Source organism: Antennarius striatus, chromosome 15 (assembly GCF_040054535.1).
Source record: "Antennarius striatus isolate MH-2024 chromosome 15, ASM4005453v1, whole genome shotgun sequence".
NCBI lineage: Eukaryota > Metazoa > Chordata > Actinopteri > Lophiiformes > Antennariidae > Antennarius > Antennarius striatus.
Window position 1 is genome coordinate 18,252,708 of NC_090790.1, and position 143,116 is coordinate 18,395,823.

The 143,116-nt window shown below is 43.8% G+C and overlaps 7 protein-coding genes across 10 annotated transcripts in view; 6 read left to right on the plus strand and 1 right to left on the minus strand.

Annotated features, from left to right (window-relative positions):
* The first annotated feature begins 470 nt into the window (after positions 1–470).
* LOC137608140 (arylsulfatase B-like) lies at positions 471–8,397 on the plus strand. The gene is made up of 8 exons (XM_068334221.1): positions 471–815; positions 984–1,170; positions 1,263–1,453; positions 1,997–2,204; positions 4,245–4,488; positions 5,510–5,580; positions 6,225–6,329; positions 7,399–8,397. Exons 1-8 carry the CDS (start codon positions 570–572, stop codon positions 7,659–7,661), a joined length of 1,515 nt encoding a protein of 504 aa, XP_068190322.1. The 5' UTR covers positions 471–569; the 3' UTR covers positions 7,662–8,397.
* A 6,980-nt stretch (positions 8,398–15,377) lies between these two features.
* On the plus strand, positions 15,378–25,759 carry LOC137608139 (arylsulfatase B-like). The gene is made up of 8 exons (XM_068334220.1): positions 15,378–15,647; positions 15,820–16,006; positions 16,094–16,284; positions 16,761–16,968; positions 18,878–19,121; positions 20,233–20,303; positions 23,559–23,663; positions 24,246–25,759. The coding sequence occupies exons 1-8, from the start codon at positions 15,402–15,404 to the stop codon at positions 24,506–24,508; spliced, it is 1,515 nt and encodes a 504-aa protein (XP_068190321.1). The 5' UTR covers positions 15,378–15,401; the 3' UTR covers positions 24,509–25,759.
* Positions 25,760–28,490: 2,731 nt separating this feature from the next.
* LOC137608142 (LHFPL tetraspan subfamily member 2a protein) lies at positions 28,491–59,632 on the plus strand. Of its 2 annotated transcripts, none has more exons than XM_068334223.1 (3): positions 28,491–28,647; positions 51,292–52,059; positions 57,446–59,632. In XM_068334223.1, exons 2-3 carry the CDS (start codon positions 51,639–51,641, stop codon positions 57,700–57,702), a joined length of 678 nt encoding a protein of 225 aa, XP_068190324.1. In that variant the 5' UTR covers positions 28,491–28,647; positions 51,292–51,638; the 3' UTR covers positions 57,703–59,632. The 2 variants fall into 2 exon arrangements, with proteins under 2 accessions (XP_068190324.1, XP_068190325.1); XM_068334224.1 differs by lacking the exon at positions 28,491–28,647 and adding an exon at positions 47,418–47,493.
* Positions 59,633–59,769: 137 nt separating this feature from the next.
* On the minus strand, positions 59,770–72,405 carry LOC137608141 (secretory carrier-associated membrane protein 1-like). Its single transcript, XM_068334222.1, has 10 exons — positions 72,271–72,405; positions 67,427–67,683; positions 64,863–64,940; positions 64,408–64,509; positions 63,893–64,004; positions 63,411–63,539; positions 62,638–62,797; positions 62,449–62,550; positions 62,151–62,268; positions 59,770–62,060 (listed from the first exon to the last, which is right to left on the minus strand). The coding sequence occupies exons 2-10, from the start codon at positions 67,481–67,483 to the stop codon at positions 61,911–61,913; spliced, it is 1,008 nt and encodes a 335-aa protein (XP_068190323.1). The 5' UTR covers positions 67,484–67,683; positions 72,271–72,405; the 3' UTR covers positions 59,770–61,910.
* On the plus strand, positions 68,721–105,308 carry ap3b1a (adaptor related protein complex 3 subunit beta 1a). 2 transcript variants are annotated; one of them, XM_068334219.1, is made up of 27 exons: positions 68,721–68,989; positions 73,896–73,971; positions 74,062–74,136; positions 76,560–76,655; positions 76,781–76,941; positions 77,459–77,525; positions 80,983–81,165; positions 81,526–81,681; positions 82,410–82,507; positions 82,597–82,651; positions 82,744–82,815; positions 82,938–83,000; positions 83,078–83,210; positions 83,317–83,426; positions 83,523–83,699; positions 84,299–84,485; positions 85,235–85,365; positions 86,037–86,166; positions 86,260–86,443; positions 88,275–88,416; positions 89,264–89,312; positions 89,654–89,760; positions 96,250–96,478; positions 98,359–98,443; positions 99,038–99,135; positions 100,216–100,354; positions 105,149–105,308. In XM_068334219.1, the coding sequence occupies exons 1-27, from the start codon at positions 68,862–68,864 to the stop codon at positions 105,300–105,302; spliced, it is 3,285 nt and encodes a 1,094-aa protein (XP_068190320.1). In that variant the 5' UTR covers positions 68,721–68,861; the 3' UTR covers positions 105,303–105,308. The 2 variants fall into 2 exon arrangements, with proteins under 2 accessions (XP_068190320.1, XP_068190319.1); XM_068334218.1 differs by lacking the exon at positions 68,721–68,989 and adding an exon at positions 72,413–72,879.
* A 25,451-nt stretch (positions 105,309–130,759) lies between these two features.
* Positions 130,760–137,699, plus strand: tbca (tubulin cofactor a). Its single transcript, XM_068334732.1, has 4 exons — positions 130,760–130,900; positions 134,508–134,613; positions 136,292–136,378; positions 137,065–137,699. The coding sequence occupies exons 1-4, from the start codon at positions 130,848–130,850 to the stop codon at positions 137,143–137,145; spliced, it is 327 nt and encodes a 108-aa protein (XP_068190833.1). The 5' UTR covers positions 130,760–130,847; the 3' UTR covers positions 137,146–137,699.
* Positions 137,700–142,664: 4,965 nt separating this feature from the next.
* Positions 142,665–143,116, plus strand: part of otpa (orthopedia homeobox a) — a 3,291-nt gene continuing 2,839 nt past the window's right edge. Inside the window, exon 1 of one of the 2 annotated variants that reach the window (XM_068335271.1) lies at positions 142,665–142,740. In XM_068335271.1, coding sequence (XP_068191372.1) covers positions 142,665–142,740 — 76 coding nt within the window. The remainder of the gene's footprint in view (positions 142,741–143,116) is intronic. The other variant, XM_068335272.1, reaches the window with a different exon arrangement.

Consider the following 143,116-nt stretch of genomic DNA (forward strand, 5'->3'; position numbering starts at 1 on the left):
CCAATATGTTCTATTTTCTCACAAAAAAGACAACATTAAATTTGCACATGGAGGACTTTGCATATTTATGTAAGCTGGAAAACTCAGGATGTGCATGTCATGACTTTGGTTTAAAGACAGCAAGTCCTTACTGAAGCAAAAAATATAAAGAATAAAAAACACAAGCATCAGCAATTTGTCAAAGTCTTGAATTTCTGTTTTAATGTCATAAATGTGAAATAAGAAGGTTTACAACAATGAATCCAGAACAATTATATAAAACTTTCGCTATCAGGTTTAAGCTAGAAAAAACAATTAGTTTCCTCTACAGTACAAGTACTATGACAGCAAAAACCTCTGAGTGCTCACTAGTGTGTGTTGTCAACCTGCTGTCTGCCAGACTCATCCAACAGGAAGACCTTCATTCATGTGATTCAGGTCTTTCCAGTCATGTGACCATCTCGTGACCATTGTGATACACAGAAGAAAAAGCTGACGGTCTGATCTAAATAACAGAGTGAGGTATTCTGCTGTGATTACCTTTCAGTGGAGACATATACATTGAGGACTGACCTCAACAAGAAAACAACATGTCTCTCCAACTCATCATAGCTGCTCTGTTCCTCATCTTCTCTGGAGTTTTAGCAGCTCGACAGCCTCACATCGTCTTCATCTTGGCTGATGACTTCGGCTGGAACGATGTCGGCTACCACGGGTCAGAGATCAGAACACCGAACCTGGACAAACTGTCCGCCGGTGGAGTCCGCCTGGAGAACTACTATGTTCAGCCCATCTGTACCCCATCCAGGAGCCAGCTCATGACCGGGAGATATCAGGTGAGATGGAGAGCTTTAACTTCATCAAAAGAACATTTTTGTCACCGTCATAAACTATATTCAGTGTTGATAAGAGAGTTCCGCTGTCACTTGAAAATAAGCTGTGTTTTGACCCAAATAAAATGATTGGTGCATATTTAATATGATTGTATCCTGTTCTGTCTTCAGATCCACACAGGTTTGCAGCACAGTACCATAGGGAACTGTGAGCCCCACTGTTTGCCTCTGGATGAGAAACTGCTGCCTCAGCTGTTGAAGGAGGTGGGATACTCCACACACATGGTGGGCAAATGGCACCTTGGAATGTACAAGAAGGAATGCCTGCCCACACGCCGGGGCTTTGACACGTACTTTGGTATATTTCTATGAGATTTAAGATTGTTTCATAGGACAACATTTCTAAATTTATATATATGAATGAATCATCTGCTCCCTGCGTTGCTCCAGGTTACCTGACAGGCAGTGAGGATTATTACACTCATGAAACCGGTGGTCACATACCCGATCTTAATTTTCACCGCTGTGCGTTGGACCTGCGGGACGGAGAGGAAGTTGCAGCCAACTACAGTGGAGTCTATTCCACCGAGTTGTTCACCCAAAAGACCATCAGCATCATTGAAAACCACAAGCCAACCCAGGTGACACACAGACACACACACACACACACACACACACACTCACACTCACAACGTGTAATGGTCAACCCTGGTATGAATCAACCCTCAAACTAAAACGGGAAACAAACCCAGTTCAATCTATCAAATCAATCAGTCAATCAACCTTTATATAGCGATTAATCACATTGTCAGACATTTCAAAGTCTTTAACAGACAGAGAAACCCAACAGAACCCTTCAAGTCACGCATGGCGACAGTCGCAGGGAAAAACTCCCTCATTGAGCAAGAAACTCCCAGATTCTAGAGGGCGGTCATCCGCCTTGTCTGGTTTGGTGGAAAAGGAAATATACTGGGGATAGAAACAGGGCAAGGAGAAGAGAGACTGTGCAATCTTCATGAAGACAAGAATTTGTATTGTATGTGTTTCTGTTTGCCTGATATTTGCAGTGCTTACTGTAAGTAGAATCTCCAGCGGAATACCCCTGCTTTGAATTGTATTCACAGAGAACACTGTCAGTAACTCACAGAAGTGACACGTCACACATCTTTGTGTTCATCTTTCAGCCTCTCTTCCTTTACGTGGCTTTGCAATCAGTCCATGGTCCTCTTCAGGTGCCAGAGCGCTACCTAACCCCCTACAAGTTTATCAAAGACGACAATCGGAGGGTGTACGCTGGCATGGTGGCAGCCATGGACGAGGCCGTGGGGAACATCACTCTGGCCATGAAGCAGCAGGGACTTTGGGACAACATGATCTTGGTGTTCTCAACAGGTACATCTGGAAAGTGTTTATAGAATGATCTACCAGGCACTGAACTATTTATTTTCTGTGGAGTGTTGGAGCAAGTTTTCCGATGTAAGCACACACTTATCGTGGTACCTGTTAGTGGGTAAGATATATAACAAGGGAGCATGCTAGTGTGTTGTGAGCAGGAAAAATGTGAAAGTAAAGTGAGGTTTATAATGCTGGAGATCGACCACGGTAGGTTCCACACCTTTAGCTGATACTTTGACTCAGTGACTTCAACCAGCCATATGCTGGTCAGACACCAACGGTCACAGTTTGGTGTCGGTGCTCTTCTGTGCTGGGGTGTGGCAAGAGGAGAGGCCGAACTTGTGGGCGGAGTCTCGTCTCCACACCTGTTGCACGTCTCCATACCTGGATCTGATTGGGTTGATTAGCCTGAGGCTTTATAAGCCGGGTTCTCCTTTTGTTCCTTGCCAGGTTTTTTTTTTTTAATTATTATTCTACTCGTCTGTCTCGTGTTGCCTTGATTTAACTTTGATTGAAATATGGATGATAATCTCCACTGGTGTCCTACATTTGGGTCCCATTCCCGCCTGTCATGGCACTAACAGATCCAAAGCTGAGCTTAAAACTCTTCCTGCTTCTGATGCGCTGCTTTTATAATTACCTCTGACATCACCTATAAAGGCAGTGTCATCACTTAACGTCTGCAACTCAGAAAGAGCAACTCACAACAGCTTGAAAAGGCATTAAGGTTTGGGGCAGACTATGTCCTGGACCCACTGCTGACAGAGGACTCCTGCCCGGACATGATTGGTGAAGGGTGTTTATACTGGACAGACTTATCACATAGATGACAGTCAGGCTAACTCCCTGTTTATTGGATATTATGTAGCTTTTTTTGTCTATCAGGAAACAAAAGGACGAGTATTTATAACACTTCACACCTGTGATAGACTAGATAAGAAATGTTGCTCTCCCAGTTTGGCTCAGACTATAGTTGAAAGGATTGTTTAAGGTTGGCAGTAAGATAAAAGGCAAGGCAAGTTTATTTATATAGCACAATTCATACATAGGCAATTCAAAGTGCTTTACAAAGGGAACAAAACACAAGAACACTTTAAAGATAAAACGGGATTTAAACAAGACAATAAAATATCAATTAAAATCAATGAAAAAGAGAAGTCATTTAAACAGGAGAATAAAATATTTAAATTATAACCACTGATTAAAAAATGCAGATAATTAAAAAACAAAATCAGGAAAATGCTGCATTGAACAAAAATGTCTTTAGCCCTGATTTAAATGAAGTGACCGTTTGAGCAGACCTCAGGTAGTCAGGCAGTTTGTTCCACAGGTGAGGAGCATAATAACTAAATGCTGCTTCACTTTGTTTGGTTCTTGTTCTGGGGACACACAGTGAACCTGTCCCAGATGACCTAAGGGGTCTGGATGCTTCATAAGGAGTTAATAAATCTTGCATGTATTTTGGTCCAAGACCATTTTTAGATTTGTAGACCAGCAGTGATATTTTAAAATATATGCTTTGACTCACAGGAAGCCAGTGTAGTGATTTAAGGACTGGAGTGATGTGGTCCAGTTTTCTGGTGTTTGTAAGGACTCGGGCAGCAGCAATCTGGATCAGCTGCACCTGCCTGATGGATTTTTTGTGTAGACCTGTAAGGACACCACTACAGTAATCAATCCTACTGAAAATGAAAGCATGGACAAGTTTTTCTGTGTCTTGTTGAGACAGAAACCCCTTAATTCGAGCAATGGTTTTCAGGTGGTAATAGGCAGATTTAGTAATAGCTTTTAAATGGCTGCTAAAATTCAGGTCTGAGTCTATAATTACACCAAGATTTCTGGCTTGATTTGTAGTTTTCAATGACATGGAGTCAAGGTGAGCATTGATCTTTGAGAGCATTAAGTTACTAACATGCAGCTCGACAAACTATTTCATTCCCCAACCAAGCTTGTAAAAACTTCCTGGAGACACCGTTAGGTGAGTCCTTTCTCATTTGAATCATATTTTCATCATGGCTATAAACTTTTGTCTCTCAGATAATGGAGGTCAAACGCTACGTGGTGGCAGCAACTGGCCTCTGCGGGGGAGAAAGGGCTCCTTGTGGGAAGGAGGAATCCGGGGAGTCGGATTTGTCGCCAGCCCTCTGCTGAAGCAACCCGGGACCGTCAGCCGTCAACTCATCCACATCTCTGACTGGCTCCCAACTTTAGTTAGCGTAGCAGGAGGGAGCACCAACGGCACAAAACTGCTGGACGGATTCGATATGTGGGACATGATCAGGTGAAATGAGCTGTTGTTTACAGCATGAGTGACACCAGCTCTTTAGTCACGACAGCCTGTCCTCTTCATGAGCTTCTTTCTGATCCTTCCTTCATGTGTTTGCTCCAGCTTTCCTCATCCGGGGTCTGTATCTCTTAGAAGTTTTGCTTGTTCAATAAGTCCTTTGTTATTGGATCAATGGGAGCACAAAGAGAAGGAAATTCCATCCTTCATTCTCGCACAAATTTGTAGTCCTTGCATCCTTTTTCCTGTATTCTCTCTGCTTCCTTCCTTGAGCACAACAACAGCAACAACACAGGACACAAACTGCTGTTTTTCACTTCTTTTATGCCTTCATCTTGGTTTTATTGGCTGCTGTCTTAGAGAAAGCTACAGCTCAGCCGGTGTTGTCATGGTTCTGTTCTTTATGTATGCTCGGTAGGTCTGTTTTGTGTTGAGGTTGTTTTCTCCTGACAGGTCAGGCTATCGCTGAGGATGTGGCTGGCAAGACACACCAGTTCTCACTCAGCTACATCTCAAAAGGCCTGACTTTTCCTTAAGAGGGTGCCAGATAACTCCATCATGTTTCAGTAATGCTCATGTTCCTAGTTTTCTCTCCGCTGCCCATCCTTTTCAGTATTTGTGGACATATTTTTTGCCCTGCTGCTTTTGGTTTTCGTTGCTCACTTGTGTTTTTAGCCTGAGCAATGTCGGTGTCAGTCTCTGCTCCTTGGGGTCCAGAGTCAAACAATCCCTAACAGGTGGAGTGGAGAACCAAATGAAGGCTTTGAAAAGAGGGGAGGCTAGAGAGAGAGAGAGAGAATTGTTTTAGTGTTATCAGACAATGTGATAACACAACTAACACAACTGTGGTCAGTGAGGGCAGTGTGTATTGTCTGTGTGTTTGACTGCTTGAACAACAGCCAGCTAGTTTAGATTTACGTGTGTGTGTGTGTGTGTGTGTGTGTGTGTGTGTGTGTGTGTGTGTGTGTGTGTGTGTGCGCGCGCGTATTTAAAAGTTACACTGCTTTTTCTCTTACAGTAAAGGGTTTTTATCACCCAGATTGGAGTTGCTGCACAACATCGACCCTCTCTACCATGATTCCAGACCATGTAAGTTTGCATTTCATTGTCCACAGATGGATTTTCACAGTCAGTCATGAGAGCAGATACTAAGACCAGAACTTGGGTAGTAGGGTTTTATTTGTTGGAGAAATTCTCATTGTCATCCACTAGTGTTCTATTCTTCACATTTTGCTCAGATTCAAGGGAAACATGAAATTATAGATCCCTTTTGAAGTACGCACAGGATTTAAGAAGTCTTTTTGAACATTACCTGTGCTAGCTCTCAAATTGGCTCTGCTAATCTGCATTATATGAAAATAAAAACCCGTGTTTTGTTCTTTATAAAGTATTAACAACCCCTCAGGGGTTTAAGTTGGGTTTGCTGGTCCTTCTAGATCTCCAGATCCTCGGGAGTAATCTGATGCTGTCACATCTGAGGGAAGGGTGTGTGTCCTCCCCATCAAAATGTTGTGATTTTAGAAGGGTTCCAGGAAACTGCTTGGTATCAGGTGGTCCTTGTCTGAGGCCACTATTTCTGAGTTTGTGGACGACCCTAATACGTTACTCGCATGCTTATGCTGTACAACTCCCTGTTTATCACTCCATTGGGTGATTTTAAGTTATTTAATCACAGTAGAGTACTGCATCATTAATATAAACCAATCATCAGCTCTGTCCTTTGCTCTCTGCAGGTCCACATGCTGTCAGCAAAACGTCCTGGCCTGGCTCTCCCTTCAATACAACCATTCATGCAGCCATTCGATCCTCAAAGTTTAAGTTGCTAACCGGCTATCCAGGTCTGTATCTTCTGTCGTCTCTAAAGGCATGTTCAGTTGAATAATAACTCTTGGTATAAAGTAGTACCTTAGGATAGTACTGACTAGACATGAGTCTATGCAGATACGAGCTGTCACTGGGGAATATTTTTATTCAAGATACGTGCAGACATCCGAGTTAGGAGTCGTGATTCGGTACACCACGGCAGGTTGACGGATGGATTAAACATGAGCTGAGACCACATGTCATTCTTTCCCAAATGTTGTCGGCAGAGTAAAGTTGCAGCTCCCGTGTGTTTGTGACTTTTGCATTTCTTTTCTCTTCTATCTTCCATCCATTTTCCTTCGCTTTTTCTGCTGTGTGGGTCACGGGGGTTGCTGGTGCCTCTCCCAGCCAACTTACCGGCAAGACGCGGGGGACACTCTGGATTGATTTGGACGTACAATAATCCTGTTACTGTTTTCCAGTAACGTGGAGTAGTTACAGTATTCCAAGATCACCAGCAAAATATGAAATTGCACGATATAGCGACAATTTTATTAATGATAATTTAAATGTTTATTAACCCTCCCCATACTGATATTAAACCACCTTCTATCTTACCCTTTCCCACACTCCTATAGACTGTTTAAAAGGCTTTTAAATGTTTCTTTAATACACAGAAGTGCGCTGCGCTCCGTGAGCCTCAGAACTCGATGCACTTATGAATGCTGTCAGCCAATAGCATGCTCGTATGGAATCATGTGACTATCTACTAAAAATCCGCAATGTAGTGAAGCCAAGCATCAACTGTGAATACATGAGGGCTTACTATATAAAATTGTAGAGGGTTTGGGACTTTCTATAAGGCTGGAATGAATTAGAATTATTTTTGTTACTTTAAATGGAGAAAAGTCATTTGAGAACCAAGCATATTGACGAGCTCAGCCAATCTCAACTCATATCTCAAGGTGTATTTGCTAAAGGGAATGCGTATAAAAGCCTTCATGGTTACAGAATGTACAGACAGGAAATGTAGAAAAGAAGTAGAAAATTATCAAGCTGGTTGTTATTATTACATCTCAAGGTGCTTCTTCTAATGTCCATCAGGTTGTGACACCTGGTTCCCTCGGCCCATCCACAACGACTCTGAGTCCAGTTCCTCAGAGGCGCCTCTGAAGCCTGTGATGCTGTTTAACATAGAAGATGATCCGCAGGAGAGGAACGATTTGTCCGATAAACTCCCTGATATCGTGGATTATCTCCTCAAAAGGCTCTACAAGTACCAGAGTGGTGCGGTCCCGATTGCACACCCTAAGCATGACCCAAAATGTGACCCAGGCCCCACCGGAGCCTGGGGGCCATGGGCTTAGCCAACAGTAATAACGATGGAACGTTGTTTACATACATCACATCAATAGGACTCTATTCTGTAAAGATAAATGAAGGTTTAGAAACGTCACACATTCCAAAGGCCATCAGGTACATTTTTAAAAAGTTTATATTATGAAGATGTACTTTTTGAAACTCAATAATTGACGTGCTGCTGTGATCAACCTGAGATATGAAATGCTTTGAAGAAATTACTTTAAGCTACTCATATTGCAGGTGACACTGTGGTGCAGTGGGTAACGCTATTATCTCAGAGCAAGAAGGGTCTGGATTCAAGTCCTGTTCTGTTTGTATGTTTTCTCCATGCCTGCCTGGGTTTTCTCCAGGCGCTCTATTTTCCTCCCACCTCCACAAACATACACTTCAGGTGGATTTATCTGTTCTCTATCAAACTGAACAAAATACTTTTTGATGAACTTTTTAAGCATCAGATGCTAACGTGGCTAGAAGGATATTGGTGTAAATGGTTGTTTGTCTTTCATGTGGTTCAGCGATGCGCTGGCAATATGTCTGGAGTGTCCATTGCCTCATGCCTGTAGTCTGCTGGGATAGGCTCCAGCAAAATCGGTGGCCCGTGAAAGCAGAGGAAGCAGTACGGACAATGAATGAATGAATGAATGAACACATGTTGCTGATGTTGCCATGAAGACCATTTTTTCTGCTGCATGTATTTTCAATGCATCGATCTACATTTAAGTTTCTAATAAAACCATTTTTGTGAAGTTTTAAAATACTGATCCCTTCAGTTTTTGTATATAAAATGTGTCCAAAGAATTTACTGCAAGTTGTTTTTTTATAAGCATTTCCAATATATTTTATTGCACACATTCAAAGGAAGAAAAATATCTTCCAACTCAGTAATAAAGATCAACAGAGCCAAACGTGACCCCGAGGCCTGATTTTATGTGGCCAATGCCTTTTGTCTAAATACTGTATGTTTTGTTTTTTTGGTCTGCCAGCCATTACTGTACACAAATTAAGAATGCATTTCCTTTACTCAACTCATGGAGGCAGCATCATACAACATTCACAGACATTTGCCAAAATGTGCCTAAACGACAGAGACACTCTGCAGATGACACATGAACTGGAAAGCTGGAAAAGCCACATCAAGTCAGACATCAGAGCAAACCTGGTCACCTAGTTTGATATTTGCAAAGTTACTTTGTTTATCCGTGGTCCTGAAGCCTAATTAGGCCATCATCCACATAGAAAATAAACCTTTCATCTCTTTGTGTTCAACTGTTAATTGGTTATTTTTATTATGATTGGAAGAAAGACATCTCCCCTCTTTTCTTTTTTTTATAGCACCCTGCTTATATGTATGCGAGCAGATGTTCTCCAACAGGAACTTTATTGAAAGCAGGAGGTGACGACATTCAGTCCTGATGTGACGACGCTGCGCGCTGAGCTTCAGGAGCAGAAATCACATTAACTAATATGATAAATATTTAACCTGCCTATTGTTTTACATATAATCATATTTTTTCATTGTTTGGTGAAATACACCTTTTGTACAGGTTGACAGTTTACTGCATGCGCCAGTAAAAGGATGGCGGCACACAGAGAAGGGTGTTTTTGCTTTGTTGCTGGTGGATTATTTAAGTTCTGAATTTTATTCATAATTACAAGGACTCTAATAGACATTGAATGTTTTACTTACAAGTTACCTTAAAACCATCGGGGGGGGGGGGGTTTCTCTGAACTCGATCACTGATTTCATAAATGCAACACATTTTGTCTTCACACAAAATCAAGGCAAAAATATAATATAGGATTCATTTTTTTTCTTTCATTTTAAATGGGTTTTGTGGCTCCCAGTGTTTTCTTTGCTGTAGGAAAATGATCCAAATATCTCTTTGAGTAGTAAAGATTGCTAACTCCTGGTCTAAATATTTCAAAGATATCAATCTAAAGCTGTAATTCCCTTTGTGGGTCCTGTGGAATCTCTGACTCTCAGAGCTAGCTGTAACACAAACCTACATGAAAGTGTAGCAATGATCTCTGTTACTCGAATGTGGATTCTCTGAAAGATCAGATAACATTTTCCACAACAGTATTTTGATAAAAGAAATAGAAATAGATGAATACTTACAACTTTTAGTTTTCTCCTACAACCAAATGCATTTACCGACTTGTGAACAAGAGAAACATAAAAGCATGAACAAAATCCAGCAGTGATGAGCTGTCAGTGTCTGTGGAAACTGGCAGGTGAAATTTTGTTTTTGTGTCTATTATTTGATGAGGGAAATAATGAACATCGTAATATTTACAATGGCAGCTGTTACAAGTATCTGCAGGTCTGATGAACTGGAGTGAACTCAAGTCAGATTGTTTGGAATTGTAAGAAGAGAGGACTTGGAACAGTTGTGAATTCTGTTGTTGCCGTCAGGTGTTTGAGAAAGGAGAAGTTTGTGACTGGTAATGAATGTTTTTGACGATGTGGGAATGTGCTCCAAATTTGAATTTTGTTTCTCTAAATTCTTCAGCCTGGATAAGATATCTGACATGTTCATATTCACAAAGAATTGGTTCTTTTTCACAGGTCCTGTGTCACACATGAGTGTGAACAGGAAGTTTAGGGTCAGATGAGTTTCCCATGAAATAAATAATATCCACTTGAGACTTTATTGAGTGGAGTTTTCATGTTCTCTTCATGTCTCTTTTGACCAAACAATGAGAAACTGAAACAAGAAACCTGATAAAAGATTTGTTCTGTTGCTCCTGCCAGTTATCGCAATGATTATTTTCCTGCATAATTACTAACAGAATTACCACTCCTGCAAATCGATATTAAACTGATTTTTCCTCTTCTGTGGAATTTATGAAAAAGTTCCTATAAACTTTTTTTTCACAAAATTATATCTGACAGGTACTATGGTTTAGTCTTTACGTGGATAAATTAGCACTGAGTAACAGCTGAGTCAAAACATTATCATACATGTGTTCTATTTACTTAACATTACAATTTTGTGCATGCTGCTTCACCAGTACAGCTGGTGACGTCTCCTACAAAGTAAGACTCTGTTATGGATCCTCTGTAGTTGATTGGAAAGTTGTTTATGGGATGGAGGAACACAACACTATTGATCAGATTGCGTTATAAATCATATATAATTTATTTTTTGTGACATTAGCTGAGAAATGTACTAAATTAAAGTATCAGCATTCTGCACAAGTATACAAAGCCTAAATGTAATTTCTGACCAACACCATTCATCAGGTTTGGTGGAACATTACAGCCTCCCTCACAATAACACACAAGACTGACACATGGACATCAATATTTTCATAGCTGTTGTTCATTATAGGCCTGATAGTTATGTGAGTGTTTTTATTCAAAACGCTGTTAGAGCTAAGGGATGCTCACTTTTTCAAAATGTTATGTGTGGACGAGATGGAAAAAACTAATGAATGCTCATTGAGGTAGTTCAAATCATTAATACTTTTCCATAAATACTAGACTTATTATATAACATTGACAACAATAACAAACAGAGTCACCTCTCATGGTGACTTTCTATCCATGCTCTGATCTACTCTAACCAATATGTTCTATTTTCTCACAGAAAAAACAGTGTAAAACTCAGAAAGAAAGGCTACTGCTGAGGAAAAAAGAGGAAAACTCAGGATGTGCATGTCATGACTTTGTTGTCTGAATGCTAATAAAGTCAAAGAATATTCAATGAAACAAAAAAATATATTAAGAATTTAAAAAAACACAAGCATCATTCATTTGTCTCAGTGTTGAATTCATTTTGTTTTCAATGTCACAAATGTGAAAAGAAGTTTTACGAGAATGAATCCAGAACACTTTGACAAATACTGTTGTGTCCCAATAAATAATAATTTTCCCTTGTCAAATAAGATACAAAATTTTACCTAAAGATTTATGATTAGTAATTAAAAATACATAATATAACTTCATTAATATATTGAAGAGATATTAAGTCTGTTACACTTTTTCTTCAGAGGAATATGGATGTTGCCTCCTCTAGAAAACGCACAAAAAGAGTAGAAATGATGGAAGTACCTGCTGGAATAAAAACATAATGAGGTTGGTCAAATTGTGAATCATGTCACATAAATCCTAGATGTAAAATATAGGATTGACAACAGCAAAATTTGACCAAAAAACCCCCCAAAACAACTGCGACAAAATAGAACATATTGGTTTGAGTAAGTCTGAGTATTGATGATGCAGAAAGTCAACATGAATTTAGATGATGTATGTTGTTGTTATTAATGTTATAATTTACATCCAGGATTTATTCATTTCTGAAGAAATGAAGGATTTATACAATGCTAGTCACAGCTTGTCCATAATAAACACCTTGTTCAAGCACAAGGATGTTCATAAGCGCACATGGCACCAGGACACCCAAGGCCGGAGGTCAATGATCGACTTTGCTGTTGTATTATCAGACCTCCCCCACATCCGCTGGCAGGGCAGGACTTCGGACAGACTCAGCAGGCCTAAACGTGTTTTACGAGTTTGTTAGGAACGTCTGGTGGAAACCTCTGTCAGTGAGATATTCAACTCCCATCTCCAGGAGAGCTTTTCCCAGATCCCACAAGAGGCTAAGATCGTGGAATCGTGCTGTATCGTGGGACTCCGGAGGCAGTTGCTACATGCAGGCAGGCCAGGAGTACTGCAGCCCAAGTAGTGGCAGTGGTAAAAACTTGGGGGTAGGAGGAGTTTGGTGAAGCCATGGAAAAGGACTATCGGTCAGCCTCAAAGAAGTTCTGGCAAACCATTCAGGAGAGGAAAGCAGTGCGCCAACAACACTGTTTACAGTAGAGGCAGAGAGCTGCTGACCTCAACTGAGGATATTGATGGGCGGTGGCAAGAATACTTTGATGATCTCCTCAATCCCACTACCATGTCTTATACAAAGAAAGCAGAGGCTGAGGTCTCAGAGGTGGACTTGTCCATCACCCAAGCTGAAGTCACCGAGGTGGTTGCCAAACTCTTTGGTGGCAAAGCAAAGAGGGTGGATGATATTCGCCCTGAGTACCTCAAGTCTCTGGATGTACAGGGACTGTCATGGTTGACACGTCTCTGTAACATTGCATGGCGGTCGGGGACAGTACCTCTCTAGACTGGCAAAAACCATTATATACAGTATATTTTTATTTCATTTTAAATTTCAAATGGTTTGCGTGGTTCCCATTTTTTCTTCACTGCAGGAAACTGATCCAAATGTCTTTTCGAGTGGTAAAGATTACTGATCCCTGGTCTAAATATTCCAAGGATGTCCATCTAAAGATGTAATTCCCTTTGTGAGTCCAGTGGAATCTCCGACTCTCAGCTCTCGGTGGTACACATGAAAGTGTAGCAATGCTCTCTGCTACTCGAATGTGGGTTCTCTTAAAGGCCAGAGAACATTTTCCACAAGAGTATTTTTTACTTTTCTCCGACAATCAAATGTATTTACCTACATGTACGTAGGTAAGTGAAACATAAGAACATGAACAATAACCAACAGTGACGAACTGTCAGTGTATGTCGGAACTGGCAGGTGAAATTTTGTTTTCGTATCTAATATTTGATGAGTGAAATTAAGAAGAACATCGTAATATTTACAATGCCAGCTGTTACAAGTATCTGCAGGTCTGATGAACTGGAGTGAACTCAAGTCAGAGTGGGTGGAATCGTAAGACGAGAGGATTTGGAACAGTTGTGCATTCTGTTGTTGCCGTCAGGTGTTTGAGAAAGAAGTTTGACTGGTACTGAATGTTTTTGATGATGTGGGAATGTGTCTGCTCCAAATTTGAATTTTGTTTCTCAAAATTTTTCAGCCTGGGTAAAGATATCTTAATGTTCATTTTGACAAAGACTTTGTTCTTTTTCACAGCTCCTGTGTCACACATGAGTGTGAACATGAAGATCACTGAGATGAGTTTCCCATGTTATAAATAATATCCACCTGAGACTTGACATGAGAGTTTTCATGTTCTCCCCATGAAAAGTCTCATGCCAATGTCCCCATGGCTGGGGACAATGAATCAGAGTGGACCATGTTCTCCACCTCCATTGTAGAAGCGGCTGCTCGGAGCTGTGGTCACAAGGAGTCTGGTGCCTGTTGGGGCATTAACCCCAGAACCCAATGGTGGACACCGGAAGTAAGGAATACTGTAAAGCTAAAGGAGTTCTATGAGTTGTAGGACTCCGGAGGCAGCTGACAGGTACAGGAAGGCCAGGTGTACTGCAGCTCGAAAAGTCACAGAAGCAGAAACTCAGGTGAGGGAGGAGTTTGGGGAGGCCATGGAGGAGGACTATCAATCACCCTCGAAGAAATTCTGGCCTCAACTGAGGATATTGTTGGACGGTGGAAAAGAGTACTTCGAGGATCTCCTCAATCTCGCTACCATGTCTTACACAGAGGAAGCAGAGGCTGAGGTCTCACAGGTGGACTCGTCCATCACCCAACCTGAAGTCACCGAGGTGGTTGCCAAAATCCTTGGTGGCAAAGCATCGGAGGTGGATGGGATTGGCCCTGAGTACCTCAAGTCTCTGCATGTGCGGGGACTGTCATGGTTGACACTTATCTTTAACATCGCATAGCAGTTGGGGAGAGTACCTCTGGATTGGTAGAACGGGGCAGTTGTCTCCCAGGGAAAGTCTATTCCAGGGTACTGGAGAGGAGGACCAGACCTATAGTCAAACAGCAGATTCAGGAGGAACAATGCGGTTTTTGTCCCTGTCGCGGAACACTGGACCAGCTCAACACTCTCCATCGAGTGCTCGGGAGTTCACGGGAGTTTGCCCCACCAGTCTACATGTGTTTTATGGATCTGGAGAGGGCATTTGATCGTGTCCGTCGTGGTATCTTGTGAGGAGTGCTTCGAGAGTATGGTGACCTGGGCCCTTTGCTGAGGGCTATCTGGTCGTCGTATGACCAAAGTCAAAGCTTGGTTCACATTGCCGGCAGTAAGTCAAACCTGTTCCAGGCACATGTTGGACTTCGGCAGTGCTGCCATCTATCACTGGTTCTGTTCATAATCTTTATGGACAAAATTTCTAATCGCAGCCAGGATCCGAAGGGAGAACTCTGAAAGAGTGAAACACTTTCTTTGAATAATGTTTAATAATACTTTGGACAGGGTCTCAACGTTTTATTAGGCAGAGTTGGGACCTTTTTTGATTCAACAACACAACGGTCTAAGAAATATCATGATGCTGACGATGGATGGACCAAAATAATGAGAGCACAAACCTCTGTCAAGGACATAATATTTGGAAGTGTTTGCATGATTCAAATTCTTCAAAAGAACCCTCAAGAATTGATATCCTGGTCCAAATTATCACCAAAGTCTCACTTCAAAAACATGCAGGGCAAGAGTTCAATAAATGTATGTCTGCCTGTCTACCTACCAACCAATCCACCCATCTGGATGATCTGTCTCTCTGTCTAAACTGATCTAATATTATCTAATCTACTGTGAGTGCTCACTTTCCTCTACAGTACAAGTACTCTGACAGCAAAAACCTCTGAGTGCTCACTAGTGTGTGTTGTCAACCTGCTGTCTGCCAGACTCATCCAACAGGAAGACCTGCATTCATGTGATTCAGGTCTTTCCAGTCATGTGACCATTGTGATACACAGAAGAAAAAGCTGACGGTTGGTCTGATCTAAATAACAGAGTGAGGTATTCTGCTGTGATTACCTTTCAGTGGAGACATGTACATTGAGGACTGACCTCAACAAGAAAACAGCATGTCTCTCCGACTGATCATAGCTGCTCTGTTCCTCGGCTCTAATGGAGTTTTAGCAGCTCGACAGCCTCACATCGTCTTCATCTTGGCTGATGACTTCGGCTGGAACGATGTCGGCTACCACGGGTTAGAGATCAGAACACCGAACCTGGACAAACTGTCCGCCGGTGGAGTCCGCCTGGAGAACTACTATGTTCAGCCCATCTGTACCCCATCCAGGAGCCAGCTCATGACCGGGAGATATCAGGTGAGATGGAGAGTTTTAACTTCATCAAAAGAACATTTTTGTCACCGTCATAAACTATATTCAGTGTATTTAAGAAAGTTCTACTGTCACTTGAAAATAAGCTGTGTTTTGACCCAAATAAAATGATTGGTGCATAATTAAATAATATGATTGTATCCTGTTCTGTCTTCAGATCCACACAGGTTTGCAGCACAGTACCATAGGGACCTGTCAGCCCAACTGTTTGCCTCTGGATGAGAAACTGCTGCCTCAGCTGTTGAAGGAGGTGGGATACTCCACACACATGGTGGGCAAATGGCACCTTGGAATGTACAAGAAGGAATGCCTGCCCACACGCCGGGGCTTTGACACGTACTTTGGTATATTTGTATGACATTTAAGATTGTTTTATTGGACATTTCTACATTTATATATGAATGAATCCTCTGTTTGCTGTGTTGCCCCAGGTTACCTGACAGGATGTGAGGATTATTACAATCATGAACGCTGTGATCGAGTATCTGGTTTGGATTCTGAACGCTGTGCGTTGGACCTGCGGGACGGAGAGGAAGTTGCTACCAACTACAGCGGAGTCTATTCCACCGAGTTGTTCACCCAGAAGACCATCAGCATCATTGAAAAACACAAGTCAATGCAGGTAACACACACACACACACATACGCACACGCACACACACACAAACACACTGTCACAACATGTAATGGTCAATCTTGTTATGAATCAACCTTCAAACTAAAACAGGAAACAAACCCAATCCAAATCTCCCCTGCATCTGGGGCCATGGCTGTCTTTGGTGATTCTTCCTCCAGATTTTCATTGACAATGTTGCACAAATATGAAGTGACATCAGATTTCACCGATTCATTGCTATCACACTGACTTCCCTCTGCCAGTTGAAGCGAGACTGTGCAACCTTCATAAAGACAATAAATTGTATGTGTTTGGGGTTGCCTGTGGTAATTTTCTCTACATTTGCATCGCGTAAGTAGGATCTCCAGCAGAATACCCCTGCTTTGAATTCTATTCAGAGCAGGGGTATTCTGGGGTAACCCTAACTGTCTGTCAATAAGTCACAGAAGTGAGTCTTTACACATCTTTTTGTCCATCTTTCAGCCGCTCTTCCTTTACGTGGCTTTGCAATCAGTCCATGCCCCTCTTCAGGTGCCAGAGCGCTACCTAACCCCCTACAAGTTTATCACAGACGACAATCGGAGGGTGTACGCTGGCATGGTGGCAGCCATGGACGAGGCCGTGGGGAACATCACTCTGGCCATGAAGCAGCACGGACTTTGGGACAACATGATCTTGGTGTTCTCGACAGGTACATCTGGAAAGTGTTTATAGAGTAATCTACCAGGCACTGAGCTAAACTAATGCAAAGCAAAGTTCTAAAACATTCTTGGATCCACATCTCAAGCAAACAAACAGCAATTGTGGGTGGCAACAGTCTCCTCAGCTCAGCTAATTTACAGGAACCTATTTATTTCCTGTGGAGTCTTGTGGCAAGTTTTCCGATGTAAGCACACACTTATCATGGTACCTGTTAGTGGGTAAGATATATTATATAACCAAGGAGCATGTTAGTGTGTTGTGAGAAGGAAAAATGGACTGGTTAAGGATTTAAGGGAGTTTGAGCCAGGCCATTTGTGACATCCAGATGACTGGGTCAAAGCTTCTCCAAACTGCACCTTGTGTGGGGTGTTCCCAGTCTGCAGTGTTCAACATCAATCAGAAGTGGTCCAAGGAAGGAAAATGGTCAACAGGCGACAGCGTCATGGGCAGCTGAGGCTCCTTGATGCACGTGGGGTGCAAAGGCTGGCCCGTGTGGTCCAATCTGATAAGTCTACTGTCGCTCAGATTGCTGAAGAGGTCAAAGCTGGTTTTGATAGAAAGGAGTCTGAATATTAAGTGCATCACAGTTTGTTGCATTTAAGGACCGACCACTCAGGGTGCCCATGACGAACCATGTACACCAAAAGCACCAACAAAGGTCACATGTGCATCAGAACCAGACAATAGAGCAATGAAAGACGATGACCTGGTATGATGTTATGCCATGTTCCACCAGTCTAGAGATGTTTGTACTAGGAATAAAGATGTCCACTAGAGAGCAGTGTTTATTGAATTTTTGCTAACAAGGTTTCTTTTTGGCATCAGGGTCAGTGAGAAGAGAGAACTTAGACAGACTGAACACTTAACCTCGCTTATGTCTCAGTATTGTTGACCAGTATCCATCCATTCTTGATGACGTACATCATTTTACCAAGATTAGGAATCAGCATCATCTAAACATGCTGCACATGTGGAACTTCCATGAATCAGATATGCAGTAGGTGCTTTGAGGGTTGTTTTAAAGGGTAATTAGGAGACAGGAACAGTGCTGTGAGAGTAAGGTGTGAGGTTTTTAATGCTGGAGGTGGGCCGCGGTAGGTGGCCTCTTTCATTGTTGTTCCACACCTTTAGTCTGACTCAATAGCCATATGCTAGTCAAACACCAACAAATCTAGCTCTGAGTTAAAAAGTGTTCCTGCTTTTGTTATGATGCTTTTATAATTACCACTGATAACGCCTATAAACGCACTACTTAAGGTCTGCCATCACTTTCATTAGTTCTTTCTCTATTACATCAATGTTCAATCTCCTGTCATTGATTTCCTGGTCTTTAGATTCCTCTATCATGAAAGTTGCTGAAAACTGAATGCCTCACTGAGATTTAACTGGAAGCCAATGAGTGAAAGACTTGAAACTGGGGGGAGCTGGGAAAGAGCAACTCAGTCAGAACAGCTTGAAAAGGCATTAAGGAGCAGAACAGTTTGGGGCAGACTATGTCCTAGACTCACTATTGAAAGAGGAGCTCTGCCCGGGCATGATTGGTCAAGAGTGTTTATACTGGACAGACTTATCTGGTTAATTACAGTCAGGCTAACTCCCGGTTTATTGGATATTATGCAGCTTTTTTTTTTAAATTAGGAAACATAAGGACAAGTATTGATAACACTTCACATAGACTGGTTAAGAAATGTTGCTCTACCAGTTTGGCTCAGACTATAGTTGAAAGGATTGTTTAAGGTTGTCATTAAGATAAAAGAACGTTAAGTTACTAACATGCAGCTCGACAAACTATTTCATTCCCCAACCAAGCTTATAAAAACTCCCTGGAGACACCATTAGGTGAGTCCTTTCTCATTTGAATCATATTTTCTTCACGGCTATAAACTTTTGTCTCTCAGATAATGGAGGTCAAACGCTACGTGGTGGCAGCAACTGGCCTCTGCGGGGGAGAAAGAACTCCTTGTGGGAAGGAGGAATCCGGGGAGTCGGATTTGTCGTCAGCCCTCTGCTGAAGCAACCCGGGACCGTCAGCCGTCAACTCATCCACATCTCTGACTGGCTCCCAACTTTAGTTAGCGTAGCAGGGGGGAGCACCAACGGCACAAAACTGCTGGATGGATTCGATATGTGGGACATGATCAGGTGAAATGAGCTGTTGTTTACAGCATGAGTGACACCAGCTCTTTAGTCACGACAGCCTGTCCTCTTCATGAGCTTCTTTCTGATCCTTCCTTCATGTGTTTGCTCCAGCTTTCCTCATCCAGGGTCTATCTCTTAGAAGTTTTGCTTGTTCAATAAGTCCTTTGTTATTGGATCAATGGGAGCACAAAGAGAAGGAAATTCCATCCTTCATTCTCGCACAAATTTGTAGTCCTTGCATCCTTTTTCCTGTATTCTCTCTCCTTCCTCTACCTCTGAAGTCGTTTGAAATCCAACGACTGGATAAGCAAATTAGTTTAGCATCAAATCCTTTAATACTTTTATACATCATATATTGAATTAGGTGTAGCTTTTGGAGAACTTCTAAAATGGTGCTGCTGGCAGACCACAGATAAACTGACCACTTTCCCTATTTGTTCACAAGCAGGTCATCACACATAATATCTCTGAATTGTGTTTGACTGACAAAATATATTTGTAACCTAAATGTGGACACAGTGAAGAAGGCAAAATTGAGGGCTGCAGCAGAGCCCTAGAAGAAAATCAAGGCTTAGCCTGGACCACAAACTACTGCTCACAACGTCCACTTGCCACGATAGGCTGACGCACATCAGCTGACCACTGGCTGGTGCAGTTGCCGTGTGAGCAACACAACAACAGCAACAACACAGAACACAAACTGCTGTTTGTTTTCACTTCTTTTATGGCTTCATCTTGGTTTTAATTGGCTGAGCTGCAGCTCAGCCGGTGGAGTGGAGAACCAAATGAAGGCTTTGAAAAGAGGGCAGGCTAGAGAGAGAGAGTTATTTTAGTTGTGTTATCAGACACTGTGGTCAGTGAGAGCGGTGTGTATTCTCTGTGGTGTGGAGTGTGGTCACAGCGTTTGACTGCTTGTTGAACAACAGCCAGCTACTTTAGATTTACAGATGTGTGTGTGTGTGTTTGTGTGTGTGTGTGTGTGTGTGTGTGTGTGTGTGTGTGTGTGTGTGTGTGTGTGTGTGTGTGTGTGTGTGTGTGTGTGTGTGTGTGTGTGTGTGTGTGTGTGGTTGTTTTGTCCCTGCATTTAAAAGTTACACTGCTTTTTCTCTTACAGTAAAGGGTTTTTATCACCCAGGTTGGAGTTGCTGCACAACATCGACCCTCTCTACCAGGATACCAGACCATGTAAGTTTGCATTTCATTGTCCACAGATGGATTTTCACAGTCAGTCATGAGAGCAGATATTAAGATCAGAACTTGGGCAGCAGGGTTTTATTTGTTGGAGAAATGTTCCCACGCTGTGGGAAACACGTAATTCTCACCCAGACCTGGTGAAGCGAGAATTCTGATGTGAAATGTGAGCTTGTGGAATACAAACATGTTCTGACAAAAGCTGTGGAGATATGTTTGTAGCAGAAAAGAAGTGCTATGGTCACAAATCTGGAGACATTACGCCAAAAAACTCAAAGTCGCGTTTGGGGGGGGGTTGTCTCATTGTCATCCACAAGTGTTTTATTCTTCAATTTTTGCTCAGATTCAAGGGTAATATAAGATTATAGAACCATTTTAAGTACACACGGGATTTAAGAAGATCTTTTGTTAACATTACCTGTGTTAGCTCTCACATTAGCTTTGGTAATCTGCATTATATGAAAATAACAACCTGTTTTTTGTTCTTTATAAAGTATTAACAACCCCTCAGGGGTTTAAGTTGGGTTTGCTGGTCCTTCCAGATCTCCAGAGCCTCTGAAGAAATCTGAGGTTGTGACGCCAGAGGGAAGGGTGTGTGTCCTCACCATCAAAGCGCTGTGATTTTAGAAAGTTTCCAGGAAACAGGTCTTGAGATTGCTTGTTAGACACACGGTCATAGTTTCATTCGTGTCTTAAAACCACTTAGTATCAGGTGGTCCTGGTCTGAGGCCACTATTTCTGAGTTCATGAGTGATCCTTAGATACACACCAAGAAACAGTGAAGGTGAAGGTTTTTGTACTGAACTGTTCCTCGGATGTTCTATAATGGGAACATATTGGACCATTGTGAGCTTCTATCCACCATAAGGATATAACATCATGCTAAGTACTGTATGCTGGAAGGCTAGACCAGTTACAAGGTAGTCTTGTATTAGCAGATACAAAACTACCAGGTAGTCCTGCATCTGCTAAAGTCGGTATCACGTGATACCGACTTTTAGTACAGTATAACCTGACTACCTACTAAAAGTCCACGATGTAGTAAAGCCAGTCATGTTTTTTCAGAATCACTTGACTGCATTTGTTTGAACTGATGTTGTTCTGCATTATAATCCCTTTTTTTTCCCCCGTTCATCTTGATAAAAAATAGTAGAACAAAATTGGAAATGTCATTTTCCCAACATTACTTCTATGTTGCTTTTCACCATGCTTTGATGTCCAACTGGCATCTTTTAACTGCATCTTCTAAACGCAGTTAATCTAGAAGAGGAGAGTTTGATTAGCTCCCGGTGCCATCTACTGTTCATCGTTTGATGTGCTGAATTTTTTTTACTTCAGATCGTAAGGTCTGTAGCTGTGGGTCATGAGTGGGTAAAAAGATCACAGGAGATGGGACAGTAGGTCATTTGAAAGAGACAGGAGAAAATGTAATGTCAATTTGTCGCACATCTATAAACTTAATATTTACCTTTTTAGCTCTCTTTTGGTCTCCACCATTTCCTGACAGTGCTATCTTTAGCTGAAAAAAGCTTCATTATCTTCTTTTTCTCACAGTATTTGTACCTAATCACAGTACAGCATTGCATCTTCAGCGGAGGGTTGCTACAGACACAAAAACAGATAAACCTCTAGATGCTTTTTCCTCCAATGGAATGAAGTGAGTAGTAAATAGCATAACCAAGAAACAATGAGAAAAACCCAAATAACCTCTAGTGTTTGTTGAGGCCAGACTAATTTAAAGCGCTTTTGAGGTAGGATGGGTTACTCAGATTAAGCCTGCGGAGCTGAAATTATCCTCAAAGTTTACTGCTGGTCATTAGCATCTAAATCATTTGGATGAAAACACAGTTCAGAACAACAGCGCTGCTTTACAAGCTTTCATGTCTTACGTTTGAATCTTAATCATCAGCCACCACACTGACAACCAGCTCCTCTACACATTCCAAGCTGAGACTCCTCTTTCATTTTCCCCCCTCTTCCCTAGGAACTCAGCCTCTCTTTGGGACCCTGCTTCCTATGTTTTCTCTTTTTCTTTCACACATCTTCCTTTCTCTATTAAACCCATGACAAGGAATTGTCTCCCTTTGACATTCTTTCTTTCTTTTCAATTTCCTTCATGCTTGTGCTCTGCCTGAGTCACACAGGAGTCCATTAGAAACTGGATTTAGTCTAAGCTTTAAATCACACACAAATTTTTACTTCTTACTCCTTTACTGGCTATGGTTCCCACTGTTCCTCCCCTTCCCTTCCTTTTTCTTGTGGAGTGAAAGAATGCTCAAATTTAACCCTGATGTTCACAAACTGATGTAATTTAACATCCCTTTGACTTATCTAAGGGTACCAACACCCGGAGGTCTGTTCATACAAACCTACTTTGAGTTATGATGCCCTCATGTCATTTTTTTGCAGTGATCAGTGAAGGAAATGCGAAAGCTTTTACCATGTGGTTGCAAAATTGCTGAGATCACACGTTTTAAGTCTCCAGTCTTGTTGCTGTGGTTGAAAAGACTATAAAATGAGCTCCAATGGGAACGAGGGATTGGAGTGGGTGGGAATGTCCATATGTGTGGAAATATTTGTTTTTGACAGCATTAGGACACTGAAATTACCTGTGAATCTGTGTGATCAGGACCATTTTGTTGGGGGCATAAATGTCGGAGTTCTATCAAGGCCAGCACTTGTCGCTCATTCAAAGGTGTGTTCATTTGGGAGATGTTTTCCTTGTGAATAGATATGGCTCGTGGCAGGAGGCTGCAGAAATTCCTGGACACCATCATGACAAGGAGAATTGTTTAACTTCATGGAACTGGTAAAACGATGCCAGTTGTTAACTGTGACCTTGCAGGAATGGTAAGATATTCATAGTGTTGGCAGAAATTGATGACCAGAGCTGAGCTGACCGCCGTATTTGTCAAATTCCTTCAGCCCCAAAGTTCCATGTGCTTAAGGAAATACATAGACAACAGAATCTCTCCTTAAAGTGAACAATTGTTGTGAAGCAATTCCTGCTGGTTTTACAGAACAAAAAGTCATCTATCTTCTATTATATTTATTTTCACACCTTCACTTGATGATGGTCGATGATGGCTGTGATGACCAGACACACACTGAACTTCGGTGCCAGTTGACCTTCTCCCATGGTTTTACAGACAACTACAAAGGACTATTTGTACCAACTTGTTATATATCATCATCTTAATAAACAGTTTTTCAGACCTGATCATCAGCTCTGTCCTTTGCTCTCTGCAGGTCCACATGCTGTCAGCAAAACGTCCTGGCCTGGCTCTCCCTTCAATACAACCATTCATGCAGCCATTCGATCCTCAAAGTTTAAGTTGCTTACCGGCTATCCAGGTCTGTATCTTCTATAATGGCATATTTAGTCTGGGAGGATAACTCTTGTTATAGAGTAGCATCTTGGGATACTACTGACTAGACACGAGCCGTCGCTGTGGCTATGTTTTTATTCAAGAAATAATTACTATACTGTATATTCGTAGAAAGCTGAGTTAGGAGTTGTGATTCGGGACACCACAGCAAGTTGGTGGATGGATTAGCTTTGTCCGTTGTGCGGGTCACGGGTGTTGCTGGAGCCTATCCTGGCAGACCATGGGGGGGGGGCACTCCAGACGGATACAGATGTACAGTATATATAATTCAGAGGGTTTGGGACTTTTTAGAAGGCTGGAATAGATCGAAATTATTTTGGTGATTTTAAATGGGGAAAAGTCCTTTGAGATCCAAGCAGACTGACAAGCTCATCCCCAAACATATTAAACTCATATCTCAAGGTGTATGTGCTAAAAAGAATGAGTAACTGTAAAAGTCTTCATGATTACAGAGTATACACACAAAGACAGGAAATGTAGATAAGAAGTAGAAAATTATTATATATTAAGTATTATACCTCAAGGTGCTTCTTCTAATGTCCATCAGGTTGTGACACCTGGTTCCCTCGGCCCATCCACAACGACTCTGAGTCCAGTTCCTCAGAGGCGCCTCTGAAGCCTGTGATGCTGTTTAACATAGAAGATGATCCGCAGGAGAGGAACGATTTGTCCGATAAACTCCCTGATATCGTGGATTATCTCCTCAAAAGGCTCTACAAGTACCAGAGTGGTGCGGTTCCAATTAACTACCCTGATGATGACCCAAAATGTGACCCAGGCCCCACCGGAGCCTGGGGGCCCTGGGCTTAGCCAACAGTAATAACGATGAAACTTTGTTTACGTACATCACATCAATAGGAGTCTGTTCTGTAAAGATAAATAAAGGTTTGGAAACGTCACACATTCCAAAGCCCATCAGGTACATTTTTAAAGAGTTTGTATTTGAAAATGTACTTTTAAAAACTCAATAATTTACGCGCTGCTGTAATCAACCTGAGATATAAATTGCTTCAGGTGGATTAGCCAGTTTCTACAACCATAGGTGTGAGTGATTGTTCGTCTTTCATGTGGTTCAGCGATGTGCTTGCAACGTGTCTGGAGTGTCCATTGCCTCATGCCTGTAGTCTGCTGGGATAGGCTCAAGCAAAACCGCGAAAGTGCAGAAAGTGGTACGGACAATGAATGAATGAATGAACACTCGTGTTGTTATGAGGACCGTCTTTCTGCTGCAGGTTTTTTCAATGATCTATATTTAAATTTCCACTAAAAGTATTATAACAGTTTAAAAATACTCATTTTCTATTCTTTAGGTTCCCCTCAGTTTTCAGATAAAAAATGTGTCCAAAACAATTACCGCAAAAAGAACAAGATTTCATTACATGTAAAAAATCTCCAATATATTTTATTATGCATGCAATCATGAAATAATTCATGGAGTTGTTCATTGTTTTCAAAAAATGTGCCTTAAACATTGAGTCTCAGCATTGTAATGACATCTAAAATTTCTATCTTACTTAATTCCCTAAGGTCAAAGTAAAGGGTCGCATTAAATGCAGTTTTATCATTTAGGGCAAAAATTTCCCACGACATGATTCAAACTACGTGGATTAAAAGTAACTTTACGTTGTAACTACATAATAAAAATAGATGGGAAAGTTTATGTAGAGGTGACATGTTGACTTTTAAATTGTTGGGTATTTTATTGTGTGAAAATGTCCTCCTGCTCAGCGTCCAATAGCAAACATAGAGAGCAGCTGGTGATGGTGGTGAAGGAAGTGTTGGGAAACTCTTAGCCCTATGTTTTTAATTATTGTTTCTATGTGTGATCCTGCAGTGGGTCGATTCTTTGAGAGGATTTGTCTGTTCTCTACCAAACTGAACAATTTTTTGCCTTTGTTGAACTTTTAAGCATCAGATACTAACATGGCTAACAGATATGTCGCTCTGTATCTCTATGTAGACACTAGTGTGCTAGCCAAAACATTACCTTCCTCAGGTGTCGCATTGCATTTGAAGTATTAAAATATGTTTGTACTTTTTTAGAGTTTCCACTAAATTTGGGGAGAAAAATCATTTTTTAACAAATAATAAATTATTAAAAATGTTGTTAAAAGTTGTGTGGATGCAGTTTGTCAAATGTTCAAATATTTTATTGTGTACCCTGAAGGCTACAGTAACCCTACTTCTGCTGGGTCGTCGTAAGAAATGTGATAAATTAAAGTCATCTCATGATAGACACAAACCCACTCAAGTACAAATCAGACATTTCCAGTGGGACAATTAGATTATCTGCATTCCAAGTGGAAGGACAACAAGTATCCTTTATACATGTAGCCTGTTTGCCCTTTGACCTTTTGGTGATTGACCTCCCATTGGCAGCAGCCAGCAAATAACCACAGGAAAGTTACCTGCTGGGTGAGAGCATCTCTGTCCTAATGTGGGCCGTGACCTTTAACCTGCCGTGTGAATTGATTGGCAGCTGAGGGAGGAACACAACAATGCATTAGAGTGTCATGTGACAACAGCTGGTTGGTGACGTCACTGATTCTTCTTCAGTTCAGGAAGCCCATCCATTCATCCATCCATTCATCCATCCATTCATCCATCCATCGCTTTGGATGTGTCATTGGTGCATCACGGAGCCTTTAGAAAGTTATATCTGAGAATGATTGAACTGGTTTCATAGTCCTTGAATGAACTTTAAACCTGGATTTATGAAGTTTTTCTGAGATTTTAGATCATTATACTAAATTATTTATGGAGTTAGTCCACCCCATATGCTCCGCCTTGAGCAAATGCCCATGTTTAAATTTTAAAACCCAATTTTCTTCTCAATAATTTATTTATTTTCTTACTTTTTAGGAAAAGGCAGCGTCCCACTTTCTACGTTGAACTGTATACACACTTTGTAATAGACCAAAAGTGGCTGTTGAATGGAATTTAAACTGTGATTTCGGTACTGGGCGATGACCAGAATACCACATCATTATTTTACGTTTCTGAGAAAGCGCTTTTTGCACTGCTGAGGCTATAAATTTGTCACTCACTACTTCTGTTCGTTTACTCTGCAATCATAACTCTGCATTTCGGTGTGATGGGATAGTTCATTTAATTAGATGTTGCCAACTTGTGTCGTTCATATAAAACCGATGCCTCTGAGTCTCTCAGCTCGGCTGCCGACCACTTTTGCGCTTCTCCTACCCCGTTTGTGGTGAACCTTCCGTCCTGACAAGTCATTCCATCTTCCCCTCGTGTCATTATGATCTGCTAACCTCAGCGGTGCCACAACTCGTCTCCTCTTCATACCCTTTCAAAGCACTTTTCTCCGATGGTGAGCACATGTGGAACTCAAAAAAAAAAAAAAAGAAAAGAAAAGTGTTGCCACCCTTGAAGGTCAGTCCACAAGGAGACTTCCAAGGACTTGCAATGAAATATGGGACTGGAATTCCAAACAGGATTGTGTCTGTCTGTGCTGCCTGGCTGTGAAAACAGATTAAAATCATACTGACCAGCGCAGCCAGGAATGTGTTGAACCTTGAGCCTCGAAGGGAAATCCAACGGCTCATCACACCTCAAACAAAAAATCTGTTCTCTGTTGCAACTCGCCGTTCAGGAGACGGTGCAGGCCATTTAATTAAGAGTGTGATGATTCTGCTCAATTGCGATTTTCGCTAAATGCTTTCATTTGGTGCAGGCTGACCTTGAATTAAGAGTTTTGGCCTGCTGGAGGCGCTATACAAGAACTAGGGTTCAACCTCAAGGGAACAGGGTTCAGTCCTGAGGTCAGTTTGAATCTCCGTAAACCCAGCAACGGGGAATTCAGTTGTTGTTATTGACCGTGTTTAGCTTGAAACTGCCAGACCACGTTGTGAGACGTCTTGTGTTTTCATCTCATCCGAGTCTCACTTCACTGACCAAGGAGCACAAATAAGAGGGCAGCGAGGAACTGGCACCAGTTGTTACCCTCCCAGTCACAACAGTCCCAAAATAGTCCATTCATGCTCCTCACTGTCATGCAACACAGTCATGAATGCAAAAAAAAAATTGTTGTTTTTTGCAGTTCCTGTTCTTCCGGCCAACATCACTACGTCCAACTGTCCTCCATGAGCGGTGCCATGTGTTCTGAACTCATAGAAGACTAGACTGGGAATGAATAGGCATTGTCTCATATCACATGGACAGGATGGGCCCGAATGGATGGATGGATCTGTCAGAATGTGAACAATCTACACGGCTTTCGGATCTTGAGCTCAGCTGTTCGCCTCCCACTGAAGGTTAGGACACTGATTTAGAGAGAATGTGACACGAAGACTATCCAAACGTTCACCTGATACTGTGTGAAAAGTGTTCAGGGGGGTGGCGAGCAGTTATCAAAGATGCTGAGACAGCTGCTTAAAGAGATCACGCAGTATTTAATACAATCAGTGGAGCATTGATTTAAAGACGACTAATAAGGGATCATAAATACAGCACAGACAGATTTTCTCACTTTTTTTGTGTGTTATTTATAAAGCAGAGCACATTTATGCTGAGCAGTTGCAATATTTAAATTTATAAAATGCTTTATACAATGAAAATGCTTCAGTTGTGCATAAATAAGTAAGTCAATGCACTATATGACCATCTATTATCCTGTTCTTTAATTCCTGTACAGTTGTTGAGTTTATTATGACAGCCAACAAATAGCGAATCCTCGTGGTCCGGTAGGAGCGCCGGTGATTGGCGGATGGGGGAGGGGGCTAACGGGGCAGTCACTCCCACCCCATCGGTAGCCTGTCCGGGCAGAGGACGGACTCATTCATTCCACTGTGGTTCCGGGGGGGAAAAACGTGGAGGATGAAGAGGACACTTTGAGAATCCAGGATCCCAGTCCCGACGACCTCACGAATCCGACTCCAGGGGAGACGCGTCACGGACGCCGCGTCAAAACGCACCGCCAGCCTTTACGCGTAAGTAGGCGCGCATGGAGAGGAAAAGAAATCCTCTCTTCAAAACTTCTTTTTTCCCCACAGAGATGGAGAGATCGTTATTTTAAGAAACACGTTATGGATTCTGAAGTCTCAGTCCGAGATTTTACAACTTTTTCAACCGAGCTCCTCCACGTTTCCAGTCCTCCGAGCGGTGAAAGGAAACTCGTGGCAGGAAAGCCGAGCAGATTGATGCTTTGCCAGGCAAAGCGGCGGGTTGTGACCCGAAAATGAACCCGGTGTGATACTCATCAGGGAGTTAATCTCATTTTATTGACCCTTTATTACATTTGTGATTCGTCTAGCCTTTAATTGGATGTCTACACTCATGACCCAAATAAAATTAAGAATACAAAGAATGAAAAAAAAAAAGGTCTTGAAGATGTACCAATGAAATCAAGTGAGGTTAAAAATGGCAAAATAGTTGGATTATGAAATGATTATCTCAGTTACAAGCAAGCTTTATTATCAGTGAAAGCACCATTAACACCTGACCCCACCGCTGTTTTTATGTCATATCCCAGGTCTAAGGTTTCCCTGCTGTTGTGACTTCAAGAGAAAGTCTTGTCAGACTTCTTGACAGAGTGTCACACAGGTTTTCGCCGCTGTTTCAACAGTGAACCTGAGAACAGGTCCCACCTTTAGGCCATTTGTACAAGAAAAACGAGTCCTAAGGGAGCAAATAGGTTATATACTGTATGAAGTCCAGGTAACCAAAGTCGGGAACACAGGAAGCCCTGCTTTACTTCTCCTCCTTTTTGTTTTCCAATAACAGACGGCATAACGTGTTGCATTTTTTTGTATTGTAATTGTTTTACCAACTTTAAAGTGGAACAGTGTCACCACCGTCTTTTTTCCATGATGAAGATGAGCCATATCTTTTTCTTTTTTTTTTTTCAAGCACATGCAACCGAGCTTCAGATGTTAAACGATGGTTAGATCGTCACCAAATGAGTGACCGGCATCAAAGATGGTGGTTGGCGAGGTCTTGCCGGTGGTTTGAGCTCGTGTGCCAGCGCACGTGGTTCTTCAGGGCTCCGTGTTCGGCCCATTAAAAAAAACACACCAGGGTGCGTTCATTCATTATGACCTCCTTTCCTCCATTTAGGCCTCAAAGAAAAGCAAAAATACGTTCGCTTTTCTCTTCTTGGCAGCGCAGATGCTTCGGAAAACTCTCTCCACCCCCCCACCCCCCTTTTTCTCCTTTCCTTAACAAGAATTTCCAAAGCATGGAAATTATTTTGCTAACCTCCGTTTCGCCTGGTGTACAGTCGTATGAAGCAGTTGGGGATACTTTGAAAGCAAGAAAATCGAAATTGCCAACCACACGATGCATCCTTTGTGCTTTCCTCTGCTTGACATCAATCCAGGATGCTGACTGTGGATGTTTTGTGGATTGGCCTCTTTCTTCTGGCATGAGCAGTATTTGCTGTGGAGGATTTGATCTTATCCGCACGTTCGGATCCTAAATAAACACTTGCTTTTATGGGCGTAAATAACACCGAGTGCATTGGAAATCAGATGCTCTCACTGTCGATCTGTGCTTGAAACCCGAGCTACAATCTGAGTGTCACCATGACCGGAGTGTGAAATTCACTAATTGAGTGGATGCTCCTGTGTCAAAAGGTTAAACCTGACGACTCCGGCCGGTTGGGGCTAACATCTGGAATACAGTTTGTAACAGTAAAGCCCTGCAGTGGATCCTTTAATGTAGATGTCCCTGATAAAAAGGCTTTTATTTCCTGAGACTACTGTAGCTGCTGCACTTGTACAAGGAGTTACTTTAACATCTGTTCTTGACAAAAGAGCTTTTATTTATTTTTTTCTCGTTACTTCACCTGACTGGATTCTTTTGGATGAGCGCGGTCAGTAAAGATTTCAACAACAGCATCGAGGAAGTGCTCTTAAGGAAACCGAAGCATCACACATTTTTCTTATATGTGCATCTTTGCGCCCTTAAAGATTGTTTATTTGGCTGTAAAATGGACTTAACACAGTCAAACTTCAGACAAATCCAAACTGGGTCACATTACGTTATGAGGGTTTCCATTTCAAAACCTCAACAACAAAAAAAAGGAGTGTTTCAGAACGAATTAAAAGCAGCCATGTGTCCGAGATTTGTTGCTTTTTTATAGATGGGCTGTTTCAGCGATATTGGAAAACTCTGTGTCATGCAGAAGAAGAGAAAAGAAAGGGGACGTTTTGTTCTGAGATTTTTCTTCTCTTTGTAGTTTGAATTTTTTAGTTTGAACTCTTTCGGAATAACTTCATCGACCGTGAATGTAAACTGTGAAGTCAGCATGGTTACAGAAAAGACATTTTCTCACTTCAGCCCCTACATTTGAAAGGAAATGTTATTGTAAGATTAGAATTAGGAATGGATTTATCAGAAATATCCACGTGACCATGATGTCATCTTTTCTTTTCTCTTTCTGCTTGTCAGATTAGAGTGTTTTACGACAGCTAAACGTGTCGTTTCTGTGTGAAATGTAACGGCGTTCCATTATCCTTTACATGATGACCTTTCCCATGTCTCCTTATCTGTTGTCCCCCGACCCCGGACCCCCCACCCCCCACGCCACCCCTTGCTGCACTATGGGGCAGTCAACCACACTGATTAGAATAGGCGGCTTGAAGCTAAACACCCTTCTATCTCTGATAGCCTCAATCCTTTATTTCTCACTCTGTGCCCCCACCACCACCACCACCACCACCACCATGGCTCTCCTGGGGTTCAGCCTTGGCTGTCCTGGGGGGTTCATCTGCCTCCAGCTGGTCTGCAACCTGCTGTTTACTGGGAAACCAGCAGGGTGGGGTCCTGACCAGAACAAACCCTGAGCCTATATTTCTCCCCTCCATGGATTCTACTCTGCCTGCAGGCTGGTGTTGGGACGTCCACCACCAAATACGTGAATGACTTGTGGTGGTTGGGGGTGGGGGTGGTGGTGGGGGGGGGGGGGGGCAACGACCCTCCTGTTGGGTGAAATGAGGAGAAAGAATCTGCACTGAGCTTTTGTTAACGGCTTTTTGTTCCTTTGTGGTGGGGGTGGGGGTGGAGGGTGGGGGTCTCTGGGGAATGCATGGCAGACGGAAGGTGGGTTTTGCAGCTGCATATCCTCCAGCACTTAGTCTAGTCCCAGAGCAGCTGCAGGACCATTAAACCCGCTTTGTGTTCCGGTTTCTATCAGTTTGTGTCAGTGTTGCATCTCCTACATCTGGTGCGTTTCACCAGCTGATGGGGTGCCGACCATGTCCTGAGTGTTGATTAAGTCTAAACTGGGGGCCCCGGGGGTCTCACAGTTAGGACCAGTAGATGCATGTGTGACACACGCTTGATAACGCGGTCCAACTTTGTTCATGGAAAACGAGACTAAACAAATAAAGGAGATTATTTTTTTCACTTCTGCTCAAAATGTTCCAGTGGGTCTTTTGTTCACGTGACTGAACTTGTTATCCCGTTACAACTTTCCACACCTTCCTTTCACGTTTAGAGTAACTAAAACTCCATGGCGTATGTGAACCCATAGCCCTGTTTGGATCTTGGTTGCACCAGCACCATGGAAACCTTTTTTTATTTTGGTTTGGACTGGCACAGGTCACCAGTCATTATCACCACCCAAACCTGGGTGGATTGGTTTTAATAGAGGTGACTCAAAGTGACTCATGCTAAATTTAACGCATCACTGGTTTGAGCTAATCCAGCTCACAGTTGTTTGACATTTTCCTTAACTGTTCTGTCAAACTTTCTCTTCTCTCTTAGTTTAGATGAAAGGAGAACCAACTATGTTACCAGCTGTGCCAAACTAACAAGACTTTCTTTTAACATACTCTCACTTAATGAATCAGTCTTTAGCTTCTGGACCTGCTAACTGTTGCTTATCTCTTTCTTTACACGTCTGCTCTTGAGTTTTTTGGGGAAACTTAGATAGTCACCGTTTGGCAAAGCCGTTAAATGTAAATCTTCGTTTAAAACCTCTAATCTTTTGCTGTGCGACTGAGATATCGCTGAACTGAGGTTTGCACATTGATCTGCGTAGCTGTGATTTGGTTTTGCATTGTGGCAATTTTCCAGGTGAGGGTGAGCACTCCACGAGACGGTGATGGGATAATGTTCCAGTCCCTCTGGGACCACATAAGCCTCAGCACTAAAATTGGCCTGCGTTAAGATCCATTTCCCATTATTTCACGGATAAACCAGGAGGATTCTATTCCACAAGAAATGCGCAGACGGGTTTTGACTGTAGGTTGTGACCTCGACATGATCAGACAAGCCAGTATACTAAGCTGATATGAGCAGGCTTAATTTAATTTGACCGGAATTTGCCTGAGTAATTTTCCAAGCCACGGGCTTGTCAGCAGATGCATCCTGCTTGATACGATCTCAGGTACGATCAGCAGCGACATGGCTCTGCTTAAATAATCACTGACACAGTTTTAGCATCAGTTTGAAGTCAACAACCCTCTCCATTGTTTAAATGAAATGAACTGCAATCAAATTCAATCTGGTAACTCCTTTCTTCCAGAGCCTTTTTTTTTTTTTTTTTTTAAATTTTGAATACTTGCATTGGGAGCAACGGGAATGCAGAGCATGAGGCATTTCTTTGTTTGCCGTTGTCATTTTTGGGGCGGCAGTCGACAGTTAAGTGATATTTGCCGTCTTGGGAGAGCAGAGGTTACGCCATCCGTAAGCTACGTGGAGGGGGAAAGTCAACACCAAAAAAAGAATCCCAGAGCGACGTAACGAGTGGAGAAAGAGAAGCAGGCGAGAAACAAAACAAGTATCGGAGACAAGAGGGAATAAAAGGAGGAGTCAGAAGAAAATATGAGACGGAGAGAAAGAGAAGGTAATCTTTGGTTTCATGATTAACTGGAGCGGCCATGGGTCAGACATCTGCAATCCATCTCCCAGGGACAGGCGTCTGGAGTTGTCTTTGTGCCCTCTTCCTCCCTCCTCCTACTCTTCCTCCCCCCTTTTCCAACCCTCCACCAGCATTGTGACTTCCCTTTGACGACCCCAGAGATCGGTCTCAGGGGTATTTCTCTTTCAGTAGCCATTTCTAACCCCCCCCCCCATCCTTAATTCTGCCCATATCCAGGTTGGGATTTGATCATAGTCGTATTTCCTTTGTGTTTTTGCGAAAATGTACATGCCTTATTCACACATCTGCTCTTGTTTTTTTTTCCTTTTTGTATATATTTGCATATATATATATATTTATTTTATTTTTTTAAACCATCATCCCGTCCATGAATGTACTGAGGAAGGGGATTGTGGAAAGCTCAAAGCTTTCTTAACAAAAGAGGATTTTTAATATTCAGGGAATTTGTTGTTTTTAACTTGTTCTGTTTCCATGGTTTCTAGTCAGACTCATTTAATGGTTGGATTTTATTTTTTTTAAAAAGGAGACTTTCTACACAAGATAGCTAAATACGAAAGGTATGTCTTTAGCTCTTTAGGGGATTATGTCGTTTTGTGTTTATGTTTGTTTCCACGGTTACAAATTAAATATGTGTTCATTGTCTATGGGATTTGTTTCCGATGAGTAATTCAGGGAAATAACTTAAAAAGTGTTCACTGTGTTTACACAATTTTCATTTATATTGATGTCAAAAAAATACTTAAGATGAAGTGACATTTTAAAAGCTGAAAATGAAATGTGCACACTGGAAACGTTCAACGACTTAATAGCAATGTTGTCGTGGCTCAATTCAGACTTCCATGATCTTATCAACACTAAACTGGTTTTGTCCTCGTCTCCGGATAGTTAGCCTCTTGGATTTCTGGGGCCGGTAGCCTGGGGCAGTGGGAACCTTCATCATAGTAGGTTCACAGGTATAGAGGCCAGACGGGAAAGATGATCCCACGTGGAAACACTATTTGGCAAACGTTAGCAAGCATATACCTCCTGAGAGGAGGGGTGTAAGTGTGTTTGTGCACTCTCGTGAATCTCATCATCATGCATGTCAACATGTCTAAGAGAGACTCGTATGTAATCCTCTGATCTGTGGGGAGGATCACTTCCTACACCTGTCGGAACATAGGGGGGGGGGGTGTTTGTTGTTTCATCCTTCAAATCGCGTTATTAAGAATAAGGGATGTCGCTGCAGCCGCCTGTGACGTTTAACACCGAGCTAACCGACTAATCACTGCAAGGTGATGTCATCTGCGTTGTGTGTGCGGTCTGCAGTTTGCACGCCGGCGCACACATACGTGCAAGCACGTATTCCAACGCACACCAGAGGAAATTGGATAGAGTGTGGATAATCATTCCATTAGTAGGGAGTGCGCAATCAGCGTGCGCCGTAGGGAGTAAAACACTCCTCGTTCTTTTGCTTTGCACTCCGGGTTGTTGGGTTGTTGTTTTTTTGTAATGGCTTGTGCTGCAGTGTTAAGTGTTTTTTCATGGAAGGGGAAAGGGATACGTCTTCGTGTCAAAGGGAATTAAGGGGTAAATTGAGGAGGGAGAGCCGGATATTTTTTGGTATGATGTCATTGATGAAGCGAATAATGTCCCAGGGAATCGATTTTCATGTGCAGATAATCATGTTACATATGTTATTGGTTAAAGCCCTAGAATTTACTGCTCACATATGAATTGACAGCTAGCGCATTAATTGAACACATGCTGAACCTCTTTCCTTTGACTTTTGTCACTGTTGCCATGTTTGGCTATATAACATTATGTATAGATATAATAATGATTTATAATATAGTAATAATAACCACTCCCCTTGACCTTGTTACTGTTATCCATCCACTCAGCTTTACCACCTACAGCTGGTTAACTACAGCATCTTATGCTGAAGTCGTTTGGACTGCCGTGCATTTAGAGGATTGGTACAGTAATAGAGAACGGATGAGAAAGGCTTCCAGAACCAGTGACCAGATTCTCCACCCTATACCGAACGTAAATTATCTCCATTAGTCTCGTTACGACTGTGAAGTTACGTTGCGTCTGTCTGTCGGCCGCCATCGACACGAAGCGGAAGCTGCAAAGAAACCAGAAACACAGCAGTTTTTTCTCGTCTCTTTGAAGAGCTCCTGGCAGAGGCGTTCAAAGGCCCTCTTGTCTCAGAGCTGGCTCCTTAAATAATGTGTTGTAAATGTAATACAGCTGCTCAACTGAGCAGGAACAGACAACGCTTAGTCTCAAGAACAACCTTTATTTACTGTTTGTATGTCTCAATATTTTTGTTCATTCCACATATTACATAAGATAAAGTGCATTATTCCTTAATAGCATTCACTACATTTTTACATTATTGGCTGACACTTGGTGTTAATTTAACGGTACTGAAAATCGTCCCTTATGTTTGATACGGAGTCCTTTGGGCCGTCACTGAGCGGTTTCTGTGGTGCTGATGCAGCAACAGTCTTCTGGTGTTATAAAAATGTTCCAGTGAGACGCAGATTCAGGCGAAATGATGAGGTTATTGCCGGTCACTTCTGTTTTGCATTGTACACATCCGCAGTCATTTGAGCGTTCATTAGGGGTTGCAGTCTTAAAATCGGGGGTGTGGATAACACAGTTTACACCTGCAACAGCAAACATGTATCTGTAAACTCCTGAAACGGACGTCTGCACGCGGTCACGGCTCTGACAACAGTTTTTATTGTCCACATTGACTCCACATAACCGTGTTGTGACCTTTCGGATCAGCTGCCTGGGTCGGGCAAAAGAATGTTTGTCACGACTGAAATCCGTCAAGGCTTCAGCGCCTTTTAAATATTTGCTCGGCAAGTCTTCAGCTATTGCTCCGAATCACTGGGGAAGCACTTTGCAGACGCGGCGCATTACAGGGATTAGTGCTGGAGGTAAATGGAGCTGGCTGCTTCCTCGCACCTGTGCTGTTTGCTTACTGTTGCTTACTTTAATGGGTTTTATGCTTACTGCACTGTGCCCAGCCTCACATGCCTCTATTTACTTCCTGAAGACTCAGAGGAAAAGAGCATTGAATTACTTTATGTTTAACAGATGGAGGATGCTCTTGATTCATCGTCTGTCGTTGTTCCTCTATTGGTTGTTCTGCAGATGCGTTCTCAGGGCAGATGCTTTTATCAGTTATGAGATTATCCAGTATTTTTATCGAATTCTTTACAAGGAAACGAACGGTTCCTTTTAAAGTTGACAAACCGCATACAGTATTTCCTTTTCATCCAGCTCCGCTCCCCGCCCCCCATTCCCAAAGCCCTTAAACAGGCTTCTGTAAGAAAGACCCTTTCTGTGGTGGATCTGGCTGCAGTGAACATACCGACACCCCCCATCTTGGATCCAAACGACGGCGTTTCACAACTAAGACATCAGACTCTAGGTAATGCGTAACGATTTACACTATTCAGGACAAATCCCATCTGTAAACCTTTTAGCTGATCAGACAAGACCAGCCTCCCCCCTCCCAACACACACACACTGTATCCCAAACTTTTGAAGGATACTACTGTATTAATCTCTATTCACAGTACATCAATTATTTTTTGCTCGCATCGCTGTTACTTTTAATTTCATGGACTTATTTATGAAATGAACATTCTTGTTATCTTAATGGGATCGGAGAACGAGAGTCAGTTTTGGTTTCATGACACCTTCACAGTGTTTGCTGTCAGAAGCGAGACTTTCCTAACTAGAGAGGTATACACATCATATTCAATGAAGGAGCATCGATTCTGTTGACCGAGAAGCAGGAAGTTCCCCCCTGAGGTTGTCGTACGATCACTAACGGGAGGTCACAATCAATCAAAGGCGTCCTTCAAGATTCCATCATTCATTCAAACCCAAGCATCTCATCAGTTCTATTTGCCCCACTCTCCTCCGTTAGTAGAAAGCACTATAATCCTGTTAATGTTGTGAGCACCAATGTCAGACTTTTAAGTGCTGCTGTCTCAACTGTAGCCATTAGAAACCCTCAGCAGTGCAATAAAAGTGAGGACATTTGTCCATTAGTTAATTATCTACAGCCTAACGTTTGTGTGCCATTAGCATGAAGAGGGTAGAGTCGCCTCCAGGACGTTTTGACCAGCGTCATGCTTTCTGCAGAGCCTCTCTTTGGTCACACCATTGGTTATAAAACAGAAATGGACGTGACAGCCCCCCCCGCCCACAGAAGACACACAAAACATCCCCGATCACCTTCTAGAGGTTGTTTGCAGTACGGATCGTAAATCCTCCTCCTTCCATGTGAACAGAAGTAATATGAGCCAAACTAAAACCTCACCAGGTCACATAAATGTTTCTTAAAGATGGTTTCTGTCATTTCAGGCGGTAAAAAGTTGTTGAAATATCTTGATTGACTGCAGAACCCTAGAGGGGAGGCTGCCTGGCCTGAAAAGACATTACCTCCCTCCTCTAATGTCAGAGGAAACTCTCATGTTGTCATGAAATCTAAATGAAAGCAGTAGTGATTAATTGTTTGGTCACTTTGGGCCAAGCTGTCAACAAAACTCTCATTTGAAATGAAGAAACGTGGATCGTGGATGATCTGATGAAGGAAAATCACTTATTTTGAGGAAAATATGTGGAGAATTAGCCGCTAAATGCTTCACTGAGTTAACTGTTGTTGGTTTATCTTTTTCTTTAGTGTTGTAGAGTGGGTTTATTATAGCTGCCCGTTGCAGTCGGGAGTTGTGAAACCAGGAAACACAGTAAACTTTGGGCCTTAAATTTGAAACCGAGAGCTGAAAAACTCCTGTTATGACTCCCTGAGGATTTGTCGCTACGAACATGTCCTTCCACACTAAGCATTGCCACTTTGGAATGGAACGGCACTCAGTATAGAGCATAATATCTGTTTGGCTGGCCTCGCCTCCACGAAGTTTTGTGGAAATTGTTTCTGTGTCCAGTTATTGCATAATTAGATAATGTGAAGAAAAGTGATCTTGAGGAAAGTTCTTTTTAAAAAAAACCCTCTGTCTGGCTTTGCACCAACTTTTAATGGATTCTTTCCTGGCCCATGCTTCATCCTTATTTTGCATCATCTTTCTTTTGGCGGACGTGAAAAGGAGACATGTGGCACGGCAAAGGCTCTTCAGCATTTATTTAATGAGGAAGAAAGTTTATTCCAGCATGAATTTCATCCTGATACGACTCTTCACTCAGGAGATGTTTCAGTCACGTGGAGCTTTTCACTAAGTCAAAGCATAGTGGAAACTTTTTAGAAGTTGGAGGAGAAGCAAGCAGCTTAGTCTAGAATACCAGATTAGTTTGCAGTTTTACCTGTGCTTTAAAGTCTCTGCTGAAGTATGTGGTATTTGAATGTTCCCAGCACCTTTCAGACTTGACGTATTGCTTATCCACTGAGGGATCTGGTTGTACAACACAAATCCAATGTTTTGTTGCACTAAACATCATCCAACTTCCCCACAGAGACTCACGTCCTGTCAGATCAGAGATCAGTTCGCTCGTTTTTTTTGGTTTTTATGAACATGTGAAACAATTTAAAGGTATTCTCCAGGTGCTCAAGATTTGCTCCTCTGTCAGGATTGGATGGGAAATACCATCGACCAAACAGGCAAAGATGCTTGTTTTGTTGTGGAGCCAACTTTTGCTCTCTGGAGATGATATGGTTTGGTGATTTGGACTTATCATTTCATTGTTCCTGCTGTCTCATCAGGTTTATAGAGGAGTCTTAACATCATCTGGATCTAACTGAAAGATTTTCAGATTCCAGATTCCACACAGGAGGTTGGTGTTTTTTTGACGTCTACGTGTTTCATTTGTGCTCCAGCAAAGACATTTTTCTCTGGAGACATTTGAACTTTTGCAGTTGTGTGAACCAAACAAAGAGAAATAGGTTTTCCTGCTTTTCTTGTTATATTATTGTGGTTCCCAGCACCTGCCTGGAACCAGTGGAAATACAAGCTGTTTCCATGGCTCCCATTGTTCCGGGCAGGTGTTGTCCAGGACGACTCCCTTTAAAAGCCCTGCAAGCAAATTTTTTTTTTTCCATTCAAGTTCTCATTCTGAACAGTTTCTCCTTGAACACAAGTAAGAACATTTATGTTAGTTCAGAATAGGACTCTTTTTTTGAGAATGTTCAACTTCTAATGAATGATATCACAGAATGAAAGAGAAATTCTGACTTTTTCATACCAGGTCGTAACAATTTTGGTTTGGCTTCTCAAGGTTTTCATCTATTATGCATAAACTATGATGGGTTTTTATGAGACATAGTGGAAGCGTTGGTGTATTACCGGGAAGAACCCATTACATGTTGGATTGGATCCAGATAAAAATGGATGAATCCCGAATTTTTAATTTTTTTTTTGGTCCCAGCTCAGATCTGATTGGTCCCTGAAGCCTGGGGGATAAAATTTCCCTTTAAGTGTTTTAATCCAACAACTTCATGTGTAGCTTATCTATTTGAACACAACTACAAAGACCTGTAAAGAATTACAGTCACCACAATTCATATTGATATTGGACCTAACTGCTGGCTGTCGCCATGGAAACATTTCACAACTGTCAGTCTAGGTTTTGTGTACACAAAGGACTAAAAAAAAACAAGTGAAATGTACACCTTACCAAATAAGGAACAGCTGATGGACATGACTCGGCCCAGCAGGAAGTCAGACTTTTTTGAAAGTTAATTTTTTGGCTATAAATTACAAGACCAGCGAATTCTATTAGGTTGAACGTGCAATTGTGATTTTCGGCTCTTTTAAAATCATCTGAAATCCCGTCGCTGTTACCTGAAGGTGAAGCAACCGCTTCAAGTTCATTTTCATTGTCTGTCTCTGATCCGTCTGGTATATTTATCTGAATGAAGAAGGAAGTTGGGGGCTGAGCATGTTTTTCCAATGGGGAAGAAAACAACGGACTAGGAGATAATGAGCTGGGACCACCTGCGAAGGTCGTTTCAAAGTGGAAAGCCCCACTAGGATAATAAATAGGGTAATCGTTTGTCACGGTGCTCCTAAAATAGGGAGTTTGCATGTCAGTGGTCCACTTCCTGTTATCTCACTTGTTTTTAACTGGACGTCCATTGTCCTCGTGCTCCACATTACACACATTAAAGGGAACCGGCTGCCGCTAAGAGTTGACATTTTGGATTAAATCACTGTTCTTCAAACCCATGTTTGCTTTTTGTTTCTATCTGAATACTATCGTATCATTCGCAGATGTCTCCACTGATTAAATCCTGAACTATGAAGCATGACAGTTGTCGTAAATGCTGTCGTAAATGTCAGCTGTAATCCTGACTTATTCCTGCTGTGTTTTCAGAATGTCCAGTGTTTGGGTTCAATCTTTTACTCTTTTGTGACTCTTCAACACTCGTGTCTTTGTCCTCTAATGAAAGCGCCTCTCACTTTCCTCCCCTGAAACCAGTCTGACAATAGCAACACACTTCTTCATGTCTCAACATCCCAACTCTTCTTCTTTCCCTCGTCTTCTCTTTTTTGTCTCTATCTCTACCACACATGACAAGATTTTCCAAAAGCCTTCAAGGTTGGAGGATATACTTGATACTTTTATTACCTGAAATTAAAGACAGTCCGGTGCAAAAGTTCCCCGGCGGTGCTTAGTTTTGATTTTGGGCGAGGTATCACATTTTAGCTCAGAGTGTCCACATCAGCGACGGCTCTGCCCCCCTGGGCTGTTGGGGGATAATAGACCGAGTGGTCTCAGTTTGCAGGAGAATTTTAATCGGAGCCACAGGGAAGCTTGGATAAAACTGCACTCATCCCAAACAAAAAACACCAACGGAACAATGCTTTTAACCCCCGCAGAGGGGAGGAGCAAATACCATCCGCCCAGCTCCAGCAGAGCAACTGATTTCCTGAGTCTGGCCAGAAAAACGGAGGTATTGAGATGTGAAGTGGAAGGATTTCTCCTTTGACCCCCAGTGTTTATGGTCCCTGAGGCTGTGGGCAGCGCTAAGGTGGGGCTGGAAGTGGTTAAGCATAATGGAGACAGTGTTTGGCCTGAGGGCCCCCAAAACTCTGGAGTTCCCTAACAGTGGGAAAGTAAGTGGAAGTGTTGGGGCCCCTCAGGGCTCCCCAGTCATTGCCAGAGTGAGTGTGAAGAATTCTTTAAGTGCTGTTTCATCAACTTGTTATAGCACTTACCTTAATTAAATGTATGATGAAAGACAGCAAAATGTGCAGTTCACAATCAAATCCTTTGACAATATATGTTAGCTGATCGGCTAATACAATGCGCCCTCATTCGTTGTGGTTAATGCATTCCAGGAACCACACCCGATTAACGAATTCCGCGATAGAGCGACAAACTATTTATCTTGTTATTTTTGGTAATTTAAACATTGATAAACCCTCCCCATACTGATATTAAACTACCATCTATCTGTATTACCTTTTCCCACACTCTTATTGATGCTTGACTCACAAGAAGAAAAAATTGTTATTCATGCATTCAAGAAAAGGTGAAACTTTCTTTTGTGGTTAAAAGCCCCTGGGGTGTTTGTAAGGTCATGCTGTAAGTTTTCCCTCAACAAACAGTGGTGATTGTTGCTGTGCTCCTATCTGTCCCTCTCCGTATCATTGTGGTGGATGTGATCATTCTTTGGTTGCCGTTGCTCGATCTGTTTAATCCTGGGTTCAAACAGCAGGAGCTGATATGTAACCGCTCAGAGATGCCAACCATACTGAGTCAGACCAGGTCAACAAAGCAGAACAGAACAGTCTTTTCACAAGATGACTATCCGGTGTAACCCTCCCCGTCTGTGGCGGTCAGATCGGCCACCCACTTTGTAGCTAGATTGTGATATGTCAGATGGTCTTTGTTTTCCACCACCCTCTTAACCCTCATTGCACGGGCTCGCCATGCGAGGGCTGTTATGGTCAATACGAGAAGATGAGGGATTGTTGACCTCCGCCTTCCTCCATCAGAGGCACAGCTGAAGAATTACCCCCATCCCCCTGCTGCCATGACTCCAGACCCACCTGACTACTCAAACCAGTCTGACACCCAGTCAGGCAGATTGTATAAACAGATGTTTCCAGGGGGGGGGGGGGGCGCTGTTTACACAACGGATTTACTGAAAACGGAATTTTTTTTGTAATGTATACAAAAAGTTTTGGTATTACAGTGCGTCCTTGTTCCTCGCGGTTAATGCGTTCCAGGAACCACACGCGGATAACGAATTCCGCTATATTGCGACAAATTATTTATCTTATTATTTACAGTAATTTAAACGTTTATGAACGCTCCCCATACCGATATCAAACCAACTTCTATCTGTATCACCTTTTCCCACACTCTTATCGACTGTTTAAAGCACTTTTGTGCGCTACATTCCAAGGATCGCGGAACGTAGCGCACTTCGAGATCCCATCAACCAATAGAATGTACGTACGATATCACGTGACTACCTACCAAAAATTCACAATGAGGTGAAGTCGAAAGTGTTGGTGCGAGAGTGCACTAGGTCGTACTGTATTTGGTATATACTGTATATGGTTGAAAGCACTGTAGTGCGTATGCCAGGACACTAGTGGGCAGTGTTACCAAAACACAACAGTGAAAACATTAATTATGAATTAGACTATTACTATAATAGCCTTTCGCAAAGTGAATCTGTGACATTAACTTTCTGATTTCTTTGTATGTGTTTTGACAGAAAACAAAAGACTCTTGGGATCAATGAATTTTTTCCCCCTCGGGCTGGTGTTTCTGTCCTCGGCGCCTCTGTGACCAACATGTTAGCCCCCCGCCTCTCATAGGTGTGTTGTCCTCTGACCACAAACTGTTAGATCCATTCAACACTCCGGTCTGCACGCCATTATTCCTTCTCCCTCCACTTCCCTTTCCCACGCTCCCGTCTGGCTTCCCCCTGAGCTCAGTGTTAGGATTTCCTTACCTTCACATCTGAGTGTTTACTTTGTGGAGATATTCTCCAGAAAGTTCATTAATTACTAAAAAAGTAGGGCAGAGATAACTTTCCCATGCTAGGATATACCGCAGCACAACCAGAATCGACAAGAGCCCAATGGATAAATAGGATATGGTGTGTTCTCGCTGGGGGGAATGTCCATCAGTTGTCGTATTAAATAACTGCATCGGTGTCAAGTATGAGGTTGTCGGTGAACATGCGTGAGATGCCTGCGCTTTCACAACTGCAACATGTTTAACTCTTCAACTGGACAGCGTTGAAATCATGAAAAGCATAAGTATGTCAGATAGGTTAAGCAATAAAAGCTTGCACAAATTTGTGCTTTTCTTTGTTCGGACAGACCCTAATTTGAAAATAAACTTGAATCATGTTAGTTTTGTTCAGGATAGTGAACATTAGAAATATTTTGGGACAGGTAGAAACACCAAAAACCAACAACCAGCGCTGTCCGGGCGGAGCTGGATGTTAAACATCTGCCTCCATGTGACTGTTGATGCGCCTTCGGCAGCCGCAGCCTTGAAGTGGGCAGATGGTCGTGGCTCTTCCCTCTGCGGGATTCAAACTGAGCTCTGATTGCACAGAGAAGCACACGCATAGAGCTTCTCATTACGCATCTGCCGTCAGCCTCGATGCAACCTAAAACAACGGTACGCATCCACATTCAACCATCAGGTATTTTACATGTCAAATATTCTTTCTCTCTCGTAATCCACATCTGATTCAACCACACAGTGACCTGTTATTAATATTCGCCTCAACTGGAAACTCCACAAGTTCCAGATATTCCATCCATCCCTCCATCTCTTTCCACAGTGGCTTTTAAAAGTGAACCCTGTGTAGCCTCTTTGTGGCGGACTGGGTGGTGTAGTGACATTTGCAGATTGGAAGCACGTGGAGATAAAAAAAAAAAAACCTAAAAAAAAAAACCTCACTGAGATATTTATGGCATGTCCAGGAATCTCAACGCGAGCCAAACTCGAGCATTTGGTTTCTGTGCTATGAAATCAGCTCCTTCCTGACTCCATTGTGACTTTAGACACAAAAACGTGGCTGTGATGTATTAATGTTGGCTTTTTACGACTGATAGAACATATCATTTAGCAAAATGGAACATATTTTGGAAATGCCGCTTTTTGACTTTGGAGCAGCATTAATTATTCTTTTGCCACTAGGGGGCAGTGAATGTATTTATATGTTATAAATTAATGAGGGTTTTAATGATGAAATGTGCTCCATCATGACTTAGTTGGGTTGCTTTGGTCATTTTCCGTCCTGTTTCCTGTAAAATCCTCAGGTGTTCTGTCGAACTAAAGCACAAAAATAACTTTGGATAATAGAGACAGATTACAAGCAAACCAAGAGCCTTCAGTGATCCCAGAGAATCTAAAATACTTTAGCCTTCTGCCAAACGTAGTTGAATTATTATTTTGCCTGGTGGACTGCCTCAGGAATGACCACTGAGGATCTTTCTCCGTCGTCTCTTCTGATCCTCCTTTCTTTCATGTGACGGCCTGTGTTGTGTCTCAGCTGTTCAGGCTGCCGACAGAAATCTCCCTGAGCATCTTCAGGCAGCACCGCCGTGTGTCCATTAGTGTGTAAGACGATCTGGAGTGGGTTTCTCTCTGATCTGTATCCCCAACTCAAAAGCATGATATGTGAGAACAAAGTCAACTTACAGGAAAGGTTGGGTCCTGATAGGGCTGAGAATATAAACAGAAAGGCTCATTTATACTTTCATTTACATATGAACAAGGTTTCAAAGGGTGTGTTGATATAACCACAAGAAGAGCGATTCTCATCGTAGCTCAACATCTGTATCTCTAGTCATGTGAATTTTCTTTTTTTTATTGCATTCTCTAAAGACAAAACAGCTGACCATTAACTGCGGACTGCTCTCGAAGATGAGCACATCATCACCTGACAAGGCATCACTAGTTTTGCACAAAACAACCAGCTAATGTTACCTTAATCCACTATCTCCAACAGATAAGATCTGCGAGCATGAGCGCCATATCGGCCACAAACTTCTTGGTACTGGCTAGAAATCTGAAGTTGTCTATGTCCGCTGAAGAAGAGTTACTGTGGACCTTCAGTTGGGTGGGACTTCGCGTTGTTCTGCTGAGAAAGAGCATTTTTTGTGATATTCTAGACATTTCTGGGGAGACTTTGTGTGGCTTTAAAATGGCCCATTAACATCTTCCCATCCAGTTCACAACCACAGGGTGAGGATGAGTCACCAGAATTTATTGGAAACGGGTCAAAGGAAAGGCTTTAGGTTTAGGAGCTATGGATTTTAGGGGTGAAAAGGAACTATTTTGGAACTTCCATTCAAACTGATAAGAAAGGCCTCTTCCTCAGGCGTTCTGCCTTTAAGGGCCTGGCCTATCTGCTTCTCTTCCTGTTGGAGTCGGCCCCTTTTTCCGTCTTCATATGGAACTAATTTGTTTCCCCCTGTGTGAGTGAATACAAAAGTCAGACAAACATTGCAGCTGACTGCAGTGTTGGCTGAATGCACCAAGTGCTGCTGTAAGCAATCCTGGGACACTTTGCTCCCATCAGCCAGAAAGTCGATCCATTAGTCAGCCAATAGTCTGCTCTATCAGGCGGTAAACAGGGCAGCTAGGCTGGAATCTAATCTGATAGGCAGATATTTGTGTTGATTGGGGAAGGATACAACCCAGTATTTGAGTGATGTGGCTGGAGGTTGGTCAGTAGACAAGCCTTGTGTGTTTGTGTGTTGAAGTTTTATTGGACTAACTTCAAATGAAATTTACCAGCCAAATAAAACCCAACACTAACTTGTGGTAAGATTTCCTTTAGTGTCAGTTCAGAGCAACCAGTTAAAAAAAAAAAAAAGGCTAGCTGTGCAAATGTGTGTATACTTCCCACAAATTCTCTTTCAGTGCAAAAACAATGCTGTTAGTATACTCCAAACTTGTAGAGAGTATAGAAGCACTTTTAAATTTGGAACACTGAGTAGTGGGGAAGGTAGTTGGAACCTTTTAAATATTGTAATCATTTCTAATAAAGAACAAAGCACAGATTAAACTGCGTACATAAATTTAGACATAAAAGTAGAGCTCAGATGCATTATCATCCAAACATATCTAGCCTGCAAATAAGTAAAGGAATAAAAGGATTGAAAGAATATTAGCATGCCTGGATAGGTAGCTTAGTAGCAATTATAATAATAATAATAATAATAATAATATAGCATTACATCACCAAGCTGGTTAAATGCTAACCTTAATTTGTACTGTGTATCGTAGCTTGTTAATTATTTCTAATAATACAAATACATTTATCAGTTCTAGTTTGTTTTTATGAATCTCAACAGTATTATGTACAGTTTGAAGTAAAGTACAAGTACCTTTCAAAATATATGTTAAGTATAGGAGTAATACTTTCTTTGTTTTGCTTTTAACAATGAAATCTCTTTAGTGTACCAAAGTATTGGTATTCTTCCAATTCAAAAGTCATCAAATACATTAAAGGATTATTCACTGAGGTGCTCTTGGTAGTGCATACTGGAGGTGTCCTTGTTTTTAAAGGGAAGTGAAAATGCATCAAGGTTTGATAATAAGGAAGTTGGCCTTGGCTGAATGAAGATTAGAGCGAGCGATGAAAATAGATTCTGGAGGTGAGAGAAACTGAGTCTGCAGGAGAGGCAGAGGAGGAGGGGAGAGGTAGAGGGGAGGAAGGGGGGAGGCGAGGCGAGACCCTCTGCAGCTCCAAACTTTGTTATTGTAACCCAGATTCAGCAGTGAAATGCGGCCACCATGTTGACTCTCTCAAGAAGTGTGGCTCCACAGTCGGCCGAGCCAATAAGAGGAGACGTGGCGGTCCTGGGAGGAGGGACGTGGGGAGGGTCTGGGAGAGAGAGAGAGAGAGGCGTTTAAAGTGTGGGAGCTGAGGAGGAGAGTCAGGGCAGAAGAGCCACATCTCCAGGAGAGCTGGACTATCCGTCGATGGAGACAGGTTGGAATATTAACTTATTTTTTGTAATTTTCTTGCCTTTAATCCACCGTGGTGACTCCTCGTGCAACCACTCCCTCGTTCAAACTGTCAGCCGTGGTCCCGGTTGGCGTAGGAGGGAATAAATATGGTGTTTCGAGTCTAAATCAAACCTCATGTCAGCGTCCAGGAGTTTCAGGATGCTGAGCAGATGTGCAGGAGTGTTAGGAAAGGTTGGCTGCATTACTGTGGAAAACCTGACTGGGAACTGCTTTACCATTGTTTGCTATTATTATTATTAGAGTCCACAATTTTCCTAAAGTCAAAGCCAAGACTTATTCCATTCAATACCACCAACACAAGAGCTTAGACCTATGAGATTAGACGGATTCCCACAAGAAGGATCTTTTTTTTTTTTTAAATTTAATAGCAGTGTTTAATTTTAACGGTTGTTACGCACCGGATGAACGTAATTGTAAGAATGCTTGAAGATGTTTTCCCACGTGATTCATCTTCAGCAGAGCCGTTATTAGACAAGAAAGTGTAGTAATCGAGGTCCTCCATGACCAATTATCTCCTGCATTCCCTTCCAGTCGCTGCAGGGGCTTTTCATTTTGAACAGATCCTCTCAGAATGAAAGCTCTCTCTTTGTTTTAAAATTGCTTTTTGCTGTGACTCAGTCACATGCAAGCTACACCAAAGAAGTATTTTGGCTGCTGATGTGTCACAGTCCTTGCGGCATTCGTAACACATTGTAGAAGTTTATCTTTAGCACTCTCAGCGTGTTAAACCTTCAATAAACCACTCGTCCGGCTCTAAACAAACACTCTCCATGGTGATGCTTTACTCCAGTCATGGCATGTCCATAGATATGTAGATTGCTTCCTGCCAGTGGCAGCATGGGAAGCAGTTTCCTGCTGGTTTGTGTTGCTATGACGAGAGAAAAGCTGAGTTGACGCTTTGATCATGAGTTGTGTGATGGCCGATTGGTGCGTCGATCCACCAGCTCTTTGACAGATTCCGTTGAATCCTGCAGACTTTGGTGATCCCTATGTTGTACCTTTCTGTAAGGTTGACATTTTGAGTTCTGGCAACATGCTAACCCTTGACAATTATTCAGTCGATTAGAAAATTAGAAATTTTGCCTGACATATTCATATTTAGATCAATTGAGATTGGAAATCTCCCAACTTTGCCTCCAGCACCCATTGTTGGATCAATTGTGTCCCCATCTTTTACATAGACTTAAATAAATTTTGCATTTCAATGCCAAAATTATAATTTGTCCTCTTGTTAATAATCTGCTTTACCTGCTTAACTTTCCCCACCTGAATTTTTTATTTAATACTATTAGCAAAGGTCAGCATACTAAGCTGAGATAATTAAATGGGGAAACTGGTGTACAGGAGGGACCATCGAGCTCACGCTTTTAGGGGGGGCATGCGTCAGACGGGAGGGATTCCGGCAAGTATTTGAGCACATGGGGATTAGGGTGGGGGGTCACTGGGGTAGTGGCTGCAGTCTGAGGGCAGTTAACTCTTCTGTGCATGTAAACCGAGACTCAAATAATCCCGGGTCTGGCTCCTGGTTACTCGGAGAGTACGAAAGACATCATAAATCCACCTCAAGCCTCACATGTACACACCGACATGCTTCACTCTATCTTGGGAAACGTCTGTTCTTGATATCGGTTGTCTGGGAATTGTGAGCGACAGTCTAGGACTATGTTGATGTGACAAATACCAGGTACATTAATAGAACCAGACTTGCCCCGACTGGTTTCAGATCTATTAACCCACGTTCAAGCTGGTTTTAGACAAAATGAGACGTGCTAGCAGGTATTGTGTAAACCAGCAGACACGCGATGCAAACATACTACGGCTAAGAAAGGTCAAAGGTTATGTGTGCTGCTCTTTAAAGTGCCGTGTCTCCCCAGCTGGTCCAAATTGTTTTCCAACAATATTGCTGTCAGTGAAGAATTAGTCTTCGCAACTGGCCAGCAAATGTTTGACCCTAAACCTTTGGACTGCCCGTTTGTCTTAAATTCTAACGTCAAACATCAGTCTCGTTTAAAGACCTCCAGACACAGCTGCCCCCCCTGAATGCCATTGTGGGGGATTTTCTAAACCTTCTGTCGGTGAATGTGCGCCTGCATCTGCTCCTGCATCTGTTCAGGGTGAGGCAGTGAAAACGCTTGTGATTCATAAAATTAATTTTGGTCCAAGTCCACAGAGGCGGCTGTCTGTGACTGTTCTTATGACCTCATCGTTTTTACACAGTCCAAACATTCTCCGAGTTAGCACACATAAACACCACCCTGTAAGAAATCTGGGTCATTTTGTCGACTGGAAAAGAATAAGAAGAAGTTTTTAATCTCAAGAGGATGACAAAGATAAAGTTTTTTGTAATGCACAATCGCAAAGTCTGTCCCTATTGGGATCTGACCAAAAAGTCATAGAAACGAGTCATAGAAACTTCATAGTGCGGGCGGCACACATGTCAACAGCAGCCCCCAGATCCTTCTACTTCGCTGCCAAACACTGGTTGGGAAAATGACTAATAAGACTCCCTTGAGATAGCAACAAAACCAGGACAAAGAAAAGAAGCAACTGTCTGACCTGTATTTATAGCACACAAACACCAAAGACCTGCACAAAGATGCTTTGGGGCCTCTGTTAAGAGATGGATGACCTGTACGAAACATAAATATGTCTCCATCTGGTAAGATGAAGCTTTGGCATCATCAGATGCCCCCAAAAAAAACAACGATCCCAAAAAAAACCTCCAGACCTACCAAAGGCTTGGTTTCGTAGGATGTCCTGGATCATTCTGGAGGCCATTAGAGTTTCCCGACTCCAACTGTATCAAGAGTATCAGTTGGGATTTGAAAGTTGTTGCGCCTAAACCCTGGAACAGTCCATTCCTGGGGACAAAGACTCCTCTGGAGCATTGACAGTGGTTGGTGTCTGGGTATAGATAAGGTCAAATAAACTAAATGGTCTCTAGAAAGTAGAATTTAGTTTTCATTTAGAGTGAATATATAAAATCTGTATTGAACTATTTAAACTCTTAAAGTTTTTGTCCAATATGCCTCATCTATAATACGATTTCATGAATAAATAGATGAGGTCAGATCCTGAACAGATCAGTATCAGTAGCGGTGATTGGAGGTAGATGACGTTTTTATAAACTGACACCATTTGCGGTTTATTCTTTGTGGTGTCGTTGACTCAGCAGTCCAGCGGGGTTGATGTCACCGAGGTTATCAACGGTCATGGGACAGCTGGACGGCGGTTGAGTTATCGACTGTTGGCTGACCTCGGGTCAGCTGTGTGGGCTGCCGGATGAGAGGCCCTTCGGCTTGTTTTTCTCCCCGGCCTGCATCCGCTTCTCATTCGGCTGTTTCCACGTCTCTTTTGACCCTCCGTCTCCACCTTCACATCGCCCACACTCGCTGGTGTTTTTCTAATCTTCACAACCTCAGTCATGCACATCCACCGGGAGTAACGGACACGACAAGAGGCCTGATCACAGATCCTCAAACATAAACACACTGGAAAGAGAAGAGGCCCACTTCAAATCAACACATCCCCACGCAACTCATTAGACGTTCTCCTGAAGATCGACACCAGGAGCCTCCCTTCCTCTTCACACTCCCCCTCCTCCGTGTTTTATTTCCCTGCTAACAGAGGAGAATTGCACTTCCTCAAATTAAACAAAGATTGCTGATCATCTTAGAGCTCCTTTTATACACATAATTAGATTTTATTCATGCAATTAAAGTACTAACCCTGTTGTTCTGCTCTCTGTTTTATGTCTTAGGTGTGTCTGATGTGACGCCAGCTGGCTGGCTCGGGGAACACAACTTCAATACAATGTAGACACACACAAAAAAAGAAAAGAAAAATCCAACCCAGAATAAGTCTGAAGACCGAGCCGACAGAAGGAGGGCGAGCTCACGGAGGAGGAACTACAGCCGTGCTGAAACCACACAGGCTGAAGATAAGAAGCGAAAGCACAGAGGAACGGCAGACTGTGAATCATTGACTGGTCGCAGCCTTGTCACCTATTCCTTCCTGTGAAGCGTTCACTCGCCCTCACGTCACCGCCGGAGAAGGACCTCAACCTACGCTCTCCATCGTTTGAGACACACCCCAGCTGCCGTCAGCATGTGCCATGTCATTGTCACCTGCCGCTCCATGCTGTGGACTCTCCTGAGCATCGTGGCCGCCTTCGGAGAGCTGATCGCTTTCATGAGCACTGACTGGCTGGTGGGATACCCCCGCACCCCGGATGCCGTCTTTGGCCACCACGGGGCCACCGCTGCCGGCGAGGCCTATAGGCCCACTTTAGGCATCTATGGCCGCTGTGTGAAACTGCCCCACCTGCAGCGTGGAATACTGTGCGGACCGTACGCCATACACTTTGGGGAGATTGCCAGCGGGTTCTGGCAGGCGACTTCTATCTTCCTGGCGGCGGGGATCCTGTTGCTGTGTGCCGTAGCCTTCATCTCGGTCTTCACTATGTGCTTCCAAAGCATCATGAAGAAGAGTATCTTTAATGTGTGTGGACTGCTGCAAGGGATCGCAGGTGAGATATGCAGATAAACCCAAAGTTTGTGTCAAGCATCCCGAACATGCCAGTATGTTAATGTTTGAACGCATTGAGAACTCCATCCACTGAACAGTAAACCCCTCTGATGTGTTCCCTGACCAGCTATATCTGATCATTTCTGATGTTTGACATCTTTGCCCACTTCAATTCATGTTTTTCGTGGTTTGTAGATGTGCTCCCTCTCTTTGTCTTATTTCTTCCTCCGCATACAACAAACTTAAACTTTGTCAATGTCATAAAGGAGAGACTACCTGAAAGTGTGAACAGGTGTCCCATAATTTAAACGGCATCTAAACTACAGCATCTCCAGACTAGCAAACAGCAAGGCAACTGATTCTTTCTGACCGGTTATCTTTAGTTAACCGTTAACTGCACCAATAACTCAATGTAACTCAGCTCTTGGTCCCCTTTATAGGTGTATCTAGAACCCAGGCTAACTAAGCTTAGGCTAACTCTCTCCATCTACCCTTCATTGTTTCTCGTGGTGTCCTTGTTCATCAAGGTAAATGAAAAGTCTTAGCTGAACACAGTTATTACCAGCACTGCAACGCCCACCGCGAGACCGATGTGTTTTATTCTCCTGGAGTCTTTTGTGACATTTAAAACACACGGTGGCTTTCTTCCACCCTCAAAACTGTCTGCCGCCTAAATGTTTATTCTCTATCCAGCCAGTTAGAGCTCCCCCTGACGTATGATTGGCTAAACTTGAGCACGTATGTGTGTGAAGAGTGTGTGTCTTCTGTCCACTGAGGGGAGTCTGGGGTCGTACCTCGGGGCCCCTTTGACTCTCTGTGGTGAATTATGGAAGGGATGAAGCCTTGAATCATTCTCACTGCACCTCCTCTTCATCGGGCTGCTCTCAGAGTGCCCTGGTGATTATGGGTGTCCTCCCCCACCGTTGTTTATTTGGTTCAGGCTGAAACAGTAAAAGGTGGGTGTGTGGTGAAGGACACGCAGACCTATAAACCCAGCTCTGTGCAGGCTGCTGAAATCCATAACCGATGACGAATGGCTCCTGGAAATCTAACGATTATATCTGTACGCTGTTTCCTTCATGTGTCTGATGTTCGCTAGCTTTAGTTAAGAGTCAGGGTTGTCTGATTTTGTTACATCCCGCTTCAGAGCGGTGATGTATTGTAATTGTCAGTGTCCGTCTGTTCGTCCGTCCGTCCGTCCGTTAGTCCACCAAATATCTTCACAACCGTTGCAGATAGAAAGATGAAACAAAAAGCACATTACTCGGGCAGCAAAGGGGATGAAAATGAGATGATGACCTTGGCCTTGAAAAAACTAGGTCAAAGTCAAATTTCAACTTTTGTACACTCAGGAACTGGATAAGATAGAAGGACAAAGGAGAAGGCCAGTGTAAAACCATAGATCAAATCTAGTGCTTTGATCTATGAAAGTAGGTCAGAGCACTAGGTTTTTAGCTTATTACAAATTAAATGCTTGCTGGACACGACACAAGTTTCAGGGACTTATTTTTGTCTCCTTGTAGGGCAGTTTTTGATAAAACAGGTAGTAAAGACGCGTTGTTTTCCCTTTAGATTACAGTCAGTCTTTACAACCGAACAACGATGGAGTTTGGGAAAATATGATGGAGATTGACTTTGCGGTTATAAAGCTAGTTATCAGGACAAGCTAAAATTTATCTACTCACTGTTTTAGATTAAGGAAATGTGATGATGTCATTTGTCGAATCAAATCCAGTTCATACTGGCTGGCTACGTGGACAATCCCCAAACCCAGCAGACAAAGCTATGGTTGCTAAGCTGTGTTTGGGAGAAGGTTTGAGCAAACAGTTGGTCGTCAAGTTCCGAGTGTTGAAACCAAGCTTCATCAATTTATCTACTACAGAAAGAAGCGTTACGTAACTCTGGAAACTTTTGTTTTCCATTTATGAAGGATGGGGAGCCACATGGCTAAGGTAATGGAAGCAGGGAAAAGCACCGCTGAGTCTCCTCATCTTGGCGAAGATGAAGAGGATAGAGGTCAAGAAGCCAGAGCTTTTCTTTCTTGTCTGTGAGGCTGCTGACTGATAACCCCCTTCACAGGAAGAGATAAAACCGACATACCTTCTGTCAGATGTCCAACGGTGTCTATGATGCTTCTGTCCTTTTTCTAACATCGACCAATCATCGCGCACGATGACCCGCTGTCTTCTTGGAGACCTGTGAATGATATCACTCGCAGATATCCACGTCCAACACTACCACACCGACTCCGCTGATCACTATTTCCACGATTCGTGCCGACCATCTGGTAATGAGAAAACTGGAGCCAGACTGCAGATGTTTGGGGAAGTGATTGACCTCAGATGGGAAGATTGTCACGCCGTTGCCAGAGATGGTCACGTCATTGCACCGGAGTAGCTCTAGAGCCCATTAACCTAATCTTCACATGCACTGATGTCACTTGTACTTTTTAACTTTAGACCCTTTTGTCCCTTGTGACACACTTTCTGGTGGCCTCAGTTTCTCTAACGGCTGAAGGTAAATCCATTCCCTTTACGTAAGCGATGGTTTAAACAGACGCTCTCCTGTTTAGGGTGAGTCGCTTAAACTCGGAGTGCTGCAGGCTCACAGTTGGAGGCCCCGCAAAGACTTCTTGTACCCCAGTGTGCTTACCTTTAAGTGAAATCTCTCTACTTTTATTGAAACACCTTCCTCGCTCAGGTTGAACTTCAGCCTGACTGAGGCTGCAAACAAACTCAGCCATAAAACTGTCTCCAATTCCAGTGTATTCAGTACCGAATGCCTTTATTACCCGCCATAAATTTCCTCCCGAGCTTTAAATCACAGGTTTAACAGTTGACCATGACTCAACCCCAGTCTGGAAGTGAAGGAAACTAAACAGTGTTTTACAGGAATTAAAGCAGTGTGATGAAAATATCACATCTTTCACAAACCAGTAAAACAGAAGTGTTGCTACTGGCTGATAAAAGAGGGGGTTCCCGTGTTTTTTGTCTGTGCAGTAGAAGCGAAGCTGACACCAAATGACGGTAGAACAAACCTACAACAGTGAGAAACCCTTTTCTATTTCTTCACTTGTTGTATTTACAATCACACTTTGAAGCCAAACTTCCTCTCGGCCTGTCCTGTTACGTTTTTTATGCTGGATGCCCTTCCTGCTACAACCCTTAGCATTTATCTGGGGCTTCAGACTGGCCTACAGTTGACACTGGCTTGTGCCCCCCGAAGGGCTGCAGGGGACTGAACCCAGGACTCTACCACTGAGCTACATCCACAATACCATGAAGAAAATACACCTGAAAGAAGAGCAGCTGGTATTAGTTGATTAAACCCGAATCAACATTTTTAAGGCTAAAATTTCCTCCGTCTGACGCTTCAGGCGACTGAGACACCAATATTTGCTGCTTTTCCTTGTCTCAACGTTAATATCTTGCGGTTTTGCCCTGTCGGTTAGACAAACATTCGAAGACATCGCCGCAGGCTGTCCTGGAGATCAAACGAAAATCGAGAAAATAACAGATTGAGCGTCTCTGTTCGTTCTCTCGCTGTCTCTGCTCCTGATTTTCACTTCGTTGGGATCCTAGAGGTCAAACCGGCTCCTCTTTTGTTCCTGGAAATGAAAGCGGTGGGCAGATTTCTGGGAGCAGAGTGCATGCCTGCTGTGCTCCATTACAGAATGGGGGGGGGGGGGCAGGGAGGTCAGGGAGGAGGGAAGGTTAGATGGAGCAACTATCAGAAATTGATTGATTGTGGGGAATTGACAGTTCGGACATTTGCAGAGACAAGAACCAGTGCAGAGGGAATAGAAGGCTAGGAGGGTGGGGTGCGTTGGGATATTAGGTTAGAAGGTCCAGCCTGTGTGTGTGTGTGTGCGTGTGTGTGTGTGTGCGTGCGTGCATTTGTGTGTGTGGAGGGGTGGGTTTGGGAATTAAAACCATACCTTCAATCCATCACTGGAGCCGGTCTGGACGTCAAAGCAATGCAGCAACATATGGAAAGAATTTATGACCTAGTTTTCATTTCCTTGTTTAATATGTTATTGGGCACTTGAAGAGCGACAGAATGAGAAAGAAAAGGAAGCAGGGAGGGAAAGAGAGATTAGGACTGAATGAAAGGGGAGCGAGAAAGTTTCACCTCCACAGAGAAAAGCGATGAGACCTGCCCGGTTGAAGGAGGGCCGTCTGGTTCCTTTATTATCTGTAATTATTAATGATTGTAAATGTTTCCTCCTGACCGATCCTCCAGAGGAAGACGCAGAGGAAGAGTCAGAACCCTTGTGACATTAAAGGAACAATCCACCAAAAAAATTTGAAAACCAGTCATCTGCTCACACTCCTAGTCCACGAACGTTTCTGGAGCTTCACAGTAAAAGGGCTTTGCATGCATTTAACCAGAATCAATAAATGGGGTTTTAATTTAATTTGATTTTTTTTTATTTCAAGTCTCTAAAAGCCTTGAAATCCCAAACTCATTATGAACGATATTATTTACAACCTTTCCTAAGCGAAAATTTTAGTAGCTTTCCAAGAACTGTTTGGTGTTTTGGGGCTTCCGAAGAATTAAATTATGGATCCAACTCATTTTATTCGCGTGTCGTTGGTGTTTTAGAGATGAACCATTAATCAGCGCTGAGAGAACATTTTATAAACTATAAGTATTGGAAGAACTCGCCTCGACCTCCAGCAGTCGACTTCAGTCATCGTCACAACTGGAATTACTTACTGGCTCAAAAAAACATTTATATCTGTGCAGCAGAAGTTATCTCCGTTAGTTGATCAGTTCCAGATTGAATTGGTTTCACCCAGATTTTCAGCTCTAGATTTATGATATTTGAGTTGGAGTTTCATCTCCAGATTTCTTTCACTTCTGTCGTGATGCTCAAAAGATTTTAATGTAGTTACTTATTGCTGTGACTTTGACGTTGAAGATCATTCTTTTCTCTGTGGAATTGTTCTGAGATTTTTTTGTGGATTCGGGGACTTTCCTTGACTTCCTTTCGGCTCAGATAAACTGTTTGTTTCGTTTTGTGTGGAATGTCCCTTTTAAGACGCCGAAGCCCAGTCAGCATAGCGGTGGAAGTGGGTCAACTTTTGACAGGAAGTGACCCCATCCTTCCAGCGAGACGCTGACCTACCTTTTCCTGTTGTTGTCCGCTCTTTCCTGGAGGTCTCGCTTTGATTGTCTTCAGTTACATTTCAGACTGAACCGCAGGAAACCGTTCCTGCCTGCTGTATCATTTTTTCGTCCTGATGTCGCGATGGCATGTTGGCCGGACGCGTTTCCGTTTTGGGGAATGCTGACGGTTGCTGAGGCAACATTCGGACGTCAACCTAACCTCCAGTTAGCAACCATCAGCTAACGTTCCTTCTGTCTGTTCCCCCTTCTCGCAGGTCTGTTCCTGATCCTGGGTCTGATGTTGTACCCTGCCGGCTGGGGTTCAGACAAGGTCCAGCTGTACTGCGGTCCCGACTCGGCTCCGTACCGAGCCGGACTCTGCTCCATGGGCTGGGCCTTCTACACCGCCATGGGCGGCACGGTGCTCACCTTCATCTGCGCCGTGTTCTCCGCTCAGGCAGAGATCGCCACCTCCAGCGATAAAGTCCAGGAGGAGATCGAGGAGGGGAAAAGCCTCATCTGCCTCCTCTGAGGCTTCGGTCAGGGACGGAGGAAGGAGGAAACAAGCCAATAACCTTCAACTCCTGTCCGTCTTGCCTTTTCTCGTAAAGCTGGCCTGTGAAATGGAGACTCCTGCATTGTTTACCACTAAAAACTGAATTTTTTTTTGTCTGTTTTGTGTTTATGTGGGAGGAGCCTTAAGTGCCAAGTCTTTTTCTCGGTGTGTGTCTTTGTCTTCCTGCGACTAGAGGTGCTGTTATCATGTTCGCGTTAAACCACGTGGACGCCCGGAGAGGCTCACGTGTCCTGTAAATAAGTGTGATTATATATATTTTGTACATAGTTCCGATCGCAGAATGATCGGCCTGCTCGATCCAGGCCGGGCACCGATGATGTCACTGCGGTGCATCCGTCGCCAGACCGCAACCGGCGAACCTGGATCTGCTAACCGTTTGCCACGTGTGAGTATTAACTCAAGGGAACCACTAGTCAGTCAGAATAAACTACTCACAGGAGAGCGGACGTCCTTCAGAGTTACCAACTGTGGTGTCATCTGAAGACTTAATGTATGAAGGGGGGTTTATTCACGTGGACGGCACCGGGGGGAGCAAAGGAAGCTCTCTGGTGAAAGTTCTTGGTCCTCCGTTTGGCTGAATGAAGCTCAGTCCTCGCTGGGAGACGACCTGTGAAGCGTCTGGTCCTCGTTCAGCAGACGTCCCGCGCACAACGGACTGAGTGATGTGGACACGATATGAAGTATTGCTGTTATTAGTAATGTCTGGTTTCAGGGAGTGTGTTGAGTCATAGATAGTGTGTCTATTCCCATTTGTTTCTGCCAAACAAATAAAGAGAAGGGAAAGGGAAAAAAAAAAAAGGTTTTGGCTTGTCTTTTCTTTTTGTTACGCAGTGAAAGAGGGAGGAAGGGGAGGCGGGAGGGGATGCAGCAAGTGAAGCAACCAGTTTGAGGCTTCGGTTTAGCCCTGGAGGTGGAGGTGGGGGGTGTTTTCCAGCAGATCAGTTTTTCCACTGATTCACAACTGAACTCTGTTTGAGTTAGCCTTAAATTTATTCGATACATTTACTTGAGTAACGAACTGGAATCACTTCATGAATTCCTTGAGAATTCCCATTTTATGCTAATTCATATTCCTTATTTCCAAGCCCCGCCAGCCTCAGCCTTTTTTTTTTTTTTTTTTTATAAATAAACTCTGCTCCAATTTCCAGTAATTAACCTCACCTTGTAAAGTTGCTGGTCAACCGCAGCTACTGTTGTTGGGAATGAACATTCCCTCCATCCGCCCTTTCCATCCAGATCCACCTCTCCGATCCTTCAGCCAAGTTTCGGTTGGACATTTCCCACCTCCGGCCTCCAATTCCATCTTTTTTTGCCTTTAGGTTAAAAAATGCTGCTCCTCCTGCCCAACCTGAGTGTTTGCGCGACCTCAAGAGTGACGAATCCCTTTGCAGACGTTCCTGCTTCCATATGGGCTGCAGAGACGTCACACACCCCTGTGGCGGCCTTCCTTCCAGCGCGCTCCAAACACGGCGCCTGATGACTTCCAGATTGAGGTTCATGACAAATCAAGGGACGTGAAGACAGCAGCAGAGGGTTTTGGTTTGGCCCGTCATTTTTGTCTTTGCGGGACGGGTCAAGGATGACGATGAGGAGGGTTTCATGTGGTTTTAGCTGGAGGACAAACCTGAGTGCTTGACACAGGTTTAATTGAATGCTAATAACTCCCCATCTTCTTTATTTGTTCAGGAGAACCCTGCTTTTTTCCTGTTTAGCTGTGAGGCTCCAAAAATGTTTGCGAGCCAAGAAAGTTTAGCTCAAAAGGTTGTTTTAGAGGTTTTCTGTTCTCAAGTATTTTTCTAAATATAAAATTCTTTAAATAATTAGGATGCTTGCTTCACTCATGAATATATTATATATGAAATTATTCTGCTTTAGTTGTGAGAAGCCACAAAACTCATCTGCAACACATTTGTGTTGGAGCGACTTGTTTTTTTAAAGGAATCCTGACCCCTACTGGTTTTCAGCTGCTGGTGTAGTTTACCCAGAAATGAATCATTTATAGGTGCAAAGAGGGGGCAAAGATGTACAGAAGGAAATTTTATTGTGTTAATACAATAAATATACAAAACTCAAACTACTCATCATGCGACTGGAAGTGAATCCATGGTCACTCTTTAAAATTACAGCAAAACTTTAGAACAAACAACCGACCAGTGAATCGTACAAAATATACAAACATTCCTTTCTGCTTTTTTTTTCAATATTTTCATCAAGTTGTTAGAGTGAGAGATGCTTTGAATTTTTACTTCGATCTCAGTGTTTCTACCACAGGATGACTATGAAGCGCACCTTAAAGCCACAGTCCATTTACAGTACGTCACACAGCTCACGTTGCATTGCAGTCTCACATTTATCAGTATAAAGAACAGCAAAACGTTCCCGATCGATCGGATTTTTATGAGAAATCATCTCAAGTTGCTCTGTCCATAAATGTACTTCAGGAAACACATGCACCAGTTTGTTTAGCCAGAGAGAAAGAAAAACAAGCATACATAAAAAGTCTGAAAGGATCCCACGCCCACAACCAGACACGCAGATTAAAACTGACCAATCAAATCCTCTTAAATTACACTCATACACAACACACACACACACACACACACAAAGGCTTCACTGGCTTTAACAGGATAGACGAATCAGACACATTCAATCCTCTGTGCAGCTGAAGCACCAGATGAAAAACACTTGACGGATCCGATTGTTGCCTCGATGGAGCGATCGTCAACTGTCACATTTGGAATATGCAGCGATATTACTGGCCGATTTAGTGTTTTTGTTTTTTATTGCGATGAATTGATTTAGAGCATATACATTTAAAAAAAAAGAAAGGGCCAGTTCAATTTCATACAGCCTTGTAATTGTAACTTCATCATGCAAGTGAAGAGTACATCCTGAGTAAAACTGAGGTAAGTCTCCAGAGCAGAAGGCAAACTGGAGGCGAGTTACACGTCCTTCTTCAGATTAACCCTATAAACATGCAGCTGTATGTACAGAATCGTGGATCTCGCTGTTCTTTTAAGTGTTGTCGCTTTAACCTTTGTGTGAAGAAATGACGCAACACGTCCACTCCGTGTGAAAACTCTTCTGATCTCAGTTGTTGCATGTATGAATCTACAGATGAGGAAGGCGCGTGACCATTTCTAAAAATATCCTCCCATTTGCACCGTTTACTTTCAGAGAATCTAAAGACCAGACATAAAGTGCAACTCGGCATAAAGTCATAATGGATATGTAGTCAGTGGCAAAACATTCCAACGATCGAACTGATCAATCAAGAATATATTAGTCAGTAAATTAGGATTAGCCTGTAGTGTAAATGGACTGATTTTAGTCACTTTTAGAGCGGTTTGTGCATTACTAGTTTCACGGTTTGAACCACAGTTTGTCATAAAAACACTATGGATGCAGCAAAAAATTATTTTAAATATTAATCTTTCAATTATTTTTACAATTTATGGTTTAAAAAGTTAAAATTCTTATCACCACTTCTCCCAGGATCTACCTTTGATAGGTGGGTGAATGGCTTTTCACTGTCTCGTCCACCGGAGTCAGAGTTTAATTTGTACAAAGTCACATTTGATGTCAGGAAGTACGAAGAAGCACTCAAAGACAAGCTGAGAGGAAGGCAGAATCGAAGGCAAAGCAGTGAATGGGAATGCACGGCATTCATTTTCAGCGACACAGTCACTCCACTAGGGGGCAGCGGTGTTCTGTAGGGATGGAAAGCAGCCACATCAATCCACCAACGAGCTGTGGTGAGAACAAAATAGTTCCCATTTAACCGATGATAAATTTTAGGAAATTGAAAGTAGTGCTAAGGTTGCACAGAACCTCTGAAACGGCTTTACGAAGTTGGGGCTCGGTTCGGCTACATCAGAAACCGTCTACAGGACAGATTAAAGAGGCACACATTAATGTTCGGTTAGTTAAATACACAAACTCACACAGAGGAAATAAAGCCAAGCGCGTCGGTTCAGTGGGAGTCGGCGGGCGGCGACGGTGAGCGGTCTCAGAGTCTGTGAGGATGTGACGGCGCGACGCCGCTGGGAATTCAAGACCTTGGCTGACGGGTTAGCCGACCGCGCCGCCTTTGCGTCGGATAGGCTGATGGACTCTGGGGACATCAAGGGGATGACGTTTGGACGGAGAGATGAGCGAGCCAATCACATCTGCTCCTTGAAGGCTCCCTGTGCAGCCCTGGAGGCGGCATTAGCGGCGGCCGCCTGCACCGTCTTGTTGGACATGACGCCGGTGGCAAACTCCTGCTGAGCCCTCTCGAAGCTGGCGCCGGTCGTACGGTACATCGCATGGACCTGTGAGGATGAGGAGGGGAAGACAGGGATGAACTACAGCAGACGGGACTTAAACAGAAGCGACGTAAGCATCCTGGAGATTTGTCGTACCTTTTTGAACATGATGAGGGACATGACAGCCAGGGCGGTAAAGAGAGCAGCAATGAGGATCATGATGATTCCCACGGGAACGCTTTTATTCAGAGCGGTCAGAGCTGAGATCCATCCGCTACGGGTGAGAAAGCCATGAAAGGGTGAGACTGGGGAGATGTCTAGCGTTTTGCATCAATTATTAAAATGGTTGGGGATTATTTTCTGTCCAAGAAGTAAAAGAGCAGCTCATCTTTGAAGATTTTCACACACTTAAAGATTAAAACCCCGCTGCTAGCGGTAGCAAACAATTTCTTACCTGGTGCCCCACCCGGTGATGCCGATACACTGGATGACGTAGATGCCAAACTGACAGATGTACACAAAGAAGAACACAAAGAACCTGAACGAGCTGTCGCTCCTGCAGAAAGACAAGAAACAACAGGATTTAAACAAAATGTGACTCAGGTGTTACCTCTTTATTCAACCATCCAGGGCCGCCTCTCACCTGAACGCTCCGTACAGCGGTCTGTACCAGCAGACGAACGAACACGGCGTGAACAGTAAGAGCCACAGGATGGACAAACCCAACTCAATTCCGCGTGTTGTGTCCACGCAGAACCAGGCCAGACAGCCCACCGTGTTGGCGAACAGCGTACCTGTGTGAACTGCACAAACACACGAGGACAATCTATATGGAGCGGCTAGTGAAAAGTGGAATCGATGTTTGTTAAGGGGGCTGGAGGGGGGTCCGGTGGCGCCGCCGCACGCTGGCGCTTAATATTTAAAGACGCAGCAAAACGGGGATCTGAACACACACCGGGACGTTTAAATTAGTTATTTTCTTCAGGTCCTGCATCGATTGAAAGGTGCCTACTCTATCGGGAGTCTGTAAAACGGAGGGGCTTTAGCGTCCCTCTGTCAAATATGGCAGCAGCCTGCAGAAAGCCCTGAGGGGGGCGGCGGTTCTACTGCGAGCATGTGAAACGCCTTCCATTCATTCCGGCTCTAGAACAAGCAGGTAGACAAAGGAGGGAGATAAGACAACTTTGAGCCGACGTCGGATGGCTCATTCCATCGGACCACATGACTGCACCGCACGCCCTGGTCATGTGGGCGCCGAATGCCATCTGAAACCGCTCATTCTTCAACTTACAACATCCTCTAATTGTTTTACTGCCATTAGGACGGAGCTGGGGGGGTTGGGGGCAGAACAGTGGCTGATTGTCCTCAGTGTTTTAAATTCAATTTCTTCTCAGATAACAAAGGAAAGACACTCACACATCCAGAGGTAATACATGATCTTGACAGTCTTCTGAAACTCCACAGGTATGTCCACTGTGATGTCATGGTAGAAACAAGGACCCACTGGGAGGTTCTCTGGGAGGGGGGGCCAGTTATTTTTCCTGCCTGAAACAACACCAGCTTGTGAGTGAAGTTTTTAAACAGTTCATGTTGACAGAGGCAGACAGCGTTGGCAGACTTTCTGGAGCTTCACAGTGTTGCAGCTTCCTGCTCAGGAACAGGAGAGGATGGGATTAAAAACTTTAAAAAAAAAATAAAAAAAAAGTGGAAATACTCAGAATGACTGTCTAACCAAAAAATTTAGAATCTTTGAGTTTCTGGAGGCTGGGATTGGAGGTCGCTGAGACTGCTGCAACGCTGTTTTGCATCTCCAGACTTGTGTTACAACAAAGTGAACTTTCAAGAGACAAAAGCAGAATGTCTGCAGGTGTGTTGGTATCTGTCTCTGCGTGTCTGACCTCCTGAAGCACTGAGCGACTGCATCTCTCTCTCCCGGCGGTCCAGCTCTGCAGCCTTCCTCTCCAGCTCCTCTTGCCTCCTCAGCAGCTCAGCGGCTCCTCCCGACTGCTCCTACGCACAGATATCAACGGAGGTTACGATATAGGCCGCACACTTTTTCTGCTCTGCTCTCCGCTTCTACTTCTAAAATAAATTCATCCCCGGGAGCGCTGCCAACAAATGAGATGAACCATCACGAGTTAATTCCTCTAGCTGTCAGAATTTCTCTGGCTGCGTCCCACCCAAAAAAAAAGAAGAAGCCCAGCCACAGATGGGAACAGCAGCCTGCTGAGCCGCTGCTCTGTCTGTAAACTCAGCATGAAACCAGCCGTCATGTTAATGACTTCTCCGCCTCCAATGGACTCTTGATGCATGTCACAGCTGGCTTATTTTCTGCCTGGTGTTTTGCAGCGGACCAAAGAGCATGAAGTTAATGGAACAGTGTTTAATGAGGCCCAGCTGAGGTCAGGAATACCTGCGTCTGAGGCTGCGAGTAGGCCGGAGGCTCCTCCGTAGGTTTCATGATGGCAGGTTGCGTGTTGGTGACAGGGGCTGCTGTCTTGGGTGCCTTCGCCATCTGCAGAGAACAGAGCGCGTGTTTACACGAGGCTGGTTTGCCTCTGATGAAAACTAGAGATGCTCGAGAGTGAAAAAATTAAAATGTTGCGTAAAAAGAAATAAAACCAGAATTCACTGAAAAATATTAATGAAATGTTCCTGAGCCAGGAAGTAATATTTATAGCAGGGTGTCTTCAACTTTATCTGCAGCTACAGACTTTTTCTAAGGAAAATATGAGGCAGTACCTCCAAATAAAACCCATTTGAGCTTATTTTTTTACTCTCTTGGTAAGTGAGCTGCTTTCTTAGGTTATATCAACCCTTGACTCTGAGGGACGGCAAGCCTAGATCCCACCCGGATGAAACACTCACCGCTTTGTCATCTGTGAAGGGATTGTACTCCTCCAACCCAGGAGGAGCGGCTTGTCTTACTTGAGTCACTGATGGATCCTGAGAAAACAAACGACCTCCGTGTCAAAAAGTTCAACAGGATAAACTTTATGCTTAGAATACTTTCCCTACGTAAAATACAACACACTCGATACGCTTCTCTTGGTGTTTTTACCGAGAAAAGCAGTAGAAATCTAAGTCAAGTGTAAAACCCCTCCATTATTCTGCCAGATGAAGGCCAAACAGCCCTCTTTATTCACAACGTAACAGGCCTATAATTCTGTGTTGGCAACGACGGGATGATTCCAATCATTTTCGCAGGAAGACGTCTATAAATAGCAAAGTCCATGAGTTTGAGGAAAAGAGAAAATGCTTCTGACTGCTGAGGACAAAAATAAAAAGTTTTTTTTTTTTTGTAGCACGCTGTGCTAGCGACAAAAACTTACTTGAGCATTCTGTGATCCTTTAAAGCGCATTGCTGATTTTCAAGACAAGCACTTGTTCAAGGACAGAATCTTATTCACAAAGGCTAGTGAAATAATAACCGACACAGAGCGATAAAGCAATGGATGGCGATGAAGATAAAGGTGGAGCTCAAGCCTCTCTGTACCACTGGTGGAATGCATTTGATGACAAACGGCACAAACTTTTAAAAATAAATATTTCCTTTTAAATTTCCGGTTCCTGCTGGGTTCAGTGGAGCTACATCGTCCTTCCTGTATTCTTTTTAATAAGCTTACCATCAGCTGATGCATGATTTACATCCACTCCTGCAGTATTCCTCTGGCGTTCTCCTCTCCTTCTCGCCTTCTCTAGAATTTCTGGTAGCATCTCCGCTGCTGCTGCATACGGACTGCCACTCGTCACCAGACCGGGCTCATAAATATTTCAGGGTATGTTGTGTTTAAAGTTTAATGTCGCCCTACTGCACAGCCAACCAAGTACATGCAATAATCACTAAGTTTTCACCTTCAAATCTATACTCACAAAAACAAAAATTGAATCGTGACCATGCACGGTCCACCTTTTGCCACTCTGCATGAAAAATAATTTCATGGTTATGGACTTTTTTTGGTCACCTGACAAGGCACAGGTTTGGTCTTGATGTAGCGGAAAATAGAACACTGTGCTGCACAGGTCTCTCATCCAAGACTTCAACCCTTTGCCTGCTGTGTAGTACGTGAGCGTGAAACTGCAATGTTAAAAATGCTGGGTCAGCAGAAGGGACGCCAGAGAACATGTTCTGTTTGAGATTAGATCTGGATTAAAAAACACAACATGATATCTGTGGTTTTTTCTATCATCTGACAGAAGAGATTAATTTCTCTAATTAACCTACATCTAGAGAAGTAGGCCAAAACAGAATTTGATCCTTGGAGTGATGAGATTCAGTAGGAAAGGAGCCAGAAGGGATCCCAGCACCAAATGTCGACATGACAGCACCATATGATTTCATGAACTATTGAAGATCGCTCAGAGAAGGGAACAAAGCTCCATTTTTCCTCAGGACAACAAGTGTAAGCCAACAAATGACAGAGACATAGGGGGTCGCTAATCATTTCAGCATGTTAATGTGGCTGCATGAATAATTCATTTTTCACGTGTCTGTAGGGTCAAACCCTGGAGTCAATATCGTTCATTTCCACACAGCGAGTGAATGAGATGGTAGAATGACTCCTTAAGTTTCGGAAACACATTCCATCTTCTACCTGTGTAATTATTCACAGCAATAACCTGTCCGTCAGACATTGATGGTCGTTTAGGCTTGATTTGTGACTATTTCTTTTATTCAAAGATATAAACTTCTGACAAAATCTTAAATGTAAAGACTGGATAGCTTCAGTAACATCTTTGTAAACCATATTATAGTTATCTTTCTGGTGCAAGACACTTAGAATAATATCCCAGACGGCAAGATGACATCTTCCAATGTCATGTGCTGTTCTAAAATACCAGAAAAGTGGAAAACTTCCACGTAAGAACGTAGCACAATGAAATACTTCACATTCTGACTTAAATGACTTAAAGGATTACACTTTATGCAGACTTTCTTTACAGATTTAATAAAAGTTCAGAGGAACTTTGACAAAAAAATTAAATATTAGATCTATTACATAATGAGGAGAGCAAAACAAGCCTAACAGAGATATGTTATTAGTTTATTACTATATATTTAGATTGTATTTACAATACCAGCATTCCCACTGACCAATAAGGAAGTGTCGTGGAGGTAATACAGAGATTTATGATTCAGTATAGCCTGCAGCTAGCCGAAAGTCATGTCTTATCATAAGGAGTGCTAAGCTAGCCTGGTGCATTAACATGTTATGACATACCAAAGTTAGGTGACAGAGTCCAACTAAAGGCTGTTAATACGAGAGTCACCGCCTTTAAAAATGTCCCAATTTCTATCAATAAACTCAAATAACTTCGTCACTGCTGTCTGACTCAAAACTACCAGCGTCTAAGTAACACCGAACCGTTTATAAATGTGAAATAACGCAAACGCTAATGCTAACATGGCTAGCACAGCTAGCTTACGTTACCTGGAAAGGGTTGTTCAACTCCGGGTCCACGAACGGGTTGCTATCGAAACCTGACATTCTCTTCAGAGGACGGCTTTCCGTTGAATATGTGTCGCAGGTAAAGGTGACTAATCCAGAAAAACGGGTCGCTGGGAAACGGTGACTCGGTCCGAGGTGAAGTCAAGTACCGACTGTGTCCGGAGACGTTATCGACGTGGAGGATTGGTCAGTAGCAGCGGACCAAGCGAAACTCGTGACGTCATCGGAAGGAAGAAACGCTACGTAGAGACGTAACAGACGAAAAGTGACGACTAGACAGTACAGTACAGTAAAGACATTCTGGAAAAATATATTCAAAACACATCTATATGGTTGAACTTAAAAATGAATGAAATGAAACGATCACCCATGAATGCTATCTTAAAGTAACAATGTGTTTAGTAAATAGTTAAGACACTAGATATATACTGTATATACCTTAAATATCAGAGTTACTCTTTTTTCAGGAACACTATTGTCGTGAACTACTGTAATTAAGTAACTAAGTAAAAAGTATTTCCCCTACGGTGATCAATAAAGTTCAAATATTCTTATTCTTACTTTTATTCTTATTCTTATTCTTAAGTGCATTCGGTAAAGTAGTGCGGGACAAAGCTCCACTTGGAGCAACACGCCCCTGTTACTCTTTTTTTTTCTTGTATCTTCCTTGACAACAATTAACAATTTAAAATAGAGCATAAATACAATTCCAAAAGTAAACATAATTATCCTCGGTAGTTTGAGAGTAGCAGCTCTGAAGGAAGAGTGGGCCACCATCCCGCAGGCTGACATCATTAAGTTTGTACCAGTCCATTGTGATCATCGCTGAAACACTCATTAGTGGTTGTGTGGAATGTTGTATGTTGTAGTTACATCAGAAAGTTTACGATAATTTTCGGATTGTTTTTGTTCTAGCTCGTTTTTTTTTTTTATTAAAGACTCATTAAAATTTAACTTGATAAAATTCTCTATAACGTCCATATGTCACACGTTAACTCGTGAGATCACGAATGAACCCGTTCTGGGTTATTTTACGTTAAAATGTGGTCAGTACGTAATTTTCTTCATTTCCCTCAACTATGATAACCCAGCGGTGCCGTTGTTACCTTGGCAACCCAAAGGCTCTGGGCGCTTCTACCATAGATACACAGCTTCTAAACGCGAAGTCAGTTTTTACTGTAAGCCAATCAGCGCTCAGTCTTTTCTAGGTCATCTAGATCTATGCTCCGCCCGCAGCTGAAGCCCTGTCATGTGACACTCACTTGTCCAGCTCACACTTCCGGTACTGCGTATGAAAAGTTGGCAGAAATCTCGGAGAACTTTATGTGCTACTTTATAACAACACATCCCGAGGTTTATGTGTACTTTATAATTTAGAATAAGAGTTTTCCTATCGTATATCTTTTAAACTTAGAACATGTCGACGGCCGTGTCGTATAACGATCAAGGTGGAGCGGAGGCTGCCGTGGAGGCTGGTATGGAGAGCACCCCGACCTCCTCCAGCACCGGAGCTGCCTTCGGACTTTTCAGCACCGACTTCAAAAAGTGAGCTAGCTTCCTTCGTCTCCATCAACTTTGTTAATTTATAATGAATTTACGCACTCTAGTGAACTTTATAGAGCTAACGTCCAATGTAGCGGAGATGAGAAGGATCCACAAAAAGAGTCTGCATCAGCAACAAGCTAGGCGGTGATGGCGGCTAACGCTAGCTGTTTGCGATCATACCGCTAGCTGTCAAAGTTATCACTGTGTATTCAGATTATGTTTTCGGAAGCTATACTCCTGATTCACTTAGCTCCCGTGTATTTTATGAAGTATAATTTACGTACAAAATTTACATGTTCAAATTCATTGCATACTTAGCATTGCCTTTCTTCTGTCACTGAGAAACTTTACAAATATTAATCAGGAAAAAAACTACATGAGCCATGTGGTTTGTCATGGAAATGTTTCCTTCTGTAGTGTCGAGAAAATGCTGGTGTTATTAGACTAAGACATAGCTCAGCAAAATTCCTGAAATACTCTAGTATTAATTATTAAAATGAATATTTCCTTTAGTTTAATGTGCAAACTATTTGTTTCAAAAGCCTTAAAAATGTTAAATGCACGTTTTGATTAATATTTGCAGCCTAATCGTAGTTGTATGTAGGAATAAAAAATTGAAGCATTCATATTTTCCTGTAAAACTTGCAATGGTTTCCAGTGGCTGTGCTGTGGTTACAGTCTCCACACCACAAGAAAGGGCCTTTCTTTGTGGTATTTGTTTGTTTTTCTTGTGTCTTTGGATCTTTGTGGATTCATCCAACATTCATATGGCATAAGTGAAATAAACTGCAGACTCTACATTATCCAGGCGTTAATGTGACCATGAATGCTGTGCATTGGCTATGTGATGAACCAGTGACCGATACAATAATGGCTTGTAAAACCGTTTGATCATACACTAAATGCACTTGGTAACACATCTGAATGCCACAGATGTGCTGTTGGTAAATGAAGATACTGAAAGAGGTGAGACTTCACATTACTAGTTATTTGTGATGAGCTCACCAGGTAAACAGTGACTAAAAGCATCCATCTTTGGTCTGGTACATCTAATTCATTAGTATTGAATATTAGAAATGATGCTGAAGTGCTAGAACCTCATTTACCAGTCGACTTAGCCTGTTGTCGACTCTGTTCTGTACCACATAGGATTGTGTTTTGTTTTTTTATCATAAGATGCCTTAAGTTTACGAACTGTTGACTAGTTCATTCAAACAGAATTGTTGTTGTTGAGAGAGATTTGGTTTTTTGTGATAGATAGAAGTAAAAATGTGTTTTTCGGACCTATATGTTTGCTTTAGTTAGTTAGTTTCTGATTTAGCCTTTATGTGAGTGACCAAACGTTTGCAAAACAATGACATCCTTTCACTTCTGTATTTAAAACTAAGACCGTACATCGGTTTGTTCAGGTCATGCTTCCTGTTCCTCCTCAGACTGACCACTAGAGGGCAGACAATCATCAATGTAACCATCCTTTGCATTTTGCCTTTTATTTGCACTATACAGTACTCTATTAATACCAAGTGTTTATGAGGCTCCTTGTGCAGCGTAGTGATGTTAACACACACACACACACACACACACACGCACACACACACATCAAACCAGCTCCACAGATGTAGATTTGAGCTGCTCAGACTGTTTCTACGTTTACTGTTTATGATCCCGTCAAACATCCTAAACTCCAGCAGCTTTCCGTCTGATGTTATCTTGCTGCTTCTCATCCCGCCTCCAACAATCCTCGCGGCAAGGGCCTCCTTTTTCCAAATAAATGTTTCCTCACATGCTATTGTGACCCCCTAAGCTGTCCCACATGATCATCTACTCATTGAAGGCAAGGCTTGGTCATATGTTCATCAAGTCTAAAGACTAGGAAGAGAACGCACAGGCATGAATGACGCTTCTGTTTTTGTGTCTGGTTGACACAGTTCACAATGCTCACGCCAAAGCGATGCCACTATCAATTACTCTTGTAATTCTTTACCTGTAGCACACATCAGCTTCCCTCCTAAATGTTGAGTATTTGCTCATACAGCTCATCTCAGTATTTATGCTTCCATTACTTTAAATTGCTGAACGCTCGTCACATGTGAGAGGAGCACAACGGTATTCCTGTAGTAAAACTTCTATGCCAGGCGCGGAAACACATGACTTTTTTTGAACATCTAAAACTTTTAGATTAAGAAGAGGGTTATTAGCTCAGTTTATTTTTATTTTCCTTGTTAATTGTTGACATTTTATGATAACCGACTAAAATCGTATTTTCTCGGCGGCAGTGCAGAGAGTTGCAGCATGCATCTCGCCAGCAGGAGCTGCAGCATTGACAATGACTTCACCCTCATTCATGGGCTCAGTGGAGACAGCAAGTCAAGACAAGAACTAGTTTAAGTTCAGCACACCTCTCTCGTCTGATGTTTCACCCTCCGCTTCCATGACTTTTTTTGTTCAAGTCCTTTTAATAATACAGCCCTTAATAATAATCAAACTAGTTTTGTCTTTTCACGGAGTTACATGCCATTAAATGAGATGGATACACATGTGGCACATTTGTGATAAATGTACATTAAGAAACTGCCAGGGATAAATTACGTTATGATCAATCTCAGCGGTGATGGGAAAGAGATCAGAAAAGCTCCTAATGAACCAGACGTAATTTTGACGTTTGGCTTTTTGATGTGTGGATGCTGGAGACTGTTGGCAATGCAGAGGTGTTTAGCTGTGGCTATCTTTCACTGGATTTCCCTTTCAATTCGGAGATTTAGAATTTCGACTTCAGAGAAAGAAAGCCCGGATCCTGCTGGGAACTGACAAATAAATTCCGATATATAATCGTTGTGTTGTTCCTGCTGCTACCAACTGGCGAAAAATGATTCATTAACAAAAATCTGATCCGGATCTGATATAATATTTTGGATGTGAGTGAACTGGGCTTTCTCGGTGGACTTTTGTGCTCCCTTCCAGTCTAGTTGAGCTTTCTTTAAGAATCAGAAATCCTTTGCAGAGCTAACCTTCAAAAATATCGTCCCGTATTATGAACTGTAGCAATTTCCCAATCAAACATTGCAGCGTGATCTTATTTAATCTCCTGTGCGCCCTCCAGAATCATTAACACGGGGGAGGGTATTTCCTCTCATTCACTACTGTGCTGTTATCTCTGCTGCGAGCCTGTCCTGTCGGTACTGTCGGCCAAACCTGGCAGGGCCTTGTTCTGTTTTCGGTGTCGAGGTGAAGTTGACTATCGCGCGGCAGAGGTGATGAAAAGCGTTGCAGTGTTTACCCACCCGACTAGATAAGGCCCTCCTTTTTCCCCCAGAGGGAAGTGACCACAGTCACACACAGAGAGAGACTCGTGTGGACGGCAGGTGGGACGTCCCAGCTTCCAGAGGAGTGCAAACACTTCCCCGGGTCGTCTCAGGAGGAACGCGGACTGCGGCAGACGGAGCGAGGTCTTCCCAAAGCGTGGCTCGCTGTCACCGAGGTGACAGGAGGGGGGGGGGGGGTCTTGTGACGTTCCGAGAAGAGGAAGAGAAGTGAATGAAGGGCTGAAAGCAAGAAGAACAAGAAGAGAAAATAAATAAAGCCTGGGCACACAGCCTCGAGGAGAGTAATTACCCTTGACTTACTTGAAATACAGCCTTTTGGGTTTGTGGAGCAGGAACATGCAGGGAGAGGCTGTTTGGGTGAAGTCTGGTGTTTTGTTTTGTTTTTTTTAATGAGACTGCCGGTATGGATGCCGGTTTATCGTCTTTACACGTGGAAACGGGAGGCGCCATGAGGACGGCGATGGTGTCCGCTGAGAACTTACACTTCTCTCTGAAGGTTGGGGTCAGTCAAGAGGAACAGGCCCTGACACACACCAGACCGATCCCCAAGGAGAATCCCAAAGCCCGGTACTGTAGTCCGATCCGCCGCCGCGCTCGCCTTTCTGTTTACTTCTACAGCTGACGCTGTGGAACAGGAAGTTGTGTCCTCTTCTGTTGGTTTTTTAATACCCTAAAAAAGAAAACATGGAGAGCACGCAGCTTCTGTGACGGTTGTTAAATACAACTGTCTTTTTTTTTTAATCTGTAAAGGTTGACAGAACCGCTCTGTCAGCCTGAGTTCTGTTACTGCTATAAATGACTGTGATTGAATTAAGACGATTCAATGGCCGTTGATGTGGCCGTGATCTTTAACCCTGCTTGGCTAATAGAGGTAAATGATAACAAAATCCCTCTAACAATGACTATGCTGACAAGCTAGCTCAGGTTAGCATGGCTAGTTTGTAATCGGGTGCTGATGGGAAAGTCACGAGTTTTTCACTGGATGTTTAAATCCCAAATGGACGTGATGGTGGAGGATCTTTAGTTCTCTTCTGGAGGAATCCAATCTCCAGTCCAGTTGTTGAGGTGTTCGAAATGTCATCCGACTTGGCCACACCTGAAGCGTCATAGCTACCCTGGCTAACATCCCCTGATTGAATCACTTCTCAGACAGGCACCCATCTATCCCGTCCCATCCCATGATATCCCTGGTATTCTCCCATCTGGACTTGACTTCTCCGTCTTTATCCCCCGGAACAAGCAGCCAGTGTCGTCCTGCAACGATCATGTGTGATAGCATTAGCTACGGAATTTGTCGTATCATGTGAGTGGAAGGCAGATTTAACGCAAGTCAGGCTGAAGATTCTGCGCTGATGAAAATGAACGTGTTTCAGCATCATCGGTGTTTTGTAATATTCTGGCTTTTCCATCAAACTTTGCTAAACTGTAATGGAGCCGGTGTGACCCGAGTCATGTGGACTCTAATCTGAAACTGGCACAGATGTTGGTACACAGAGATTTCACAGCAGCTTATTTAGCCTTTTTAGCATTGCTAGCTGTCTCCTGTTATGTTGTACATGTTCATTAACTGTGTTCTTGCTCAGGAATGAAGACCTGAAGGAGATGCTGGAGAGCAACAAGGAGTCGCTGAAACTGGAGGCCATGAAACGGATAGTCGGGGTGAGCCTATCGTAAAAAAGAAAAAAAATAATAATTAAAAGTTTCATCGTCCATCCGGTTGATAAATAAAATCATTTGATTTGCCCTCAGCTGATCGCCAAAGGGAAGAACTCCTCCGAGCTGTTTCCTGCTGTGGTGAAGAACGTCGCGAGTAAAAACATCGAGGTACGACAAGAGGAACTGAACACCAGCATCTAGGTCATGTGACCTCACTCATGACATCATAGTAGTAGAGTCATGTGGCGTCTCCTCAAAGCTTCTCCATAATTTTATCTCTGTTCATTTTGATATATTTTATATATTTTCTAACAATAATTTATTCTCTCCAGTAACTGTCAAATGTAGTCGAGTAAAATCACAATATTTGCTTCTTAAATCCTCTAGATTTGAAGTAGAAAGTGGCAGAAAATATAGTCCATCACCAGTTTATTCCAAATACAGAATTTTTCAAATTTAGTTCTAAGTTTTTATTCCTATTATTCCCTTTTCAAAATGATAAGTAGTGGCCCCCAGAGAAAAAAACACAACAAGTAGAAACGTTTTTTTCACTCGCCACTTCTAATTTCGGTTTCACTTAGTTATTTATCAGAGAAAATGCGTCTTAAAGGTTTTCTTCCAGTCACCAGTAGATTGACCGCAGTGATGGATGAATCGGAGCAGCGGCGGCGGCGGCATAAAGACGCTGCTGGCTGGCGTTAATCCCCCTCCACTAAATCATGTAATATCGCCGCCGTGTGCGAGCGAACGCTGATCAGCGGCTGGTGAGGGGATCCCATGGCCAGAACCCGTGAATATTGATCAGCAGCAGCAGAATTTTTAGGCTAGGCGAGGGGCCCGAAGGCCGGTGCCGTGTGGAAGGCATGCAGCCAAAGCAACTCCTGGCAGGGTAGGGGGTGGGAGGGGGGGCAGCAGATGGATGGAGGTAATTGGAGCAGAGAACCCAGAGTCACGTCTTCAGTCTCCTACCTCAAACACACCAGCTGCTACGGTGGTACGAGCTCCTCTCCGTTTGAGTTTCTGCTCCCGGCTCTCCTCCACCTTCCTACCGTACGACTAGCTAAAGATGGCCTCACCCCCTCGTCCCGTCCCCGCCCCCTCCCCCCCTGGCTTTCATCCCCTCATCGCCGTGAGCCGCCACCGATGCCCGCTAATTAGCAAACAGCTCGAGAGCATGCAGATTATCGACTGTGTTTGTCGCCGTGTTTCCTTGCATCCCGGCTGCATGTCATTCATATCACACTGGATAACGCGTTTGCATCCAGAGATGGAAGTTTGAAGAACAAAATCCTGAAACACTTTTGTTTTGTGGGTTCTGAGAGAATAGAGCGGGCCCAATATGTGCGTTCCTTTTTTTTTTTTTTTAAATTAATGAGGAAAATCATTAATTGTCGTATCGTTCCACCCAGAAGATGTGTTTTTTTTTTAATCGTGATGATGTTTTACAGTCTCCGGTCCATTTCTTATCCAAATATAATTTTACATGAAATCTGTTTAATCTCTTTAATTAATCTGATTAATATGTATTATCTCATCTTCCTAATGGCAGCAGGGCTTTTCTGTTGTAGATTTTTTTTTTTGTCTTGTTGAAGATCCAGCTGCCTCAAAACATGATCGATCACATATTTAGCTCCTTTTCTCTTCGTTAGAATGTCTAATTCTGGGTTATCTTTCTGCTATCGGCCACCAGAAGAGGGTAATCATCGCCTCTCGGTCACGGCTGGAAGCGCCGTGCCTTCCTCTCTGCATGTTTTATTGTTGAGTTTTTAAAAGAGAGGACAACAATAATGCCGTTTGAGGTTGAAAGAGCTTTACAACCTTTTAATCGCCTGTTTAGCTGCTGAAAATGAAACGTGCTTTGTGCTCATAGAAAGCAGATCCTTGAGGGCAGATGGGTTGTGTCTCCTGTTATAGTGAGTAATGCCATTAATTCCAGCAGTAATGACCGAAACGATGATTGAGAACTGGGGTGCACTGCTGCAGGTCGATACTTGCCGCATTAGAAAGCCTGCTGCTGATTACTAATTACGTGCTCGGCAATTTTAACCTTAAATGTAACCTTACCCCTGACCTCCACCTGAACATTACGAATAGTTCTGGAGGTAAATCATCATTTTTCATCAACGTGTTTCATGACTTAATGAATCTGCAGCCGTGGAGTCAGAAAACAGCTTTGTGTGGACAACCTTTGACCTCCGGTTAAACTTGTCAACCCAGCAGGACAAATATCGTCTCAGGCCTTCCCGCGAGAAAAGGGGAGGCGTTCACGTCGAAACGCGAGACTGAGGCGACGACGAATGATTCAGCGAACGTAACGGAAGCGCTTAACCCCCGTTGTCTGCTTGAAACAACGCTGGATCGCGTCGACAGCAATCCAAAAACTCTCCCTGTTATTTCATTGGCTATTGTTCATTTTATTTATTGCTGCAGTCTTTTATAAGCTATAAAAACATACAGGATGTCCTTTCACATAAACCTGCTTACCTCTCAGCTGCTTTCATAGACCGTTCTCCCCGTACGGCGCATTAATTTCTCTTTACAGCTGTTTTTTTTTTTTTTTTATTGCTCATTGATGTGATTGTCCTCTACAGCTGAAGAAGCTTGTGTATGTGTACCTGGTGAGGTACGCAGAGGAACAGCAGGACCTGGCTTTGCTCTCCATCAGCACCTTCCAGCGGGCCCTCAAGGTAAGGATTGTGGGTCCAGTTGATTCACGTGTCTTCTTTTCACTTCTGAGGTCCTTGAATACCTCTACAGAATAATTTTAATGCATTTGCGTGCTTCTTTTTGTTTTCATTTCTTCCTCTCTCAGGACCCAAACCAGTTCATCCGGGCCAGCATGTTGAGGGTTTTGTCCAGCTTTCGGGTCCCCATAATCGTTCCCATCATGATGCTGGCGATCAAGGATGCGGCATCCGACCTGTCCCCTTATGTGAGGAAGACCTCGGCTCACGCGATCCAGAAGCTCTACAGGTATGGCTCTGTGTGCGTCTGGCGTTGGACTGCAGAGCAAACTCCATCAGATTAAAGAGTAAAACTCACCAGGAGTCGCTGCACCTGATTGGCTCCCGTCCCCGCCTCGTTTCTGAGCAGTAAATGTTGAGTAATGTTGGTTTAAGGGGTTCTGCCCTGCAGCCGTCTTTGTGTTTAGCGCCTTAAACCCAACTTGAGCGTATCAGTTCGTGTTTGACCTTTTATGATGTGGCGCGCTGTTTGCGTCCGTTGAGCAATGCTGCGCCCGTCAACGACGGCTCAGCGTGATGAGGAGAATCTTCCTCGCCAAAGAGCAAAACAACGACCGCTTTTCCCAGACGATGCAGAGAACGTGACTGATTTGTGTCAGGATAAAACGCCGGTTGACCCGATCCGGCGTCGCCACCTCTGCATTCTGAGCACACGCTAGGGGGAACATAATTTAATTTGTAAGTCCATCAAGTTTTGATGTTCTGCGAATCATCGTTGACAGTGTGTCTCTCTCTTCTGTCTCCAGTCTGGATCCGGACCAGAAGGAACATCTGATCGAAGTGATAGAGAAACTATTGAAAGATAAAAGCACGGTGAGTACCGGCACACCCAGGCATGCTGGGACACCACTGGAGGGCGCCCCAGCCAAGCATTTCCTCTTTCTCACTCTCCATCCCACAGCTCATTCGGCAATGCCATGGTTTGTTAGCACCCACTTAAACCCGCACATCTTCAGATGCTCCTTGTTAAGCGTCCATTTGGAAGGAATTTTCGCACTGATGCTAGTGTCAGCTTAATTTTCTCAAAGGCCAACTTCCTCTTTTTGTTTTTTTTTGTCCTCCCCGATGCGAGCCGCAAATGAGACTGAGATTTCTCAGATCCCGTGTTCGGGCCGGTCAAAGACGCAAAACGCACGCGGCCCATTAGAAGTCAGCAGGCAGCGCGTTGATTTGAGGAGGTCACTGTGAATGCTGAGGATGTTTAAATGCCAATTTCAGATACGTAGACGTCGGCTACGATGCGAAAGGGTGCGTTGTGTTCGCGCGGGCGTCCAAGTCACGCACAGTTTGTCGTAATTATGAATTCATGGCATATACCTGTCGTTATACAAACAAAACAAAGCAGCAAAGGCCACAGGGGGATGGAAAACCCAGTACCAGATGCATAGCATATTTAGCCCCAGACACTAACGAAGACAGATGACTTCTCCCCCCTTTGGGGCCTACGGTGTGAGGCTGTGGGGGGACAGAGAGAGAGGGCAACAACACCACACAGGCGCACAAGCAGTCAGCGATAAATAGTGTGTGTGGGGGGGGGGGGGGGGGGCTAGTGGATTCAAATCATCTATTTTTATGATGCTGGGTTGATTTAGAAATCCCTACCTGATGACCGGTCCCTGCATCTTTGTTCCTTTTTCCCTGCGCCGGGAGGAACACCAGGTAAGAGCGTCCTGGAGGTGAATCATGGTGGTGTCAGGTGGAATACTGAGGGCGAGGGAAGAGGAAGTGGACTCATCCCGTCGCAGAGGAAGGCCACTCCGCCTTTTATAGCTTTTTTTTTTTATAGGTTTCCAGAGTGTTGTCAAGTCTGGCAAAACAGGTCCCGGCAGGTTGGCGTGGGTCAGAACGTGGTGTGGAGCATCGCGTTTGAAGGATGTTCATATTTACCGAGCAGGGATGAGGAAACTTTTATTGTTAGACATAAAATGCTCTCATTAAAGGGCTGAAAAGACTCAGTTCTGAAATTCATGGGCATAAATTTCTTACCTGCTAATTAAAATTGTTCCCTGTTATCGATTAATAAACTATTACCTATAGATTAATAACTCAAAAGTTCTGCACCTTTTTTGGAGCGTTTTTACAGTCGATTCAAATTCTAGCGCATTACCCAGAACGTCAGCTCACATGCGTTCCAACTGGATCCAAATCTGGATCGTGATCTGGATTTAAAGGACACACTCGGGAGTGTCGGTTTGTTTGGGTCGCAATAAAGGAAGGGGGCGGAGACTCGACGCCGCCAAGAGGATTCCGATTCGTCTGTAAGATCAGGAGTCTCGTCTGCAATCGGATTTAGATCCGGATCTAAAACACACCAGGTTTACACATTGATGGATTAGTCGATGTTAGCTCATTTTAACAGGAGGCGTGTCCTATTAGAGTGACATCATCACGGTTTACCATCAGCGACGTGACGCTCCTTTCAGCCGCAGATCAGTTCTTCCTTTAAGGGAAGCAGGAAGTGTTTGCTTATTGTTCCAGGCCTCCTGACGTTTACCTTTTACTACGTGTCTGCTTGCTTAAATAGCTGTGACACATGGGGGGGTGGGGGGTGTTGCTTATAGGCAAGATGGTTTACAGAGAAAATGGGAAGGCCTGATGACAGGGACAACATAGGAGTTTGTGCAGCTGTTTTGCTGTGATGGATCTATTATCCAGCCATTACAAGATAAATGATCGATCCCTTCCATCCCTCCCTCCTTGTGTACCTTCTGCAAAATTGAAATGAGAGTGGATGGGGGGGGTATGGGACGTGGCTGAGGTGGCACTATGATTAGGGGCGAGGTGAGATGCCCATTAATTTAAGATAAAAATAAAAAAAAAACCAACAGAGGCAGGAGGATGAGGAGCGAGTGAAGGGAGGATCGGCCGACCCCCTCGCCGGGCCATCAATCACAGCGGCGTGCGTTGTCTCTGGCGTGATGACCCAGCAGTCTCTGCCTCCCCGGCGCCCTAATTAGAATTCATAGCAAACTAGATGCAAGGAAACGGTTTGGGGCCCTTCATAATTTTATAGGAAATTTATTGTTATTAGAAGAACCATTTGCTTAGTGTGATTTTTCCATTACTGGCTTGTCACGCAGGGTAGATAATATGGCGAAGGGGGAGGAGATGGAGCACAGGGGGGGGTGTGGGGTGTGAACTCCATAGATTGGGGTGTCAGTTTTGTTGATGGTGCATGTAGTTTACCTTGGAGCTGGGTCTAATGGAGGAAGTTGGTTGGAGAATGCACAAAGCCCTTCAGCGGGATCCGGAGACGGGAGAGACCGAGGAAGAGCACCGGGGTGGGGGTGGTTGGGGGTACACACCAATGTATGTGTAGAAAACCCAACAGTATTTATCCTGCTAGAGTTAAATTAGCGGAAAGATCTTAAAAACAGATGGCGATGAAAACAACACGGAAGAAAATCAGGATCCGGATCGGCCCGAGTTTCGTACGTCATGTGGATCCAGTAAAGATTCGATGCTCGTGTGTGTGTGTGTGTGTGTGTGTGTGTGTGTGTGTGTGTGTGTGTGTGTGTGTGAGCGGCTGAAAATGTAAGCTCCAGATTTCTCATGGTGTGCATAGACTGCAGTCACAAACACACACACACACATCAATGCAGGCTCATGACAATGCTGATGGGTAAATGCTCTGGTTTCCTGCGGGGGCCACCGGGGGCCAGAAGGCTTTAATTGGGAGGACTGGATTCTGCTCCCTCTCTCCTCGTCTTCTTCACCCTCCCCTGCCCGTGATGATGCTGTTTGCATATTAATACTCCATCATGTCACTCACTCCGCCTCGCAGTAAGTCAGCAGGCCAGCAGGCAGTTAGATGGAGTGGTGGGGGTTGGGGGGGGGGGGCATGTAACAGCCAAATTAGGTTTTTCTTTTCCACCTCCTATCTATATAACGTTCTTCTCCCCCTCTGCTCCTGCGTCTTCCTCCTCTTTACTCCCTGGATTGAACATAAAATTACTTCCTTTTTGTTTTGTTTTGTTTTTTTCACATCAGGACAAATTCAGTTTATCTGAGAAACACTCGTTGATCGATTTCTTTCACGGGACCGTTAAAACATTTCTCTTCTTATTATCAGCTAACTAGCGAGAGGCAGGAGCGTGTGTCGTGAATTCAGCGCGGTAAATTGGTATCGTGTTTTTTAAGTGCAATAATTGTACTTGTGTATTTCTCCAGAGCCAGTACATTACTGCTCCGGAGTTAACTCCGCTGTTAATATCGAGGAGCCCTAAATGAACCACATCTGCGTCTCACCCCCCCCCCCCCCCCATTGCAGCTGGTGGCCGGGAGCGTGGTGATGGCGTTTGAGGAGGTGTGTCCGGACCGCATCGACCTGATCCATAAGAACTACAGGAAGCTGTGCAACCTGTTGGTGGACGTGGAGGAGTGGGGGCAGGTGGTCATCATCTCCATGCTGACGCGCTATGCCAGGACGCAGTTCGTTAGTCCGTGGAAGGAGGTGAGGCGCTCGCCGCCATCGGAGGGGGGGCCCGATGGATCCGTCAGGGTGACGGCTTTCGATCGGACGATAGATCGCGATGGGAATAATTGCGCCGTGTGATATTGTCATTGTGAACCCATTTTAAGCCAGTGAAAATATAACAGGGATTCACAATATTGATTTTTTTCCACCCATTACCAATAATTGATTACCTGCTTCTCACGGCTGATCTCACTGATAACGTTACCTTTTTGTTCAGGTTTAAACCTTTTCATAAACACTTGACGATTTAAAATAAAAAATGCAAAAAAAAGGATTGGAATAAATCATTTAGGTGCAAACCGTTGTGGCAGTCAACCTTTGCTGCTTGTGTTCCAGGGCGCCACGTTTGACGAGAACGACGAGAAGTCCTTCTACGACTCCGAATCTGAGGAGACTAAAGTCCAGGCGGAGGCCAAACCGTACGTGATGGATCCGGATCACCGGCTGCTGCTCAGGAACACCAAACCTCTGCTGCAGAGCAGGAACACGGCGGTGGGTTGGCTCAAAGGCTTTCAAACCCGTTGACGGAGATTCACATCGATCAACCTAAAACCTCGTCGTCTGACCTCACTTCCTGTCTTGGAAATCGTTATTGTTTGCCACTGATGTTCTGTAATGGAGTCAAACGTTTCTCCAGTTCTTTTGTCTGTGAAGTAAACGCCTCAAAACTTTCTTTCTCACGCAAACACACACACACACACACACACACCTGGACTCAGATACAACAACACACACACACACACCCCCTCAATAGCGATAGCAACTGCAACTCTCCATCACCCAGGAGTCTCAAGGCCTCTGTCAACAGGAGGAAAAATGCTCTCAGAATGAAAGCGTTGATTAAAATGTGACCTGCTGTGTCTTTAACTCGCGACAACACGGTGACGTCCTCCATCTTCATAGACGCCCGGAAACCCTTTCATTCTGTCTGCTGCGATGGACACACTGAAAAATTACCTTCTGAGTAATGGCGTGAACGTTTTCGTAGAGCGTTGGAAAGAGTCTAATGATGGAAATGGAAAACCAGTGGTCCGCTAATGTGTTGTGACCATAGTAAGTCTGAAAAGAATCGGCTTTTGGCTTTGATATAAAAAATAAAGGAAAAATAATCGACACATTGTAGAAGAAAAAACACACGAATCAAATAAACAATCAGAAGACAGTTCATGAAACATTCAGGGAGCGAAAGACTCACGCGTGGTTATTTTGGCGTGTCTTAGGTGGTGATGGCTGTCGCTCAGCTCTACTGGCATTTGGCCCCTAAACACGAAGTCGGGATCGTCACCAAGTCGTTGGTCCGACTCCTGAGGAGCCACAGGTAATGCAGGAAACATGCGTTCGCCTCTTCCTCCCCTAACTCCTCGCTGAGGCGCTCCTGATATCTGGTCGTGTTTTCTCTGTGCACAGGGAGGTGCAGTACATCGTGCTCCAGAACATCGCCACCATGTCCATCCAGAGGAAGGTGAGTGCCGGCGGGCGCATCGGGAATGATGTGTCCGGCGCTGTCGTCACCCACGGCTATTCTAACTGCATGAATCGTCTCCTAACGAACAGGGGATGTTCGAGCCCTTCATGAAGAGTTTCTACGTGAGGTCAACAGACGCCACGCACATTAAAACCCTCAAGGTAAAGTTCCAGGTTGTCGTGCGTCCGCTGTAGTGTACCGTAAACATGGATTTCTGTTTCACATGTTGAAGTTAAAAATAAGAATCCAGGAGATACGTCTTGACCTTTGTTGACCTTTGTAGCTGGAGATCCTCACCAACCTGGCCAATGAGGCAAACATCTCCACCATCCTGAGGGAGTTTCAGGTTGGTTTCTCCATTAACGGTAAGATGAATTTAGCGTCCTGGTTGACAGTCGCTTCACTCCCCTGGTTTTGTTTCAGACTTATGTGAAGAGTCAGGACAAGGCGTTTGCGGCAGCCACCATTCAGGCCATCGGCAGGTGCGCCACCAACATCTCCGAGGTGACGGACACTTGTCTCAACGGCCTGGTCCTGCTGCTTTCCAACAGAGACGGTGAGATGACTTAAAAAAAAAAAAAAAAAACACAGCCAGTGACGGCGGCGCTCATCTTCTTTGGTGCCGTGACCCGTCTTGTTTTTTTTTCCTGTGGTCTTTGCAGAGACCGTGGTGGCGGAGAGCGTGGTGGTGATCAAGAAGTTGCTTCAGACTCAGCCCACGCAGCACAGCGAGATCATCAAACACATGGCGAAGCTCTTCGACAACATCACCGTATGAGTCGTCGCAGCTCACATAGATGTAGCCACACGGCTACACGTATGCCGGCGCTACAACTAACTGCTACCTATCGGTCACTCAATCTCTCAGGTTCCCATGGCCCGAGCCAGCATCCTGTGGCTGATGGGAGAGTACTGCGACAGGGTGCCCAAAATCGCCCCTGACGTTCTCCGGAAGATGGCGAAGACTTTCACGACAGAAGACGACCTGGTGAAGCTGCAGACCGTCAACTTAGCTGCTAAGCTCTACCTGACCAACTCCAAGCAGGTGAGAAATGAACGATTCTCCAAATCCAAAGGCGAATGCAGGGCTCAATCACTGGGACGGTGTTCAAGTATTGAAGAAGACATGTATCAATTTTTTTTTTTTTACTGTCAAAAGAGGCTGCTTTGTCTTGCAGTAATTGAACGCAGTCAAATGTTCGGTTTAAACGGAGCCGTGAACAAGAGCTTTAATGTAATGGAGCATGTCGTAGTGCAGCTTAGTGCCTACAGGCCCATTCCGTTAGATGGGGGTGATTCTGGCCTCCGAGCCGGGTTTATGAGCCCAGACGATACATCCCAAAGTGAACACATCCTCTCACCTTTTAACACATCGACAAGGATGGAGGAGAGGGAGCGAGACAGAAACGGCGCAGAAATGCATTTTTGTTTTTAGTTTGAGAGCAGATTTGAAGAGGAGACGTGAGTCATTAAAGAGCAGATTTTATTATGTTAATGGCTGCTTCAGTTCCACAACCAAAAAACAACATCCTCCCTGAGGAACGCCACAAACTGGCTGCAATTTAGGAAGATCTTCTTTTTTTTTTTTAAGCTAATAAACATGTACTCGTAGATCTCATCATCCTGCTTTTCTTGTCCAATCAGACCAAGCTGCTGACCCAGTACATCCTTAACCTCGGCAAGTACGACCAGAACTATGACATCAGAGACCGGACGCGCTTTATCAGGCAGCTGATAGTGCCCAGCGAGAAGAGCGGCGCCCTCTACAAGTACGCCCGACGTATCCTGCTGGCCCCCAAGCCGGCCCCGTTGCTGGAGTCTGCCTTCAAAGGTACCTCATACGTTTGTAATATCAAGCGATTATCCTTATTTTGAAAGATAATAAATCCTCCGAATGAGTTGAAAGTTTTCGATTAAACCCCTTTCCTCTCTGGTAATTCATCTATTTCTCATTGAGTGGCTCTATTTGTGGAAGTATGCAAAGTTGATTCAGTGAGTGGTTTTATTATTCTGTCTGTGTCTCTCTGAAGGGCAGCTGGGTCAGAGCCCTTTACCTTTGACTAATGAGATGGGTAAATAATTGAGCTAATGCTAACCTTTTTCACACTCAGAGGGAAGAAAAAAAATCTCCCTCTTTCAGCCGTCTCTCCTCTTTCTCCTTCCTCTACAAAATGGACAGAATCGTCCTCCTCCTGCATTAAAATTCCAAGTCGGTTTGCACCTACTGGATGTTTATGGAGACCGCTAACCACCCCTGTCATTCTTAATATTCACAAATGAAGTCTTTTTCTCTCTTCTTTTGTTAGCAAAGCACAGTTTTTAGAGCACGGATCCCACGACACCAACATTGATTATCTTCCTGTAAGGGAGAGGAGAGCTCCTATTAAAAGCATGCGTGGGCTGGTGATGCTTAAATATTATATCAAAGATTTTTATGAGCGCACACTCGAATCATGGGCTCCCTCACCGAGGCCTGAGGTGACGTTAAACCATCCACTTCCTGCCACTGAACGCACTCACGTTACATCTCCACCTTTGTTTTCAAGACTCTGATGATTTTTTTTTCCCCTTTACTTCCAGATCGAGACCGTTTCCAACTGGGAACTCTCTCCCACAGCCTCAACAGCAAAGTCACCGGGTACCAGGAGCTCTCTGATTGGCCAGATGTTGCTCCTGATCCAACCGTGAGGAACGTGGAGATCATAGAACCAGTAAGGAGGCTGCCTCTTCGGCAAAACTGCACTTCCAACCAAATGAAGAGTCTTTATTATCCAGACAGGTTACACTTTTTACTAAAACATTAGATACAGACTAATAAAATCTTGTTTTTTGGGAGGCTTCAGTTTATTTTGGACAGCAAAGCAGTTGTTTCAACTTTTCGCAGCGGATCTCTTCCAGCAGACTTTCTCTGGAACTCCAGACATTTTTTCTTTCTGTTCTGTTCGATCACGAGATGCTTCGCTCGGAGCGACATCGTGTTCGCTGGTTGGTGAGCTCTGACATACGCAAACTTCGTTGCATCGTAAGCTGCCGGAACTTCTCAGCCTTCCTCTGATTCGCCCTCCTCTGTTACGTAACTGGATCAGTCGTCATGACGCTAAATTCCATGATTAGAACCAGGATTTTCACTGACAAAGCTCCACCTGACCCCCCCCCATTGAAAAACGTCATTGTTGTTTATAGACGTCATCGGCAGCCAGTGAGTTACATACAATTATCTAAACTGATTAATTTGTTTTTTCCTGGCGCTAAAACAGAAGCAAAACCGGAGCATTTATGTTAATAGTTCAACTTCTTTTTCAGAATTTTTGATGACAGTGCAGTTTTTAGAGTAATTCAAAGCCTTTCACTTCGCTCACTTATGACGTTTCTTGAAACTCAGGTGAAAGAATGGGCACCGATGTTGGGAAAGGTCAAGAAATCCAAACCTGTTGACAAGTTCTACTCGGATGATGAAGAGGAGAAAGAAAACGATGGATCTGAGAGCAGCGGTAGTGAAGACAGCAGCAGCGGTGATGCTCGTCCTCCTCTTAGTTTGATGGGAAAGTCTAAACTCATGATTGATCGATCCATTGAACTATTTTGTCGCACCTTAAACTGTACAGATTCGAGCGAGGGGAGCGACAGCGAGGAGGAAAGCAGCGAAGAGTCAGAAAAGACCTCCAGCGATTCTGGAAAAAGTTCCAGCGGATCTGAAAGAAGTTCCAGCGAATCTGAATCGGAACAGAAGAAGAAGAAAAGAACCAAAAAGGCACCACAGAAACAAAACAAGACCCCCGCTGCCGACAGGTACAGGGAAATCCCACGCATCTGTCAGACTGTGAAGGCCTCGTTTGTGTTTGGTGTGTCCAGATGTTTCCATGTTCTTTCAATTTTTTCCTGATTCTCTCTGGATCATTAGACCGGCGCGTGTTCGTCTGAGGCAACAACAAATGTCATCAGTGTTTCGCTGCATCAAAGCTCAAAATCCCATCTGTTCACAACTCCAGCCATTTTTAATCATCGGCGTGACAACACACCTGCTGGCATGATTGTTCCTTCTGCTCAGTTTATTTAGATCTCCTTGAGAAATTTAAATTTGCCATGATGCTGGAGTTTTATGTCTTTTAACTGACCTCAGTGGTCCCCAACTCGTGTACCGGTACCAGTCCATGGGTCAGTCGGTACCGAGTCACACAGAAAGAATCCAGAACTGACAACTCGGTTTTATTAATGATTGATTGTGAAGTATGTGTAAGTTTTAAATGAGTGGATTCTCTCCTCCACATCTGTCTATGAGTCACTCTTGACGCTTGTGGAGATGCTCGCCTCGGTCACATGACTACCTTCGTAAAGGGGCCGCTAAGACAGAATACATTACTGCTAACCTGAAACTCCCAAGCAACAAAACTAACAAAAAACCTGAGGAAAGTTTCTTTGTGGGATAAAGAGACGAAAGAAGAACGTACGATTTCAAAGAAAAAGAAAACTGCAAAATACCAGTGTTTCTGCTGGTCGTATCGTTTTATTTTATTGTATTTATCCGCCACATCTTAACGGCTGGCCGTGAAAATTTTGTCTGACATTAAACCGGTCCGCGGCGCAAAAAAGGTTGAGGACCACTGACCTACTGTATCATCAAAACTTGCTGAGAAAAGAAGACGACGACGTTCCCGGAGGTGACTGCAGCGTCGGTTTCTGCAGACTCCTCTGTCCAGACCGGCTGAGCGGCTGGAATATCGTTAGTCTGACTTCCATTAACAAGCTAATCAAGGGGAATTTTCCTCCGGTAGCGTAACCCACATTTACATGGCTAATGCATAATGACTTTTGATTGGTCATTTAGCAGCCTGGTGTTACCAATGAATGAGATTTGAGTCATTACTGCTGAATATGCTCACACACCCTCTCTTACACAAGAGCAAATGTAGTTTCTCGTGCATCCAGTCCATTTCCTCACCGACACACAAACTCCCAGCGATTGTACCTGATTTCACTGTGTGACAAGCTGCCGACTGACCCTGTTCTCTCCATTAGAGAGTGTAATTAGAGCAACTCACCCCAGCGCTCGAACACACACAAACACACGCACACACACATACACAGTAATTAGAGCAGTTCACCCCAGTGCTTCCACAACAAACACAGCATAATGCCCTCATTATGGCCCAGTCATTTCAGGCAGGGCCTAATCAGGCCCACAGTGATTTATATCACTTTTTCCTGTTCGCAGCAAATGAAATCTGTAGGCCAAATTAATACTGGCTTTTCATCATCGCCCAAGTTAAAAAGCCAGTTACCGTCACAATTCTCCTCATTAATTTAACGGCTGCGAATCCCAGGCAGGCGGAGTAAACACTCATTATCAGGACAAATTGAAGAGGGACAGAGCAAATGAAAGAGAGAGGAGAAAGATGGAAAAAATCTTTTTGAGTGAATTAACTTTGCAAACAAAAACAGATTGATTGTTGTTCGGGCCGAGCTTTTCCAGGTTTCTTTTTTTTTTTTTTTTTTTTCAAATTGTGTAATCACTTTAAATAGTGCGATCGAATGGTGGTGATGTCACACTGGGAAGCTGAACAGGCCGTTCTGTTCTCTTCTGTTCTTTTACATGTGTTGTCGTGTTCTTGGTGTGTCTCAGTGACTCGGATGAGAACGGTAACAGACCCGTCGCGCAGGAGAGCAGCTCGTCGCCCGAAATCTCCTCCAGCTCGGAGACGGACTCGGATGACTCCGATTCAAACGCGCCGCCGAAGAAGAGTGACGTCAAATCCAAACCCAAGGTGATGATGTTAATTTGGATGAAGGATGAAGGAAAGGTTCTACTCAGGTAGAACGGTGTGAACGCCGCTGCATCACATGTAAATGTTGCTCTGCTTTGTTCAGATTCAGCCTCTGGCCTGTTTGTTATCCATCTTTACAGAATTCTATCAGCTGCTCAATGAATAAATGGACCCATCATCTAATTGTCTGTTTGCCTGTATAAGTTATGATTTTATGTGTCTCTCCTATTGAAGTTGCTCCATAATAAAATGAGAACTGTCATTATTAACAGGAGAAACGTTCATGTCTAAAAGAAAAGTGTCAAGATTACAACATCTGACTATATTTTAATCTTCAGATTTTTTATTGGTCCATTCTCAACCTCCATCTTTCACACCTGTTACACTCATCGTGATCCCACCCTCCCTTTTCTCTCCTGTTCTATGAAATTCTCATTTCGTACAGTTTGTCATTCAGACATGGTGTGTGAATTATGCGTCTTTCTCCACACCTCTCCCTCCTTCTCTCTCTCCCGCACTTCCAGACCTCCTTTACCCAACGAGGTTTCCATCTCTATAACCGCCACCAGGCACCCGTCAGGGACACGGCCTTTAACTTTATTGTTCCTCTTTCCCTCCTCTGTCCTGTTGTCTTGTCATCTGTTCATCCTGAAGTATGCAGAGTGGAATTTAATGCTTCTTTAAATGGAGCATTTGTTTGTTAGGAAGGGCCATAAACGTATGTTTCCATGTGTGTTTTGTACCCCACGAGTTCACGCCTGACAAACACAAACATCCAGATCTTTAGGATTCAGGCCCTCCAGAAGTAATACTTTAATTTTTATTCATCGTCTCATTTGGTTTTCAGGTGCAAGTGAAGTCCAAGCAGGAAGTCTCCTTGCTGGATCTCGATGACTGTGAGTGTTTTACTTCCACTTTTAATCCCTCAGTGTGATCCATCACGTTTGTTTCCTAGATATTCGCCTCAGGCAATTAAAAACCCTGTAAAAATAAAGCTAGATAAAAGTTACTGAGTGTAGCTGTCAACACGTGTTAAAAGGCAAGGATGTGTCACTGCGTATTTTCTTTCACAACTCTAAGTTTCACATAAAGAAAATCAGTCATTCCGACTTTAACGCATTCAAAATTTGACAGTTCTGGTATTTGGCGCCTCCCTTTGGCGGCGTTACCAAACACACTCCGATAGGCAGCTCCTCCACGGTGGCTTAACTTGTCTGTTTTTCTGTCCGATGCTCAGTTTCTCCGCCGCCCGCCGACATTCCGAAGACCGCCCTGGCGATCTCGTCCAGCCTGCTGTCCGACCTCGAGGGCCTCTCCCTCTCCAACGTCTCCTCCGCCATGCAGGTCAGTGCATCACGGCCACGCACCAATGACATTTCCTGCATCTCCGTGTGTCGGTAGTCCTCTCCGTCTTATGCTGACAGAAGAGCGGCGTAGCATCTGAGGTGGTGAAATGAGCCTCTCTCCCTTGTGGAACATTTCTGCCTCAGACGCCAACTATTGACCTTTCCTGCCGCCTTATATTTATAGCCAGTCAGGACGGTGGAACTGCTCCCCCTGTTTCCTGTACCTCTTATAGTCTATCTTCCCGGCGCTCGCCGTCTTTTGTTCTTCCGCACCCTTGAACTCTATTTCTGCGTCTCATCTGTAAGTCCTCCCACTCCGTCTCTCTCTCCTCGTCGCTTTCATCTTCCACCTCTCTTCTCTGTCAGGTGTTCCGTCCCTCGTGTGTCGGCGTTGTGTATACCTGATGTTTGACCTTTCCCGCTGTGACGGCTCCTTTCTCTCCTCAGCACGCCGTCGTCTCTGCGCCGTCTGTGTGTTTCCTATCTCGTCTTCTCCCCCCCGGGGGAGGAAAACGTCCAGACCGTTCTCTCTGTTGTTACTGTGTCTATTTCGTCTCAGAGGCAGGTTCGTGCTAAAATGGCGGTTGCACAGTTTTAGAATCTGTTTTTTAACATTTCAACGTTCACACGGATATTCAACATGATTCATGTAATAAATGAATGCGTTGAATTAGCTTCATTGAACCTAAAAACCAGCATGAATCCGGCCTAAGCTGGCGCAGCTGTTAAATTAAAGGATGTAAAACATCTGAAAACTTAAATCAACCCTCAGAATTAGCACAACCCAACTGGGTTGGGTGGGCGTGGCTACGGTATCCCAGAAGGCACTGAAAAGGCAATGTACAGCATTGCCATTTGTAAAATCTAAAAATAGCTTTTTAAAAAAAAGGATTCTCAACAGCATATTGAATAAAATCCCCAATGTAATCCAGAAACACAAATTAAAGGCGTATTTTAACGCCTTCGTACATCCAACTCTGAGCGGCGTCCGCGTCGTCCCCGGCTCTGGTGACGCACCGGAGCGCCGCGGCGACTTACTTTATATTCGGCCCATCTGTCCTGCCCGCCTGTCACTCAGAGTGATTGACAGCTGCTCTCAGGACAGCGTTTATGCAGTCGTGTTAGTCGCTCTCCCCCTCAGGTGAAGGCCGGCCTGTAATGGAGAATAGAAATGCAGATTAGACCAGGACAACTTGATGCAAACCAGCGTCTGATTTTGGAGTCAATTCTATGCATAAATACATGATGGGCATCGGGATTCATAGACAAGGGTAAATAACCTCACCCCCACCCCCACCCTCAGTCGTATGCAGAGGCTTACATATCAGCACACACACACGCACACACACAAACACACACACACACAGTATGGCCTCGGTGTCATTTCTATTTCTGAGCAATCTGCCCACGGAGGCAGCGAGTCTGTCTCAGCTGAGCGCTCGGGCCCTTTTAGAGAATTACTGCATGGTTATCAAAGGCATTTAGATTAACCCCGGTCACTGTCTTTGACCCACCCCCTCCTGCCCCCCCCACCCTCCCTGGTTTCTGCATGCAGCCGCTCCCTCTAATAACATTTTGACATTAGGATCTCTCACAAATGCCTCTTAAATCCACCACCACCACCCGTACCCCCCCCCCTGCCCTGCCCCAAAACCTCTGGCGTCTTCTGCCCGCGTGCGTGGCGGGACGGCTGCGCCTGATAACTTTTCATTCATAATTAGCAGTCGGCGAATGGGGCTGCGTAGGGGGGAAATTGAACTGTCAGCGGCGGGGCGCAGGGCGTTTGACCCCATCACACCCAGAGGGGGCCATCATAATTTGTTCATTTGGTGTCCATCAGGCGGGCGCCATCTCACCTCCTCCTCCTCCCTCGCCTCCCTCCTCACCCCTCTGACCTCCCCGTAGTGGGCACTCTGGGTTCACGTCTAATTATGAATCAGCAGGAGGACCCTGAGCGGCAGGAATATAGCAGCCCCCCGCCCTCCAAACCTCCTGCTGCCACTCAAACTGTGCAGATTGCCTCTTAAATAGGAACAAATGCCCACCCAGGGACGGTGCAGCGGTCGGCGTGATAAATGGAGAGTTTGGGAAGTGTTTTAATGCCGCTGTCGGAGCATTTCTCCTCAGTTTGTTTAGCCGAGTTTCTGCCTCTGCTAGAAGGTTTGTGTGGAGGTATTCACTGAGGGGCCACATCAGCATCATGGCTGTCCTCATAGGGCCAGATCTAACTAACAAATGTAACTAAATGTAACTCAATGTAACTTAAAATAAATGAACTACTTAATATTAAATTATTACGTATTCAAGTTACAAACATTACAGTTACAAAAATGCTTGTTTGTTGCTCAATTATAATAGATCCTTATAATTTGTCAGGATATGAAACCAACAAAACTCCCATCAATCAAGGATCAAACTATCCAATGAATAAAGAAAAATGACATCAAACACAAGTTAGGATATTAACTTTGTTCAAAACGTTTTTGTCAGAGTTAAAATTGGCTGAATTACTGCATTGTGGGAAATGTAGTTTTCGTTCAAAGCACACTTTTGACCTATTTATTTTTAGAAACTCTTGTATTCTCTCTTTGGCCACACGACATGATGTGGCGGGCCACATTTGGCCCCCGGGCCTTGAGTTTGACACATGTGCTTTAGATCCTTGTTATTTATGAATGTTCTTGTTTTCTCCTGCAACTCCTGACAAGGTGTAAATAAATGAAGAAAATAAAGTTAGATCAATAGGATTAGGATACTTCAGTAATAATAATCAATAATCGTCTGATTTTGACACAGTCGAGCATTACGCTGACATCAAACATCAAATCAAATAAATAATCAATAAATTAATCTGGAAAGGTAAAAATTGAAGAAGAAAAAAATTTCAACTCAAATAACTGAAATGTTGAATTGATTACCAACCAGGGGATTAATCAAAAAATCAATAATTTAATTAAGAATCGTATAAATTTAATTTTTTTTCAACTGAAATAACTCAAATTTTTTATTTTTAAACAGGGGAGGTTGTGATAGCCATTGATTAGCTCACAGACCAAACAGTGAATTGATTACTAACCAGCAGATTGATCAGTCTTACGAATATTGATTAGCTTTTGTCTTTGTTTTATTAAAAAAAATCACGCAAACACAAAGAAATGTCCGTCATTTTTTAAACAATACGTAACCCAGGTGAAGGACAATACTTGGTTAATAACCAAACTTTGTTATTGCTGATGTACTTGAATGGAAAATTTAAAAATTAATCATTTCAGAAAACCCAATTTACTGACAAATTGGCACAAATGAACTAACCTCTGTCTGTAAGGTTTCTTGTTACATTAAAGCAGCTTCAGATGGCGGTGGTAACATTTATTTAATTCAATTTGTGGTCAAGGTCTTTGCGACGCCCCTCGATTAATTGTCATCTCCTGACCGAGGGGAACAATTAGGCTCTAAAGTCAAACACACGTCCCTCACTCCATCCTCACAACTCTTGTAGAACATGATGAAATCCTGTTGCCGTTGTCGCCGCAGGAATCAGACGGCGTCTTAAAATCAGAAATGGATTTTCAATACACGCCCGTACCTCTACGCACACCCTTGGCGCTCGCATCCGCGCCGCTTTCTCGTAAATTGGTCGTGTTCGGCGCGCGAAACCGAGCTACCCAACCCCGATTAGGGCCTTTTTGAATATGTCAGCGAGATTTTCAGGTCATTTGCCAGAGAGGATGCTGGGAGCGTGGCGTCCGGGCTCTGAAGGTGACTGGTGTCTGTGTCATCCATCACACGAGCTTCCTTTAAGTTGATGCATAATAGAGCCTCTCAATCAACTTCCTCCCTCATTGTCACCTCCCGCCTTCCTGTCCAGGGTGGAGATGGGGGACAAAAAACAAAAAAAAACATGGGGACTGACAAAGAAGTCAAGGTTACATCCTTCTTCTTCTTCTCTTATTTACACTTGAGGTGTTATGGACGGCGGCGGGTGGACGGGAGCGGGGGCTCCTGCGGTTCACTGGTGTCAAGCTTTAACTGTCCACTGTGTCAAATTGGTGATAATAAGCAGTTTGAAGCCCTGTCCTGTCGCCGTTCGTCCCGGCTGTCGCCGCCGCCGCCGTCGGCTTCGGGGCGAGGCGACAGACAGGACCTTGAAGCAGGATGCGTCTGTCAGGGAGGTAAATCTCCGTTGTGATGGGGTGGCAAACATTATGGCCGGCTTTATTGACACAGACTGCTCTGACACATCCAAAAGTGGCCCAATAAATTTGTTCGCTGGCGGAGGCGTGACGGGCGCCTGCGAGGGCGCAACGGCGTTCCGGCACGGCGACAAATGTTTGTTTGACCTCTTTTACAAGAGATGCTGCTTCTCTGTCAAGGAGACCGAAATATAGCGGCGCGTGCAGCTAGTTTGTTCCACACCTAATGCGACTTGGACAGGTTCTCTTTGGACCCAGATTGGGGGGAAATAAAAGGGCAGGTATCATTTATCCTGTAGGGTACAACCAACATACAAAGATACACACCCACATATAAGAAATTCATTCTTGAACACTGGTCCACAACCTTTTTTTGCTCCACGGATCGGCCTTGAAGATATGGCGAATAAAGACGACAAAATAAAACGATACGACCACAATTAAAACTATTTTTTCAAATAAATAAAGGTGAATCCGGTTTGTATCAACTTTATTAGCAGCGTCCTCGTAACATCACACCAAAGGTTGTTTCTCGTTGGTTCTGCCAGCTTGGGCGTTTCAGTTTAGCGGTAATGTGTTCTGTATTGGCGACTGGAGCGGCCCCTTTAAGAAGGTAGTCATGTGACCCGAGGCAAGCATCTCCACAAGCGTCAAGAGTGACTCATAGACAGACGTGGAGGAGAGAATCCACTCGTTTAAAACTAAACATCGTTCAGAACCAGATCAGAAAGGAAACAGAAATAATGGAAGCATCTTGAACCTCAGAGTTCAAGATGCTAAATATGGACATAACATAACATGTGACACGACATAACGTGTGATGTGACATAACAGTTTTAACTCCTTTGAAACTGCGTCAACATCAGTGTTAACATCTATCCACATATCAGAATTCCTGCCGTTCCACACGGACACGCTGAATCCCGTCTGCGGCGCCTCTTTGTGCGTCAAACTGATTCTTCATCCTTACCAAACACGTCTCCAGCGTTCGTCGCCCGCGTCTGAAGATGCTGCCAGTTCATTAACAAAAAAACATCGTACGCTGACATCCGTCAACATGTGCTGTGGACGTATGTCCCTGCCGCGCCTCCTCGTATTTTATTATTAGCCTGATTCAATTGGCTAAATTACCGTAGTTTCCTTCTTGACTGGTTCTGATTTTCTACAAAAGAGTTTCTTGAATTTTGCCCTTTTACTTCTTTGACATGTTTTTTTTTATCACATTCCGTTGTAAATATCTATTTTATACTCTTTGAACTCTTGGAAGATATTTCTAAGCTGGACTATAATCAGGTGTGGAGTGTTTATGAGGGTGTGAAAAGATCCTATCCTCCGTCATTTTCACAATTAGAAACTTCACTCAAGACACAATAAAACAATCAGAGCTGTGCACGTCGAGTGTTTTTGAGATGCAGTCGAAGTGTGGCTGAACTTTGTGCTCGTTATGTGAATATTGTCGTATTTGACAGCACCAGGGTGGCTCTAGATGCCCTGTGTGGGTTCTGTTGCCCTGTGTGGGCCGACCAGGCTCGACTTTCTATTGGGAGCTGACAGTTCGTCACTGTCAAGCGAATAAACTGAAAGATTGCCCACTGTGAATAATTTTCATCCACGTAACAAGATGTTAATTTGGAGGAGAGGGGAAAAAGAATCCGCCACCTCCGCTGCTTTCACCTCCTTTCTTTTCCATCTTTCTCAAAGGTAATGCGATTTCTTGTCTCTGAAAAGGTAAAAGCCTCTTTTAAAAAGCCTTGTGGATGGCGGAGTTGGCCCCTCCAAAGCACTCGTGTTTCTATTCATTAGAGTTTTTATTCAGTCTGGTTTGACCGAGCATCCGGCCCATTTTCATCTAACTGGGCCTGATTGAGGACATTTCTTAAATGGGCTCCTCTTTACCCTACAGAGTTAACGAAGGGAAGGTGCTCTGGGCATCATCGGCCGGCTCCGAGACGCTTCATTCTGCCTGCTCATTGGACGCGGTGAACACATGAATATGGGCGATGGAAAGAGTGCAGATTCTTGTACTAATCTACCCTCTTTTGTGGATGCATTTGCTCTGTAATGTACAAGGCGTCCCTGGATATTGTGTTTATTTGAAGAGCTTTACGCTCGTAGGCAAAATGTTTTCCTAATGTTCCCCTTCAGGCTTTTTGTTTCCAGCGGTTCTTAGTTTAGTCTGGCCCGTACCGGATTTTATTTTTCTGATAATGACTTCTGTTTTTCTGTTGGATTCGTTGTAACAAATTTCTATTTGAAGTTGTACCTCACTCTTTTCTTTTTACATTTTCTTCTAGGTCACCGCTCCATCGTTTGGCCCTGTGAAAACCTACGAGCTGCTTCACCACATGACAGGAAAGGGTCTGTCGGCTAAGTACCATTTCCCCAGACAGCCCTGTTTGTACCAGCCCAGTATGGTGGCCGTGCAGGTCATACTGACCAATAACTCGGACCACATCCTGGAGGAGGTCCATGTAGGAGACCGAAGCCCAGCAAGCCTCAACATCCACTGCTTCAACACCATTGGTCAGTGTCACACCTGCAGTTTTGTTCCAGATCAAATTAAATGTCCAAAAGTCCGGACTGAATGAGATTGGAGTGAAAGCAGTTCAAAATCTAGCCTGAAACCCAAAATCATCTCTGGTATGCACCCACATTTGTCCCGTCCTCATCCTTCACGGTTCTCTGCAATTTGTGCAGCTTTTCATAGACTGTATCAAAGGATCTTTATATTACACCAGCAAATAGCCTCGTCCCATTCCCTGAAAACAGCCGATACCATCATCTAATCCCCGTCCCTTATTATCGATCAGGACCGACAAACAAGCACAATCTTCATATTTCTTGTGGCTCTGTACGACGGTGTGAAACGAGACGGCGCTCCACTAAGATCCTGTTTTTCATGCACACCCCCAGACGGACGGGCTGTGCAGTGGAGCACATTAAAACTGCCAATTCAGCGGATTGATTGGGCATTGAAGGAACTCGAGCAGCCAAACAGTGGGTAATTTGGATCGATTGAGCCTGACCACTAGCGAGCGGGTGGCAGGAGTCGGCTCGGATAACTTGCACCGGTGCTTTCGTACGTGTTGTAAGAGATTAAGGTTCACAAGAAGTTTGATAAGCGACGGCAGTAACGGCTAAAGTTTCACACTGAAATTGTTTTGCTTTGAGTTAGCTAGCTGGCTAGGTAGCTTCAACACGGGGCCCTTTGTTCTGTTTCAAGAGACCATAACAGGTTTGTGGAGCTGTTGAGGGGCAACATGACACCAATCTGGGGTTTGGATTAGAAATCGGAGGTCGGATATGAAGTGGATGTCTGTGTAGGGTGTCAGTTATGCAGGTCATGGTTATCCAGAGCTGTTTGAATCAATCCACTGGACTTTAAGAAAGTTTCTTGTAGACGTTTCACCTTTCGGTCCTTTCGAAACTCCCAAAAAGAATCGCTCAGTAGATTAACCCTGGTGATGTGTCTCATGCTAATGACCCTCATTAGTATAGAAAAGCTCGGTGAAACTCGCGTTTCAACAACCCCCTTTGACTACCCCCTGGCACCCCCATAAACTGTTGTTGACACCCCACAGAGTTAAGACCAGCCACCACCAGAACTGAAGAAGCCTCTTGGATGAGAGGTGAAAAGTCTTCAAGGAACTTTCTTAAAGTCCAGTGGATTGATTTGAACAGTTTTGGATATGAAGTGGAGGGTTGGATTAGCAGTGAGGGTGGGGTTAGCAGCAGGGTTGTTTGGGGGGGGGGGGTCCATGATGACTCTGTTTTCATGGTTTCCTCTGGAGTCTCTGGTCTGTTCAAAGAGTTGTAGAGGAAAACAGTCCATGGAGAGAGCAGCACGGCCGTCTGGGGAGGCGTGGAGGATGTTTCTGTCTGTCTGTGTTCTCATCCTTAACAGTCCCCCCCCACCCCCACCACCACCATCTCTTCCTCCTCTTCATCCCATTCAGCTGTCCAGAATCTCCCTTCAGCATTTTTTTTTGGCCTCACTTAACTCTCAGAGCAACCCGGGGTTTGCCTCCCCTTCCCCGTCTGTCTCCCCACCACCCCACCCCCACCCTCGCTGATGCTCTTTGACAAGCATCTTGTTTTGGAAATATTCCAGTCCTTCATGTGTTTTTTTTTTTTTTGTGTGTGTGGTTTTTTTTACCTGAGGCTAGAACGTGTGGAATGAGATTGAAGGATAGATTTCTCACACACGGTGGCCTTGCTTTGTGAAGTAGAAAACACAAGTGGTGTGGATGCCTGTCTGTTCCACTCTGCTACACCCCCACCCCCCTCCCCCCACGCACACACACACACACACACACACACCCTCCTCCCTTTGTTCCATCCTTCCCCACGCTGCACTCTCTGCCCTTGTCACTCACTCTTCCTCCCTTCTCTCCCGTTCTCAGAGCGGCTGGAGCCAGAGGCCTCGGTGACGGTTTCCATGGGTATTGACTTCAGCGACTCGACACAAGCAGCCAACTTCCAGTTGTGGTGAGACGAGCTGACATCCTCTCAGATCTATCAGGCTTGTTTTTCTCTCTCCCTGACCTTCAGGTGTACATCTTCTTTTCCCGGCGCTGCTCTCATTCTGTCTCCACGCTCATCATCGTCACATCCACCTCCGGCGTCTTCCTCTCTCTCGCCTCCGTTTGCATTTTCTCTCACCTTCTTCCTCTCTTGTTTGTTCTTTGTTAATTCTCCTTTTCCTACCACGCTCTGTGCCGGCACTCCCAGGTGAGACATCAGCCACGATTGATCCGGGTTCACCGGGATAACAATTATTCCTCCAGTAATCAGCCCCGGCCCGAATCAGTCTGCTGAATGCCATTGGCACCGCTGCTCAGCCCGATCAATAACCTTATCAGAAAATCTGTTCAGGATGGGAGGGAATCAATCCGGCCCCCAAATGCCATTCACAGAGCATGATTTGCAAAAGGCGATCGGAAGAGAAGCGTTTAATACACCAACATCGAACGCGCACGAATCAAACGCACACACATCCGAAGAAGAAGAAGAAATCAACGTTTATTCTGCTCAAAATCTTTAAAAAAATTAATTTGTTTTGTGTGATTTTTGCTCCGTCAGCACCAAAGAGGACCGGTTCGGCGTGTCCATCCAGCCGGCGGTCGGAGAGCTGCTGATGCCGGCCAGCATGACGCAGCAGGACTTCAGCAAGGAGCAAGGTGAGCTGGGACGTTCACAACGAAAGGAAACAGGAAACGGGATTAATCCCAGCTTGGTGTCGCTTCGTCCTTCACTATCAAATCAAAATCAGTCACGGAGAACAATCTTATTCATGAATCGTTTTACTACTTTTAGCCGATACATTTTTAAATATATTTTCAACCCGCACCGGTTGATGAAGCTCCAAAAGAAAGATTCCAGGGAATGTGACTAAATACGTCTGATTTAGCTTCAAAAACCATCTTGAATTGCGGTTTAATCTGTCTTCCTTTACTCTGAATGTCGTTAACAGTCAAAAGCGGGCTTTAAGTTCTAAAAGGTTTAGCTAAAATCCATTTTACAGACCAGAGAACAATCAGGACGTCGGTCTGAGCGACCTTTTCTGCAATCAGAAATAATGTGTACAAAATAAAACCCAAGCAGCCCCGGCTCGAATAAACATGTCCCCCCTTTTGTGGTCGAGACACGGCGCCTCCCTCGTATGAAGTGCTTCATAAAAGCATCATTAGCTGTTTCCTACATCAACATAGAAAACACACACACACACACACACACACCTGCAGAGGCCGCATTGAGGGCTGAGAGCGTCCTCATATCTGAGCCATCAGCGTCTCTTAAGTGCTGCTAAATGCCGCTTCTGCATTAATTAATGTTCGCTGGTTGTGTTGTGAGCGCTGAATGCATCCCATAGTCAGACAGAACGTCCTGCTTTCCCGGAGGTTTTTCTCGCTGGTAAATTGCTGCTTTATTCCCATTGAGTGAAGTAAATAAATTCTTTGAGTCATTGTATTTTCCTCTTTTATTTCAAGTTAACCGTACATATTTATCTCCATTCTTTCTTTCAAATCCTTACTCATTACTAAGTGCACATGAAATGGCCCTAGCCTGGAGTGTGTTTAATGACGTTAAGGAAGTAGGAAGTGTTCTATTGTTGGTTTTATCATCACAATCTGTGTTGCTGTCTTGTTGTTGTTATTTTGTTCCATGGATGTGGAAACGACGCTCCAAAACGCTGAAAACACAAACGCCGGTTTCGAAAGTCTTACTTGTGCGTTTTTCCCGTGTTTGCATCCTCTCAGGTAAGCTCCTGGGCATGAACGAGACCTCTGCAACCGTCACCATGGCGACAGCAAACATCTCCAGCCACGCCATCAGCAAGCAGGTTCTGTCGGTCGCTAACGTGGGCGTGGTTTCGTCCAACCAGAACAACTCCCACAGGTGAGAGCGGCGTTCCGTTAGCGGGACATCAGCGCGTTGAATCGATCCGAATTTGAACTTTGGGATATTTTATAAATTATATTTTTAAATCGATTTTGACAAAATCCAAACTGCTAAAGTCAGCGGGACGGAGAAATTCATGTCTGGAGTCTGTGAGAGAGGAACTCATAGATCCAGACTGTCGTTGGAACTGTGTCCCTTTTAATTGTGTGTATCAGTGTGTTTGTGCCCAACACACACACACACACACACACACACACACACACACACACACACACACACACACACACGCCAGGGGAATGCCCTGAGAAGCCTGGCTGTGTAATTGGTGTACACAGAGTGTGCTAATGAGCTTCCTCCTCTGTCACGCACACCCGAACACCTGATAGATAATTACACCTCCCTCTCTCCCTCTGTTTCCTGCTCTGTCTCTCTTCCACTTCATCCCTGCTTCCCCCCCCCCATTTGTCTCCGCTTCCACGCCGCTGTCGCTCTTTCACTTCCTCTTTGTCTTTCACTCCATCCGCGCTCTGCCCCCCACTCCTCCGTCCCGTCGAGGACGTCCCTCCAAGTCTTCAAGCGCCCCGATCATTTCTTTGTATATTTAAGAAAGGAACCCGGAGGCCGTGTGGGGAAGGGGGGGCGTGGGGGCGAGGGACCCAGAGGAAGTCCTAGTGAGACAGAAGGACAAGGACACAGAGAACTGAGAGAGTGAGTGGAAATCAATGTTAGCTCTGCATCCAATAAGCCCATACGTCATTCAGAACACGCCATCAATCTCTGTCCCGCTCCCCTGACGGCTAAGGAGGAAGACTGTCTCCCAGTTTTGCCCTGCAGGTGCATAATGATGAAGACGCTTGTCCACATCGTCTGCTGGCGTCCTCCTGATGAGCGCCACGATCTCCTTGAACGCAGAAACGTCGGACAGCCTCGTTTCCGGGAGTCTTTTTGTGTTTGTTTGGGGTTTGTTGGGGTTTTTTTTTCAAGTTTCTCTAAATCTGAGGACCTTTATCGTTTAAATTTGACCCCGTCGCTGCACAGGTTCCGTCTGAGACACTTAAACGATTAGCTGATTCATAGATTGATGTGACGTTGATCAAGTTGCCCCAAGGAGTCACAGGTTTCAGCTTCTCCAAAGGGACTATTTTCTGCTTCTTCTTTTTTTTTTTTTTAGGACCGTAAAGTGAACTGGACCGACATTTTTCTGTTTGTTATGAAGATCAGTCAATAATTAATATAATTTGCTCGTGGCCATGGTTACGGCTGCTCTTTTGAATAAACTATTTCATTCATTCAGTTTTTGTTTGTTTAATGAGCTTTTTTTTTTTTTTTTTTTTATTTGACATCGAATTAAAGACAATTTAACATTCTTCATCCTTCACGTTTTCCTCCTTCACATCTTGAAGAACAGGAATAGTCTCGTAATTATGTGTGCAATTGGCTTTTACAGATCCGTCTAGTTTTTGTTATTGTCAGACAACAGTGTTCATCAGTGTAAACGAAAATGACGCACATGCCCAAAATATATTTTTCTAAAAACCCAACAAAACCATCACTTAAGATGAGCTGAAATCATCTCAGAGATAGATTTTTTTTAAATTCCGCAAAATTTCCACCAATCATGAGCTGATTTCAGTCACGCTCTGCATACATTGAATAACACGCTCAGAGATCGGCATTGATCGATCTGATGACAAACACCCACTCAGAGATTATTGTGGAGGTCACCTGTTATTAAATGTGATATGTGAGGTGACCTCCAAGCAGGAGGGGGGGCTCTCCTGCTCTGATCTCCCCAGAGAAGGGCCCTCTCCTCTGGGTGGGAGACCCTTTGGGTTTGTCCCAGAATGAAACCTGACTTCCTCCTCACACACTTCCTGTCTTCACCAGCAGGGTGCAGCACTGCTTTTTCCAAACAGGCTTCTGGGCCCAGCGGAGCTTGAGTTTGAGGGGGTGTGGAGCTGGGAAGGGGGGGGGTGGAGGCAGCTGCTGAAACACAGAAATTGATTGCTGGAAAGGAGGATGGCAATAAATCAAGCAGGAAAGCAAATGTAGAAAATGCTGTTCTTGTTTATGTCTAAACAGGCGGAATAGAATAAATGTGCTCTATTTTTCAGTCCGTTTGAAAGCAAATTTGATCGAATTTTGCATGCATTGCCAATCCCTCTGGTTAGAACCTCATTTAAAAAAAAATCTGATTTATAAGCTACTCTTCCACTTTACTTTACATATTGATATAATTAAATTAAGCTCTCTTTAAACACACATTTTCCTTTCTTCGATGAAGCTGAAATCTTGTTCTTATTTAAAATTTAATTGACTATCATTAATAACCCATCTAATTAAACATCTGGTGTCTCCATTGTGGATTCCTTTCGCCGCCGTCGTGGCGTGTGATCTGCCGTGTCCCCCGGTGTCTGACCCGGTTGTGTTCGTCCAGGTCGGGCCTCCTCCGTCTGGCTCCCCGTACCGGGGCTAGCAGCGCCAGCAGCTCGTCGGGATGGAAGCTTCCTGTTTCTAATTGGGGCTAATCGCTCTGGCCATCTGCCTGCTCGCATGTCACTGCCCACTCAGCAGAAGGACGCACCTCCATTGGTCCATCTCGCCCCAGAACCGGGGCGTTCGGCGTCAGCTTCTCTACGATTTGGTGGAAGCTTCACGCGTCAAAGTCGCTTTTGCGTACCGTCCACGTCTGGTTCGGGTTGCGTGATCTCCCGACAGCGGCCTGTCGTCTGCGTCTGAAGCCCACTTTTGTGTTTTTGCGGCCGAGGCGAGGCAGATGGCACAGCGGCGCTCTGCACTGAGGAGAATCACAGATAATTGGAGAGCGATGCTTCGCCGCAGCCTCGCCGATCGATGCCAATCCGCCTGCTCTAAGTCCAGGGGTTATGCTTTGCTTTTCTTTCCATACACTGCAATTAATCCAGTGTTTAGCCCGGTGTGTGAAGAGTGCAAGAGAATACCAATGCCTCATTTAGGGCCCCGCCCGCCTTTAATCTTTCCCCTCTGGCGTCTAAAAAAAAAAAAACTGCTCTGATGTTGTTTTAAATCTAAACGTGATGTAGATGCCCCCCAACGCAACGCACTTCAAGCACAATATAAAAAAAACCCCACACACACACACACACACACACACGCTCCGTCTCTTATTACCACACATGAACAAAAGGGCCGCCGCGGCGTCTCCTGAGACGAAATGAAAGCCGCCTCAGGGTGGTGTTAACTGGTTGAGTAAATGATAGATTTATATCCTAAATCCATTAGCAAAGCCGCCGGGACCACGTGGACACCTTAAGCTAGCGATGGCGCCAGCGGCGAGGGAATGGCCGACGTGTGCGGCGTCGTGTTTACGTGGCTAATTTGAAGGGAAAACAGAGTGAAATTAGAAATTATTTTTAAATTAGAGTTTCTAGATTCTGGATTTGTGAAGGAACTTGAGTTCGACGGATTCTCACAATGGCTGACGTGGACCGATTTACAACCCTTGAATTATTAAAAGAAGCATTTCGGTGGGGGGGGGGGTGTCCTGGACAGAAATGAATCCTCTTCTTCAGCGGCTTCCTGCTGAAGTGGCTAATATTTTAATTAAGCCTGAGGAGAGCTCCCTGATAAACTCCCTCTCCTCTGTTGATGGTAATTTAGCTGCTCCCCAGAGACGACCCCCCCCCCCACCCCAGACAGACACACTGGGTTTGTGAGCCGGCGCTGCTTCATTGTGTGTGCATGTCCCCTCGGTGCCCCCTCCCATCTCCGTCTTTAGGGTGTGCGTGCTAATTGGTGGACGTGCTAGTCACCGCTGCCTTGGGGAGGAGGAGGGGGGGGGGGGGGCTCTGTGTGATGGCGCTTGTCCAGAGGCCGTCCTGCGGGGGCCCTTCACAGGCTTTAGTCGGGCCTAAGTGGGGCTCTTTGTCAGGCCTAAGCGGGCTGCCACGGGGGGTCTTTGTTGCGGGGATGTAGCGCTAAATGGACGCAGATGGCCGGGGAGGGGGGGGGTCCGCCACGTGAGGCTCAGTGGAGCAGAGCGGGAGAAGGGCCTCAGCTCGGAGCTGTCGCCCCCTCAAAGAGGGTCACGCCGGGTCACAGCCCCTGTCTGCCTCTTGTTAGCACCCTGAATGGGGACCATGTGTGCCCAGATTCACTCCCCAGTCTGCAGGGACGGTATCCAGGGAGACGGCGGGCCGAGAATCCTCCCTGTGGCCCAGAGGGAGCGGGTGTGACGGTCCAGAGCCCCCCCACCCCAAACTCATAGACACCCAGAGTCCATAAAAACAGGCAGCATCCTGTTTGACTGGCTCAGAGGGCATGTCCCCCCCCCCTAATGGCTCTTCAGTCGCTCAGATAATGGACTGTCTGTTGATCTGCGCTCTGTAGTTCCTGTCACATCGTTTTCCTTCTTTGTCTGTCGCTAATTTAGAGTATTTACAAGGTGTGAGACTAATTTATAGGATGAAGACAATTCTGTTTGTTTTAGATTTTCAGGTGTTTTATTTTAACCTCTTTTTTTCTTTATATTAAATAATAATAAGAATAATTTATAATAATGTTCTCAATATGCATATATATATATATATATATATATATATATATGTATGTATGTGCACATTGAGAACATTATTATATATTTTCTGTTTTATGGATTAGTTCTAAACCTGGTTTATAATCCAGTATCAGTCTATAGTAATCAGTCACGATGCAGCAAAAACTCACGATTCATTTCCTTCGCAGCCATTTGTCTGATATTTTTGGGGGGGTGTCTCTCATGAGGATGACTTTTGTTCTCTGGGTCTCCTGCAGGTTCGCCGGGCGGACGGTCAGCAGCGGCGCTCTGGTCCTGGTGTCGCTGGAGCTGAAGGAGTCCGCCACCGCCCTGCTGACCATCAACACGGAGAAGACCGTCATGGCGTCCATGTTGCTCCGAGACCTCAAACAAGCCCTCGCTCAGGTGTAAAGATCACACCCACCCCCCACCCCCACAACCCCACCTCCTTTAGTCCAGGTAAAGGTGAACAAGCGCTCCTGACAGAGTTCACATGTTTAAGACAAACTTCTGAGTCGGAGACGTTTGTGCTCCTGAAGGTTTGTCCTGAGTGGAAGTCTTAAAAGTGAGGCCTCATAGAAACGGCGATTCCTTTGGAACCTGAACGCGGCGCCGGCGTCACACCGTTTCTGCTTTGGTTCCGAAGCCGTGACATCAGAACGTAACTCCGCGTTAGCTTCGATGGACTTTTACCGTTTATTGCCAACAATTAATTACAAAAAAAAAAGCAGATTTCATCCCAAGATCTGGACCACCTTGCAAATCTCTGCTCTGAAAGAAACCCCAAACTTCCGAGTCACGTTCCAACACCCCTCCCCCCCGCCCCCGCCACCATGCAATTTTATAAGTGCCTTCAAAGTGAAAATATATTACTGGAAAGCCAAACACCATTCAACGGTTTCTATCTGCGTCAGTTTTTGTGGACAATAAAAAGTGGATTTATGAAAAAAAAAGTTTTTGGGTTTTTTTGGTCTTTTAATAATTATTTGACTCCTCCCCTCATGTCCGTCTAATTTACAGTCACTTAACTGAACGTGGCTCAAACGCCAAAACGCTACTTATGAGCGCTGCTAATTAGCGTGCTGAGGCTCGCACCGTGTACTCGTGACATTGTGATTTTGATGAATCTGTCGCTCCACCTGCTCACACATGTTTCCACCCTCTGACTGTTGAATCCCGTCGGCCGGCAGCGAAACACAACTCTTCACAAACGCTTTCGCTTTCATGTAAGTTCCATCGAATGCTAACATTTATGTTTTTTTTCATGCATAAATGTTAGCATTTATGCTTTTGTTAGCTTCAACCGTTGATCCAATGTCTATGAATTCTGTTGGAAGGACATGCGATCACGACTCTGGACAGAGGGATCGCAGAATAGTCTTTAGTAACACAGTTTTTTCTTTATTATGAGGAAATCCAACTAAAGTAACGCAAACAGATTTTCATCCAGATGCTTGGAGGTCTGTAGAACCTCAGTGAAAATATTTCTGGGCTACTGATCAGACGTGAAGCTCGAACAGGATCTAAAACCGCCCCGACCTTAAGAAAAAATATCAGCTTTAAATCTTTTATCCTCGAATTTAATGGCATTAAAAAACTAAAGGTATATTCAGGCTTCCTGCTGCGACCTGCTGGGTGAAGTTGTGCAGAGGTACGTGAGCTGTTTGAGCGGCGAGCAGGCCGGCGGCGGCGGCGGCGTGTGCTTTGTGTCTGGCTGTCTTTTCCGGCTCATAAATAGCGTCTCTCTGAGGGCTGTGGTGAACACCTGTTAGCTCATCTGTCACAGGAGCTCCCCTCGCATCCATCACCTCTCCCTCTGTACTCATTCCCTCAGCCAGCTGTTCCCATTACACACACACACACACACACACACACACACACACACACACTGGAACTGTGTGAGACCTGCCAGATACAAACAAACACACCTAGCACATCACACCTAGAAGATTTTCAAACACACTTTGCAAGTTAATTCACAAACAACAAAACCTTAAAGCGCTAAAGCAGCTAAGAATTAATCAATAGGAACCCGGTTCTGCCGAACGTTACGGTCGGGGTGTCGAGTAACCCGCAAATATAAAAAGTATTAACAAAGTCTGTTGAGTCGTGTTTTTCAAGGGATGAGAGAATTCCCTCTCCTGGTGTTGACACCTGCTTTTATTGTTCTACTTGATGGGAGGGGGCAGTCTCCATCCCCTCCACCTCACCTTCGACATTTCTGCACAGTGACAGCTTGATTTCCTTCCCTTCCTGCATCAGAGGCATGATGGGAGCGTTCAGGTGGTCTCATGTTCCGGGAGAACGATGGGAACATTTTGGGTGTGTGTGTGTGGGGGGGGGGGGTGAGGAAACGCCTGTCTGACCTCACCTCTGAAAGCAGCTTCTCATTAGCCGGCACGTCTCCCATCAGCCCCTCGTTCAGTTGACACGCAGTCGAATGTAAAACACAAGTAATATCAATGGATCTGTCTAATTAATGGATCTCCTCCTTTATTAGTTTGTTTTAGCTTCTGTCAAAACAATGGGATTAGATTTAGTTTTGATGACACACGTTTAATCGGGTCGGCTGCTTCCCTTTCTGTTTGTATTGATGGTTCGACAGTGAAAATAAAGACGACGCTGCAGGACCGAGAAATTCAAACAAACCCGATCGGACCGGTTTAAGATGAGCAGCAGAGGATTCCAAATAAACAGTCAATAAAGTATCAAACTACGATCAATAAACCAGAATATAGCATCTGATATTATCTGATAAAACTGATTAAAGATTAAATAAAAGTAGTGAAAGTTTTGTGCAATTTTGTTTTGTGTAGACTTTCAAATTAAGAGATTAAAGTGTTTTTAAAAGTTTTTGTCCGGATTTGCGCAGGCAAGGGCGTGTGTGTGTGTGTGTGTGTGTGTGTGTGTGTGTGCGTGTGTGTGTGTGTGCGTGTGTGTGTGTGTGTGTGTGTGTGTGTGTGAACCATACTATTGGCATTTGTCGTCCAATGTCTCAGTTTGTTTAGCCGATTGAGCGTATTGAATTGGCGGCGTGGCTCGTCAATGGCAGAAATCGGTCTGATTGGTTGTTCGGCTAAAAGCAAATCCCTGCACAGGAAGAAGAAATGGAATTGAGGAGTGGAGCTGAAGAGTGGTTACCACGGTAACGCAGAAAAATCCTCCATCCTTCAGTCCTGAGTTGTGATGGAGGAGAGGTGTGACGGCGGTAAGAAAACGCAACTTCGATTACATTCCTCTTCTCATTTTGAATGACAGTCTTGTTGTACCGCCACCTAATGGTGTGGAGTGTTACTGCCTCTCAGCACAGGACACACTGGTGGTAGTTTTATGGTGTGTTCAGGTACCTCTCATCATATTCATGTTGATTTTTGTGTTTGGAGCCTAAAACTCTCGAATGAAACAAAAAAAAAAGTTTAACATTTTCTCAAATTCCACATAAATGTGTTATTATTTAAACACCTGACTCCTGGATACCGCCCTTAAAGTTCAAAACGCTAGCGTTCAGACAGATTTCTGACTAAAATGTGTTGAATTCCGTAGAGGAAATGTATTTTAACTATTGTCGACATGAAGGTGCGTGACATCTGAGGAAACGTCCACCTCTGGAACTCCAGCAGACCCGAGGGAACTGTAATTGTGGTGATTATGCTTAAATTGATGCTTCACGGCTATTTCTGTGTCTCCTGCATTGTAATTGGTTTTTTTCTCTCCAACTGAAGTTTCTTTGAAATGCTTCTTTGGAGCATGGAGACTAATGACTACATGTTTCCCCACTGAAATGTTCAATCAGCGGCTCATTACAGAGACAGACATGATGATTTGATTTTTCACTTTTCTTTTTTGCTGTCCCACATTTATCAATCTACAGTCCTGGGAGTTTCGGTGGCGGTGGGGGGGGGTGTCTGTGGGGTCACTAAAGGCAAATACATCAACAAATAGTCTCTCCTTTGAGTCAGAATTTTAAAAAAATCTGTGATATTCTAACATCAGGCGACGTTTTAACATCAAATTGCGCACAAAGGAGTGTTGACAGTGCGCTTTTATTGTGTTTACCTTCCATTTTTTTGCGTCCTGTGGGGGGGGGGTCACCGAGGGCCGTCTTGCAGGTGCACTTAACAATTGACTCATGCTTATGTTCCTCCCCCAGTGAATGGATCGCACAGAGAAAGAGCATTTATGGTCCAACCTCTCACCAGCCTTTAATTAACGTTTGATTGCACTTAAAAAAAAAACAAACACTCAAGTGCATTAAAACGTGATCGCGCAGCCAAAACGGCTTCATTCATTAATAGTGAGTGAAAAGCTCCTGGATCCACACGGAGGTAAACACATTTTTGCACCCACAGCTACACACTCCCCTCCTCCCCACTGTTGTGATTTATCTGACGGAGGCGCGGAGCTGTTGACGGTTAGAATGAGTTAATATAAGTTAATAAGTTAAAAGGGGTGAAGAGAAGGTGAGTGCTGCTAAAGTGCTCCGCTGTCCTATTCGGCACCAATTTCCCCCCCATAAAGCCTTGCACTAAAACACACTCCGCCTGACATAGTGGCGTATTAGTGGTGCCAAAAAAAACAACAAAAAAAAGACACATAAACCGCAGTGATTGACGCACACAAAAGCTGCGCGCCGAGTCTCTAGATGCGCCTAATGAAGACCTGTGCGCGCAATAAAGCCGGAGTGCCTCCGTGCGGCTTCAGCCCGCATCCTCTGATCATCACGGCCGGGGTTGGAAATGCATTCGGGCCCTCAGCTTTCAAGGAATCTTTTGTTCATTTGTGAAATTTATGGAGTCATTTTCAGGTGTTTCCGCAACGTATAGCAGGTAAAAATCAAATAGCGCTTTCCTTTAGTTGTTTAGACTTGTTTATGTCAGAATTTCAATAAATTTAAATTTAAATTTTTGAACGTCGGTTTCTACAAACACATTCCACTTGGACCCGTTTTAGCTCCTTTGTGCAGCATTTGAATATTTTCGGAAGTTTTTTTGTTTTTTAATTTGTCTAAATCACAAATTTATCACAAGCTCCTCCCGTTATTACCATATTTGTCATTACGGAAACGTTAAGCTCCTTACTGCCCCCTCGTGGATGTATCGACAGACAGATAGACGCGTCTATTTCTGTATGAAGAGGATCAAACTAAACTGAATTCATTGTTCCACATAATTTGAAATATTTGTCCATATTTGACCTTTTTTTAATTATTATTATTATTATTATTATTATTATACTTCAGAGCTCGTCGTAGAAAGGGCAGATTGCGTTGGCCGTCAGAAAGCTCCCCTGACATGACATCACTGTCTTTAACACGGCTCTGCCTTCTCATCTGAATGCTAATTGGGTATTAAAAAATCCTCCCCTGTGCACATTGTGGGGAGGGAGGGGGGTGTGGGGGGGTGAATTTGCTAGAAACCACAGATGTAGCGAGTATCAAACCTGGCCTCTCGTCCTCCTCTGAAGGCTGCTTCATTAACCCCGGGCAGGTCGGTCGGGTGGGCCGGTTTTCCTGGTGAGGCATGGCCACAGGAGGTGGATCCTGCTCTTTAGATTTAAATGCACATCTCATTTCCACGCTGCTGAACGCTGCCCCCTCCCCACTTTAGCGGAGAGGCAGAGGAACCAGAGGGAAGAAGGCGGTGTTGCAACCTCAATTGTGCTCTCCAAATCCAGCATGTAATCCCCTTGAGATGGCCCTCGGAGGAGTTGGGGGGGGGCGGGTCTGGGTCGGGCCACTTTTGGGGAGTTAAATGCTTTGGAAAGATCCTTTTGTTTGCGCCACGCACACGGTGGCGATCTTTTGAGGCACCTAAAATAGAAAGTGACTGGCCTTTGATTGGAGTGCTCTGTGAGCAGTTGTCATATGGAGATATTTGAATAGAGATGGCGTCCGGCACTTCACCCAAATCCACTGGCGGTTTGGAGGGTGTGAGGGCAGCGGGGAAACCAGGGGATTAGATTAATGGACTAAATCATCCTATTAACACTTTGACTGGATTTGGGAACATGCTGGTTTACATTTGAAAGGATCTTAAAGCCCGGCCCTCGTGTCCAGCCACCTTTGTCACCCCGGTTAATAACAGATGTGTCATAATACGGAGGGATTACGCCGAGGAGGCTGTAATCTTGTTGGATTACAACCGTGATCCATGGCATGATTGTGTGAAGTTCCCGCAGGATTGAATGTCTGGATGGGTGTCAATGGTTCCATTTAGTTTCATTCCTCATTGGAGATGATTTCGTATCAGCCCGCCGGCCTGACAAGGTTACACGCTGCATTTGTTTGAGTTTGGCATCTCTAATCACGGCGTTTCCAATTGCGTGATTTATGTTCACCGTCCAAATGCAGGCTATGATTACGGGCCCGGTGGCGAGTGCAGTTTGGATGTCGGTGGTGGGGGGAATGGGGAGTAAATGGGCGTTTTATTTATCACCGGTGCCTCAGTCCCCCGGAGCGGAAGAGCGCCCTCCCAAATTGAAATATAGCGGAGTTTACTCTCCTGATTAGGGCTCTCTCCGCCGCGCTCAGCCCCAGGCTATCATCAAACTGAGAACAGCAGCTTCTGACACATAATTGAGTCTGGATTAATGTGACAGCGAAGCCTCTTCCAAAGCCGCCGGCTTAAGACTCACAAAACTCTGAAAGCAGAGATTATGTCATTTAAATCACGTGAGCACTCGTCCCGTAGGGTCGAATATTAATGCCAAATAATGATGCCACCTTGATTTACGTGACGTATGAGTGCCGTATATCCTAAAAGCTAGTTAACATCTTAGGGAAGTAGACTTGAAAGCTTTTAATGTTAGTTAGTTAGCTTAGCACTAGCGCAAATTATCAAAGCAAGCTCTTACTTGAGTAGTCATTGACAAGCGTTCCTCTTTTTAGAGCTCAAGGTGATCCAAAAAAAAATGGCGGTTGTCAATTTCTTTGACCATCATTACCCCCCCCAAAGACTTACCAATGCTGAAAGTAGAGCTCAAAGATGTTGAAGATTGTTAACCGTGTGATGTCACGCTTAAGACGCACAGCGGTGTTAATCTGATTGGTTTAAAATATTTATTATTATTATATCAGATAATTACCGATAGCTGATATTGATCTCTGTAGAAACAGCAGGTTAAAAGTAACCATCAAGTAAAATAGTAAAGAGATAAATTGGTACTATTTCCAGCGGTGGATGGAAACACGTTTGACGGACTAGATAGTGTTTTCATAGGCTTGAACTTTCCTCTCGGTACCAAAGGCTCATGGGAACTTAAACCCTCATTACCTGTAAACACAAAAGGTAAGGTTACATTATAAACCCTCCCCCCACATTCACCCCCGCCCCCCACGAGAGGCGCGGGAACTCCTTAACCTGAACGAATATAAAAGCGCGAGAGGCGTCGGCCGGCCGGCCCTGAAGGCGCTCACCTGAGCGTTACTCAGCGACGCCTCCGTGGAGCAGCGGCGGGCTGTGACCTTTACTATAATTCATCACGCGCCGCGCTGACAGAGGGGCCCTTCACACGCCAATAATTTGATTACTATAACATCTGTAACATCAATAACGTCCGATGAGATTGTTTTGCGCAACCAAACATGCAGAGGCCATAAAGGATGGCTGTGGCGGAGAGGGAGGTGGGGGTGGGGGGTGGGGATGTCATGACATTTAACCGCGTGCAGCGAGCATGGCGTCACGTAAGAGAGGAAGACCTCGCTCACGATGATGATGATGATGATGATGATTTATTACCCGGAATGTTTTTGGGATCACCTTTACGCGGGAACTTACGGATGAATCCAGGATCGGAGCAGCTTCATATTCCCGCAGAGGAAGGAGAGAGGATGTGGGGGTGGAGGGGTGAGGTGGAGACAGGGGGAGGGGATTGTGGGATATAAATGTTTTGCTTAACCAGAGGAAACACTGTGCCCGCTAACCGATCGTCGAATCCATTAGGCTAATTTATTAAATGCAATTTGCCGTGTGTCATTGAGCTGAGTAATGCTGGGAGAGTTGAAAATGGGGCGACGAAGGGGCCACCGGGCGGGACGGCGGGGACACGAGGCCCTGACATACAGAATTAGAGAGGAATTAAGAGACTCGTTGAAGAGGTGGTTCCAGGATAAACAGAAGTAATCACAGACAGTGTGCAGAAAAAAACCCAACGCCGCCGCCGGAGGCCCTCTACGGATTCCTGCTTAGTCTTTAATGTTCGTTATCGAGTTTCCAACATTCGGTGGAGACTATTTTTAGGAAGATGCGTTGCTTTGATTTGTCGGCTAGCACGGATGATTAACACTTTTCTCTAAGCTGATGCGCCCGCGGTCGTTCTCCCCACACGCCCCGCGTTAAGTCATCATCTTCTTTGTTCTGCCCTGCGGGGATCTTTCGTTCTCTTCGCCGCGAGGCTCCGACGCTAAAACGCTAGCTTTACATTTTCTCCTATTCTTCCATTACTTCGAATCCACACCTTCCCTTCGTCGCGACCGTTAATGCCGCATTACGACTTTCATCACTCCAACTGGTTTTTGTTCAAAGTAACGGAAAATGAAAGGCAAAAAAAAAATGGAGAAACTCCAATTCCCACCTTGGCTAAAATCTCCCAGCGCGGCGATTATTAGCTGGAGCAATTTATTTTGTGTGCATCAGAAAAACAAGAAGAGCAGAAAAATGGAACACATAGGCTTTCTTTTCCATTACCAGACATTACAACCTTATTTCCATCACTGCGCTGTTAAATAATTTGCGGGGGGGCCCAACAGAGTCTGGCGTCATTCTCGGTGCGTGTGTTTAAACCCATTACTTTGCCTTTTAATCAAACGGCGCTCTGGTGTCAAAGCACACTATTTTCTCCATGCATCTCCCCTCCCTGGTTCCAGTTCACTGAGTGACCTTGAAAATGTTTGCTCTCCTAAACGTCTCCCTCTTTTTCCACCCCTCCACCCCCCACTCTCCGTTTCATCTAATCCCGAGGAAGACGGAGCCACCGATGGCCGCAAAGACGGTGATGATGATGATGATGACGGTATGATGGATTCAAAGGAGGGGCTATAAAAAAATTTTTTTAAAAAGAACTCGTGTACATGATCGTCTGTGGCACAACAACAAAAAATCGATTAAGCTTCCAGAAAAGCATGAATATAATTTTTTTTTCTTCAAAGTCTAGAATGATGGATTGCATTAATTCATGCAATTTAGATCCATATAAGCTTAAAAGGGCCCACATTTGAGTTTGTCCTCAGCTGCCCGTGGTAATATGAGGAGCCTCCGAACGCACCTACCCTACTCAGTTCCGTGTTTGGGTCCCGCTCAACCAAGAGATCGCCGTGTCACTTCCTGAAACAACCATGGGGTGCTAATTACAGGTTATAATCCAGCATTAATCCAGAATTAACTTGTAATTGTCTTGGACTCTTATCCAACACAGGTAGTTTAGACTGGATGTTGAACACAACTTCCTGTTTCCTGGTCGTGCTACTGCGTCAACAGAGGACCATCCATCCTCAAAGCTTTAAGATGCCACTGACCAAATTGTGGATGGGTAAATATTCTTGACTGAATAGGTTGATCTGAGGTTGAAGTCGGAGAAAGTATATCAACTATAAAAATAAATAAATTTAAATCTTGGTTTCCATGACGGACATGAAGTGTCTCCACTTCTAGCCGGGGACCCTCGGGGCCCCGGGCATCCTTTATTCCGGGCTTGGTTCCACCCCCAAAAAATGCATTTGAAGCAAATGATCCAAAAGGGAATGCTGGCCAAAGAATTAAACGAATATTAGTGCGTAATTGTTTCACTGTCATCACATCAGGCTCAGATAATGGACTATTGCTTCAATTACACTGCTGATCAATTAATTTAACCCACAGGTGTAAAGGTGCGAGGGGTGCGTGGCCGTCGCGTGACGCGGTAAACATACTTGTGGGAGGGAGGGGGGCTGGAGGGAGACAGAAGGGGGGGAGGGAAGGGAGGAACAACACTGGGCTGTATGATTTATCGCAATGGGAACGCAGCTCCGGTTTTTTGGTGCCTGGCCTGTCCTAACGCATTTCGCTCCAGCCATCAGCCATGATTAAACACCTGCTGTTGTGGGGGAACAAAGCGCACTAATCCAATATGTATTTCTGACATCTTAAATATCACCCAATCCCCTGACATCACGGGCCGCTTTTTCCGCGGGATGGAATTCTAAAACATATTTTTCTAATTTATGGACGGACTATAAATCAAAATTAAGCTGGCGGACAACGAAATATACATCAGTGCAAGCAAAACTGACGATGAAGGAGCCACGTGCTCCGCCCCCTCTCTCTCTCTCCCTCCCCCCACCCTTCTGAGACGTTCCATCATGTTTTTATTTCTCCTGTAGTTTCCTCTAACTTCACCGACTTTGTGACTCTTTGAAAAGCTTCAAATGTTCATCGAGCCAATCAGCATTTGTCCTTTTTTTTTTTTTTTAAATGCTCTCAGCCTATTACATGCTTTTTAAAGCGCTAAACTCGCTTCTCTGATTGGTTTACATTTGCATCCTTTCTGTGGGATCACCATGGCAACCTCATTAAAATTTTGATGCATTTTTAATTTCCCTCCCAAAAAAAATATTCTGGTTTTTAAATAAGTAATGTAATCGATTTATCAGTTCAACAAATCAGGAAGAAGAGAAAAGAATTTTAATAAAACCCGTCATATTTAAAAGGACAAAAATAACAGTCCTAATTATAATAAAATTAAATGTTTATTCTCTGTTTTCATATATTTTCGACATCCATGTGTCCTTTTTTTTTGAGTCCAACATATATTTAATAGATTTAAAATATTTTTGTTTTTATTTAATCTGTAAAATGTTTTGTATTAATTTTACTATGACCCTAAAAACTTCAAAAACTCTCATTTCAATGTGAACACAACCAACTTGATTCTGATGACGTTTGTCGGTTCCAATAGATGGAACATTCATTTCCATCAAACTTCCAGTTTCAAACAAAAAACACCGGCATCGTCAAAAGACGTCGTACATTTCACAGCTTTCATTGATATATAGGTTAAAAACATTCATTGCCGATACTGACCCTTGTGGGATTCCACATGACTCTTTGTGAACTTTGACCTTAGCCCCCTCATCTATGGTATTTTACCCACATTTTCTTTTGAACTGATTTTATTTTAGGAAACTTTTGCAGTATTTATTTATCTCACCAGAGACAAGTTTCCCTTATTTCTTCAGAGTTGCTGCAGTGTTATAGAAATTGCTGCTGAATCTGTTCCCCCGCCCCCACCCGGAGGCCCCCGTCCCCCTGCTGAGGTGACACTCATTGTATGTGACTCCTCAATTTCGCTGCTTCCCTGCATTTACAGCACATTTCTGCTGCTGTATTACCGCACTATGAACCCTCTGGACAACCGGTGTTTGCACCGGGTAATGGATTGTTTTGGGGTTTTGGTTTTGTTTTTTTTTATCCTCTGGACCCCAAACGGCTGATGTTCCCAGATAGAATTTCAACCACAGAAAAGCTCCCCATAAAACACCAAACATTATTCTATTTGTTTATTTTCTTGCCCGAGAAATTGGCGCCCTTTGTTTCGCCTTAAGTGGCATTGTGTAGAAATTAGTCTCACTGCGGTGTTGATTCCTTCACAACAATGACCCATTACAGGATAACTGAAAAACTAACCCACGTAATTGTTTATAGTGGCCCTAATTAATGCACTAATGACTGCATTTCATGCCGTCTAATGAAAATAAAGTATATTTTCAAGCATATAAAGTTTGTGGGCAATAGGGCGGATAATTGTCATAATGTCTTCTTATTGATATTTATGTAAATAAGCAAGTTCCTTTAATCAAAGCGTCGGAATCAGGTGAGATTGTTGGGATTCATTACAACGTGCACGCAGAGAATCGATGCAGCATTCATTTTTAGCGCCTCGGACGCTTAAAGCTCAAGACGTATCGGCCAATTTGCATCTAAAACGACTCTGTCAAACACGTTTTGGTAATGCGTTAGTGAATGTTATTCGAGCATGAGCGCTGTGGATGGAGTGATATTAAGGTGGATTATTTTTCCTACACATACAGACACTGTGGTTAATGGTCTGGGTTGGGGTAGTGTTGCTACGTAGCTCCTGAAGCTGCAGACCGAACAGGAACTGTGTCGTCACATGGCGCCAAAATTTAAAAAGAAAGGCCTTCGCTCGAGTTTCCGTCTCCGCATCAGGAACGCTGCAGCTGATTGGTTTGTTCTTCCTTTTACAGGTCGTCAAGGGAAACAGGTGGCGTTAATTTAAAGAGGAGTGAAAAATGCGGGCGTTCCTCTCCATTCAGCGACTTTTATGCCAGACAGCAGGTTTTAGCGACGGCGTCAGTGTCCAGAAAACAAACGCTGGCTTTATCTGTCGTTTTGATCTTCCTGACAAATTGGCTTTCTGCCTCACGTTCGTCCTGTCGTCACCCCTTAACGCCTCGAAGGAAGTTGTTTTTTTTCACCACGGCGACATTCATCAGCTGATTTTCTTCTTCATGACGCTCCTAAATCTGCATTACAGGAAGTGTTCTTTGACACCCTGTCAGAGTTGGGCGTCACTCTCTATATGAACAAGATCTACAGTTCACCTGGTAAATTATTATACTTTAAATTTCCTCATAGTGGAAATGTTCCTTTAAGAGTTAAATATAAACAGCAGATCTAGAATCACATCCTGATGTGTGATGATTAAAAATTCATGTATGTATAGTTAAATTCGAACCAGTTTTTATTCCTGATTCGTCTATAACTCATTTCTCTCTAGATTATTGATCTTCTATTGGTTCTTTCTGGTGGAAATCGACACCTCCCTTATTAATTCCTGACAGCTGTTAAATTAATTATCCAAATGTCAGTTTGGACAGCAAGACGTTTTCATCCATTCGACGTTAACGTCTGTAAATCCGGTTGGTGTTAGGAGCTCTCATGTTTGAGGTGAATTCAGTTTCTTTTTTTTTTTAACTCATCAGAATTTAATTCTAAATCTCCTTCCTGTCAAACATACCGACATATTTTTAAATGACGTGTTGTTATCTCTGATTTATCACAAATGATTCCTGTAATTTTGACAACATATGAAAAACAATATTTTTTGACATATAAGCATTGAGTGAAGTGGGACACGTAAGTATTCGAGTATTTCTGCCGTATACTACTGCATTATTACCAGTTCAAGTAAAACTACATGTGTACTTCTGCTATACTAGTTCTTATAATTAAAATATCTTACTAGATAGCAAAAGATCTTCTTCTCCTTTTGTATTTTTATCAGTAAATATGGATTATAGATTTTATATTACAGTATATACATTACTAACAAAGACGGGTTAAAACAACCTGCTGTCGTCTTGAAAGGCTCGTATTCAGACGCGAATCTGGTCGAGAGAAATGAGAAGTGCGGAGGGAGATGATTTTTCATTTTGTGTTTCGCTTCAGCTCTGCCCCCCCCCCGCCAAACCACCCCACCCCCCCTCTACAGAGGATCCAATCAATCTGCCAGCTATTAAGTTTGTTAATTGATAATGCATACTAATTAGGCTGTGCGCTGTTACTTTGGAGACTCTGAGGAGGTAATTGTAGGCACAAGTCCAAATGGAGTTTAAAACAGTCTGTGCCAGGTAAAAATTCATTAGGCGGATAGATTGGAGAGGACGAGGAGCGGGAGGAGGTGCGGAGCAGAACAGGTGGAGGAGGATGAGGGTGGGGGGGTCAGCGCTAATGCCAGTCTGTGGAGAAATTTTTCTCAGCGTGAGCCAATCATTGTTTGGTTAGCGCCCGACTTTGTTGTTCTGTAAACTTCTCCATTCCTGAGGTCAAAGCTCAAAAACAGACGTCAAGTTTTTCTGCTTTGTTTCCTGCCGGAGCCAAAACTTTTTCCCCCCATCATTCCAAATCTACAATCCCATCAGGAGACGACTCGCTTTCCGCCGCCGCCATGTTGCTGCCCTTTGATTGACACCCATTTAACATAATGAGACCCATCTCCAGGACGGTCGGCGTGACGACCACGACTCAAACACCCCCTTTCCTTTACCCGGCTATTAATTGAGACGGTTGTGGTGTGTTTACTGTCCCCTTTTGCGTGTCGCCCCCGCGACCCTTTGAACCGGTCCTGTCAGTCGGCCCTGACAAAATGAATGTGTCCCTCACCGTGAGAGGCACGCCCGGGGATCATGTCAAAAGCGTGTTTTACAGCTCGCATCAGTGTCTTTGTCGCCGAGACGGGAGTGACGGATCCTGTGGAGGAATGGAAATAGATTTTGTCTTCAAAGTGAAATCCCCTTCAGGAGTTCGCAGATTTGCGTTGTTTTTTTGGGGGGTTTTTTTATATTTGCGGCATTTGACGTGATTTTTTTTTTTTGTTTGCCCCCCCCTATCTTTGTCTTTTCCATTACACCGTTTTTTTTCCAGCTGACAGTGTGAATTAGCTATTCCGTTACCGTAATGCGAAAAAGCAGGACAATTTTTTTTTTTACCATCTCAAACTCGATGAAGAGAGACCGTAAACTCAACAAATTGCTCTGATGTTCTGCCGTTGTCACATTATTTATCCGGCGATATCCTCCGTTTTAAAGCTCCTCGTCTCCCCCCTTTTCCTTTTTTGTTGAATTAATAATAATTTATAGCCAGAGATTTCACTTGCAATGTGAGTCTATCCTTCACTGCCGTGTTAAATAATCTCTCTCCCCGCCCCCCCCTCAGTCTTACCCTGCGTCTCTCGGTTTTTGTTTGTTTCGCCCCGGCCTCACGGGACGCCCGGAGACAGACAGCCTTGCCAGATTCATTTTCTGATCAAAGCTGTTTGATTTGGTCAATTTTGCCACATTGGAGACGTTCCCTATTACTGAGATAAATAGCCTCGGGCTAACTGTCAACGAAAACTTGTAAGCTAATAAATTATTCCAATTTCTTCCAGCTGGATTTCTCTTGGGAGTCGGCCTCTAGGAAATACACTTTTTGATTAGTAAATTTCTGCTTGTGTGTGTGTGTGTGTGTTGCTGTTTTGCTTGCACATGTGTCTATGTCTGGACATTCACATGTGTCGTTTCTGATTAGCGGCCGAGCCGCCGGAGTGGAGGGGAGGGGGCTGTCAGTGGAAGGAGACCTCTAATGCATTATGCATTGACAAGGCTTTGGTTCCTGACACCTCCGCTGGCACGCCTGGGGAGAGGAGGCTGAGTCGGCCTCACCTGAGAGGCCTCCCTCTCGGGGGGTGGGAGGGGGGTGGGGGTTGGGTGTTGACAGAAGCCGGCCCCTCGACGCCACTCCCTTCGGACGACCCCCAGGTGTGCGCTTTTGCACACAAACGTGCGCTTTGAAGGTTTGAAGGCAAACACACACCCAGACTTACTTCTTTTTTTTTTCCCCACTCTTGGCCTGGAAATGGGCCGATGGGCAGAGAAAGTGTGTCATCAGCAGAAACGGACAGAGTGAGAGGACATGACTGATAGGCTGCAGGGGAAAATTGATCGGCTCCACGTCTCTCAGCCAGGCAGTCTGTCCTCTTCCCATCTCTCCTCCTCTTCCTCCTCCTCCTCCTCCTCCTCCTCCTCCTCTGGCTTGTCTCTGCTCAGCTAGCCCTGGTGACTCAATAAGGCTCAGCATGCTCCCCCATCTCCAACCCTGCTCGGCTGGGTTTGGACCGCAGCAGATAAATAGGTGTGCGTGTGTGTGTGTGTGCGAGCGCCAAAGCCACACACACCATTCATCAACCTACCAAAACTGTCCCTAGATGATTACCTCTTCCAAGCTCTCCAAAACCAGAGGGAGGGAGATAGAAGGGGGGGGGGAGATGGTAAATGAAACTTTTGAGGGGTCAGTGGTTTTGTACTTTGGCTATTCATCTTCTCTTTCTCACCTCGCAGGGGCTGCAGAACGGCGGACGGGAGTGCTGCTGGGTAATTACCTCTCAGCGTGCCGCACTGCTTCATTATGTCCTGCAACTCCAATCCTCTGAAACATTTGTAATTTAGTCTGGGAAGATTTGCAAAGGCCGTGCTGAGAGGAAGATGGCAGTGTGTGTGTGTGTGTGTGTGTGTGTGTGTGTGTGTGCATATTGTTGGTAGAGATCATTTCCATCAATACCCAACCCAATTCGGAAATGAATGGAAATGTAGGTGCAGAGATTCGCCGTTATTCACCGCAAATATTCTGGGTTTTGATTTAGTGAATATCCTGTCTGATAACTACTGTTGTTAATATTATAGGTGTGATTTTTTGTTTAATTCCGGTTCGTTTTTTTTTTTTTTTATCATCTGAACAGTAGCGCCCCCCTCCCCCCCTCTTCAGAACTTCAGGGTTCTCTAGGGGGCGCTGACGAGGTAAACTGAAGGAACCAAAAGTAGCTTTCATCTCTCACCAATGAGCTGAAGTGTTTGAGCGAATCGACCTGAACCCTCTTGTCCCTCCTTCACGCTGTGCATCGGGACTCTGGACCGGAACAACCCCACCAACCCCCTCCCCACCTAAACACCTCCCCCCCAGCTTCTCCCTGACACGACCTTTATGTAATCCCTCTCCGTGTCATCCGGTCGGCCGGTGATGTCACGGTAAGCTGGAGCCTGGCGTGGAATGACAGCCGGGTAGGACGTCCAGACCCTGTTAGGGGTGGGGTGGGGGGGGGGTCGGCTTCTCACATGTGGACTCAGATGAGAGGACGGATGGATGAACAGGCCTTTGGTCTGACAGAACCCTGGGACCTAGATTGCCCCCCCCCTCCAAAAGATGAGATTTCAAATCTTCTAAAGGTTCCACACTGAGCGAAAACAAACCGCCGTCATTCAGAGACGTTTGTCCTCTGACTTAAAACACTTGTTAGCTCCAGCCTGTCATGGGGGCGTGGTGTGTGTGTGTGTGTGGGGGGGGGTCTACTATATACTTGTTTGTACATTTTCTGAAGCTGGTTTTGATCTCCTTTTGTCAGTTATGCTCAAACAGCTCGACAGAATTTCTAAACGGGGAGGGAGGGCGGTCGTCATCCAAAAGAAGGAACGCTTGAGTTTTTCAGCAGATCTGGGTCCGTGTTTGTTTTTTAGGAATAAATAATGGGTTGTTATAAAGGTCAGACGTGCAGCTTTTAAAGCTTTACTAGTCAAGAGTAGAAATTCAAACTTCCTCTTGTGGCGTGACCCCCGTCTTCCTCAGTTTTTTATTTCTTTGTTATTAACAGAATCCGTCCTGTGTCCAAAATAATAAAAATAAAAATAAGGTCCTTAACCCTCCCCAACCCCTTTCCAGAACCAGTCCAGAATTTGGTGGGTTCTTCTCCATCCCGTGTCCGAACCACCTGCTGAGTTTCATTCAAATCTGTCCAGCAGTTTTAAAGTCTCGCAGACGAACAAACCGAACCTCCTGGATGGAGATAGTTTAATAACTTTCACCTTTCCACACTGTTCCAACTCCAGGAAGTAGATAATGACTGTATTTCCATTTTTTTTGGGGGGGGGGGCTCCCAGACCTCCTCCTAACGAAGCAGCTCCCCGTCAGACTCCTGGCCTCCGATCTGCTAATCAGAAAACTCATTTTTTTTCCTCCGGTCTGTGAACTCCCAGCATCCCTCCGGCATGGTCTTTCTGTAAAGGGAGGGGTTTTACAGTAGAAAGAAGACCCCCCCCCCCCCCTCTCCCGCTCACCTCACTTTCTAACACACACCTCCTCTTCCTCCTCCTCCTCCCCCTCAGTGGAGAGCAGAGAGTGTAGGGAGGGCAGGAGCAGCCAGCTGGGTTGTAGGAGTAATAAAGAAGGAGAATCAATAGGGCATGCAATGGAGCCAAGGTGCTGCCATTCATCACGCCGCCTCCCTGACTCCCATCATTCATCATGCTCAATGAGGCAGCAAATAGGAAAATGACTATTTGTATCAAACACATCTGCACTCATCCACCAAGGTATTTTATTCCCATTAACTCTCAGAGTAAAATACGCACAGGCTTGTTGTTTTTTCCCCTCCTCCTCCTCGGTGATTGTGTGTGTCGGAGTGTGTGTGTGTGTGTGTATGTGTCATCTTTTTGTTGTCTCTCTGTTTGTAAAGAAAAATTTCTCAGGCAAAGAACATATTTATGACGGCTTTTCTGTTTTTTGTTTTTTTTGGTTAAACAGAATTTTATGATTCAACCACACCCACGTTCTCACGTCTCCTCCCAGGTCTCACACCCTCCTCCTCCTCCTCCTCCTCCTCCCATCATCCTTTATGTGCTGTCACCTTTCGGATTGTCATGGATGTCTTCATTCTTGAACGCCGGCCCGCTAACACGAGCGGATTCTATTTGGCTTTTGGGTTTAACACTCCTGTAATAAATCTCTGCAGGTGACTCTAAGTGTGACTTGTGTTATTCCAGAGCGGCTCGTTCACGCCTTTGCTCTATAAATTACCCGTGCCAGGTAAGATGGAGGTGGGATGGGATGCAAATGTGGAGGACTATCATCATTATAGTGTAATACCCCATGAAATGGTGGGATCATTACGGTCTATGGCGGTGTCATTATTGTCTATGAGCTTTATGAGCTTCTGGGGATTGGCAAAGGGAAGCGACGACTGGAGGAAAGAGGCTCCCCCGCCCCCCCCGCTCCATGATCCGGCCCCGCAACCCTTGCATTAAACCAGTGCTGTTTATTTTGAGGGGCCCCCCACCCCCACCCCCCCATTATAGTTTTAATTGGATCTGTCAAATTTAAATTAATGTGGATGATCTTCGAAACAAAAACATCAACACCCAGATTCTGATCCAGAGGCGAAGAACTTCTGGTGGAGGGGCCAGACGGTCACGTGATGCGGGAAACGGTCATGTGACTTTAACCCTCCTGTGTGAGCTTATTGATGAGTTTGTAAACATAAAATTAATGTTTCATAACAAATTGTAAACAAATAAGGACTGATACCAACAATCCTTATCTGTTTAATAAGGACTTAATCTTTCACGTTCAGTTCGGTGATCGGAAACACCCGATTGGACGATTCCACAGGTGAAGCAGTTGATTGGCTGAAGGTGGTGACGTTTTTATCACACCTCCTTTTCTGGTAGTATTCACAAATCAGGAGCTCGAACCTCTCTGGCGCCAAAACCGCAAACATAAAGTTCTTGAAAAAAACCTTTGCGCCATTCTCCTGCGCCCTCCTCCTCCTCTCACCTGATCTCCTCCATTTGGCCCCCAGTCGGCCCCCGGCTCCTCTGGGAGCCTCCGGCAAAGTCACAGACTGCAGGAACAGACCTTTCAAATTCATAAAATTCATAGGATTTTTCACAAATGAATGAACACAATTTTCTACCAATTTCCTCATTATGCAAATATGCAAAATATCACATTTAGCCCAATTAGGCTTCCACACAGTTCCAAATTTAACCATTTAAGCCATAATTGCAGAAACTATCAAATAATTACCGCTGCTAATTGTGAATATTTGTGACAGATACAACAAATTCTCACACAAATTGCATTTTATCCGAGGATCCACTGAATGCCACTGCAACTATTTTTTTTTTTGCAAAGTTAAATTAAGTTACATAATAAAGTGAATTGAGTGCTTGTTATCAAATTTGAACAATTCATGAAGCTGTAATGTGGAATGATGAAGTAAATTGTTCCGAGATCCTCACAATATTTTGCTGATCTCCTTCGCTGGCCTTTCTTTTTGTGGGAAAAATGTCTCCAACTATTAGAGAAGGCGTCACAAAGCCTTTCAGAGAGTAATAGGAACAGATGGGAGGAGATGGGCTCTCGTCCCCGAGTCTCACTCGTCTTTCTAGTAACTGTGATACCAGAAAAACCCTGTGTTTTTGTTCAAATGTGACATTTAATATCAATTCTTTTTAAACAAAGCCATTCTTTCTTTTTCTTTTTTTTAATCCCTGTCCTATAATGAACTGCTGGGGGAATGGCGGGTGCTGCATTCAGGGAAGGTCATCTTTGGACACCTACATCTATTCTACCCTGATACAAGACACAGGCATTAATAACTGTCTTGCCGGTGACCCGTTAGCGGATTATGGATGTCCCCCTCGGGCAGTGATTTGTTTAATCCGTGGAAATGGACCTGGTGCTATGTAAACAAGCCAAGTGCGGAATGAAGGTGGCCACCCGAGCGTGGCGGGGAGGCCCTATTTGTCAGGGACCCTCCATAAAATATGGGGACGGTGTTAGAGCAGTGATGTCTTCATTCCTCACCGGGGGCAAAAAAGGCTCAAAGACCAATCCAGTGAATTTAACCACAGGAGGAGTTTTTTTTTGTTTGTTTTTAACAAGCAAGTTATACTCAATCAGACGACGACACGAAAGTTCATTTCATGGTTAGATAACATTCAGCAAAGTAAATAATCACACTGCAAATTGAATGATTTTCTATTTGTGTTTGACTAAAATGAGTAAATGACATTAAATTGAACCTTTTTGCTCTTCTGTATTATCTGAAAACCTTTTTTTACTTGTTTTATGGTAAATTTCCTGCTTATAAAAATAATAATGTTTGAACATTTAACTGAAAATATGTCAGTTGCTTGAATGTGATATAAATCCATATCTCTGCTAACTAGACTAATCCTAGTAGCTGTAGTTAGCTTAGCATACAGACAGAAAACTGGGACCACTGCTAGGTCTGCCTGCAACTTTAGACAAACCTTGAGAAAACTAGGTCAAGGTCAAAATTTTCACCTTTTTAGTTACACACCTCGGAAACCTGATGAGATATAATCACAAAACAAAAAGTAATATTTTCAGGAAGCAGGAGGCACAAATATGTGATGATGTCGCGTGATGTTGCAGTCTCTGACTGCCTTGTTTAAATTTGAGATTGATCTTTCCATTTAATCCTCGGTAAATGTGCTAATGTTGTGTTCAATTGACTCCAGGTTGCTGTTATATATAAAGCCGCTGCCAGGAGAGGTTAGCTTAGCTTAGCATAAAGGCTCTTAGCTCTCTTTAGCGCTTTGCAGTCAAATCTGTAGCAACAAACACAATCATTTGTTCATCCTAAACAGAATTGCCTAGGCACGAATTTGGAAATTGAAAATCAGACGCCCCGTGACCTGCAAACGCAGAAGAATTGGCAAAGATGAATGAATGAATGAATGAATGAAATTTAGACATTTTAGACAACCTTTCAAGTCATGACTTCCCATAGGATCACGTCTGCATTAGCGTCATGTTTAACACTGGCCATGTAATCACATGTATTTATGTGTGGATGGTTCCTGTGTTACAGTAGAACCTCCTCCAGCTTGAAATCCCAGACGGCCCTCCTTCAGAAACACACAGCTGCAGCGCCGGGCCCTCATGGAGGACGGTCCTGGGCGTGAATAGAGATGAAGGAGTGGATATTAAGTCACTCTATATAACATCCAGGACACAATGCCGCGGTGATTGATGGAGGACAAAGTGGGAACAGCAGGACAGGGAAGAGGAGGAGGGGGACAGCAGGGGAGGAGCGAATATTGGAGAGGAGAAGAGGTGAACAGAGGGAAAACACATTTCTGGAGGGTCCAGGCGGAGTTTGGAGTCTATTTGTATGAGTAATCAGTCCCCCTAACACACACACACACACACATACACACACTGGCAGAAACACACACACACACCTCTCTGTCAGCCGTGTTTACTCACTGATTTTCTCAACAAGACAGCCATTGACACTGGATGGATGGGGCTAATCCGACACAGAGAGGAACAGCTCTGCCGGGGTTACAGGTCTGAGATAGAGCGCCCTCGACACACTCCCCTCACCTAATCTACCGGCAAATATTTATCACTATCAATTTAGTCTGACTCCGTGACATTAAAATACCTCGTATAGATAACCTCTTGCAGGAGAATCGATCGTGGGATCCCGCCGGCCCACTCGGCTCCGTCTCTCTGTGTGGCCGACCAGAGGATGGGATGGAGAAGGTCACATCACACCTGATACCACACAGGTCATCCCCGCTGCTGAATGGGTCCCAAAGAGGCATTCAGGGTCCAACAGGGTCCCTGAAAAGAAAGGCACCAAGGGGCCATCGGGATCCAAATATGAGGGTTGTATGTCTGAAAATGACTTAAAAAATACTACTCACAGCCCTCATCTTCATCATGTTCACAGAAATTCAGCTAGAATTAAGTTTCCTTCTTTCTCTCTGTTGATTCCAGATTTTTGTGCAGTCCTTCCTGGGTTTTTTTTATTGTATTTCTTCTAAACTTATCTGACCAACTCAACTAATTATTTATAAAGAAAGCAGGAACTTGAAATAGAAGAAATTCTACACAAGAAATGCACACGTATTCTTCATTAAATTTTATTTACATAATTGTTTTTGTTTGTAGCGGGAATAAAAATTTTCAAAAACTCAACTGTGACAAAGGTTAGTGTGGAAAAATGATGTTATTTTATTCCTCTGATCAGGACAGTGTTGTGAATTGCTGGATAATGAATTGTGTATATCATAACATCATTACAACCTGTTTCTATGCGAGAATAAAAATGCTTTCCGATCATATTTTGAGGATTTTGATTGGAGATGTATTTAATTTCCTGCACAGACGAGGTTGTTAAATGAGAAACGACAAGAGATCAATAAAAAGGTCACAGAATAATTTTAAAAAGACCAAAGAGCAGCTGAACATATTCTGATTCAGCCTGAGGTCAAATCTGCATCAAACTACCCTTATCAATAATAAAGATAAATACCCAGATTGAAGTCTAGCTTCATGTGATTTTAAAAATGGGGGCTCTGGGCCCCCGGAGCATTCCATTTCTGCTAGTCATCAGATTCAGAGATGTTATTTCCCGACTTTATTACAATTCAGATGAAATCACATAAAGCCTGTGAGAGAGAGGAAAACCAGAAGGCTTGGGGGGGGGTGTAGGATGTGGGGGGGGGGGTTGTGTGTGCGATGCAGAGGTACCACCTGATTTTCTCGCCTCCTCCCTCCTCTTCCTCTCGCCTCTCGCTAATTGACCGACGGCGTTCATACACACATTTCTCACTAATTTCTCATTTCTTATTCCAGCAGTGGTCGCGGCACGGAATACATCTCACTGCCGCAGAGTCCATCGATGGTCCCCCTCCCCAGTTAGCTGTTGTGTTTGATAATCAAATCTCTGCCGTTCAGCCTTTCTGCCTCTTTTACGCGCGCACGGATACACCATTACGCACACGCGTGCGCGCAATTGCTTTGTGTCTGATAGTGTGTGTGTGTGTGTGTGTGTGTGTGTGTGTGTGTGTGTGTGTGTGTGTGTGTGTGTGTGTGTGTGTGTGTGTGTGGGGTGGGGGGGGGCTTGAAATTGCCAAAGTGAATTGATATTTGATTTTTAGGAAATGGCTTGCGAGCGCGCACACAAGAGCGCACAGAGACGGACGAGGCGGCGCATTAGAAAACTCCAAAGTCATCCAGTTTGCTCTAATCATTACAATTAGTCGTGAATTATCACCGGACTCTGACAGACGTTCCTTGTAACTCTCTTTTATTTCCACCCTGCGCTAATCAGCGGCTCTCATTACAAACGCTGATTAAACTGCAAATTACCCAGCAGCGGCCCCGTCCGCGCCTACCACTGCCTCGCTCAATATCAATTAAGTCCAGCAGCCCGTCTGTAGTCTCACGGCGCTTCCAAATGCTTGATAGTGCCTCTTATTAGTTTGGAAAACTCGGAAAATACCAATAATCAACGGCCATGAAGCTGCAGGGGAAAGAGGCCGGGGTTTTCCCTCCTCCTGAGCTTCAACCTGGCAACACACACGCAGGCCCGGAGTCGACCCCACGCACGGAAACCGCTCACATGTTTTATTCATGCACTGTGGGAGAGAAGAATATATATTGGATGAGCATTAATGCATGTTAAATCTCAACTTCATTAGATCATTCCGGTTTGCGGGCAGAATGACTCTTATGCTAACCTATTTAGTTATGGTTTGATATAAATTAATAGCCGCTTATCATAATTATTTTTGCATTAAAAGGGCCATGCGTGTTTTTATAAAATGTCCAATGAAGAAGATAAATATTCAGATATTGAAGTTAAGTAAAAGACATGAAGTTAAAATACTCCATTCATCCTAAGCGATGCGTCAAGAATGAAAAGTATCCCGAGGAAACAAAGAGAGGAGGACTGCCTGTGTTACGTCATCAAACGATCACATTATTGATATTTGATTGATACACAGCTACAATTCAATGGTTTAGTTGCTTTGAGTTACTGTCAGCTCTTCCTGCAAAATAAAGATGTTTCACATTTTAGGTGATCTATTGATTCTGCGCCTGAAATATTATTTGTAAAGTAAAAGCAGTGGAGAAAACAGAATGTCAAATGTACACATGTGGTACAAATTAATTTACCTTGATTAAGACTATTCAATAATAGTTTAGTTTTCACGTTGCTTTAGCGCCTGAAAACATTTTCTTTATACTCGTTTTTCAGAAACACACTGAAACAATTTACTTGTGCAATAAAAATAAAACTAATTTATTCCAATTTGACTAAAGTAAACATGAATAAATATGTTTTTTATTCTGTGGACCTGCGGAGCAGTATTTAATGAGTCATTTCCTGTTCACCACACTCTAATAACGTTTGAGTCCTGCTGGAAGGATAATGAATGAACTGACAGGATGTAAAATATTTTACCACAAAAAGGAAAGACTTGCTGCAGCTGAAGGCAACATATATTTTACTTTGTCTATTGATGCTCCATGAAAACCAACATGTTTTGTTAAAAACACATTTGCACACTGATCAAACAGTAATTATGGTCATATTTGCTTCGTATCTCAACCTTATTTCTTGTTTTTATGCAATTTCGTGCACATTTTGTAATTTGTGTACATGTGTTGTTGGAATGCATAACTACAGCAGAATCAAAAGTTAAGAATATTGTATGATAATATGAAAACATGTAATGCGGGATGCGCTGGCTAATTTCACATTTAGATTTCTTTTCATGTGTAAAGGTCTAAGGCTGATGAGCATTCTGCTATCACAGGAAGATGTTATACCATGATGTCAAGAAATAGTTGCATAACATAAACTTTAAATGATACTGGCAGACTGAAGACTAGATTATAATAAGAATATATATATATATATATATATATATATATATATATATATATATATATATAAATATGACATAAACAGCCTTGACAAATGCTATGAAACTGATTCTCTTTTCATAGATCACACAAATCAATATCAAATGCACAAAGATTCAAATGATATTGAATGTGCTGTCTTTGTAAAACAGCTTTATACGCCATGTCAATTGTTTAGCTGAAGTGATATACTGTGTAAATAAAGAAAATTGGCTTATTCAGAGGTTTACAAAAACCTGCAAAATGTCAAATATTTATCATTTTATTTTCATTTTCATATCTTCGGCTGAAAAGGAGTTCCATCTGACCACATTTAGAAGCCTGACATTCTTACACCTCATCTGGGTCAGTGCTTATTGTCTTCATCAGGACAACACCATCACCTACCATTATGATTATATGTATGACAGTATACTTGTATATGAACACTGGTGGAAAAAATAGTCTACTGTTGGATATCAAAGTAAAAGAGGAATTTTTACAGTAGAATATTTTATCATAATTATTGATGCATTAAACACTGAACATCATTTTAACTACTTTAGATACTGCAGAGCAGCTTCATCAATTGCATTATAAGGGGTTTTTTTTTATACCTGTGTTTGTACTACATTGTATTTCACGGCTGTATGATATTATTTTTGTGTTTTGTGATAACCGTGATTTAGCATGCAGTATTTCAAATGGATCAGAGTTCATTCTCTGAGGTGTTTTTTTTCCCCTGCCGGGATCAAAGTCGTAATCCAAGCAATCGACAATCATCTTCTCTAGCCGATCGATTTATCGTTGATCAGCTTGTCGGCTCTGATTCTCCCCAGCTCGTCATTCACAGTTAGCGCTAGTACCGCTGTACAGCAACAAGCTACAACTACGCTGAGGAAAAACTCAACCTACAGTCATGGCAGATCCAGTAATACGGCAAATTAAGATTAAAACGGGTGTTGTTAAGAGGTAAGGTTTGCTGTCTTAGCTCCAATTGAAGATAAAAATGATTTAGCGTTTGTAATTTACGGTGAGTTGAGGTTAGCGTGCTAACTAGCCTAGCTAGTTTCTGCTAAATGATAGCGCCCATGAGAGAGCGTTTCCCGTCGAGGCTTTAACTTGACTCCGCTGATCTGGCTCGGCCTGTATTCTGCGACTCGGTATCACGTGGAAATGTCTTTATTACACGTCATGTGAGTCTGACTCAGCGAGCAGTGGTGTTATGTCAAAACAGACTCGTAAATATGTTGTTACATCGCCATAACGAAAATGTGTCGTGTTATTTGTACCGTTAGCTAGCAAGCTAGCTGCGCAGCGATGACCGTTGCTCTTTTATCGGGTCTATGCTAGGAGTGCTAAAGCTAGCTGATGTGCGGCTGTTGTGTCTGAATAAGATGTCACGTTACTGCTTTTAGATAAAATGCAACTTCTAAATAACTATCGTGATGCATTCGAGTGCAATCACACGTTATAAAACGTCTGATTATGACTTGCCGTCGCCATCCTGTTATAAAATATCGCCACTTTTAAGTATAGAATCAGAAAGAAACCCGCCCAGTATTATAAAATATAAAAAATAAACCTGAACACAAGTTCTTTTTAAGCCATTACATACCTTAATTTTTTAACTTAAAGACAGCAGTAAGAGGTGTGATTGTCTCTCCGAGAAAGAAACAGATACGAAGAACCAACCCCCCCCCCCCAAAAAAATTTTTTTTTTTTCATCGCTGTGATTTAATGAAATGGTTTTGTGGATGACGGATTTGATATGGGACGACGTGTCATCTTTTTGATGCAGAACCTCTCGACCCAATCATGCAGTTCAAGTTATTCCATTAATGGATTTGACATCCATAAATTTGCGTGATGGCCAGGTTTAGCATGCTGGAACAGAAACTATTGAGATATTAGGATGTGTGGTGGATAATGGGCTCTATATGGTGCTGATGGACAGATAGTCTCGTCAATCAGGCGCGCCTCTAATTCCCTTACCTGTCAGTGGTGATGGTGTGATGTTCTATTGATTGTGTTTTGATGAGGGTTAGATTACTAATGGGTTAACTGAGGTGGTGATGATGGTGGCTGGATTTCTTCGCTGTGTTGTGGCCGGACTCGGATGGTGTTTCTGGAGCTCACAGCGGGTATTGGGTCAAAAGTACGTTACCTTGAACCCTTAATCAAGCCGTTGACTTTTAACGTACAGACTGTCATTGGGTTCTTTCTCTACACAATCCCGTGTCCCCTTCCAGTCTGACTCTCCTTTTTCCTCTCCTCTCACCTGCTTCATCCCCCTCCTCCCTTTTTATATATTGAAGTTTAGCGAAAAACCTGCCCGCTCTTTTAGCCAGACCTATTTCCAGTGGCTTTTGCACATTCCAGTCGGTGCCTTTTCTGCCCTAGCGAGGCGGATACCCTTAATAAAATGACAACAGTAATTTGCCTTTGTCATTCCAGTCCCGGCACAGACTACATCGTGGCTCAAAAATACAGTGCCAGAGGAGGTGGCTGGATGTGTGTGTCGGCTGGCTCTAATTCCCTTTTTTTCTATTTTCCAGAGAGCTGCCTTTTCCATTAAGCTGGAGGTGGCAGGTCTATTTAAAACCAACCGCGACCCCACCCCTCATTCACACAGTGCTCCAAGTCTGGGAGAAATAAGAAATTAACATCAGGACTGGAAGGGGAAGAATGGACGTTTTGTTATTAGACTGTCCTTCAGTTTTATTCAAATTATTTCAGCCTTCCTTCCGCCGTGTTTCGCCGCTCTTTGCTGCCGTCTTTGACTCCAAACAGGCGACATTACTCACTCCGCATCGAGCAGGAGGAGTCAGGAGCTGCCGGCGCATACGGCGCCTGTTTAAGAGCTTCTTGATGGAACCGTGTTAGAACGAGGGGTAATTGATGTAAAATATGACAGAGTGCTGTAGGCGTCCTCGGCTAAGGAAGGAAGGGTCTCCAGTAATGCGACTGATTAATGAAGGATCACTTGCTTAACACACACACAGCTGATTTTATGAAAAATTAAATTTGTGTTGTCATTCCGACAAGCGGGCACAGCTGGAAAAAGACTATTAGTTGGGAATCATTATCAATAGCAATATTTTCAAACTCCATTATGCCAATCAGGGTCAGAGTCTGTTTAATAGATTTAGTTCCATTTGGCCTGTAATTGATAAATAATCAGAATTTATCAATGTACTCAAGCCCATTTTCACTAACAATCAAGTAAAAGAGGCCCATTTACCACCTGACTTGGTCCAAATTAGGAGCTAAATTGATGATCAATTAATCTAAAAAGGACTAGTAGTGTTTGTGTGAGATCGGTCACGCCAGTGATGTCACAGCCGTGTTCATATACAGTACATACGTGTGTGTCACACGCGTGTTTGGTTTTGTTTTAAACAGATTTTCAGTCAGAAAAATGGGGTTAATTTTACAGATTAAGTACATTTTGTGTGGAGATAGATGGATGGATAGATAGTCTTTAGAAAGAATAGACTGAATTTCTTAGCAGCTGATAGTTGTGAATTTAAAATAATTATATAGTATTGTGTTAGAGATGGGATTAGATTATTGCTAAAACAGCGAACATCTGATGAACTGATCTCTAGAAAATTCATTTCCACCACATTTGAAAGTGAATCATTTCATTAATTCACATCCACGTCAGACGACGTGTCCAGACAGCCTCGAGACTTATGTTTGAAATGTGAGCGTTTGCTGGAAATGAGAAAACTTTGGGATTTTTAACCAGATTATAGATCATATGGAAACACGTCCGTAAACATAACCCGGTTACAGGATGAATTACCTTATGGAACGGTTTTTCCTTGTTAATCTCTATTTTATTTTGGATGGTAAATACTGCTGCAGAAATATAGACTTAAACTCGCCGAATAACACCAGATTGAAAAATATTGTTGAGCTAAGTTAGAGCTCATGTTCCATATTTTTCCAGATGAGTTCTTTAGCGGTGGTTGAACGCAGGGAGCCTCACCTTACAAAACAAATGAACACCTGATGAATATCTACTTTCTCTTGAAACTGGCAGCTCTGGTTTGTGCAGTTATCCAGAACACAACAACAAAACGCCACGTTTACCACACACAAAATAAACACAACATCCACTTATAATATTTCCTTTTGAAGTCAATGGTAGTGGAGAGAAATCCTTAACGTCGGATGAATCTCTTCACATTTTTTATGTATTTGGCAGCTAAGAGTCGAACCCGAGATCAGAGCAGACTCGGTGTTGGATGTTGAATGCGATGAGGCTGATCTCCAGCCGCTGCCGCCGTTGTGCGAGGGGGAATGATGCGTTCGCTGGCTGTTATTGAAGTGTGTACCTTTCCATCCTGTGGGAGATGATCTCCCTGTGTCCCCTCATTCAGAGGAACGCTGGTGAGAATGAGGATAGATGGCCCCATCCGTTAAAGGTGACCATCACAGCTCACCTTTCTCATAGCGGGTCCTCTATTATCTCTCTTGGAGGCTGTGCATTTGTGTTTGATGGAACAACACCGTGTCACCGCCGTTAACTATGAACCATCTGTTCCTCTCTGCTCCTCCTGGTCTGCAGGCTAGCGAAGGAGGAGACGATGTACAAGAAGGAGGCAAAGCTTCAGGAGGAGAAGGTGGAGCGGATGAAAGCAGAGGAAGCAGATAAATACTGTCTCAAACAACAGGTAGGTTGGTTCCATTTCGCTTCTCCAGGTCTCTCTGTGCTGCGTTACAAACACACAACGCCGGTGTCGCTGTTGAAGCAGGTAGTAGCGGCTAGCAGCTAATGCATAAAAGCCAGCTTCAGGAGCTGAAGCAACGACAAACCTGTAAGAAAAAAAATGAACGTCTCCGTTTGATGATCGGTGCCTCGTTCATTTATCACCGGGAGGTTCTGCTCGCCTCGTAGAGAGGAAGTGAAGTCTACCTCGATGAAGCTGGCTTCCCTTCAGTCGTGTAATGAGGTCAGTCAGCAGCGGCGATGAACAATTAGGCTTTAAGAGGACAATCATTAGCGATTTTGTAATTTGCCGATGCAGATGTAAATATATCATGTTACTGTAGAAGCATTTGATAATTACTGACACTGGTATTTATGGTCCATTACACCCCCCACCCTTAACCACTGTACCTACAGGAAATCTGTGTAACACACTTCATGCTAGCTTATTGTCCTGATAGCATCCTAACTTTTGCTGTTGCTCGTGCTGACAGGATTTAATGAGATGATCACACACGAGCAGTGATTTTGAATTTGATTTATCATTTTTAAAGCGAGCGTGTTGTGGGAAATATTATCATTCGACCTTAAATATCATCTCAGGTTCAGGACCTGTCTGCGTGTTCGCGTTCCACACCTTCTGCGGTGTGCCCGGGCAGTGAAGGCAGACGGGAACCGTTTCTGACCGTGTTTACTGGAACCATTAAAATTCCGTGTGTGTTTTGTTGTGTTTGTTCATTCATGGAGCAGCGGCTCCGGCTGAGCAGCGGGCTCGGCTGGTGTTAAATGGGGAGCTTCGGAGGCCAGATGGATTATGGTTGGAGATGAGAGGTCTGAGGCAGGAGGGATTAGAGGCTTTTATTTCAGTGGAATCGATACGCTGTGAGTGTCGTCTTTATCCGGCGCTGATGGGAGCGTTCCACCGCTCTGGGAGGGCAGCGTGACTTTCCTCTGTTCCAACACTCCTTCGCTTAGTCTGCCTCACCTTGTCACATCTGGACGGGGAACGGCTCTGAGAGTTTTGCACGCCGTCTTTCGGTATGTCAGTCTGTCTGCATGCATACGAGTTCATCCGACTGCCTCACGGGTGTGCGGAGCCGTGAAATGGACACGCGTGTGCGTGTTTTGACTTTGCCGCTCGACAGAGGGCTCGGCGAAGGAAGCATCTGTCACAAGCGGGTGTGTCTGACAGCGTTAAACCCGCTCCTCTCTGCTCTTCGGGGCGCCAGCTGTGAGGAATTCCACATTAGCAGCGCCTGGAAAAGTTACGCAGGCTTTAACACGGCTTGGCCGGGGATGCGGTGTCTCTTTACACCTGATCACGCTACCCCCTCCCCCCGTCTCAGGGTTTCTTCATTTATCCACATGTGCGGGCAGAGGGAGGCAGTCCCCTGCTGCACAACTCGCTTTTCAATCGATAACTCAAACTTTTTTTATGGCGGCTTGTCGGGAGATGTTCGCGACAGCCTGGGCTGGACGCCCCTCATGTCAACACGGCAAATAAACGCACCTGAATCCGTCTGTTAGCATGAAACTTGAATAAGCTGCATGTTTTACCGGTAAAAAGAAAATGCTAACTAGGTTAGCGTTAAATAGCAGCACACTACCTGCTGGTGGCGCTAATGTAGTGTCTGTGCTTTCAGGTGGAGGTGCTCAAGGAGAGCTACATGATGATCCCGGACTGCCACCGCCGCCTGATGACGGCGTACGAGGATCTGCAGCAGTTATTAGTAAGTCATTCGACGCTAAAGGAACGCCAACGAGCACACACTCCTAAACCACAGAAGAAGACGTTCAATACAGAAATCAACCAAAACTAGAATCATTTAGAACCTTCACTATCTCCTCTGAGATCATTAGCGCCCCCTTCTGGTTGGCGGTTGCAGCTCCGCGTGAACACATCTGTCAAAGACTGAGGTGGGATTTAACATGAACCCTTTCTGTACATCTAGACCGAAGCTTTTCTGCTATCTTGACATTTAAATAATCTCCTGAGAAATTAATTAAACTAAAACTCAGATTCTGTTTATTAACCTCGTAGAAATCTGACTAGTCGTTAAAGTTGAGGGTAAAAGAAAGTTTGCGCGACACACACCAGGAGGAGCTAACCTGGAATTAGCAGCTTGTCCCTTCTCTCTATCTGTCTTCCTTCAGACACTCTCGCTGTCGTCCGTTCATTAGCATCGCTGTCACCACGGTAACCACACAGTCACATCAACCTTTAGCTGCTAAATATGGACCCCGATAACGTGATGCTGTCAAGCAGCGAAAATGAAGCGACAATATTCTGATGTTAAGTTAAAAGTTTGGAGAAGTTCTGGGTTTGTTTCGTCGCTGGTTGTGATCTTTCATTTTTGAATTTAAGAAACAGAAGGTGATTTTCTGGTGTTTGTGTGTGTGTTTTGTGTCTTTCCAGGATGACGCGAAGGATTTGGAAGAAGCAGAGGAGTACAAAACTGCTATGGACGTGTTGAACTCAGTGGAGCTTGAAGGATAATTCCAGGCCTGTTTCTGCTCTCGCTGACAGATTCTGATGCTCATTCCTGTTTGGACCCGAGTGGAAACGTTTCAGCAACATGAATCTGTTTGTAATTATTTCTACTGTTTGCTTAATGTGGCACCAAATACACATTAATTACTGTAGAAGGTTGTTTTGTCATTCTATAATGTACATGATGCGTTACACCACATGTTTGTCGTTTCTGCGATCAGAACCAGGTGTTGGTCCACTGGTGGTTGTTCTGAAGCCTTATGTTTGTTGACGTGATTAAGCGCTTTATATATAAAACTTGATTGATTGATTGATTAACATTGAACTGTAAGAAGAATTCTGTGAAGTTTGAGTTGCTTCTTTTTTTAAGAAAGTGTTCGCACTCCTGTTTATGATACATCCCAGAGCTGCAAAGAACGATTGTTTATTTCCTTGTCAATTTTTTTTTTTTACTGTAAAATGCAGAAAAAGTGGACAAATTTCTATCAACAGCATAAGAAAATATCCAGCACAAGTTCTTGAGGTTTGTGTTCCAAATAAAACCTTTCAGTTTGACAAGATTTTGACACTTCGCGTTTCTATGTTAACCCTATTGAATCAGTCAAGAAGTTCCTGGAGGTTGCTTTTATTTATCTTTTGATTGATTTTTTTAGTTGGTAAAATTCCAGAAAAGCTGGTAAAACTTATTGTAAAGCTAAATTAACAAATTTCATAAGTTTTTTTGATTCAAAATTGACAAATTATGAGTTTTTTACGAAATTGTTTCATATCGCAGCTTCAATTCTTGAATTTATCTCTTAGAATGTAAAATTCTGTGCATGGTTACGATATTATTTCTTGAGCTATTTGTGTCCAAAACAAATAAATTCACCTTTTTTTGTTGATTAAAAGTCATATTTAACGTTTTACCTTCTCTGAAAAGTGATTTAAACAATTTTTTTTTTTTTAAAAAGCTTTTATTTCTACTCTACAGGGGGGAAAAAAATCCTTTGTGTGACCAAAAACAAACAGACTTAAATAAATAAATAAATAAATTTCGCGTTTATTCTGCTTGAAAATTGATTCGATTATTTGAAGTGTGCGGTTTTCATTCAATCGAATCGACTAATCGAACCGACTGTTTTGCGGTATTATCTCACGGACAGGAACCCCAGTCGTCGGTGGTTCCGGGTGGGCTGGAGAGACGCGGTTCGTCTGTTCCCCATGAATCCAGGCTGAGACTCCCTCCAAACAGTCTCCTAATAAACGAACCGAGCCGCCAGACAAATGAAGGCTACATTTGACTTGATCCTTATTTTACACATTTCGATAATTACCGGGATCGCCCCAAAGTCTCATTAGGGCCCTAATGAGGCGCTGCTGCTCCGTGGCATCCACCCCGCTCCATCTCGTTAAGGTAATCACTCTTCAATGCTGATTATTTTATTTGGAGCTATAATTATATTTCTTTCGGATAAATCACGGCCTAATCGAGTCCACGCAGAGGGCAGCGGCGCTAATTGAGGCATGAGATGCGGCGGCGGGGCGCTACATCTGGGTGTGTGTGACCGGAGGACCTGCGGGCTGCAGGCGGCTCGGATCACGCGTGGGCTGATCGGTACTCACGCCTGTTTGAGTACCAGCAGCACTGGGATGGAAAATACTCCCAGTATGGAGTATTCTAATCTGCATGTTTCCAAACGAACGCATGCGTCACCGGCAGCAGGACGACCCCGTCAGGGGCTTATTAGACATTTAATTTATTACTAACGCGTCAACGCTCGTGTTAATGCGGCTGGAGAACGTTTTGCTACTGCTGGAGAACGTTTTACTACTGATGGAGAACGTTTTACTACTGCTGGAACTATATAAAGTCTGAATCTGGAAAGTACCTGTGAGCTTCAGGTACGAAAAGGAGCCAATATTCGAACTAATCGATAGATTTTAGCGTCAAATATTACCAAAGAATTATAGGTGAGGATTTAAAAGTGTTAGAATAAAAGCAGCCATCAGGTTCCTCAAGGAGGTATAATAGTTATTAATATTTAAATATTGATGCTCATCAGGCTTATCTGAAAAATAGAGGAGTCGTATAATGGAGTAAAAAGCACAATATTTATTAAAATCAGCAGTTTGGTGGATTTTAAGTCTAAAATATAAAATAGTGATTCTCCCACTGCTTAATTAATTTTTTACTTTAATTTTATTACAGGTTGAAATATGCCAAATGACGTAAGAAGGAAATATCATCTTGACGCGTGGAGAAGAAAAAAAAGTGAAACTAAAGTTTAAAAGTAAAAGTTCCTTCCGGGATTGAATAAAATGCGGCTACACGCACACACACATACAGACAGACACACACACACACACACACACACACACACACACACACACACACACACACACACACACACACACACACACACACAGTTTACTGTGAATTAAAGTCCAAACTTTTTAATTTTGAATATATACTGTAGAATGACCATATACGTGAATACCGGAAATAAATCCGCTGCGTCAATAAAACCAACGTTTTAAATTTAAAAAAAAATTATAAATAGTAATTAAATTATACAAGTATAATATTCAAAAATCGATTAATGAATAGAATTGGTAATAGTTTGAATGAAGACATTGTCAGTTTGTTACGTTAGTAGCGTAAAGCCCTTACGTCCATACTTACGTAATGATCTTATTATTAGTCCCACTGCTGGTTTTTGATGAACTGATATTTTTGAGGATTATTAAACACATGTCGATATGTTTGTTTGTGTTGGACAGAAGTGGCGCTAACGCGGTGCGTCTGCCGCACCAGCGGCACCGACATTGGCGCAGATTTCTCCAAACTTTGTGAGCCTCGAACCTGCGGCCGCATGCAGCTCTCCTGCTCTCAACACCAGCAGCTTATTATTGGTCCTAATCCCCTCCAGACTGACGCCAGATCAGCTGCGAGAAACAAGAATCTCATTTGTTCAGATCCCGCTGATGGAGGATCGATTGCTTTTCTCCTCAGAAATCTCTAATTGAGCGAATTCGGAGAGGAGGAAGGAGGGGGGGGGGACGGTTAACGTTACGGGAGATCCCAAATACTGTAACCAGGAGGTCACGGGTTCGAGCCCCACCTCTGCATCCATCAAGCCTCTGTTCACATGATTATATTTTCCGTCTCTATTAAAAGTCACTCCTCATCTCCACAACGCGTGAAAATGTCTACTTTCCACTCAGATGCGCCGCATTAACTTGCAGTTTGTTTGTTTGTCTATTTTTATTTATATCTGGAGAAGATTGATGCGCTGGTGGAGGAGAGACGCAGCTCACTGTAGCCTTAATTACAGCCTTATCAACGCAGCCAAACTGCGCGCACGCAATCTATTGACAGTATTAAGTGAAAAGATGCCTTTGAATTAAACGTGCTGATTCTAAATGGGGGAGACTAATTTATCATCCAGCAGCAAATTCGCTCGTGTAAATTTAAATAAAGCAACAACAACAATAAAAAAAAATGCGCTTTAAAAGTCTCTAATGTGTAAAATAAAATGTTTTATTATCTATAAATAAAGCATGAAATCCTGCAAGATTCAATAGATGCGCAATAAAAGCAGCTTAATAAATTCTGTTGCGCGCATGTCTGCGTTGCGCGGATGTGTTTGTTTGTAAATAAAAACATGAGAAATAAGTTGCTCTTTAAAAAAAAAAAAAAAATTAAAAAAAAAAAGATGTGTTCATTATAAATAAAATGTTATCAAATAAATTCGGATTGTGATGGGGGTGCTTTAAATACCCCCACTACATGTCGCCCCCTCTCCGCGGTGGTTTGGGTTAAATGTGAGCTGCATGCTGCGAGCGGAGTCCTCCACTCGTGTTTGTACAGCTATAAAAGCACTGAGCTATTGAAAAGTCGTAAAGCGGAGTGCGCGATCCATCATCCCAAACGAGATGATTTTGAATTATCCTTACTGGCTTTCAGCGCGCCAAAGAACCGCCCGTAAAGACCGGAAAACCACGTGTGATTATTAACACAAATAACAGCGAGAGCGCGTTTTCAGCAACAGACAATAATGTCTGTAATTCCCTGGAATAATCCTGTTAATAAAACAAATAATTTGCGTTTAGTTCCGGCTCTTAAAATCTATACCTCCAATCCAACCTTTAAAATATTAAAAGCCCCGATAAACAGGAGGGCAACAAATATCTCCGAATGCGCGTCTTCTTCGTTTCCTCCGTTGGAGAAAGACGCAGATATCAGCGCAAAAATCTCCTCCACATCCCCAACGCGTCCAAAAAAAAAGACTCAGGCACGCAACTCCACTCCATCCATCCGTCCTCGCATCCATCCATCCATCCATCCATCCATCCATCCATGCATCCATCCACCCGGTCTGCGTGTCTGTCTGTCGCTCCTGCCACCAGATTGCAAATAAAAGACTAGCAGAAGCAGTTGAAGGCTGCGTGGATGCAGAAAAGAGCCTTTCACGCTCGGACGCCTCCTTTGTGTCATTTTTTTCCACCACATAATAAATAAACCTGCTCCCTCAAGACGTCCCGACATCTGTCTAAAGCATGTTTGATTTTTTTTTTTAAAATCTTTAAATATTTGACAGGCTGGTGACAAAAAGCTGATGGTTTAATTGAGTCTATTTATTCCATGAAAATTAAGCTTTTTTTTTTCTTTTTTATTGCGGATAAATAACCTTAAATTGAGAATACGGGCCTCGATCGAGTGTTTCCCCCTGATCAGGTGTGTGATCAGACACTCACAGCTCATGTTAAACTGCCTCCACTTTAATCAGCTCACACATCATTTAAACCAAGTCCCACCCTTTTGACAGTTAGGCCTAAACACTATTAAATTACCACTAATTTATACTGATCTTACTCTGATATTTGCGATAAAGACGTATAGATTTGGCACGAATTACATAAAAGCTTAATTGCCCTGAAAATGAGCCTGGCTAGAATAATAAAAGTTTGTTGTTGGTTTGAAATCAAGGAGATCCACTTAAAAAACATAGAATCATATTAATAAATTCAGCTCTATATTAAATACTAAAATATGTTTTCCTGGTTTTATATTCGATCCATGTGCTTTTTTTTGTCAACATATTATTTCTTGCTGTAAAAACGACTGCGGAGGAACACGCGCAATTAAACAAATATTGCGGTGATTCAAGATTTCTTGAGCGGGTCGAAGCTTTCACGCAGATATTAAATCAGGTTATTTTATTGGCTGTAATTTGGAGGAGAAATCAAAGCCAATTACAGGAATGAGGAGGAATGAACTTGAGGATGGAGGTGCGGGCGGAGGGCTGCTGAGGCTGACATACCTCAGGCTTCAACTCTGATTGGTCCTCGTTTGGAGAAGCTCATGGGTTCATTCCGTTGTTAAGCGCCTCCCCATTTCTCTAAACTACATTATAATGCAACGAACCTCCCTTTTAACCACAAACCGAATTTGCTTTCATTTAGGCTATATATATTTCTTAAATAGGTTAAAGTCATAGAGGGTTTTTTTGGAATAGCACTACGCCCTGGAGCGGTGCGCAATGCTATCTCATGCCGACCTCCTGGATGCTCGCCTCGGTGAGTTATCAACGCCAAACTCCGGTCTTCAACTCTACTGTAAGCTGGAGGCACTTTTAATTCTAAATCAAGCTCGTAAAATTGTCAATTTGCTTCTTGTATTATCTTAATGTGACTGAAGTGGCTTAATTCATTGGAAAAGTAATTATTATTATTATATTACAGCATAATTTGATTTAACAATTTTCTAAGATGTGATCGAATTGAATTAAGAGTATTTAAGGAGCCGCTTGTAACGTGCATGCTGTCTTGTCTGAGCTGGAATGGCTCTTTTAATTTCCCTGTTTGTCTTTTTTAGCTGTTTTAATGCATGTGCATCAAATCGTCTCAGCCACAAAGTCCGCCGCATGCGCGCAATTTCAATTCTTGCAGAATTTTCCTAACATGTCCCTTTTCCCCTCCTGTAGCGACTGTT

Coding starts and splice junctions, on each gene's coding strand:
- LOC137608140 (XM_068334221.1), top strand. CDS start 570: ATGTCTCTCCAACTCATCATAGCTGCTCTGTTCCTCATCTTCTCTGGA. Junction 4,489..5,509: donor GATATGTGGGACATGATCAG/GTGAAATGAGCT, acceptor TTTCTCTTACAG/TAAAGGGTTTTTATCACCCA. Junction 6,330..7,398: donor GTTGCTAACCGGCTATCCAG/GTCTGTATCTTC, acceptor AATGTCCATCAG/GTTGTGACACCTGGTTCCCT.
- LOC137608139 (XM_068334220.1), top strand. CDS start 15,402: ATGTCTCTCCGACTGATCATAGCTGCTCTGTTCCTCGGCTCTAATGGA. Junction 16,007..16,093: donor GGGCTTTGACACGTACTTTG/GTATATTTGTAT, acceptor GTGTTGCCCCAG/GTTACCTGACAGGATGTGAG. Junction 23,664..24,245: donor GTTGCTTACCGGCTATCCAG/GTCTGTATCTTC, acceptor AATGTCCATCAG/GTTGTGACACCTGGTTCCCT.
- LOC137608142 (XM_068334223.1), top strand. CDS start 51,639: ATGTGCCATGTCATTGTCACCTGCCGCTCCATGCTGTGGACTCTCCTG. Junction 52,060..57,445: donor ACTGCTGCAAGGGATCGCAG/GTGAGATATGCA, acceptor CCCTTCTCGCAG/GTCTGTTCCTGATCCTGGGT.
- LOC137608141 (XM_068334222.1), bottom strand. CDS start 67,483: ATGTCAGGTTTCGATAGCAACCCGTTCGTGGACCCGGAGTTGAACAAC. Junction 63,540..63,892: donor GTCGCTCAGTGCTTCAGGAG/GTCAGACACGCA, acceptor GTGTTGTTTCAG/GCAGGAAAAATAACTGGCCC. Junction 62,551..62,637: donor CCGCTGTACGGAGCGTTCAG/GTGAGAGGCGGC, acceptor GTCTTTCTGCAG/GAGCGACAGCTCGTTCAGGT.
- ap3b1a (XM_068334218.1), top strand. CDS start 72,716: ATGGATGCCGGTTTATCGTCTTTACACGTGGAAACGGGAGGCGCCATG. Junction 82,508..82,596: donor CGACTCCTGAGGAGCCACAG/GTAATGCAGGAA, acceptor CTCTGTGCACAG/GGAGGTGCAGTACATCGTGC. Junction 96,479..98,358: donor CCACTGCTTCAACACCATTG/GTCAGTGTCACA, acceptor TCCCGTTCTCAG/AGCGGCTGGAGCCAGAGGCC.
- tbca (XM_068334732.1), top strand. CDS start 130,848: ATGGCAGATCCAGTAATACGGCAAATTAAGATTAAAACGGGTGTTGTT. Junction 130,901..134,507: donor AAAACGGGTGTTGTTAAGAG/GTAAGGTTTGCT, acceptor CCTGGTCTGCAG/GCTAGCGAAGGAGGAGACGA. Junction 134,614..136,291: donor AATACTGTCTCAAACAACAG/GTAGGTTGGTTC, acceptor CTGTGCTTTCAG/GTGGAGGTGCTCAAGGAGAG.